We start from the raw sequence: 141979 nt of genomic DNA, 5'->3' as shown, positions 1-141979 counted from the left end.
GATTGCTCAACCTTGACCCACGTCTAGTTTGTTTGGATAAGCCCTGGAATTCCTTTACAGCTTGTACTGGTGGGAGATGATGTGAGTTTATCAACTGCAACGGGATATGAGGCTTGTGTGCCACAAAAAGCAGGTCTAGTATTTTTTATAAGAAAGCCACTTAAGAAGGGAACTTTGGACAACCCTACCGAGAGCAAAAGTATTACACAGGAGGTAAGGGGGTCAGTGGGTCAACTGATACAATAAACTGACTCACAGTCAAATGTGCTAAATCCAAACACTACCAGTTTCGACATGTTCCTGGCTTTCTGTTTCATTTTTTAACAGATCCATTCCTATGTACCTCTGTGCTTTCAACAGATTTTTCGTTGTAAGGGAGGGACATACAGTAGGCCGTAAAACATTCCTGGGCAGGAAAGACTATGTAAAAGCAAGAGTAGCAGACAGCTTAAAAGAATCATCAGCAGAACCCTCTACACCTTCCCCAAAAAATATAAAATTATTTCTCTGCATGTATGTGCGTTGAACAGCGCAAGTAATTTGGTTAATGTCAGTGGATAAATGTCACTTTCCCATAGCGCAGGACAACATCACTTGTACAGGCCCCTTCTGCAAAGGCATTACCGCTGTAGAAAGCAGTGAAAAAGTGAGGCAGTGTGCAGTCACCCCTGACCCTTCACTGCCCTGATCGGCCACGATCGGCCAAGGACCTCTCTATAAGAGCTGAGGGTGGAATTTTTCTGGACCTCGGTAACTTAGGGAGACATGGCTAAATGGATCCTCAATCAACGGCCCAGCCTTTGCTCTGTGGCCTGTCCGAATATGTCTGTTCTCCAAATTACCTGCCACTGCCCAGGTGTCAGCTTGTGAGATGGAATGACCTCCCAGGAAGCATACTGGCAGATGATTTGCATAGGCACACCCCCTCTCCCTCTCTCTTAGCCCTGCTTACTCCACAGTAGCAAGTATCTGGGGAAAATATAGTGGTCGAGGTGGGGTAGCAGTAACTAGCAACTATGAGAAAGTAAATCTGGGGCACTTGGCGACCTGTGGGAAACAACTGCAGAGCTCAGTGCCCAGAACTTTGTGGCACAGGGAGGAGGTCTGTGGGATTTCAGTAAATGGGAGACATGCAACCTGGTTGGGAGTGCTTCAGGTCTCCTTCCTTGCATGTTCCAAGCAACTCAACAAAGCATCAACAGGCTGAGATACCAGCCACAGAGCCCCTTTCCACTTGATTAAAAGCCTAAAATCTTTTCCATGCAAACACATAGCCCCCGAATACCATATTTTCTTTGTTTTCTCTCTCTCTGTCTCTCTCTCCTCCCTCCCTCCCTCCCTCCCTCCCTCCCTCTCTCCCTCCCTCCCTCCCTCCTTTCCACCACCCACAACCCCCCTCCCTCTCCCTCGTCCTCTCCCTACCATTACTTTTAAGTTTCCCTGCACTGCAGCACATTGCGACAATGGTAATTCACAATGGGACTGTTTGAAAGTTACAGAAATCAAAAAAGAATCAACCAACTAAAAGCAGCCAAATCCGGAGTACACTGCTCAGCCACAATTAAAGATTAAGGCCTAGAAGCAAGTAAAGCTGTAGTTCAGAGCGATGTTTGCAAATAGCACCTTAAAGCAGTTTACGCTGGAGTGCACAACAAGGGGGAAAAGTGATAATACCGAGTTTGGTAGAATGGGATAAAAAAACAAAAGCAGCGTGCCACTTCTAAAAGTACAAGTCAAGAAATTGAAGGTGGTGGGGCTGTTCATTCAGTCAATAGGACTCACAAGTAAACGGCTCCCGAGGCATTAGTGTTGAATTTGGCGCAAAATGTATTGTGTTGTCGTGTAATATGTATGAACATACAATTTCAATCTTCATTAAAAAAGATGTATTAAAAAATAAAGACTTGCAGATTAAGAAAGTTTCTGTCCTGTCGTGTGCCAAAAATAGTGAATGCTTTACGAATGTGCGTGTCATCCTTTGAAGCAGGGGCCAATTCAATTTTCCCATTTTCATTCCAATATTAGTACATGTTTTGCTGAGGTACATAGGAAGTTAAGTTCAGTTAAGAAATGAAACAAAAAGCCTGGAAACATGTTGAAACAGGTAGGATTTGGACTTACAATAAACTGATTCACAGTCAGATGTGCTATCCCTTGACCCACTGACACCCCTACCTTTTGTGTAATCCTTTCGCTCTCAGCAGGGTTGTCCAAAGTTCCCTACTTAAAGAGACTTTCTTATAAAAATGATCCTAGACCTGTTTTTTATGGCCCACATGCCTCATATCCCGTTGCTCTTGATAAACTCACATCATCTCCCACCAATACAAGCTGTAAAAGATGTCAAGGGCATAGCCAAGGAAACTAAACGTGGGCTGAAGGTTGAGCAATCCTTAAATCAGCAGCAAAAATAACATTGAAATCAGCCTCAGAATCTCTTAAAGGATGGGCCAACACTGGTTGCTTGCAGGGCGCAATCGGGCAGCCTCTGGTGCTGACGCCTTAAGGCAAGCGCAAAGGGAGAGCCAACCAAACCATTGATTAGGACCTCTGGACTTTCTGCTCTTTGACATAAGGACATTTGTTATGGCAAACATTTGACCAAACCCCATTTAGAAGTCGGATGTTATGGGATTAAGCGGCAAACAGCAATTCATCAGCATTCTTTGCTGCTGTATTGATCTGGTCCTAAAGGGTTTGGTTTAATGCCAATTATATTTAAAGATAAAAAGATTCATGCTCAAGGGTGCTTGCAAATCGACACCCCCTCCCCATCACGATGGCTGTGTGATGCAAGCGTAAGAGCATCACAGAAGACCCATAGACATGAGAAACACTCTGTACCTCTGAGTGTATGTGGGCCCATGGCTGGATCAAGGACAAGGCAAGAACAGGAGATGGCTTAAGGTGTCAGCACCCAGGCTGCCCCATTGCGCGCTGCCAGCAACAGATATTGGACCATCCTTTAAGAGATTCTGAGGCTGATTTCAATGTTAACTTTGCTGCTGATTAAAGGATTGCTCAACCTTCGACCCGCGTCTAGTTTGCTTGGCTAAGCCCTGAAAATCTTTTACAGCTTATATTGGTGAGAGATGAAGTGAGTTTATCAAGGGCAACGGGATATGAGGCATGTGTGCCACAGAATGCAGGTCTAGGATCTTTTATATGAAATCCACTTTGGAAAACCCTACTGAGAAAAAAAGGATTACACAAAAGGAAAGGGGGTCAGTGGGTCAAGGGATAGCACATCTAACTGTTAGTTAATTGTAAGTCCAAATCCTACCCGTTTCCACATTTTTCCAGGCTTTTTGTTTCATTTCTTAACAGATCCATTCCTATGTACCTCTGTGCTTTCAACAGATTTTTCGTTGTAAGGGAGGGACATACAGTAGGCCGTAAAACATTCCTGGGGAGGAAAGACTCTATGTAAAAACAAGAGTAGCAGACAGCTTAAAAGAATCATCAGCAGAACCCTCTACACCTTCCCCAAAAAATATAAAATTATTTCTCTGCATGTATGTGCGTTGAACAGCGCAAGTAATTTGGTTAATGTCAGTGGATAAATGTCACTTTCCCATAGCGCAGGACAACATCACTTGTACAGGCCCCTTCTGCAAAGGCATTACCGCTGTAGAAAGCAGTGAAAAAGTGAGGCAGTGTGCAGTCACCCCTGACCCTTCACTGCCCTGATCGGCCACGATCGGCCAAGGACCTCTCTATAAGAGCTGAGGGTGGAATTTTTCTGGACCTCGGTAACTTAGGGAGACATGGCTAAATGGATCCTCAATCAACGGCCCAGCCTTTGCTCTGTGGCCTGTCCGAATATGTCTGTTCTCCAAATTACCTGCCACTGCCCAGGTGTCAGCTTGTGAGATGGAATGACCTCCCAGGAAGCATACTGGCAGATGATTTGCATAGGCACGCCCCCTCTCCCTCTCTCTTAGCCCTGCTTACTCCACAGTAGCAAGTATCTGGGGAAAATATAGTGGTCGAGGTGGGGTAGCAGTAACTAGCAACTATGAGAAAGTAAATCTGGGGCACTTGGCGACCTGTGGGAAACAACTGCAGAGCTCAGTGCCCAGAACTTTGTGGCACAGGGAGGAGGTCTGTGGGATTTCAGTAACTTGGAGACATGCAACCTGGTCGGGAGTGCTTCAGGTCTCCTTCCTTGCATGTTCCAAGCAACTCAACAAAGCATCAACAGGCTGAGATACCAGCCACAGAGCCCCTTTCCACTTGATTAAAAGCCTAAAATCTTTTCCATGCAAACACATAGCCCCCGAATACCATATTTTCTTTGTTTTCTCTCTCTCTGTCTCTCTCTCCTCCCTCCCTCCCTCCCTCCCTCCCTCCCTCACTCCTTCCCACCCTCCCGCCCTCTCTCTTCCCCCCTCTCCCTCTCCCTCAATCCTCCCATTAATTTTAAGTTTTCATGCACTGCAGCACATTGTGACAATGGTATTTCACAATGGGACTGTTTGAAAGTTACAGAAATCAAAAAAGAAATCAACCAACTATAAGCAGCCACGTCCGGAGTACACTGCTCAGCTCCAATTAAAGATTAAGGCCCAGAAGCAAGTAAAGCTGTAGTTCAGAGCGATCTTTGCAAATATCACCTCAAAGCAGTTTACGCTGGAGTGCAGAACAAGGGGGAAAGTGATAATACTGAGTTTGGTAGAATGGAATAAAAAAAACAAAAGAAGCATGCCACTTCTAAAAGTACAAGTCAAGAAATTCAAGGGGACGTGGCTGTTCATTCAGTCAAGAGGATTCACAAGTAAAAGGCTCCTGAGGCATTAGTGTTGAATTTGGCGCAAAATGTATTGTGTTGTCGTGTAATATGAATGAACATACAATTTCAATCTTCATTAAAAAAGATCTATTAAAAAATAAAGACTTGCAAATTAAGAAAGTTTCTGTCCTGTCATGTGCCAAAAATAGTGAATGCTTTACGAATGTGCGTGTCATCCTTTAGAGCAGGGGCCAATTTAATTTTCCCATTATCATTCCAATATTAGTACATGTGTTGCAGAAGCAAGCGCAAAGGGAGAGTCAATCAAACCATTCATTAGGATCTCAGGTCAAAGGTTTGCCATTCCAAATGTCCTTATGTCAGAGGGCAGAAAGTCCAAACACCATTTAGATATCGGGTGGTATGAAATGAAGAGGCAAACAACAATGAATAAGCATTCGTTGCTGCTGTATTGATCTGGTCCTTAAGGGTTTTAGTTTAATGCCAATTATATTTAAAGATAGAAAGATTAATGCTCCAGGGTGCTTGCAAAATGACACCCCCTCCCCATCACAATGGCTGGGTGATGCAAGCCTGAGAGCATCACAATAGACCCATAGACATGAGAAAAACTCTGTACCTCTGAGTGTATGTGGGCCCATGGCTGTATCAAGGACAAGGCAAGAACAGGAGGTGGGTAAGGCGTCAGCACCAGAGGGTGTCCGATTGAGCCCTGTAAGCAACAGATGTTGGACCGTCCTTTAAAAGATTCTGAGGCTGATTTCAATTTTAACTTTGCTGCTGATTTAAGGATTGCTCAACCTTGACCCACGTCTAGTTTGTTTGGATAAGCCCTGGAATTCCTTTACAGCTTGTACTGGTGGGAGATGATGTGAGTTTATCAACTGCAACGGGATATGAGGCTTGTGTGCCACAAAAAGCAGGTCTAGTATTTTTTATAAGAAAGCCACTTAAGAAGGGAACTTTGGACAACCCTACCGAGAGCAAAAGTATTACACAGGAGGTAAGGGGGTCAGTGGGTCAACTGATACAATAAACTGACTCACAGTCAAATGTGCTAAATCCAAACACTACCAGTTTCGACATGTTCCTGGCTTTCTGTTTCATTTTTTAACAGATCCATTCCTATGTACCTCTGTGCTTTCAACAGATTTTTCGTTGTAAGGGAGGGACATACAGTAGGCCGTAAAACATTCCTGGGCAGGAAAGACTATGTAAAAGCAAGAGTAGCAGACAGCTTAAAAGAATCATCAGCAGAACCCTCTACACCTTCCCCAAAAAATATAAAATTATTTCTCTGCATGTATGTGCGTTGAACAGCGCAAGTAATTTGGTTAATGTCAGTGGATAAATGTCACTTTCCCATAGCGCAGGACAACATCACTTGTACAGGCCCCTTCTGCAAAGGCATTACCGCTGTAGAAAGCAGTGAAAAAGTGAGGCAGTGTGCAGTCACCCCTGACCCTTCACTGCCCTGATCGGCCACGATCGGCCAAGGACCTCTCTATAAGAGCTGAGGGTGGAATTTTTCTGGACCTCGGTAACTTAGGGAGACATGGCTAAATGGATCCTCAATCAACGGCCCAGCCTTTGCTCTGTGGCCTGTCCGAATATGTCTGTTCTCCAAATTACCTGCCACTGCCCAGGTGTCAGCTTGTGAGATGGAATGACCTCCCAGGAAGCATACTGGCAGATGATTTGCATAGGCACACCCCCTCTCCCTCTCTCTTAGCCCTGCTTACTCCACAGTAGCAAGTATCTGGGGAAAATATAGTGGTCGAGGTGGGGTAGCAGTAACTAGCAACTATGAGAAAGTAAATCTGGGGCACTTGGCGACCTGTGGGAAACAACTGCAGAGCTCAGTGCCCAGAACTTTGTGGCACAGGGAGGAGGTCTGTGGGATTTCAGTAACTTGGAGACATGCAACCTGGTCGGGAGTGCTTCAGGTCTCCTTCCTTGCATGTTCCAAGCAACTCAACAAAGCATCAACAGGCTGAGATACCAGCCACAGAGCCCCTTTCCACTTGATTAAAAGCCTAAAATCTTTTCCATGCAAACACATAGCCCCCGAATACCATATTTTCTTTGTTTTCTCTCTCTCTGTCTCTCTCTCCTCCCTCCCTCCCTCCCTCCCTCCCTCCCTCTCTCCCTCCCTCCCTCCCTCCTTTCCACCACCCACAACCCCCCTCCCTCTCCCTCGTCCTCTCCCTACCATTACTTTTAAGTTTCCCTGCACTGCAGCACATTGCGACAATGGTAATTCACAATGGGACTGTTTGAAAGTTACAGAAATCAAAAAAGAATCAACCAACTAAAAGCAGCCAAATCCGGAGTACACTGCTCAGCCACAATTAAAGATTAAGGCCTAGAAGCAAGTAAAGCTGTAGTTCAGAGCGATGTTTGCAAATAGCACCTTAAAGCAGTTTACGCTGGAGTGCACAACAAGGGGGAAAAGTGATAATACCGAGTTTGGTAGAATGGGATAAAAAAACAAAAGCAGCGTGCCACTTCTAAAAGTACAAGTCAAGAAATTGAAGGTGGTGGGGCTGTTCATTCAGTCAATAGGACTCACAAGTAAACGGCTCCCGAGGCATTAGTGTTGAATTTGGCGCAAAATGTATTGTGTTGTCGTGTAATATGTATGAACATACAATTTCAATCTTCATTAAAAAAGATGTATTAAAAAATAAAGACTTGCAGATTAAGAAAGTTTCTGTCCTGTCGTGTGCCAAAAATAGTGAATGCTTTACGAATGTGCGTGTCATCCTTTGAAGCAGGGGCCAATTCAATTTTGCCATTTTCATTCCAATATTAGTACATGTTTTGCTGAGGTACATAGGAAGTTAAGTTCAGTTAAGAAATGAAACAAAAAGCCTGGAAACATGTTGAAACAGGTAGGATTTGGACTTACAATAAACTGATTCACAGTCAGATGTGCTATCCCTTGACCCACTGACACCCCTACCTTTTGTGTAATCCTTTCGCTCTCAGCAGGGTTGTCCAAAGTTCCCTACTTAAAGAGACTTTCTTATAAAAATGATCCTAGACCTGTTTTTTATGGCCCACATGCCTCATATCCCGTTGCTCTTGATAAACTCACATCATCTCCCACCAATACAAGCTGTAAAAGATGTCAAGGGCATAGCCAAGGAAACTAAACGTGGGCTGAAGGTTGAGCAATCCTTAAATCAGCAGCAAAAATAACATTGAAATCAGCCTCAGAATCTCTTAAAGGATGGGCCAACACTGGTTGCTTGCAGGGCGCAATCGGGCAGCCTCTGGTGCTGACGCCTTAAGGCAAGCGCAAAGGGAGAGCCAACCAAACCATTGATTAGGACCTCTGGACTTTCTGCTCTTTGACATAAGGACATTTGTTATGGCAAACATTTGACCAAACCCCATTTAGAAGTCGGATGTTATGGGATTAAGCGGCAAACAGCAATTCATCAGCATTCTTTGCTGCTGTATTGATCTGGTCCTAAAGGGTTTGGTTTAATGCCAATTATATTTAAAGATAAAAAGATTCATGCTCAAGGGTGCTTGCAAATCGACACCCCCTCCCCATCACGATGGCTGTGTGATGCAAGCGTAAGAGCATCACAGAAGACCCATAGACATGAGAAACACTCTGTACCTCTGAGTGTATGTGGGCCCATGGCTGGATCAAGGACAAGGCAAGAACAGGAGATGGCTTAAGGTGTCAGCACCCAGGCTGCCCCATTGCGCGCTGCCAGCAACAGATATTGGACCATCCTTTAAGAGATTCTGAGGCTGATTTCAATGTTAACTTTGCTGCTGATTAAAGGATTGCTCAACCTTCGACCCGCGTCTAGTTTGCTTGGCTAAGCCCTGAAAATCTTTTACAGCTTATATTGGTGAGAGATGAAGTGAGTTTATCAAGGGCAACGGGATATGAGGCATGTGTGCCACAGAATGCAGGTCTAGGATCTTTTATATGAAATCCACTTTGGAAAACCCTACTGAGAAAAAAAGGATTACACAAAAGGAAAGGGGGTCAGTGGGTCAAGGGATAGCACATCTAACTGTTAGTTAATTGTAAGTCCAAATCCTACCCGTTTCCACATTTTTCCAGGCTTTTTGTTTCATTTCTTAACAGATCCATTCCTATGTACCTCTGTGCTTTCAACAGATTTTTCGTTGTAAGGGAGGGACATACAGTAGGCCGTAAAACATTCCTGGGGAGGAAAGACTCTATGTAAAAACAAGAGTAGCAGACAGCTTAAAAGAATCATCAGCAGAACCCTCTACACCTTCCCCAAAAAATATAAAATTATTTCTCTGCATGTATGTGCGTTGAACAGCGCAAGTAATTTGGTTAATGTCAGTGGATAAATGTCACTTTCCCATAGCGCAGGACAACATCACTTGTACAGGCCCCTTCTGCAAAGGCATTACCGCTGTAGAAAGCAGTGAAAAAGTGAGGCAGTGTGCAGTCACCCCTGACCCTTCACTGCCCTGATCGGCCACGATCGGCCAAGGACCTCTCTATAAGAGCTGAGGGTGGAATTTTTCTGGACCTCGGTAACTTAGGGAGACATGGCTAAATGGATCCTCAATCAACGGCCCAGCCTTTGCTCTGTGGCCTGTCCGAATATGTCTGTTCTCCAAATTACCTGCCACTGCCCAGGTGTCAGCTTGTGAGATGGAATGACCTCCCAGGAAGCATACTGGCAGATGATTTGCATAGGCACGCCCCCTCTCCCTCTCTCTTAGCCCTGCTTACTCCACAGTAGCAAGTATCTGGGGAAAATATAGTGGTCGAGGTGGGGTAGCAGTAACTAGCAACTATGAGAAAGTAAATCTGGGGCACTTGGCGACCTGTGGGAAACAACTGCAGAGCTCAGTGCCCAGAACTTTGTGGCACAGGGAGGAGGTCTGTGGGATTTCAGTAACTTGGAGACATGCAACCTGGTCGGGAGTGCTTCAGGTCTCCTTCCTTGCATGTTCCAAGCAACTCAACAAAGCATCAACAGGCTGAGATACCAGCCACAGAGCCCCTTTCCACTTGATTAAAAGCCTAAAATCTTTTCCATGCAAACACATAGCCCCCGAATACCATATTTTCTTTGTTTTCTCTCTCTCTGTCTCTCTCTCCTCCCTCCCTCCCTCCCTCCCTCCCTCCCTCACTCCTTCCCACCCTCCCGCCCTCTCTCTTCCCCCCTCTCCCTCTCCCTCAATCCTCCCATTAATTTTAAGTTTTCATGCACTGCAGCACATTGTGACAATGGTATTTCACAATGGGACTGTTTGAAAGTTACAGAAATCAAAAAAGAAATCAACCAACTATAAGCAGCCACGTCCGGAGTACACTGCTCAGCTCCAATTAAAGATTAAGGCCCAGAAGCAAGTAAAGCTGTAGTTCAGAGCGATCTTTGCAAATATCACCTCAAAGCAGTTTACGCTGGAGTGCAGAACAAGGGGGAAAGTGATAATACTGAGTTTGGTAGAATGGAATAAAAAAAACAAAAGAAGCATGCCACTTCTAAAAGTACAAGTCAAGAAATTCAAGGGGACGTGGCTGTTCATTCAGTCAAGAGGATTCACAAGTAAAAGGCTCCTGAGGCATTAGTGTTGAATTTGGCGCAAAATGTATTGTGTTGTCGTGTAATATGAATGAACATACAATTTCAATCTTCATTAAAAAAGATCTATTAAAAAATAAAGACTTGCAAATTAAGAAAGTTTCTGTCCTGTCATGTGCCAAAAATAGTGAATGCTTTACGAATGTGCGTGTCATCCTTTAGAGCAGGGGCCAATTTAATTTTCCCATTATCATTCCAATATTAGTACATGTGTTGCAGAAGCAAGCGCAAAGGGAGAGTCAATCAAACCATTCATTAGGATCTCAGGTCAAAGGTTTGCCATTCCAAATGTCCTTATGTCAGAGGGCAGAAAGTCCAAACACCATTTAGATATCGGGTGGTATGAAATGAAGAGGCAAACAACAATGAATAAGCATTCGTTGCTGCTGTATTGATCTGGTCCTTAAGGGTTTTAGTTTAATGCCAATTATATTTAAAGATAGAAAGATTAATGCTCCAGGGTGCTTGCAAAATGACACCCCCTCCCCATCACAATGGCTGGGTGATGCAAGCCTGAGAGCATCACAATAGACCCATAGACATGAGAAAAACTCTGTACCTCTGAGTGTATGTGGGCCCATGGCTGTATCAAGGACAAGGCAAGAACAGGAGGTGGGTAAGGCGTCAGCACCAGAGGGTGTCCGATTGAGCCCTGTAAGCAACAGATGTTGGACCGTCCTTTAAAAGATTCTGAGGCTGATTTCAATTTTAACTTTGCTGCTGATTTAAGGATTGCTCAACCTTGACCCACGTCTAGTTTGTTTGGATAAGCCCTGGAATTCCTTTACAGCTTGTACTGGTGGGAGATGATGTGAGTTTATCAACTGCAACGGGATATGAGGCTTGTGTGCCACAAAAAGCAGGTCTAGTATTTTTTATAAGAAAGCCACTTAAGAAGGGAACTTTGGACAACCCTACCGAGAGCAAAAGTATTACACAGGAGGTAAGGGGGTCAGTGGGTCAACTGATACAATAAACTGACTCACAGTCAAATGTGCTAAATCCAAACACTACCAGTTTCGACATGTTCCTGGCTTTCTGTTTCATTTTTTAACAGATCCATTCCTATGTACCTCTGTGCTTTCAACAGATTTTTCGTTGTAAGGGAGGGACATACAGTAGGCCGTAAAACATTCCTGGGCAGGAAAGACTATGTAAAAGCAAGAGTAGCAGACAGCTTAAAAGAATCATCAGCAGAACCCTCTACACCTTCCCCAAAAAATATAAAATTATTTCTCTGCATGTATGTGCGTTGAACAGCGCAAGTAATTTGGTTAATGTCAGTGGATAAATGTCACTTTCCCATAGCGCAGGACAACATCACTTGTACAGGCCCCTTCTGCAAAGGCATTACCGCTGTAGAAAGCAGTGAAAAAGTGAGGCAGTGTGCAGTCACCCCTGACCCTTCACTGCCCTGATCGGCCACGATCGGCCAAGGACCTCTCTATAAGAGCTGAGGGTGGAATTTTTCTGGACCTCGGTAACTTAGGGAGACATGGCTAAATGGATCCTCAATCAACGGCCCAGCCTTTGCTCTGTGGCCTGTCCGAATATGTCTGTTCTCCAAATTACCTGCCACTGCCCAGGTGTCAGCTTGTGAGATGGAATGACCTCCCAGGAAGCATACTGGCAGATGATTTGCATAGGCACACCCCCTCTCCCTCTCTCTTAGCCCTGCTTACTCCACAGTAGCAAGTATCTGGGGAAAATATAGTGGTCGAGGTGGGGTAGCAGTAACTAGCAACTATGAGAAAGTAAATCTGGGGCACTTGGCGACCTGTGGGAAACAACTGCAGAGCTCAGTGCCCAGAACTTTGTGGCACAGGGAGGAGGTCTGTGGGATTTCAGTAACTTGGAGACATGCAACCTGGTCGGGAGTGCTTCAGGTCTCCTTCCTTGCATGTTCCAAGCAACTCAACAAAGCATCAACAGGCTGAGATACCAGCCACAGAGCCCCTTTCCACTTGATTAAAAGCCTAAAATCTTTTCCATGCAAACACATAGCCCCCGAATACCATATTTTCTTTGTTTTCTCTCTCTCTGTCTCTCTCTCCTCCCTCCCTCCCTCCCTCCCTCCCTCTCTCCCTCCCTCCCTCCCTCCTTTCCACCACCCACAACCCCCCTCCCTCTCCCTCGTCCTCTCCCTACCATTACTTTTAAGTTTCCCTGCACTGCAGCACATTGCGACAATGGTAATTCACAATGGGACTGTTTGAAAGTTACAGAAATCAAAAAAGAATCAACCAACTAAAAGCAGCCAAATCCGGAGTACACTGCTCAGCCACAATTAAAGATTAAGGCCTAGAAGCAAGTAAAGCTGTAGTTCAGAGCGATGTTTGCAAATAGCACCTTAAAGCAGTTTACGCTGGAGTGCACAACAAGGGGGAAAAGTGATAATACCGAGTTTGGTAGAATGGGATAAAAAAACAAAAGCAGCGTGCCACTTCTAAAAGTACAAGTCAAGAAATTGAAGGTGGTGGGGCTGTTCATTCAGTCAATAGGACTCACAAGTAAACGGCTCCCGAGGCATTAGTGTTGAATTTGGCGCAAAATGTATTGTGTTGTCGTGTAATATGTATGAACATACAATTTCAATCTTCATTAAAAAAGATGTATTAAAAAATAAAGACTTGCAGATTAAGAAAGTTTCTGTCCTGTCGTGTGCCAAAAATAGTGAATGCTTTACGAATGTGCGTGTCATCCTTTGAAGCAGGGGCCAATTCAATTTTCCCATTTTCATTCCAATATTAGTACATGTTTTGCTGAGGTACATAGGAAGTTAAGTTCAGTTAAGAAATGAAACAAAAAGCCTGGAAACATGTTGAAACAGGTAGGATTTGGACTTACAATAAACTGATTCACAGTCAGATGTGCTATCCCTTGACCCACTGACACCCCTACCTTTTGTGTAATCCTTTCGCTCTCAGCAGGGTTGTCCAAAGTTCCCTACTTAAAGAGACTTTCTTATAAAAATGATCCTAGACCTGTTTTTTATGGCCCACATGCCTCATATCCCGTTGCTCTTGATAAACTCACATCATCTCCCACCAATACAAGCTGTAAAAGATGTCAAGGGCATAGCCAAGGAAACTAAACGTGGGCTGAAGGTTGAGCAATCCTTAAATCAGCAGCAAAAATAACATTGAAATCAGCCTCAGAATCTCTTAAAGGATGGGCCAACACTGGTTGCTTGCAGGGCGCAATCGGGCAGCCTCTGGTGCTGACGCCTTAAGGCAAGCGCAAAGGGAGAGCCAACCAAACCATTGATTAGGACCTCTGGACTTTCTGCTCTTTGACATAAGGACATTTGTTATGGCAAACATTTGACCAAACCCCATTTAGAAGTCGGATGTTATGGGATTAAGCGGCAAACAGCAATTCATCAGCATTCTTTGCTGCTGTATTGATCTGGTCCTAAAGGGTTTGGTTTAATGCCAATTATATTTAAAGATAAAAAGATTCATGCTCAAGGGTGCTTGCAAATCGACACCCCCTCCCCATCACGATGGCTGTGTGATGCAAGCGTAAGAGCATCACAGAAGACCCATAGACATGAGAAACACTCTGTACCTCTGAGTGTATGTGGGCCCATGGCTGGATCAAGGACAAGGCAAGAACAGGAGATGGCTTAAGGTGTCAGCACCCAGGCTGCCCCATTGCGCGCTGCCAGCAACAGATATTGGACCATCCTTTAAGAGATTCTGAGGCTGATTTCAATGTTAACTTTGCTGCTGATTAAAGGATTGCTCAACCTTCGACCCGCGTCTAGTTTGCTTGGCTAAGCCCTGAAAATCTTTTACAGCTTATATTGGTGAGAGATGAAGTGAGTTTATCAAGGGCAACGGGATATGAGGCATGTGTGCCACAGAATGCAGGTCTAGGATCTTTTATATGAAATCCACTTTGGAAAACCCTACTGAGAAAAAAAGGATTACACAAAAGGAAAGGGGGTCAGTGGGTCAAGGGATAGCACATCTAACTGTTAGTTAATTGTAAGTCCAAATCCTACCCGTTTCCACATTTTTCCAGGCTTTTTGTTTCATTTCTTAACAGATCCATTCCTATGTACCTCTGTGCTTTCAACAGATTTTTCGTTGTAAGGGAGGGACATACAGTAGGCCGTAAAACATTCCTGGGGAGGAAAGACTCTATGTAAAAACAAGAGTAGCAGACAGCTTAAAAGAATCATCAGCAGAACCCTCTACACCTTCCCCAAAAAATATAAAATTATTTCTCTGCATGTATGTGCGTTGAACAGCGCAAGTAATTTGGTTAATGTCAGTGGATAAATGTCACTTTCCCATAGCGCAGGACAACATCACTTGTACAGGCCCCTTCTGCAAAGGCATTACCGCTGTAGAAAGCAGTGAAAAAGTGAGGCAGTGTGCTGTCACCCCTGACCCTTCACTGCCCTGATCGGCCACGATCGGCCAAGGACCTCTCTATAAGAGCTGAGGGTGGAATTTTTCTGGACCTCGGTAACTTAGGGAGACATGGCTAAATGGATCCTCAATCAACGGCCCAGCCTTTGCTCTGTGGCCTGTCCGAATATGTCTGTTCTCCAAATTACCTGCCACTGCCCAGGTGTCAGCTTGTGAGATGGAATGACCTCCCAGGAAGCATACTGGCAGATGATTTGCATAGGCACACCCCCTCTCCCTCTCTCTTAGCCCTGCTTACTCCACAGTAGCAAGTATCTGGGGAAAATATAGTGGTCGAGGTGGGGTAGCAGTAACTAGCAACTATGAGAAAGTAAATCTGGGGCACTTGGCGACCTGTGGGAAACAACTGCAGAGCTCAGTGCCCAGAACTTTGTGGCACAGGGAGGAGGTCTGTGGGATTTCAGTAACTTGGAGACATGCAACCTGGTCGGGAGTGCTTCAGGTCTCCTTCCTTGCATGTTCCAAGCAACTCAACAAAGCATCAACAGGCTGAGATACCAGCCACAGAGCCCCTTTCCACTTGATTAAAAGCCTAAAATCTTTTCCATGCAAACACATAGCCCCCGAATACCATATTTTCTTTGTTTTCTCTCTCTCTGTCTCTCTCTCCTCCCTCCCTCCCTCCCTCCCTCCCTCTCTCCCTCCCTCCCTCCCTCCTTTCCACCACCCACAACCCCCCTCCCTCTCCCTCGTCCTCTCCCTACCATTACTTTTAAGTTTCCCTGCACTGCAGCACATTGCGACAATGGTAATTCACAATGGGACTGTTTGAAAGTTACAGAAATCAAAAAAGAATCAACCAACTAAAAGCAGCCAAATCCGGAGTACACTGCTCAGCCACAATTAAAGATTAAGGCCTAGAAGCAAGTAAAGCTGTAGTTCAGAGCGATGTTTGCAAATAGCACCTTAAAGCAGTTTACGCTGGAGTGCACAACAAGGGGGAAAAGTGATAATACCGAGTTTGGTAGAATGGGATAAAAAAACAAAAGCAGCGTGCCACTTCTAAAAGTACAAGTCAAGAAATTGAAGGTGGTGGGGCTGTTCATTCAGTCAATAGGACTCACAAGTAAACGGCTCCCGAGGCATTAGTGTTGAATTTGGCGCAAAATGTATTGTGTTGTCGTGTAATATGTATGAACATACAATTTCAATCTTCATTAAAAAAGATGTATTAAAAAATAAAGACTTGCAGATTAAGAAAGTTTCTGTCCTGTCGTGTGCCAAAAATAGTGAATGCTTTACGAATGTGCGTGTCATCCTTTGAAGCAGGGGCCAATTCAATTTTGCCATTTTCATTCCAATATTAGTACATGTTTTGCTGAGGTACATAGGAAGTTAAGTTCAGTTAAGAAATGAAACAAAAAGCCTGGAAACATGTTGAAACAGGTAGGATTTGGACTTACAATAAACTGATTCACAGTCAGATGTGCTATCCCTTGACCCACTGACACCCCTACCTTTTGTGTAATCCTTTCGCTCTCAGCAGGGTTGTCCAAAGTTCCCTACTTAAAGAGACTTTCTTATAAAAATGATCCTAGACCTGTTTTTTATGGCCCACATGCCTCATATCCCGTTGCTCTTGATAAACTCACATCATCTCCCACCAATACAAGCTGTAAAAGATGTCAAGGGCATAGCCAAGGAAACTAAACGTGGGCTGAAGGTTGAGCAATCCTTAAATCAGCAGCAAAAATAACATTGAAATCAGCCTCAGAATCTCTTAAAGGATGGGCCAACACTGGTTGCTTGCAGGGCGCAATCGGGCAGCCTCTGGTGCTGACGCCTTAAGGCAAGCGCAAAGGGAGAGCCAACCAAACCATTGATTAGGACCTCTGGACTTTCTGCTCTTTGACATAAGGACATTTGTTATGGCAAACATTTGACCAAACCCCATTTAGAAGTCGGATGTTATGGGATTAAGCGGCAAACAGCAATTCATCAGCATTCTTTGCTGCTGTATTGATCTGGTCCTAAAGGGTTTGGTTTAATGCCAATTATATTTAAAGATAAAAAGATTCATGCTCAAGGGTGCTTGCAAATCGACACCCCCTCCCCATCACGATGGCTGTGTGATGCAAGCGTAAGAGCATCACAGAAGACCCATAGACATGAGAAACACTCTGTACCTCTGAGTGTATGTGGGCCCATGGCTGGATCAAGGACAAGGCAAGAACAGGAGATGGCTTAAGGTGTCAGCACCCAGGCTGCCCCATTGCGCGCTGCCAGCAACAGATATTGGACCATCCTTTAAGAGATTCTGAGGCTGATTTCAATGTTAACTTTGCTGCTGATTAAAGGATTGCTCAACCTTCGACCCGCGTCTAGTTTGCTTGGCTAAGCCCTGAAAATCTTTTACAGCTTATATTGGTGAGAGATGAAGTGAGTTTATCAAGGGCAACGGGATATGAGGCATGTGTGCCACAGAATGCAGGTCTAGGATCTTTTATATGAAATCCACTTTGGAAAACCCTACTGAGAAAAAAAGGATTACACAAAAGGAAAGGGGGTCAGTGGGTCAAGGGATAGCACATCTAACTGTTAGTTAATTGTAAGTCCAAATCCTACCCGTTTCCACATTTTTCCAGGCTTTTTGTTTCATTTCTTAACAGATCCATTCCTATGTACCTCTGTGCTTTCAACAGATTTTTCGTTGTAAGGGAGGGACATACAGTAGGCCGTAAAACATTCCTGGGGAGGAAAGACTCTATGTAAAAACAAGAGTAGCAGACAGCTTAAAAGAATCATCAGCAGAACCCTCTACACCTTCCCCAAAAAATATAAAATTATTTCTCTGCATGTATGTGCGTTGAACAGCGCAAGTAATTTGGTTAATGTCAGTGGATAAATGTCACTTTCCCATAGCGCAGGACAACATCACTTGTACAGGCCCCTTCTGCAAAGGCATTACCGCTGTAGAAAGCAGTGAAAAAGTGAGGCAGTGTGCAGTCACCCCTGACCCTTCACTGCCCTGATCGGCCACGATCGGCCAAGGACCTCTCTATAAGAGCTGAGGGTGGAATTTTTCTGGACCTCGGTAACTTAGGGAGACATGGCTAAATGGATCCTCAATCAACGGCCCAGCCTTTGCTCTGTGGCCTGTCCGAATATGTCTGTTCTCCAAATTACCTGCCACTGCCCAGGTGTCAGCTTGTGAGATGGAATGACCTCCCAGGAAGCATACTGGCAGATGATTTGCATAGGCACGCCCCCTCTCCCTCTCTCTTAGCCCTGCTTACTCCACAGTAGCAAGTATCTGGGGAAAATATAGTGGTCGAGGTGGGGTAGCAGTAACTAGCAACTATGAGAAAGTAAATCTGGGGCACTTGGCGACCTGTGGGAAACAACTGCAGAGCTCAGTGCCCAGAACTTTGTGGCACAGGGAGGAGGTCTGTGGGATTTCAGTAACTTGGAGACATGCAACCTGGTCGGGAGTGCTTCAGGTCTCCTTCCTTGCATGTTCCAAGCAACTCAACAAAGCATCAACAGGCTGAGATACCAGCCACAGAGCCCCTTTCCACTTGATTAAAAGCCTAAAATCTTTTCCATGCAAACACATAGCCCCCGAATACCATATTTTCTTTGTTTTCTCTCTCTCTGTCTCTCTCTCCTCCCTCCCTCCCTCCCTCCCTCCCTCCCTCCCTCACTCCTTCCCACCCTCCCGCCCTCTCTCTTCCCCCCTCTCCCTCTCCCTCAATCCTCCCATTAATTTTAAGTTTTCATGCACTGCAGCACATTGTGACAATGGTATTTCACAATGGGACTGTTTGAAAGTTACAGAAATCAAAAAAGAAATCAACCAACTATAAGCAGCCACGTCCGGAGTACACTGCTCAGCTCCAATTAAAGATTAAGGCCCAGAAGCAAGTAAAGCTGTAGTTCAGAGCGATCTTTGCAAATATCACCTCAAAGCAGTTTACGCTGGAGTGCAGAACAAGGGGGAAAGTGATAATACTGAGTTTGGTAGAATGGAATAAAAAAAACAAAAGAAGCATGCCACTTCTAAAAGTACAAGTCAAGAAATTCAAGGGACGTGGCTGTTCATTCAGTCAAGAGGATTCACAATGTAAAAGGCTCCTGAGGCATTAGTGTTGAATTTGGCGCAAAATGTATTGTGTTGTCGTGTAATATGAATGAACATACAATTTCAATCTTCATTAAAAAAGATCTATTAAAAAATAAAGACTTGCAAATTAAGAAAGTTTCTGTCCTGTCATGTGCCAAAAATAGTGAATGCTTTACGAATGTGCGTGTCATCCTTTAGAGCAGGGGCCAATTTAATTTTCCCATTATCATTCCAATATTTAGTACATGTGTTGCAGAAGCAAGCGCAAAGGGAGAGTCAATCAAACCATTCATTAGGATCTCAGGTCAAAGGTTTGCCATTCCAAATGTCCTTATGTCAGAGGGCAGAAAGTCCAAACACCATTTAGATATCGGGTGGTATGAAATGAAGAGGCAAACAACAATGAATAAGCATTCGTTGCTGCTGTATTGATCTGGTCCTTAAGGGTTTTAGTTTAATGCCAATTATATTTAAAGATAGAAAGATTAATGCTCCAGGGTGCTTGCAAAATGACACCCCCTCCCCATCACAATGGCTGGGTGATGCAAGCCTGAGAGCATCACAATAGACCCATAGACATGAGAAAAACTCTGTACCTCTGAGTGTATGTGGGCCCATGGCTGTATCAAGGACAAGGCAAGAACAGGAGGTGGGTAAGGCGTCAGCACCAGAGGGTGTCCGATTGAGCCCTGTAAGCAAACAGATGTTGGACCGTCCTTTAAAAGATTCTGAGGCTGATTTCAATTTTAACTTTGCTGCTGATTTAAGGATTGCTCAACCTTGACCCACGTCTAGTTTGTTTGGATAAGCCCTGGAATTCCTTTACAGCTTGTACTGGTGGGAGATGATGTGAGTTTATCAACTGCAACGGGATATGAGGCTTGTGTGCCACAAAAAGCAGGTCTAGTATTTTTTATAAGAAAGCCACTTAAGAAGGGAACTTTGGACAACCCTACCGAGAGCAAAAGTATTACACAGGAGGTAAGGGGGTCAGTGGGTCAACTGATACAATAAACTGACTCACAGTCAAATGTGCTAAATCCAAACACTACCAGTTTCGACATGTTCCTGGCTTTCTGTTTCATTTTTTAACAGATCCATTCCTATGTACCTCTGTGCTTTCAACAGATTTTTCGTTGTAAGGGAGGGACATACAGTAGGCCGTAAAACATTCCTGGGCAGGAAAGACTATGTAAAAGCAAGAGTAGCAGACAGCTTAAAAGAATCATCAGCAGAACCCTCTACACCTTCCCCAAAAAATATAAAATTATTTCTCTGCATGTATGTGCGTTGAACAGCGCAAGTAATTTGGTTAATGTCAGTGGATAAATGTCACTTTCCCATAGCGCAGGACAACATCACTTGTACAGGCCCCTTCTGCAAAGGCATTACCGCTGTAGAAAGCAGTGAAAAAGTGAGGCAGTGTGCAGTCACCCCTGACCCTTCACTGCCCTGATCGGCCACGATCGGCCAAGGACCTCTCTATAAGAGCTGAGGGTGGAATTTTTCTGGACCTCGGTAACTTAGGGAGACATGGCTAAATGATCCTCAATCAACGGCCCAGCCTTTGCTCTGTGGCCTGTCCGAATATGTCTGTTCTCCAAATTACCTGCCACTGCCCAGGTGTCAGCTTGTGAGATGGAATGACCTCCCAGGAAGCATACTGGCAGATGATTTGCATAGGCACACCCCCTCTCCCTCTCTCTTAGCCCTGCTTACTCCACAGTAGCAAGTATCTGGGGGAAAATATAGTGGTCGAGGTGGGGTAGCAGTAACTAGCAACTATGAGAAAGTAAATCTGGGGCACTTGGCGACCTGTGGGGAAACAACTGCAGAGCTCGCCCAGAACTTTGTGGCACAGGGAGGAGGTCTGTGGGATTTCAGTAAATGGGAGACATGCAACCTGGTTGGGAGTGCTTCAGGTCTCCTTCCTTGCATGTTCCAAGCAACTCAACAAAGCATCAACAGGCTGAGATACCAGCCACAGAGCCCCTTTCCACTTGATTAAAAGCCTAAAATCTTTTCCATGCAAACACATAGCCCCCGAATACCATATTTTCTTTGTTTTCTCTCTCTCTGTCTCTCTCTCCTCCCTCCCTCCCTCCCTCCCTCCCTCCCTCTCTCCCTCCCTCCCTCCCTCCTTTCCACCACCCACAACCCCCCTCCCTCTCCCTCGTCCTCTCCCTACCATTACTTTTAAGTTTCCCTGCACTGCAGCACATTGCGACAATGGTAATTCACAATGGGACTGTTTGAAAGTTACAGAAATCAAAAAAGAATCAACCAACTAAAAGCAGCCAAATCCGGAGTACACTGCTCAGCCACAATTAAAGATTAAGGCCTAGAAGCAAGTAAAGCTGTAGTTCAGAGCGATGTTTGCAAATAGCACCTTAAAGCAGTTTACGCTGGAGTGCACAACAAGGGGGAAAAGTGATAATACCGAGTTTGGTAGAATGGGATAAAAAAACAAAAGCAGCGTGCCACTTCTAAAAGTACAAGTCAAGAAATTGAAGGTGGTGGGGCTGTTCATTCAGTCAATAGGACTCACAAGTAAACGGCTCCCGAGGCATTAGTGTTGAATTTGGCGCAAAATGTATTGTGTTGTCGTGTAATATGTATGAACATACAATTTCAATCTTCATTAAAAAAGATGTATTAAAAAATAAAGACTTGCAGATTAAGAAAGTTTCTGTCCTGTCGTGTGCCAAAAATAGTGAATGCTTTACGAATGTGCGTGTCATCCTTTGAAGCAGGGGCCAATTCAATTTTCCCATTTTCATTCCAATATTAGTACATGTTTTGCTGAGGTACATAGGAAGTTAAGTTCAGTTAAGAAATGAAACAAAAAGCCTGGAAACATGTTGAAACAGGTAGGATTTGGACTTACAATAAACTGATTCACAGTCAGATGTGCTATCCCTTGACCCACTGACACCCCTACCTTTTGTGTAATCCTTTCGCTCTCAGCAGGGTTGTCCAAAGTTCCCTACTTAAAGAGACTTTCTTATAAAAATGATCCTAGACCTGTTTTTTATGGCCCACATGCCTCATATCCCGTTGCTCTTGATAAACTCACATCATCTCCCACCAATACAAGCTGTAAAAGATGTCAAGGGCATAGCCAAGGAAACTAAACGTGGGCTGAAGGTTGAGCAATCCTTAAATCAGCAGCAAAAATAACATTGAAATCAGCCTCAGAATCTCTTAAAGGATGGGCCAACACTGGTTGCTTGCAGGGCGCAATCGGGCAGCCTCTGGTGCTGACGCCTTAAGGCAAGCGCAAAGGGAGAGCCAACCAAACCATTGATTAGGACCTCTGGACTTTCTGCTCTTTGACATAAGGACATTTGTTATGGCAAACATTTGACCAAACCCCATTTAGAAGTCGGATGTTATGGGATTAAGCGGCAAACAGCAATTCATCAGCATTCTTTGCTGCTGTATTGATCTGGTCCTAAAGGGTTTGGTTTAATGCCAATTATATTTAAAGATAAAAAGATTCATGCTCAAGGGTGCTTGCAAATCGACACCCCCTCCCCATCACGATGGCTGTGTGATGCAAGCGTAAGAGCATCACAGAAGACCCATAGACATGAGAAACACTCTGTACCTCTGAGTGTATGTGGGCCCATGGCTGGATCAAGGACAAGGCAAGAACAGGAGATGGCTTAAGGTGTCAGCACCCAGGCTGCCCCATTGCGCGCTGCCAGCAACAGATATTGGACCATCCTTTAAGAGATTCTGAGGCTGATTTCAATGTTAACTTTGCTGCTGATTAAAGGATTGCTCAACCTTCGACCCGCGTCTAGTTTGCTTGGCTAAGCCCTGAAAATCTTTTACAGCTTATATTGGTGAGAGATGAAGTGAGTTTATCAAGGGCAACGGGATATGAGGCATGTGTGCCACAGAATGCAGGTCTAGGATCTTTTATATGAAATCCACTTTGGAAAACCCTACTGAGAAAAAAAGGATTACACAAAAGGAAAGGGGGTCAGTGGGTCAAGGGATAGCACATCTAACTGTTAGTTAATTGTAAGTCCAAATCCTACCCGTTTCCACATTTTTCCAGGCTTTTTGTTTCATTTCTTAACAGATCCATTCCTATGTACCTCTGTGCTTTCAACAGATTTTTCGTTGTAAGGGAGGGACATACAGTAGGCCGTAAAACATTCCTGGGGAGGAAAGACTCTATGTAAAAACAAGAGTAGCAGACAGCTTAAAAGAATCATCAGCAGAACCCTCTACACCTTCCCCAAAAAATATAAAATTATTTCTCTGCATGTATGTGCGTTGAACAGCGCAAGTAATTTGGTTAATGTCAGTGGATAAATGTCACTTTCCCATAGCGCAGGACAACATCACTTGTACAGGCCCCTTCTGCAAAGGCATTACCGCTGTAGAAAGCAGTGAAAAAGTGAGGCAGTGTGCAGTCACCCCTGACCCTTCACTGCCCTGATCGGCCACGATCGGCCAAGGACCTCTCTATAAGAGCTGAGGGTGGAATTTTTCTGGACCTCGGTAACTTAGGGAGACATGGCTAAATGGATCCTCAATCAACGGCCCAGCCTTTGCTCTGTGGCCTGTCCGAATATGTCTGTTCTCCAAATTACCTGCCACTGCCCAGGTGTCAGCTTGTGAGATGGAATGACCTCCCAGGAAGCATACTGGCAGATGATTTGCATAGGCACGCCCCCTCTCCCTCTCTCTTAGCCCTGCTTACTCCACAGTAGCAAGTATCTGGGGAAAATATAGTGGTCGAGGTGGGGTAGCAGTAACTAGCAACTATGAGAAAGTAAATCTGGGGCACTTGGCGACCTGTGGGAAACAACTGCAGAGCTCAGTGCCCAGAACTTTGTGGCACAGGGAGGAGGTCTGTGGGATTTCAGTAACTTGGAGACATGCAACCTGGTCGGGAGTGCTTCAGGTCTCCTTCCTTGCATGTTCCAAGCAACTCAACAAAGCATCAACAGGCTGAGATACCAGCCACAGAGCCCCTTTCCACTTGATTAAAAGCCTAAAATCTTTTCCATGCAAACACATAGCCCCCGAATACCATATTTTCTTTGTTTTCTCTCTCTCTGTCTCTCTCTCCTCCCTCCCTCCCTCCCTCCCTCCCTCCCTCCCTCACTCCTTCCCACCCTCCCGCCCTCTCTCTTCCCCCCTCTCCCTCTCCCTCAATCCTCCCATTAATTTTAAGTTTTCATGCACTGCAGCACATTGTGACAATGGTATTTCACAATGGGACTGTTTGAAAGTTACAGAAATCAAAAAAGAAATCAACCAACTATAAGCAGCCACGTCCGGAGTACACTGCTCAGCTCCAATTAAAGATTAAGGCCCAGAAGCAAGTAAAGCTGTAGTTCAGAGCGATCTTTGCAAATATCACCTCAAAGCAGTTTACGCTGGAGTGCAGAACAAGGGGGAAAGTGATAATACTGAGTTTGGTAGAATGGAATAAAAAAAACAAAAGAAGCATGCCACTTCTAAAAGTACAAGTCAAGAAATTCAAGGGGACGTGGCTGTTCATTCAGTCAAGAGGATTCACAAGTAAAAGGCTCCTGAGGCATTAGTGTTGAATTTGGCGCAAAATGTATTGTGTTGTCGTGTAATATGAATGAACATACAATTTCAATCTTCATTAAAAAAGATCTATTAAAAAATAAAGACTTGCAAATTAAGAAAGTTTCTGTCCTGTCATGTGCCAAAAATAGTGAATGCTTTACGAATGTGCGTGTCATCCTTTAGAGCAGGGGCCAATTTAATTTTCCCATTATCATTCCAATATTAGTACATGTGTTGCAGAAGCAAGCGCAAAGGGAGAGTCAATCAAACCATTCATTAGGATCTCAGGTCAAAGGTTTGCCATTCCAAATGTCCTTATGTCAGAGGGCAGAAAGTCCAAACACCATTTAGATATCGGGTGGTATGAAATGAAGAGGCAAACAACAATGAATAAGCATTCGTTGCTGCTGTATTGATCTGGTCCTTAAGGGTTTTAGTTTAATGCCAATTATATTTAAAGATAGAAAGATTAATGCTCCAGGGTGCTTGCAAAATGACACCCCCTCCCCATCACAATGGCTGGGTGATGCAAGCCTGAGAGCATCACAATAGACCCATAGACATGAGAAAAACTCTGTACCTCTGAGTGTATGTGGGCCCATGGCTGTATCAAGGACAAGGCAAGAACAGGAGGTGGGTAAGGCGTCAGCACCAGAGGGTGTCCGATTGAGCCCTGTAAGCAACAGATGTTGGACCGTCCTTTAAAAGATTCTGAGGCTGATTTCAATTTTAACTTTGCTGCTGATTTAAGGATTGCTCAACCTTGACCCACGTCTAGTTTGTTTGGATAAGCCCTGGAATTCCTTTACAGCTTGTACTGGTGGGAGATGATGTGAGTTTATCAACTGCAACGGGATATGAGGCTTGTGTGCCACAAAAAGCAGGTCTAGTATTTTTTATAAGAAAGCCACTTAAGAAGGGAACTTTGGACAACCCTACCGAGAGCAAAAGTATTACACAGGAGGTAAGGGGGTCAGTGGGTCAACTGATACAATAAACTGACTCACAGTCAAATGTGCTAAATCCAAACACTACCAGTTTCGACATGTTCCTGGCTTTCTGTTTCATTTTTTAACAGATCCATTCCTATGTACCTCTGTGCTTTCAACAGATTTTTCGTTGTAAGGGAGGGACATACAGTAGGCCGTAAAACATTCCTGGGCAGGAAAGACTATGTAAAAGCAAGAGTAGCAGACAGCTTAAAAGAATCATCAGCAGAACCCTCTACACCTTCCCCAAAAAATATAAAATTATTTCTCTGCATGTATGTGCGTTGAACAGCGCAAGTAATTTGGTTAATGTCAGTGGATAAATGTCACTTTCCCATAGCGCAGGACAACATCACTTGTACAGGCCCCTTCTGCAAAGGCATTACCGCTGTAGAAAGCAGTGAAAAAGTGAGGCAGTGTGCAGTCACCCCTGACCCTTCACTGCCCTGATCGGCCACGATCGGCCAAGGACCTCTCTATAAGAGCTGAGGGTGGAATTTTTCTGGACCTCGGTAACTTAGGGAGACATGGCTAAATGGATCCTCAATCAACGGCCCAGCCTTTGCTCTGTGGCCTGTCCGAATATGTCTGTTCTCCAAATTACCTGCCACTGCCCAGGTGTCAGCTTGTGAGATGGAATGACCTCCCAGGAAGCATACTGGCAGATGATTTGCATAGGCACACCCCCTCTCCCTCTCTCTTAGCCCTGCTTACTCCACAGTAGCAAGTATCTGGGGAAAATATAGTGGTCGAGGTGGGGTAGCAGTAACTAGCAACTATGAGAAAGTAAATCTGGGGCACTTGGCGACCTGTGGGAAACAACTGCAGAGCTCAGTGCCCAGAACTTTGTGGCACAGGGAGGAGGTCTGTGGGATTTCAGTAACTTGGAGACATGCAACCTGGTCGGGAGTGCTTCAGGTCTCCTTCCTTGCATGTTCCAAGCAACTCAACAAAGCATCAACAGGCTGAGATACCAGCCACAGAGCCCCTTTCCACTTGATTAAAAGCCTAAAATCTTTTCCATGCAAACACATAGCCCCCGAATACCATATTTTCTTTGTTTTCTCTCTCTCTGTCTCTCTCTCCTCCCTCCCTCCCTCCCTCCCTCCCTCTCTCCCTCCCTCCCTCCCTCCTTTCCACCACCCACAACCCCCCTCCCTCTCCCTCGTCCTCTCCCTACCATTACTTTTAAGTTTCCCTGCACTGCAGCACATTGCGACAATGGTAATTCACAATGGGACTGTTTGAAAGTTACAGAAATCAAAAAAGAATCAACCAACTAAAAGCAGCCAAATCCGGAGTACACTGCTCAGCCACAATTAAAGATTAAGGCCTAGAAGCAAGTAAAGCTGTAGTTCAGAGCGATGTTTGCAAATAGCACCTTAAAGCAGTTTACGCTGGAGTGCACAACAAGGGGGAAAAGTGATAATACCGAGTTTGGTAGAATGGGATAAAAAAACAAAAGCAGCGTGCCACTTCTAAAAGTACAAGTCAAGAAATTGAAGGTGGTGGGGCTGTTCATTCAGTCAATAGGACTCACAAGTAAACGGCTCCCGAGGCATTAGTGTTGAATTTGGCGCAAAATGTATTGTGTTGTCGTGTAATATGTATGAACATACAATTTCAATCTTCATTAAAAAAGATGTATTAAAAAATAAAGACTTGCAGATTAAGAAAGTTTCTGTCCTGTCGTGTGCCAAAAATAGTGAATGCTTTACGAATGTGCGTGTCATCCTTTGAAGCAGGGGCCAATTCAATTTTCCCATTTTCATTCCAATATTAGTACATGTTTTGCTGAGGTACATAGGAAGTTAAGTTCAGTTAAGAAATGAAACAAAAAGCCTGGAAACATGTTGAAACAGGTAGGATTTGGACTTACAATAAACTGATTCACAGTCAGATGTGCTATCCCTTGACCCACTGACACCCCTACCTTTTGTGTAATCCTTTCGCTCTCAGCAGGGTTGTCCAAAGTTCCCTACTTAAAGAGACTTTCTTATAAAAATGATCCTAGACCTGTTTTTTATGGCCCACATGCCTCATATCCCGTTGCTCTTGATAAACTCACATCATCTCCCACCAATACAAGCTGTAAAAGATGTCAAGGGCATAGCCAAGGAAACTAAACGTGGGCTGAAGGTTGAGCAATCCTTAAATCAGCAGCAAAAATAACATTGAAATCAGCCTCAGAATCTCTTAAAGGATGGGCCAACACTGGTTGCTTGCAGGGCGCAATCGGGCAGCCTCTGGTGCTGACGCCTTAAGGCAAGCGCAAAGGGAGAGCCAACCAAACCATTGATTAGGACCTCTGGACTTTCTGCTCTTTGACATAAGGACATTTGTTATGGCAAACATTTGACCAAACCCCATTTAGAAGTCGGATGTTATGGGATTAAGCGGCAAACAGCAATTCATCAGCATTCTTTGCTGCTGTATTGATCTGGTCCTAAAGGGTTTGGTTTAATGCCAATTATATTTAAAGATAAAAAGATTCATGCTCAAGGGTGCTTGCAAATCGACACCCCCTCCCCATCACGATGGCTGTGTGATGCAAGCGTAAGAGCATCACAGAAGACCCATAGACATGAGAAACACTCTGTACCTCTGAGTGTATGTGGGCCCATGGCTGGATCAAGGACAAGGCAAGAACAGGAGATGGCTTAAGGTGTCAGCACCCAGGCTGCCCCATTGCGCGCTGCCAGCAACAGATATTGGACCATCCTTTAAGAGATTCTGAGGCTGATTTCAATGTTAACTTTGCTGCTGATTAAAGGATTGCTCAACCTTCGACCCGCGTCTAGTTTGCTTGGCTAAGCCCTGAAAATCTTTTACAGCTTATATTGGTGAGAGATGAAGTGAGTTTATCAAGGGCAACGGGATATGAGGCATGTGTGCCACAGAATGCAGGTCTAGGATCTTTTATATGAAATCCACTTTGGAAAACCCTACTGAGAAAAAAAGGATTACACAAAAGGAAAGGGGGTCAGTGGGTCAAGGGATAGCACATCTAACTGTTAGTTAATTGTAAGTCCAAATCCTACCCGTTTCCACATTTTTCCAGGCTTTTTGTTTCATTTCTTAACAGATCCATTCCTATGTACCTCTGTGCTTTCAACAGATTTTTCGTTGTAAGGGAGGGACATACAGTAGGCCGTAAAACATTCCTGGGGAGGAAAGACTCTATGTAAAAACAAGAGTAGCAGACAGCTTAAAAGAATCATCAGCAGAACCCTCTACACCTTCCCCAAAAAATATAAAATTATTTCTCTGCATGTATGTGCGTTGAACAGCGCAAGTAATTTGGTTAATGTCAGTGGATAAATGTCACTTTCCCATAGCGCAGGACAACATCACTTGTACAGGCCCCTTCTGCAAAGGCATTACCGCTGTAGAAAGCAGTGAAAAAGTGAGGCAGTGTGCTGTCACCCCTGACCCTTCACTGCCCTGATCGGCCACGATCGGCCAAGGACCTCTCTATAAGAGCTGAGGGTGGAATTTTTCTGGACCTCGGTAACTTAGGGAGACATGGCTAAATGGATCCTCAATCAACGGCCCAGCCTTTGCTCTGTGGCCTGTCCGAATATGTCTGTTCTCCAAATTACCTGCCACTGCCCAGGTGTCAGCTTGTGAGATGGAATGACCTCCCAGGAAGCATACTGGCAGATGATTTGCATAGGCACACCCCCTCTCCCTCTCTCTTAGCCCTGCTTACTCCACAGTAGCAAGTATCTGGGGAAAATATAGTGGTCGAGGTGGGGTAGCAGTAACTAGCAACTATGAGAAAGTAAATCTGGGGCACTTGGCGACCTGTGGGAAACAACTGCAGAGCTCAGTGCCCAGAACTTTGTGGCACAGGGAGGAGGTCTGTGGGATTTCAGTAACTTGGAGACATGCAACCTGGTCGGGAGTGCTTCAGGTCTCCTTCCTTGCATGTTCCAAGCAACTCAACAAAGCATCAACAGGCTGAGATACCAGCCACAGAGCCCCTTTCCACTTGATTAAAAGCCTAAAATCTTTTCCATGCAAACACATAGCCCCCGAATACCATATTTTCTTTGTTTTCTCTCTCTCTGTCTCTCTCTCCTCCCTCCCTCCCTCCCTCCCTCCCTCTCTCCCTCCCTCCCTCCCTCCTTTCCACCACCCACAACCCCCCTCCCTCTCCCTCGTCCTCTCCCTACCATTACTTTTAAGTTTCCCTGCACTGCAGCACATTGCGACAATGGTAATTCACAATGGGACTGTTTGAAAGTTACAGAAATCAAAAAAGAATCAACCAACTAAAAGCAGCCAAATCCGGAGTACACTGCTCAGCCACAATTAAAGATTAAGGCCTAGAAGCAAGTAAAGCTGTAGTTCAGAGCGATGTTTGCAAATAGCACCTTAAAGCAGTTTAAGCTGGAGTGCACAACAAGGGGGAAAAGTGATAATACCGAGTTTGGTAGAATGGGATAAAAAAACAAAAGCAGCGTGCCACTTCTAAAAGTACAAGTCAAGAAATTGAAGGTGGTGGGGCTGTTCATTCAGTCAATAGGACTCACAAGTAAACGGCTCCCGAGGCATTAGTGTTGAATTTGGCGCAAAATGTATTGTGTTGTCGTGTAATATGTATGAACATACAATTTCAATCTTCATTAAAAAAGATGTATTAAAAAATAAAGACTTGCAGATTAAGAAAGTTTCTGTCCTGTCGTGTGCCAAAAATAGTGAATGCTTTACGAATGTGCGTGTCATCCTTTGAAGCAGGGGCCAATTCAATTTTGCCATTTTCATTCCAATATTAGTACATGTTTTGCTGAGGTACATAGGAAGTTAAGTTCAGTTAAGAAATGAAACAAAAAGCCTGGAAACATGTTGAAACAGGTAGGATTTGGACTTACAATAAACTGATTCACAGTCAGATGTGCTATCCCTTGACCCACTGACACCCCTACCTTTTGTGTAATCCTTTCGCTCTCAGCAGGGTTGTCCAAAGTTCCCTACTTAAAGAGACTTTCTTATAAAAATGATCCTAGACCTGTTTTTTATGGCCCACATGCCTCATATCCCGTTGCTCTTGATAAACTCACATCATCTCCCACCAATACAAGCTGTAAAAGATGTCAAGGGCATAGCCAAGGAAACTAAACGTGGGCTGAAGGTTGAGCAATCCTTAAATCAGCAGCAAAAATAACATTGAAATCAGCCTCAGAATCTCTTAAAGGATGGGCCAACACTGGTTGCTTGCAGGGCGCAATCGGGCAGCCTCTGGTGCTGACGCCTTAAGGCAAGCGCAAAGGGAGAGCCAACCAAACCATTGATTAGGACCTCTGGACTTTCTGCTCTTTGACATAAGGACATTTGTTATGGCAAACATTTGACCAAACCCCATTTAGAAGTCGGATGTTATGGGATTAAGCGGCAAACAGCAATTCATCAGCATTCTTTGCTGCTGTATTGATCTGGTCCTAAAGGGTTTGGTTTAATGCCAATTATATTTAAAGATAAAAAGATTCATGCTCAAGGGTGCTTGCAAATCGACACCCCCTCCCCATCACGATGGCTGTGTGATGCAAGCGTAAGAGCATCACAGAAGACCCATAGACATGAGAAACACTCTGTACCTCTGAGTGTATGTGGGCCCATGGCTGGATCAAGGACAAGGCAAGAACAGGAGATGGCTTAAGGTGTCAGCACCCAGGCTGCCCCATTGCGCGCTGCCAGCAACAGATATTGGACCATCCTTTAAGAGATTCTGAGGCTGATTTCAATGTTAACTTTGCTGCTGATTAAAGGATTGCTCAACCTTCGACCCGCGTCTAGTTTGCTTGGCTAAGCCCTGAAAATCTTTTACAGCTTATATTGGTGAGAGATGAAGTGAGTTTATCAAGGGCAACGGGATATGAGGCATGTGTGCCACAGAATGCAGGTCTAGGATCTTTTATATGAAATCCACTTTGGAAAACCCTACTGAGAAAAAAAGGATTACACAAAAGGAAAGGGGGTCAGTGGGTCAAGGGATAGCACATCTAACTGTTAGTTAATTGTAAGTCCAAATCCTACCCGTTTCCACATTTTTCCAGGCTTTTTGTTTCATTTCTTAACAGATCCATTCCTATGTACCTCTGTGCTTTCAACAGATTTTTCGTTGTAAGGGAGGGACATACAGTAGGCCGTAAAACATTCCTGGGGAGGAAAGACTCTATGTAAAAACAAGAGTAGCAGACAGCTTAAAAGAATCATCAGCAGAACCCTCTACACCTTCCCCAAAAAATATAAAATTATTTCTCTGCATGTATGTGCGTTGAACAGCGCAAGTAATTTGGTTAATGTCAGTGGATAAATGTCACTTTCCCATAGCGCAGGACAACATCACTTGTACAGGCCCCTTCTGCAAAGGCATTACCGCTGTAGAAAGCAGTGAAAAAGTGAGGCAGTGTGCAGTCACCCCTGACCCTTCACTGCCCTGATCGGCCACGATCGGCCAAGGACCTCTCTATAAGAGCTGAGGGTGGAATTTTTCTGGACCTCGGTAACTTAGGGAGACATGGCTAAATGGATCCTCAATCAACGGCCCAGCCTTTGCTCTGTGGCCTGTCCGAATATGTCTGTTCTCCAAATTACCTGCCACTGCCCAGGTGTCAGCTTGTGAGATGGAATGACCTCCCAGGAAGCATACTGGCAGATGATTTGCATAGGCACGCCCCCTCTCCCTCTCTCTTAGCCCTGCTTACTCCACAGTAGCAAGTATCTGGGGAAAATATAGTGGTCGAGGTGGGGTAGCAGTAACTAGCAACTATGAGAAAGTAAATCTGGGGCACTTGGCGACCTGTGGGAAACAACTGCAGAGCTCAGTGCCCAGAACTTTGTGGCACAGGGAGGAGGTCTGTGGGATTTCAGTAACTTGGAGACATGCAACCTGGTCGGGAGTGCTTCAGGTCTCCTTCCTTGCATGTTCCAAGCAACTCAACAAAGCATCAACAGGCTGAGATACCAGCCACAGAGCCCCTTTCCACTTGATTAAAAGCCTAAAATCTTTTCCATGCAAACACATAGCCCCCGAATACCATATTTTCTTTGTTTTCTCTCTCTCTGTCTCTCTCTCCTCCCTCCCTCCCTCCCTCCCTCCCTCCCTCCCTCCCTCACTCCTTCCCACCCTCCCGCCCTCTCTCTTCCCCCCTCTCCCTCTCCCTCAATCCTCCCATTAATTTTAAGTTTTCATGCACTGCAGCACATTGTGACAATGGTATTTCACAATGGGACTGTTTGAAAGTTACAGAAATCAAAAAAGAAATCAACCAACTATAAGCAGCCACGTCCGGAGTACACTGCTCAGCTCCAATTAAAGATTAAGGCCCAGAAGCAAGTAAAGCTGTAGTTCAGAGCGATCTTTGCAAATATCACCTCAAAGCAGTTTACGCTGGAGTGCAGAACAAGGGGGAAAGTGATAATACTGAGTTTGGTAGAATGGAATAAAAAAAACAAAAGAAGCATGCCACTTCTAAAAGTACAAGTCAAGAAATTCAAGGGGACGTGGCTGTTCATTCAGTCAAGAGGATTCACAAGTAAAAGGCTCCTGAGGCATTAGTGTTGAATTTGGCGCAAAATGTATTGTGTTGTCGTGTAATATGAATGAACATACAATTTCAATCTTCATTAAAAAAGATCTATTAAAAAATAAAGACTTGCAAATTAAGAAAGTTTCTGTCCTGTCATGTGCCAAAAATAGTGAATGCTTTACGAATGTGCGTGTCATCCTTTAGAGCAGGGGCCAATTTAATTTTCCCATTATCATTCCAATATTAGTACATGTGTTGCAGAAGCAAGCGCAAAGGGAGAGTCAATCAAACCATTCATTAGGATCTCAGGTCAAAGGTTTGCCATTCCAAATGTCCTTATGTCAGAGGGCAGAAAGTCCAAACACCATTTAGATATCGGGTGGTATGAAATGAAGAGGCAAACAACAATGAATAAGCATTCGTTGCTGCTGTATTGATCTGGTCCTTAAGGGTTTTAGTTTAATGCCAATTATATTTAAAGATAGAAAGATTAATGCTCCAGGGTGCTTGCAAAATGACACCCCCTCCCCATCACAATGGCTGGGTGATGCAAGCCTGAGAGCATCACAATAGACCCATAGACATGAGAAAAACTCTGTACCTCTGAGTGTATGTGGGCCCATGGCTGTATCAAGGACAAGGCAAGAACAGGAGGTGGGTAAGGCGTCAGCACCAGAGGGTGTCCGATTGAGCCCTGTAAGCAACAGATGTTGGACCGTCCTTTAAAAGATTCTGAGGCTGATTTCAATTTTAACTTTGCTGCTGATTTAAGGATTGCTCAACCTTGACCCACGTCTAGTTTGTTTGGATAAGCCCTGGAATTCCTTTACAGCTTGTACTGGTGGGAGATGATGTGAGTTTATCAACTGCAACGGGATATGAGGCTTGTGTGCCACAAAAAGCAGGTCTAGTATTTTTTATAAGAAAGCCACTTAAGAAGGGAACTTTGGACAACCCTACCGAGAGCAAAAGTATTACACAGGAGGTAAGGGGGTCAGTGGGTCAACTGATACAATAAACTGACTCACAGTCAAATGTGCTAAATCCAAACACTACCAGTTTCGACATGTTCCTGGCTTTCTGTTTCATTTTTTAACAGATCCATTCCTATGTACCTCTGTGCTTTCAACAGATTTTTCGTTGTAAGGGAGGGACATACAGTAGGCCGTAAAACATTCCTGGGCAGGAAAGACTATGTAAAAGCAAGAGTAGCAGACAGCTTAAAAGAATCATCAGCAGAACCCTCTACACCTTCCCCAAAAAATATAAAATTATTTCTCTGCATGTATGTGCGTTGAACAGCGCAAGTAATTTGGTTAATGTCAGTGGATAAATGTCACTTTCCCATAGCGCAGGACAACATCACTTGTACAGGCCCCTTCTGCAAAGGCATTACCGCTGTAGAAAGCAGTGAAAAAGTGAGGCAGTGTGCAGTCACCCCTGACCCTTCACTGCCCTGATCGGCCACGATCGGCCAAGGACCTCTCTATAAGAGCTGAGGGTGGAATTTTTCTGGACCTCGGTAACTTAGGGAGACATGGCTAAATGGATCCTCAATCAACGGCCCAGCCTTTGCTCTGTGGCCTGTCCGAATATGTCTGTTCTCCAAATTACCTGCCACTGCCCAGGTGTCAGCTTGTGAGATGGAATGACCTCCCAGGAAGCATACTGGCAGATGATTTGCATAGGCACACCCCCTCTCCCTCTCTCTTAGCCCTGCTTACTCCACAGTAGCAAGTATCTGGGGAAAATATAGTGGTCGAGGTGGGGTAGCAGTAACTAGCAACTATGAGAAAGTAAATCTGGGGCACTTGGCGACCTGTGGGAAACAACTGCAGAGCTCAGTGCCCAGAACTTTGTGGCACAGGGAGGAGGTCTGTGGGATTTCAGTAAATGGGAGACATGCAACCTGGTTGGGAGTGCTTCAGGTCTCCTTCCTTGCATGTTCCAAGCAACTCAACAAAGCATCAACAGGCTGAGATACCAGCCACAGAGCCCCTTTCCACTTGATTAAAAGCCTAAAATCTTTTCCATGCAAACACATAGCCCCCGAATACCATATTTTCTTTGTTTTCTCTCTCTCTGTCTCTCTCTCCTCCCTCCCTCCCTCCCTCCCTCCCTCCCTCTCTCCCTCCCTCCCTCCCTCCTTTCCACCACCCACAACCCCCCTCCCTCTCCCTCGTCCTCTCCCTACCATTACTTTTAAGTTTCCCTGCACTGCAGCACATTGCGACAATGGTAATTCACAATGGGACTGTTTGAAAGTTACAGAAATCAAAAAAGAATCAACCAACTAAAAGCAGCCAAATCCGGAGTACACTGCTCAGCCACAATTAAAGATTAAGGCCTAGAAGCAAGTAAAGCTGTAGTTCAGAGCGATGTTTGCAAATAGCACCTTAAAGCAGTTTACGCTGGAGTGCACAACAAGGGGGAAAAGTGATAATACCGAGTTTGGTAGAATGGGATAAAAAAACAAAAGCAGCGTGCCACTTCTAAAAGTACAAGTCAAGAAATTGAAGGTGGTGGGGCTGTTCATTCAGTCAATAGGACTCACAAGTAAACGGCTCCCGAGGCATTAGTGTTGAATTTGGCGCAAAATGTATTGTGTTGTCGTGTAATATGTATGAACATACAATTTCAATCTTCATTAAAAAAGATGTATTAAAAAATAAAGACTTGCAGATTAAGAAAGTTTCTGTCCTGTCGTGTGCCAAAAATAGTGAATGCTTTACGAATGTGCGTGTCATCCTTTGAAGCAGGGGCCAATTCAATTTTCCCATTTTCATTCCAATATTAGTACATGTTTTGCTGAGGTACATAGGAAGTTAAGTTCAGTTAAGAAATGAAACAAAAAGCCTGGAAACATGTTGAAACAGGTAGGATTTGGACTTACAATAAACTGATTCACAGTCAGATGTGCTATCCCTTGACCCACTGACACCCCTACCTTTTGTGTAATCCTTTCGCTCTCAGCAGGGTTGTCCAAAGTTCCCTACTTAAAGAGACTTTCTTATAAAAATGATCCTAGACCTGTTTTTTATGGCCCACATGCCTCATATCCCGTTGCTCTTGATAAACTCACATCATCTCCCACCAATACAAGCTGTAAAAGATGTCAAGGGCATAGCCAAGGAAACTAAACGTGGGCTGAAGGTTGAGCAATCCTTAAATCAGCAGCAAAAATAACATTGAAATCAGCCTCAGAATCTCTTAAAGGATGGGCCAACACTGGTTGCTTGCAGGGCGCAATCGGGCAGCCTCTGGTGCTGACGCCTTAAGGCAAGCGCAAAGGGAGAGCCAACCAAACCATTGATTAGGACCTCTGGACTTTCTGCTCTTTGACATAAGGACATTTGTTATGGCAAACATTTGACCAAACCCCATTTAGAAGTCGGATGTTATGGGATTAAGCGGCAAACAGCAATTCATCAGCATTCTTTGCTGCTGTATTGATCTGGTCCTAAAGGGTTTGGTTTAATGCCAATTATATTTAAAGATAAAAAGATTCATGCTCAAGGGTGCTTGCAAATCGACACCCCCTCCCCATCACGATGGCTGTGTGATGCAAGCGTAAGAGCATCACAGAAGACCCATAGACATGAGAAACACTCTGTACCTCTGAGTGTATGTGGGCCCATGGCTGGATCAAGGACAAGGCAAGAACAGGAGATGGCTTAAGGTGTCAGCACCCAGGCTGCCCCATTGCGCGCTGCCAGCAACAGATATTGGACCATCCTTTAAGAGATTCTGAGGCTGATTTCAATGTTAACTTTGCTGCTGATTAAAGGATTGCTCAACCTTCGACCCGCGTCTAGTTTGCTTGGCTAAGCCCTGAAAATCTTTTACAGCTTATATTGGTGAGAGATGAAGTGAGTTTATCAAGGGCAACGGGATATGAGGCATGTGTGCCACAGAATGCAGGTCTAGGATCTTTTATATGAAATCCACTTTGGAAAACCCTACTGAGAAAAAAAGGATTACACAAAAGGAAAGGGGGTCAGTGGGTCAAGGGATAGCACATCTAACTGTTAGTTAATTGTAAGTCCAAATCCTACCCGTTTCCACATTTTTCCAGGCTTTTTGTTTCATTTCTTAACAGATCCATTCCTATGTACCTCTGTGCTTTCAACAGATTTTTCGTTGTAAGGGAGGGACATACAGTAGGCCGTAAAACATTCCTGGGGAGGAAAGACTCTATGTAAAAACAAGAGTAGCAGACAGCTTAAAAGAATCATCAGCAGAACCCTCTACACCTTCCCCAAAAAATATAAAATTATTTCTCTGCATGTATGTGCGTTGAACAGCGCAAGTAATTTGGTTAATGTCAGTGGATAAATGTCACTTTCCCATAGCGCAGGACAACATCACTTGTACAGGCCCCTTCTGCAAAGGCATTACCGCTGTAGAAAGCAGTGAAAAAGTGAGGCAGTGTGCAGTCACCCCTGACCCTTCACTGCCCTGATCGGCCACGATCGGCCAAGGACCTCTCTATAAGAGCTGAGGGTGGAATTTTTCTGGACCTCGGTAACTTAGGGAGACATGGCTAAATGGATCCTCAATCAACGGCCCAGCCTTTGCTCTGTGGCCTGTCCGAATATGTCTGTTCTCCAAATTACCTGCCACTGCCCAGGTGTCAGCTTGTGAGATGGAATGACCTCCCAGGAAGCATACTGGCAGATGATTTGCATAGGCACGCCCCCTCTCCCTCTCTCTTAGCCCTGCTTACTCCACAGTAGCAAGTATCTGGGGAAAATATAGTGGTCGAGGTGGGGTAGCAGTAACTAGCAACTATGAGAAAGTAAATCTGGGGCACTTGGCGACCTGTGGGAAACAACTGCAGAGCTCAGTGCCCAGAACTTTGTGGCACAGGGAGGAGGTCTGTGGGATTTCAGTAACTTGGAGACATGCAACCTGGTCGGGAGTGCTTCAGGTCTCCTTCCTTGCATGTTCCAAGCAACTCAACAAAGCATCAACAGGCTGAGATACCAGCCACAGAGCCCCTTTCCACTTGATTAAAAGCCTAAAATCTTTTCCATGCAAACACATAGCCCCCGAATACCATATTTTCTTTGTTTTCTCTCTCTCTGTCTCTCTCTCCTCCCTCCCTCCCTCCCTCCCTCCCTCCCTCACTCCTTCCCACCCTCCCGCCCTCTCTCTTCCCCCCTCTCCCTCTCCCTCAATCCTCCCATTAATTTTAAGTTTTCATGCACTGCAGCACATTGTGACAATGGTATTTCACAATGGGACTGTTTGAAAGTTACAGAAATCAAAAAAGAAATCAACCAACTATAAGCAGCCACGTCCGGAGTACACTGCTCAGCTCCAATTAAAGATTAAGGCCCAGAAGCAAGTAAAGCTGTAGTTCAGAGCGATCTTTGCAAATATCACCTCAAAGCAGTTTACGCTGGAGTGCAGAACAAGGGGGAAAGTGATAATACTGAGTTTGGTAGAATGGAATAAAAAAAACAAAAGAAGCATGCCACTTCTAAAAGTACAAGTCAAGAAATTCAAGGGGACGTGGCTGTTCATTCAGTCAAGAGGATTCACAAGTAAAAGGCTCCTGAGGCATTAGTGTTGAATTTGGCGCAAAATGTATTGTGTTGTCGTGTAATATGAATGAACATACAATTTCAATCTTCATTAAAAAAGATCTATTAAAAAATAAAGACTTGCAAATTAAGAAAGTTTCTGTCCTGTCATGTGCCAAAAATAGTGAATGCTTTACGAATGTGCGTGTCATCCTTTAGAGCAGGGGCCAATTTAATTTTCCCATTATCATTCCAATATTAGTACATGTGTTGCAGAAGCAAGCGCAAAGGGAGAGTCAATCAAACCATTCATTAGGATCTCAGGTCAAAGGTTTGCCATTCCAAATGTCCTTATGTCAGAGGGCAGAAAGTCCAAACACCATTTAGATATCGGGTGGTATGAAATGAAGAGGCAAACAACAATGAATAAGCATTCGTTGCTGCTGTATTGATCTGGTCCTTAAGGGTTTTAGTTTAATGCCAATTATATTTAAAGATAGAAAGATTAATGCTCCAGGGTGCTTGCAAAATGACACCCCCTCCCCATCACAATGGCTGGGTGATGCAAGCCTGAGAGCATCACAATAGACCCATAGACATGAGAAAAACTCTGTACCTCTGAGTGTATGTGGGCCCATGGCTGTATCAAGGACAAGGCAAGAACAGGAGGTGGGTAAGGCGTCAGCACCAGAGGGTGTCCGATTGAGCCCTGTAAGCAACAGATGTTGGACCGTCCTTTAAAAGATTCTGAGGCTGATTTCAATTTTAACTTTGCTGCTGATTTAAGGATTGCTCAACCTTGACCCACGTCTAGTTTGTTTGGATAAGCCCTGGAATTCCTTTACAGCTTGTACTGGTGGGAGATGATGTGAGTTTATCAACTGCAACGGGATATGAGGCTTGTGTGCCACAAAAAGCAGGTCTAGTATTTTTTATAAGAAAGCCACTTAAGAAGGGAACTTTGGACAACCCTACCGAGAGCAAAAGTATTACACAGGAGGTAAGGGGGTCAGTGGGTCAACTGATACAATAAACTGACTCACAGTCAAATGTGCTAAATCCAAACACTACCAGTTTCGACATGTTCCTGGCTTTCTGTTTCATTTTTTAACAGATCCATTCCTATGTACCTCTGTGCTTTCAACAGATTTTTCGTTGTAAGGGAGGGACATACAGTAGGCCGTAAAACATTCCTGGGCAGGAAAGACTATGTAAAAGCAAGAGTAGCAGACAGCTTAAAAGAATCATCAGCAGAACCCTCTACACCTTCCCCAAAAAATATAAAATTATTTCTCTGCATGTATGTGCGTTGAACAGCGCAAGTAATTTGGTTAATGTCAGTGGATAAATGTCACTTTCCCATAGCGCAGGACAACATCACTTGTACAGGCCCCTTCTGCAAAGGCATTACCGCTGTAGAAAGCAGTGAAAAAGTGAGGCAGTGTGCAGTCACCCCTGACCCTTCACTGCCCTGATCGGCCACGATCGGCCAAGGACCTCTCTATAAGAGCTGAGGGTGGAATTTTTCTGGACCTCGGTAACTTAGGGAGACATGGCTAAATGGATCCTCAATCAACGGCCCAGCCTTTGCTCTGTGGCCTGTCCGAATATGTCTGTTCTCCAAATTACCTGCCACTGCCCAGGTGTCAGCTTGTGAGATGGAATGACCTCCCAGGAAGCATACTGGCAGATGATTTGCATAGGCACACCCCCTCTCCCTCTCTCTTAGCCCTGCTTACTCCACAGTAGCAAGTATCTGGGGAAAATATAGTGGTCGAGGTGGGGTAGCAGTAACTAGCAACTATGAGAAAGTAAATCTGGGGCACTTGGCGACCTGTGGGAAACAACTGCAGAGCTCAGTGCCCAGAACTTTGTGGCACAGGGAGGAGGTCTGTGGGATTTCAGTAACTTGGAGACATGCAACCTGGTCGGGAGTGCTTCAGGTCTCCTTCCTTGCATGTTCCAAGCAACTCAACAAAGCATCAACAGGCTGAGATACCAGCCACAGAGCCCCTTTCCACTTGATTAAAAGCCTAAAATCTTTTCCATGCAAACACATAGCCCCCGAATACCATATTTTCTTTGTTTTCTCTCTCTCTGTCTCTCTCTCCTCCCTCCCTCCCTCCCTCCCTCCCTCACTCCTTCCCACCCTCCCGCCCTCTCTCTTCCCCCCTCTCCCTCTCCCTCAATCCTCCCATTAATTTTAAGTTTTCATGCACTGCAGCACATTGTGACAATGGTATTTCACAATGGGACTGTTTGAAAGTTACAGAAATCAAAAAAGAAATCAACCAACTATAAGCAGCCACGTCCGGAGTACACTGCTCAGCTCCAATTAAAGATTAAGGCCCAGAAGCAAGTAAAGCTGTAGTTCAGAGCGATCTTTGCAAATATCACCTCAAAGCAGTTTACGCTGGAGTGCAGAACAAGGGGGAAAGTGATAATACTGAGTTTGGTAGAATGGAATAAAAAAAACAAAAGAAGCATGCCACTTCTAAAAGTACAAGTCAAGAAATTCAAGGGGACGTGGCTGTTCATTCAGTCAAGAGGATTCACAAGTAAAAGGCTCCTGAGGCATTAGTGTTGAATTTGGCGCAAAATGTATTGTGTTGTCGTGTAATATGAATGAACATACAATTTCAATCTTCATTAAAAAAGATCTATTAAAAAATAAAGACTTGCAAATTAAGAAAGTTTCTGTCCTGTCATGTGCCAAAAATAGTGAATGCTTTACGAATGTGCGTGTCATCCTTTAGAGCAGGGGCCAATTTAATTTTCCCATTATCATTCCAATATTAGTACATGTGTTGCAGAAGCAAGCGCAAAGGGAGAGTCAATCAAACCATTCATTAGGATCTCAGGTCAAAGGTTTGCCATTCCAAATGTCCTTATGTCAGAGGGCAGAAAGTCCAAACACCATTTAGATATCGGGTGGTATGAAATGAAGAGGCAAACAACAATGAATAAGCATTCGTTGCTGCTGTATTGATCTGGTCCTTAAGGGTTTTAGTTTAATGCCAATTATATTTAAAGATAGAAAGATTAATGCTCCAGGGTGCTTGCAAAATGACACCCCCTCCCCATCACAATGGCTGGGTGATGCAAGCCTGAGAGCATCACAATAGACCCATAGACATGAGAAAAACTCTGTACCTCTGAGTGTATGTGGGCCCATGGCTGTATCAAGGACAAGGCAAGAACAGGAGGTGGGTAAGGCGTCAGCACCAGAGGGTGTCCGATTGAGCCCTGTAAGCAACAGATGTTGGACCGTCCTTTAAAAGATTCTGAGGCTGATTTCAATTTTAACTTTGCTGCTGATTTAAGGATTGCTCAACCTTGACCCACGTCTAGTTTGTTTGGATAAGCCCTGGAATTCCTTTACAGCTTGTACTGGTGGGAGATGATGTGAGTTTATCAACTGCAACGGGATATGAGGCTTGTGTGCCACAAAAAGCAGGTCTAGTATTTTTTATAAGAAAGCCACTTAAGAAGGGAACTTTGGACAACCCTACCGAGAGCAAAAGTATTACACAGGAGGTAAGGGGGTCAGTGGGTCAACTGATACAATAAACTGACTCACAGTCAAATGTGCTAAATCCAAACACTACCAGTTTCGACATGTTCCTGGCTTTCTGTTTCATTTTTTAACAGATCCATTCCTATGTACCTCTGTGCTTTCAACAGATTTTTCGTTGTAAGGGAGGGACATACAGTAGGCCGTAAAACATTCCTGGGCAGGAAAGACTATGTAAAAGCAAGAGTAGCAGACAGCTTAAAAGAATCATCAGCAGAACCCTCTACACCTTCCCCAAAAAATATAAAATTATTTCTCTGCATGTATGTGCGTTGAACAGCGCAAGTAATTTGGTTAATGTCAGTGGATAAATGTCACTTTCCCATAGCGCAGGACAACATCACTTGTACAGGCCCCTTCTGCAAAGGCATTACCGCTGTAGAAAGCAGTGAAAAAGTGAGGCAGTGTGCAGTCACCCCTGACCCTTCACTGCCCTGATCGGCCACGATCGGCCAAGGACCTCTCTATAAGAGCTGAGGGTGGAATTTTTCTGGACCTCGGTAACTTAGGGAGACATGGCTAAATGGATCCTCAATCAACGGCCCAGCCTTTGCTCTGTGGCCTGTCCGAATATGTCTGTTCTCCAAATTACCTGCCACTGCCCAGGTGTCAGCTTGTGAGATGGAATGACCTCCCAGGAAGCATACTGGCAGATGATTTGCATAGGCACACCCCCTCTCCCTCTCTCTTAGCCCTGCTTACTCCACAGTAGCAAGTATCTGGGGAAAATATAGTGGTCGAGGTGGGGTAGCAGTAACTAGCAACTATGAGAAAGTAAATCTGGGGCACTTGGCGACCTGTGGGAAACAACTGCAGAGCTCAGTGCCCAGAACTTTGTGGCACAGGGAGGAGGTCTGTGGGATTTCAGTAACTTGGAGACATGCAACCTGGTCGGGAGTGCTTCAGGTCTCCTTCCTTGCATGTTCCAAGCAACTCAACAAAGCATCAACAGGCTGAGATACCAGCCACAGAGCCCCTTTCCACTTGATTAAAAGCCTAAAATCTTTTCCATGCAAACACATAGCCCCCGAATACCATATTTTCTTTGTTTTCTCTCTCTCTGTCTCTCTCTCCTCCCTCCCTCCCTCCCTCCCTCCCTCTCTCCCTCCCTCCCTCCCTCCTTTCCACCACCCACAACCCCCCTCCCTCTCCCTCGTCCTCTCCCTACCATTACTTTTAAGTTTCCCTGCACTGCAGCACATTGCGACAATGGTAATTCACAATGGGACTGTTTGAAAGTTACAGAAATCAAAAAAGAATCAACCAACTAAAAGCAGCCAAATCCGGAGTACACTGCTCAGCCACAATTAAAGATTAAGGCCTAGAAGCAAGTAAAGCTGTAGTTCAGAGCGATGTTTGCAAATAGCACCTTAAAGCAGTTTACGCTGGAGTGCACAACAAGGGGGAAAAGTGATAATACCGAGTTTGGTAGAATGGGATAAAAAAACAAAAGCAGCGTGCCACTTCTAAAAGTACAAGTCAAGAAATTGAAGGTGGTGGGGCTGTTCATTCAGTCAATAGGACTCACAAGTAAACGGCTCCCGAGGCATTAGTGTTGAATTTGGCGCAAAATGTATTGTGTTGTCGTGTAATATGTATGAACATACAATTTCAATCTTCATTAAAAAAGATGTATTAAAAAATAAAGACTTGCAGATTAAGAAAGTTTCTGTCCTGTCGTGTGCCAAAAATAGTGAATGCTTTACGAATGTGCGTGTCATCCTTTGAAGCAGGGGCCAATTCAATTTTCCCATTTTCATTCCAATATTAGTACATGTTTTGCTGAGGTACATAGGAAGTTAAGTTCAGTTAAGAAATGAAACAAAAAGCCTGGAAACATGTTGAAACAGGTAGGATTTGGACTTACAATAAACTGATTCACAGTCAGATGTGCTATCCCTTGACCCACTGACACCCCTACCTTTTGTGTAATCCTTTCGCTCTCAGCAGGGTTGTCCAAAGTTCCCTACTTAAAGAGACTTTCTTATAAAAATGATCCTAGACCTGTTTTTTATGGCCCACATGCCTCATATCCCGTTGCTCTTGATAAACTCACATCATCTCCCACCAATACAAGCTGTAAAAGATGTCAAGGGCATAGCCAAGGAAACTAAACGTGGGCTGAAGGTTGAGCAATCCTTAAATCAGCAGCAAAAATAACATTGAAATCAGCCTCAGAATCTCTTAAAGGATGGGCCAACACTGGTTGCTTGCAGGGCGCAATCGGGCAGCCTCTGGTGCTGACGCCTTAAGGCAAGCGCAAAGGGAGAGCCAACCAAACCATTGATTAGGACCTCTGGACTTTCTGCTCTTTGACATAAGGACATTTGTTATGGCAAACATTTGACCAAACCCCATTTAGAAGTCGGATGTTATGGGATTAAGCGGCAAACAGCAATTCATCAGCATTCTTTGCTGCTGTATTGATCTGGTCCTAAAGGGTTTGGTTTAATGCCAATTATATTTAAAGATAAAAAGATTCATGCTCAAGGGTGCTTGCAAATCGACACCCCCTCCCCATCACGATGGCTGTGTGATGCAAGCGTAAGAGCATCACAGAAGACCCATAGACATGAGAAACACTCTGTACCTCTGAGTGTATGTGGGCCCATGGCTGGATCAAGGACAAGGCAAGAACAGGAGATGGCTTAAGGTGTCAGCACCCAGGCTGCCCCATTGCGCGCTGCCAGCAACAGATATTGGACCATCCTTTAAGAGATTCTGAGGCTGATTTCAATGTTAACTTTGCTGCTGATTAAAGGATTGCTCAACCTTCGACCCGCGTCTAGTTTGCTTGGCTAAGCCCTGAAAATCTTTTACAGCTTATATTGGTGAGAGATGAAGTGAGTTTATCAAGGGCAACGGGATATGAGGCATGTGTGCCACAGAATGCAGGTCTAGGATCTTTTATATGAAATCCACTTTGGAAAACCCTACTGAGAAAAAAAGGATTACACAAAAGGAAAGGGGGTCAGTGGGTCAAGGGATAGCACATCTAACTGTTAGTTAATTGTAAGTCCAAATCCTACCCGTTTCCACATTTTTCCAGGCTTTTTGTTTCATTTCTTAACAGATCCATTCCTATGTACCTCTGTGCTTTCAACAGATTTTTCGTTGTAAGGGAGGGACATACAGTAGGCCGTAAAACATTCCTGGGGAGGAAAGACTCTATGTAAAAACAAGAGTAGCAGACAGCTTAAAAGAATCATCAGCAGAACCCTCTACACCTTCCCCAAAAAATATAAAATTATTTCTCTGCATGTATGTGCGTTGAACAGCGCAAGTAATTTGGTTAATGTCAGTGGATAAATGTCACTTTCCCATAGCGCAGGACAACATCACTTGTACAGGCCCCTTCTGCAAAGGCATTACCGCTGTAGAAAGCAGTGAAAAAGTGAGGCAGTGTGCAGTCACCCCTGACCCTTCACTGCCCTGATCGGCCACGATCGGCCAAGGACCTCTCTATAAGAGCTGAGGGTGGAATTTTTCTGGACCTCGGTAACTTAGGGAGACATGGCTAAATGGATCCTCAATCAACGGCCCAGCCTTTGCTCTGTGGCCTGTCCGAATATGTCTGTTCTCCAAATTACCTGCCACTGCCCAGGTGTCAGCTTGTGAGATGGAATGACCTCCCAGGAAGCATACTGGCAGATGATTTGCATAGGCACGCCCCCTCTCCCTCTCTCTTAGCCCTGCTTACTCCACAGTAGCAAGTATCTGGGGAAAATATAGTGGTCGAGGTGGGGTAGCAGTAACTAGCAACTATGAGAAAGTAAATCTGGGGCACTTGGCGACCTGTGGGAAACAACTGCAGAGCTCAGTGCCCAGAACTTTGTGGCACAGGGAGGAGGTCTGTGGGATTTCAGTAACTTGGAGACATGCAACCTGGTCGGGAGTGCTTCAGGTCTCCTTCCTTGCATGTTCCAAGCAACTCAACAAAGCATCAACAGGCTGAGATACCAGCCACAGAGCCCCTTTCCACTTGATTAAAAGCCTAAAATCTTTTCCATGCAAACACATAGCCCCCGAATACCATATTTTCTTTGTTTTCTCTCTCTCTGTCTCTCTCTCCTCCCTCCCTCCCTCCCTCCCTCCCTCCCTCACTCCTTCCCACCCTCCCGCCCTCTCTCTTCCCCCCTCTCCCTCTCCCTCAATCCTCCCATTAATTTTAAGTTTTCATGCACTGCAGCACATTGTGACAATGGTATTTCACAATGGGACTGTTTGAAAGTTACAGAAATCAAAAAAGAAATCAACCAACTATAAGCAGCCACGTCCGGAGTACACTGCTCAGCTCCAATTAAAGATTAAGGCCCAGAAGCAAGTAAAGCTGTAGTTCAGAGCGATCTTTGCAAATATCACCTCAAAGCAGTTTACGCTGGAGTGCAGAACAAGGGGGAAAGTGATAATACTGAGTTTGGTAGAATGGAATAAAAAAAACAAAAGAAGCATGCCACTTCTAAAAGTACAAGTCAAGAAATTCAAGGGGACGTGGCTGTTCATTCAGTCAAGAGGATTCACAAGTAAAAGGCTCCTGAGGCATTAGTGTTGAATTTGGCGCAAAATGTATTGTGTTGTCGTGTAATATGAATGAACATACAATTTCAATCTTCATTAAAAAAGATCTATTAAAAAATAAAGACTTGCAAATTAAGAAAGTTTCTGTCCTGTCATGTGCCAAAAATAGTGAATGCTTTACGAATGTGCGTGTCATCCTTTAGAGCAGGGGCCAATTTAATTTTCCCATTATCATTCCAATATTAGTACATGTGTTGCAGAAGCAAGCGCAAAGGGAGAGTCAATCAAACCATTCATTAGGATCTCAGGTCAAAGGTTTGCCATTCCAAATGTCCTTATGTCAGAGGGCAGAAAGTCCAAACACCATTTAGATATCGGGTGGTATGAAATGAAGAGGCAAACAACAATGAATAAGCATTCGTTGCTGCTGTATTGATCTGGTCCTTAAGGGTTTTAGTTTAATGCCAATTATATTTAAAGATAGAAAGATTAATGCTCCAGGGTGCTTGCAAAATGACACCCCCTCCCCATCACAATGGCTGGGTGATGCAAGCCTGAGAGCATCACAATAGACCCATAGACATGAGAAAAACTCTGTACCTCTGAGTGTATGTGGGCCCATGGCTGTATCAAGGACAAGGCAAGAACAGGAGGTGGGTAAGGCGTCAGCACCAGAGGGTGTCCGATTGAGCCCTGTAAGCAACAGATGTTGGACCGTCCTTTAAAAGATTCTGAGGCTGATTTCAATTTTAACTTTGCTGCTGATTTAAGGATTGCTCAACCTTGACCCACGTCTAGTTTGTTTGGATAAGCCCTGGAATTCCTTTACAGCTTGTACTGGTGGGAGATGATGTGAGTTTATCAACTGCAACGGGATATGAGGCTTGTGTGCCACAAAAAGCAGGTCTAGTATTTTTTATAAGAAAGCCACTTAAGAAGGGAACTTTGGACAACCCTACCGAGAGCAAAAGTATTACACAGGAGGTAAGGGGGTCAGTGGGTCAACTGATACAATAAACTGACTCACAGTCAAATGTGCTAAATCCAAACACTACCAGTTTCGACATGTTCCTGGCTTTCTGTTTCATTTTTTAACAGATCCATTCCTATGTACCTCTGTGCTTTCAACAGATTTTTCGTTGTAAGGGAGGGACATACAGTAGGCCGTAAAACATTCCTGGGCAGGAAAGACTATGTAAAAGCAAGAGTAGCAGACAGCTTAAAAGAATCATCAGCAGAACCCTCTACACCTTCCCCAAAAAATATAAAATTATTTCTCTGCATGTATGTGCGTTGAACAGCGCAAGTAATTTGGTTAATGTCAGTGGATAAATGTCACTTTCCCATAGCGCAGGACAACATCACTTGTACAGGCCCCTTCTGCAAAGGCATTACCGCTGTAGAAAGCAGTGAAAAAGTGAGGCAGTGTGCAGTCACCCCTGACCCTTCACTGCCCTGATCGGCCACGATCGGCCAAGGACCTCTCTATAAGAGCTGAGGGTGGAATTTTTCTGGACCTCGGTAACTTAGGGAGACATGGCTAAATGGATCCTCAATCAACGGCCCAGCCTTTGCTCTGTGGCCTGTCCGAATATGTCTGTTCTCCAAATTACCTGCCACTGCCCAGGTGTCAGCTTGTGAGATGGAATGACCTCCCAGGAAGCATACTGGCAGATGATTTGCATAGGCACACCCCCTCTCCCTCTCTCTTAGCCCTGCTTACTCCACAGTAGCAAGTATCTGGGGAAAATATAGTGGTCGAGGTGGGGTAGCAGTAACTAGCAACTATGAGAAAGTAAATCTGGGGCACTTGGCGACCTGTGGGAAACAACTGCAGAGCTCAGTGCCCAGAACTTTGTGGCACAGGGAGGAGGTCTGTGGGATTTCAGTAACTTGGAGACATGCAACCTGGTCGGGAGTGCTTCAGGTCTCCTTCCTTGCATGTTCCAAGCAACTCAACAAAGCATCAACAGGCTGAGATACCAGCCACAGAGCCCCTTTCCACTTGATTAAAAGCCTAAAATCTTTTCCATGCAAACACATAGCCCCCGAATACCATATTTTCTTTGTTTTCTCTCTCTCTGTCTCTCTCTCCTCCCTCCCTCCCTCCCTCTCTCCCTCTCTCCCTCCCTCCCTCCCTCCTTTCCACCACCCACAACCCCCCTCCCTCTCCCTCGTCCTCTCCCTACCATTACTTTTAAGTTTCCCTGCACTGCAGCACATTGCGACAATGGTAATTCACAATGGGACTGTTTGAAAGTTACAGAAATCAAAAAAGAATCAACCAACTAAAAGCAGCCAAATCCGGAGTACACTGCTCAGCCACAATTAAAGATTAAGGCCTAGAAGCAAGTAAAGCTGTAGTTCAGAGCGATGTTTGCAAATAGCACCTTAAAGCAGTTTACGCTGGAGTGCACAACAAGGGGGAAAAGTGATAATACCGAGTTTGGTAGAATGGGATAAAAAAACAAAAGCAGCGTGCCACTTCTAAAAGTACAAGTCAAGAAATTGAAGGTGGTGGGGCTGTTCATTCAGTCAATAGGACTCACAAGTAAACGGCTCCCGAGGCATTAGTGTTGAATTTGGCGCAAAATGTATTGTGTTGTCGTGTAATATGTATGAACATACAATTTCAATCTTCATTAAAAAAGATGTATTAAAAAATAAAGACTTGCAGATTAAGAAAGTTTCTGTCCTGTCGTGTGCCAAAAATAGTGAATGCTTTACGAATGTGCATGTCATCCTTTGAAGCAGGGGCCAATTCAATTTTCCCATTTTCATTCCAATATTAGTACATGTTTTGCTGAGGTACATAGGAAGTTAAGTTCAGTTAAGAAATGAAACAAAAAGCCTGGAAACATGTTGAAACAGGTAGGATTTGGACTTACAATAAACTGATTCACAGTCAGATGTGCTATCCCTTGACCCACTGACACCCCTACCTTTTGTGTAATCCTTTCGCTCTCAGCAGGGTTGTCCAAAGTTCCCTACTTAAAGAGACTTTCTTATAAAAATGATCCTAGACCTGTTTTTTATGGCCCACATGCCTCATATCCCGTTGCTCTTGATAAACTCACATCATCTCCCACCAATACAAGCTGTAAAAGATGTCAAGGGCATAGCCAAGGAAACTAAACGTGGGCTGAAGGTTGAGCAATCCTTAAATCAGCAGCAAAAATAACATTGAAATCAGCCTCAGAATCTCTTAAAGGATGGGCCAACACTGGTTGCTTGCAGGGCGCAATCGGGCAGCCTCTGGTGCTGACGCCTTAAGGCAAGCGCAAAGGGAGAGCCAACCAAACCATTGATTAGGACCTCTGGACTTTCTGCTCTTTGACATAAGGACATTTGTTATGGCAAACATTTGACCAAACCCCATTTAGAAGTCGGATGTTATGGGATTAAGCGGCAAACAGCAATTCATCAGCATTCTTTGCTGCTGTATTGATCTGGTCCTAAAGGGTTTGGTTTAATGCCAATTATATTTAAAGATAAAAAGATTCATGCTCAAGGGTGCTTGCAAATCGACACCCCCTCCCCATCACGATGGCTGTGTGATGCAAGCGTAAGAGCATCACAGAAGACCCATAGACATGAGAAACACTCTGTACCTCTGAGTGTATGTGGGCCCATGGCTGGATCAAGGACAAGGCAAGAACAGGAGATGGCTTAAGGTGTCAGCACCCAGGCTGCCCCATTGCGCGCTGCCAGCAACAGATATTGGACCATCCTTTAAGAGATTCTGAGGCTGATTTCAATGTTAACTTTGCTGCTGATTAAAGGATTGCTCAACCTTCGACCCGCGTCTAGTTTGCTTGGCTAAGCCCTGAAAATCTTTTACAGTTTATATTGGTGAGAGATGAAGTGAGTTTATCAAGGGCAACGGGATATGAGGCATGTGTGCCACAGAATGCAGGTCTAGGATCTTTTATATGAAATCCACTTTGGAAAACCCTACTGAGAAAAAAAGGATTACACAAAAGGAAAGGGGGTCAGTGGGTCAAGGGATAGCACATCTAACTGTTAGTTAATTGTAAGTCCAAATCCTACCCGTTTCCACATTTTTCCAGGCTTTTTGTTTCATTTCTTAACAGATCCATTCCTATGTACCTCTGTGCTTTCAACAGATTTTTCGTTGTAAGGGAGGGACATACAGTAGGCCGTAAAACATTCCTGGGGAGGAAAGACTCTATGTAAAAACAAGAGTAGCAGACAGCTTAAAAGAATCATCAGCAGAACCCTCTACACCTTCCCCAAAAAATATAAAATTATTTCTCTGCATGTATGTGCGTTGAACAGCGCAAGTAATTTGGTTAATGTCAGTGGATAAATGTCACTTTCCCATAGCGCAGGACAACATCACTTGTACAGGCCCCTTCTGCAAAGGCATTACCGCTGTAGAAAGCAGTGAAAAAGTGAGGCAGTGTGCAGTCACCCCTGACCCTTCACTGCCCTGATCGGCCACGATCGGCCAAGGACCTCTCTATAAGAGCTGAGGGTGGAATTTTTCTGGACCTCGGTAACTTAGGGAGACATGGCTAAATGGATCCTCAATCAACGGCCCAGCCTTTGCTCTGTGGCCTGTCCGAATATGTCTGTTCTCCAAATTACCTGCCACTGCCCAGGTGTCAGCTTGTGAGATGGAATGACCTCCCAGGAAGCATACTGGCAGATGATTTGCATAGGCACACCCCCTCTCCCTCTCTCTTAGCCCTGCTTACTCCACAGTAGCAAGTATCTGGGGAAAATATAGTGGTCGAGGTGGGGTAGCAGTAACTAGCAACTATGAGAAAGTAAATCTGGGGCACTTGGCGACCTGTGGGAAACAACTGCAGAGCTCAGTGCCCAGAACTTTGTGGCACAGGGAGGAGGTCTGTGGGATTTCAGTAACTTGGAGACATGCAACCTGGTCGGGAGTGCTTCAGGTCTCCTTCCTTGCATGTTCCAAGCAACTCAACAAAGCATCAACAGGCTGAGATACCAGCCACAGAGCCCCTTTCCACTTGATTAAAAGCCTAAAATCTTTTCCATGCAAACACATAGCCCCCGAATACCATATTTTCTTTGTTTTCTCTCTCTCTGTCTCTCTCTCCTCCCTCCCTCCCTCCCTCCCTCCCTCACTCCTTCCCACCCTCCCGCCCTCTCTCTTCCCCCCTCTCCCTCTCCCTCAATCCTCCCATTAATTTTAAGTTTTCATGCACTGCAGCACATTGTGACAATGGTATTTCACAATGGGACTGTTTGAAAGTTACAGAAATCAAAAAAGAAATCAACCAACTATAAGCAGCCACGTCCGGAGTACACTGCTCAGCTCCAATTAAAGATTAAGGCCCAGAAGCAAGTAAAGCTGTAGTTCAGAGCGATCTTTGCAAATATCACCTCAAAGCAGTTTACGCTGGAGTGCAGAACAAGGGGGAAAGTGATAATACTGAGTTTGGTAGAATGGAATAAAAAAAACAAAAGAAGCATGCCACTTCTAAAAGTACAAGTCAAGAAATTCAAGGGGACGTGGCTGTTCATTCAGTCAAGAGGATTCACAAGTAAAAGGCTCCTGAGGCATTAGTGTTGAATTTGGCGCAAAATGTATTGTGTTGTCGTGTAATATGAATGAACATACAATTTCAATCTTCATTAAAAAAGATCTATTAAAAAATAAAGACTTGCAAATTAAGAAAGTTTCTGTCCTGTCATGTGCCAAAAATAGTGAATGCTTTACGAATGTGCGTGTCATCCTTTAGAGCAGGGGCCAATTTAATTTTCCCATTATCATTCCAATATTAGTACATGTGTTGCAGAAGCAAGCGCAAAGGGAGAGTCAATCAAACCATTCATTAGGATCTCAGGTCAAAGGTTTGCCATTCCAAATGTCCTTATGTCAGAGGGCAGAAAGTCCAAACACCATTTAGATATCGGGTGGTATGAAATGAAGAGGCAAACAACAATGAATAAGCATTCGTTGCTGCTGTATTGATCTGGTCCTTAAGGGTTTTAGTTTAATGCCAATTATATTTAAAGATAGAAAGATTAATGCTCCAGGGTGCTTGCAAAATGACACCCCCTCCCCATCACAATGGCTGGGTGATGCAAGCCTGAGAGCATCACAATAGACCCATAGACATGAGAAAAACTCTGTACCTCTGAGTGTATGTGGGCCCATGGCTGTATCAAGGACAAGGCAAGAACAGGAGGTGGGTAAGGCGTCAGCACCAGAGGGTGTCCGATTGAGCCCTGTAAGCAACAGATGTTGGACCGTCCTTTAAAAGATTCTGAGGCTGATTTCAATTTTAACTTTGCTGCTGATTTAAGGATTGCTCAACCTTGACCCACGTCTAGTTTGTTTGGATAAGCCCTGGAATTCCTTTACAGCTTGTACTGGTGGGAGATGATGTGAGTTTATCAACTGCAACGGGATATGAGGCTTGTGTGCCACAAAAAGCAGGTCTAGTATTTTTTATAAGAAAGCCACTTAAGAAGGGAACTTTGGACAACCCTACCGAGAGCAAAAGTATTACACAGGAGGTAAGGGGGTCAGTGGGTCAACTGATACAATAAACTGACTCACAGTCAAATGTGCTAAATCCAAACACTACCAGTTTCGACATGTTCCTGGCTTTCTGTTTCATTTTTTAACAGATCCATTCCTATGTACCTCTGTGCTTTCAACAGATTTTTCGTTGTAAGGGAGGGACATACAGTAGGCCGTAAAACATTCCTGGGCAGGAAAGACTATGTAAAAGCAAGAGTAGCAGACAGCTTAAAAGAATCATCAGCAGAACCCTCTACACCTTCCCCAAAAAATATAAAATTATTTCTCTGCATGTATGTGCGTTGAACAGCGCAAGTAATTTGGTTAATGTCAGTGGATAAATGTCACTTTCCCATAGCGCAGGACAACATCACTTGTACAGGCCCCTTCTGCAAAGGCATTACCGCTGTAGAAAGCAGTGAAAAAGTGAGGCAGTGTGCAGTCACCCCTGACCCTTCACTGCCCTGATCGGCCACGATCGGCCAAGGACCTCTCTATAAGAGCTGAGGGTGGAATTTTTCTGGACCTCGGTAACTTAGGGAGACATGGCTAAATGGATCCTCAATCAACGGCCCAGCCTTTGCTCTGTGGCCTGTCCGAATATGTCTGTTCTCCAAATTACCTGCCACTGCCCAGGTGTCAGCTTGTGAGATGGAATGACCTCCCAGGAAGCATACTGGCAGATGATTTGCATAGGCACACCCCCTCTCCCTCTCTCTTAGCCCTGCTTACTCCACAGTAGCAAGTATCTGGGGAAAATATAGTGGTCGAGGTGGGGTAGCAGTAACTAGCAACTATGAGAAAGTAAATCTGGGGCACTTGGCGACCTGTGGGAAACAACTGCAGAGCTCAGTGCCCAGAACTTTGTGGCACAGGGAGGAGGTCTGTGGGATTTCAGTAACTTGGAGACATGCAACCTGGTCGGGAGTGCTTCAGGTCTCCTTCCTTGCATGTTCCAAGCAACTCAACAAAGCATCAACAGGCTGAGATACCAGCCACAGAGCCCCTTTCCACTTGATTAAAAGCCTAAAATCTTTTCCATGCAAACACATAGCCCCCGAATACCATATTTTCTTTGTTTTCTCTCTCTCTGTCTCTCTCTCCTCCCTCCCTCCCTCCCTCCCTCACTCCTTCCCACCCTCCCGCCCTCTCTCTTCCCCCCTCTCCCTCTCCCTCAATCCTCCCATTAATTTTAAGTTTTCATGCACTGCAGCACATTGTGACAATGGTATTTCACAATGGGACTGTTTGAAAGTTACAGAAATCAAAAAAGAAATCAACCAACTATAAGCAGCCACGTCCGGAGTACACTGCTCAGCTCCAATTAAAGATTAAGGCCCAGAAGCAAGTAAAGCTGTAGTTCAGAGCGATCTTTGCAAATATCACCTCAAAGCAGTTTACGCTGGAGTGCAGAACAAGGGGGAAAGTGATAATACTGAGTTTGGTAGAATGGAATAAAAAAAACAAAAGAAGCATGCCACTTCTAAAAGTACAAGTCAAGAAATTCAAGGGGACGTGGCTGTTCATTCAGTCAAGAGGATTCACAAGTAAAAGGCTCCTGAGGCATTAGTGTTGAATTTGGCGCAAAATGTATTGTGTTGTCGTGTAATATGAATGAACATACAATTTCAATCTTCATTAAAAAAGATCTATTAAAAAATAAAGACTTGCAAATTAAGAAAGTTTCTGTCCTGTCATGTGCCAAAAATAGTGAATGCTTTACGAATGTGCGTGTCATCCTTTAGAGCAGGGGCCAATTTAATTTTCCCATTATCATTCCAATATTAGTACATGTGTTGCAGAAGCAAGCGCAAAGGGAGAGTCAATCAAACCATTCATTAGGATCTCAGGTCAAAGGTTTGCCATTCCAAATGTCCTTATGTCAGAGGGCAGAAAGTCCAAACACCATTTAGATATCGGGTGGTATGAAATGAAGAGGCAAACAACAATGAATAAGCATTCGTTGCTGCTGTATTGATCTGGTCCTTAAGGGTTTTAGTTTAATGCCAATTATATTTAAAGATAGAAAGATTAATGCTCCAGGGTGCTTGCAAAATGACACCCCCTCCCCATCACAATGGCTGGGTGATGCAAGCCTGAGAGCATCACAATAGACCCATAGACATGAGAAAAACTCTGTACCTCTGAGTGTATGTGGGCCCATGGCTGTATCAAGGACAAGGCAAGAACAGGAGGTGGGTAAGGCGTCAGCACCAGAGGGTGTCCGATTGAGCCCTGTAAGCAACAGATGTTGGACCGTCCTTTAAAAGATTCTGAGGCTGATTTCAATTTTAACTTTGCTGCTGATTTAAGGATTGCTCAACCTTGACCCACGTCTAGTTTGTTTGGATAAGCCCTGGAATTCCTTTACAGCTTGTACTGGTGGGAGATGATGTGAGTTTATCAACTGCAACGGGATATGAGGCTTGTGTGCCACAAAAAGCAGGTCTAGTATTTTTTATAAGAAAGCCACTTAAGAAGGGAACTTTGGACAACCCTACCGAGAGCAAAAGTATTACACAGGAGGTAAGGGGGTCAGTGGGTCAACTGATACAATAAACTGACTCACAGTCAAATGTGCTAAATCCAAACACTACCAGTTTCGACATGTTCCTGGCTTTCTGTTTCATTTTTTAACAGATCCATTCCTATGTACCTCTGTGCTTTCAACAGATTTTTCGTTGTAAGGGAGGGACATACAGTAGGCCGTAAAACATTCCTGGGCAGGAAAGACTATGTAAAAGCAAGAGTAGCAGACAGCTTAAAAGAATCATCAGCAGAACCCTCTACACCTTCCCCAAAAAATATAAAATTATTTCTCTGCATGTATGTGCGTTGAACAGCGCAAGTAATTTGGTTAATGTCAGTGGATAAATGTCACTTTCCCATAGCGCAGGACAACATCACTTGTACAGGCCCCTTCTGCAAAGGCATTACCGCTGTAGAAAGCAGTGAAAAAGTGAGGCAGTGTGCAGTCACCCCTGACCCTTCACTGCCCTGATCGGCCACGATCGGCCAAGGACCTCTCTATAAGAGCTGAGGGTGGAATTTTTCTGGACCTCGGTAACTTAGGGAGACATGGCTAAATGGATCCTCAATCAACGGCCCAGCCTTTGCTCTGTGGCCTGTCCGAATATGTCTGTTCTCCAAATTACCTGCCACTGCCCAGGTGTCAGCTTGTGAGATGGAATGACCTCCCAGGAAGCATACTGGCAGATGATTTGCATAGGCACACCCCCTCTCCCTCTCTCTTAGCCCTGCTTACTCCACAGTAGCAAGTATCTGGGGAAAATATAGTGGTCGAGGTGGGGTAGCAGTAACTAGCAACTATGAGAAAGTAAATCTGGGGCACTTGGCGACCTGTGGGAAACAACTGCAGAGCTCAGTGCCCAGAACTTTGTGGCACAGGGAGGAGGTCTGTGGGATTTCAGTAACTTGGAGACATGCAACCTGGTCGGGAGTGCTTCAGGTCTCCTTCCTTGCATGTTCCAAGCAACTCAACAAAGCATCAACAGGCTGAGATACCAGCCACAGAGCCCCTTTCCACTTGATTAAAAGCCTAAAATCTTTTCCATGCAAACACATAGCCCCCGAATACCATATTTTCTTTGTTTTCTCTCTCTCTGTCTCTCTCTCCTCCCTCCCTCCCTCCCTCTCTCCCTCTCTCCCTCCCTCCCTCCCTCCTTTCCACCACCCACAACCCCCCTCCCTCTCCCTCGTCCTCTCCCTACCATTACTTTTAAGTTTCCCTGCACTGCAGCACATTGCGACAATGGTAATTCACAATGGGACTGTTTGAAAGTTACAGAAATCAAAAAAGAATCAACCAACTAAAAGCAGCCAAATCCGGAGTACACTGCTCAGCCACAATTAAAGATTAAGGCCTAGAAGCAAGTAAAGCTGTAGTTCAGAGCGATGTTTGCAAATAGCACCTTAAAGCAGTTTACGCTGGAGTGCACAACAAGGGGGAAAAGTGATAATACCGAGTTTGGTAGAATGGGATAAAAAAACAAAAGCAGCGTGCCACTTCTAAAAGTACAAGTCAAGAAATTGAAGGTGGTGGGGCTGTTCATTCAGTCAATAGGACTCACAAGTAAACGGCTCCCGAGGCATTAGTGTTGAATTTGGCGCAAAATGTATTGTGTTGTCGTGTAATATGTATGAACATACAATTTCAATCTTCATTAAAAAAGATGTATTAAAAAATAAAGACTTGCAGATTAAGAAAGTTTCTGTCCTGTCGTGTGCCAAAAATAGTGAATGCTTTACGAATGTGCATGTCATCCTTTGAAGCAGGGGCCAATTCAATTTTCCCATTTTCATTCCAATATTAGTACATGTTTTGCTGAGGTACATAGGAAGTTAAGTTCAGTTAAGAAATGAAACAAAAAGCCTGGAAACATGTTGAAACAGGTAGGATTTGGACTTACAATAAACTGATTCACAGTCAGATGTGCTATCCCTTGACCCACTGACACCCCTACCTTTTGTGTAATCCTTTCGCTCTCAGCAGGGTTGTCCAAAGTTCCCTACTTAAAGAGACTTTCTTATAAAAATGATCCTAGACCTGTTTTTTATGGCCCACATGCCTCATATCCCGTTGCTCTTGATAAACTCACATCATCTCCCACCAATACAAGCTGTAAAAGATGTCAAGGGCATAGCCAAGGAAACTAAACGTGGGCTGAAGGTTGAGCAATCCTTAAATCAGCAGCAAAAATAACATTGAAATCAGCCTCAGAATCTCTTAAAGGATGGGCCAACACTGGTTGCTTGCAGGGCGCAATCGGGCAGCCTCTGGTGCTGACGCCTTAAGGCAAGCGCAAAGGGAGAGCCAACCAAACCATTGATTAGGACCTCTGGACTTTCTGCTCTTTGACATAAGGACATTTGTTATGGCAAACATTTGACCAAACCCCATTTAGAAGTCGGATGTTATGGGATTAAGCGGCAAACAGCAATTCATCAGCATTCTTTGCTGCTGTATTGATCTGGTCCTAAAGGGTTTGGTTTAATGCCAATTATATTTAAAGATAAAAAGATTCATGCTCAAGGGTGCTTGCAAATCGACACCCCCTCCCCATCACGATGGCTGTGTGATGCAAGCGTAAGAGCATCACAGAAGACCCATAGACATGAGAAACACTCTGTACCTCTGAGTGTATGTGGGCCCATGGCTGGATCAAGGACAAGGCAAGAACAGGAGATGGCTTAAGGTGTCAGCACCCAGGCTGCCCCATTGCGCGCTGCCAGCAACAGATATTGGACCATCCTTTAAGAGATTCTGAGGCTGATTTCAATGTTAACTTTGCTGCTGATTAAAGGATTGCTCAACCTTCGACCCGCGTCTAGTTTGCTTGGCTAAGCCCTGAAAATCTTTTACAGTTTATATTGGTGAGAGATGAAGTGAGTTTATCAAGGGCAACGGGATATGAGGCATGTGTGCCACAGAATGCAGGTCTAGGATCTTTTATATGAAATCCACTTTGGAAAACCCTACTGAGAAAAAAAGGATTACACAAAAGGAAAGGGGGTCAGTGGGTCAAGGGATAGCACATCTAACTGTTAGTTAATTGTAAGTCCAAATCCTACCCGTTTCCACATTTTTCCAGGCTTTTTGTTTCATTTCTTAACAGATCCATTCCTATGTACCTCTGTGCTTTCAACAGATTTTTCGTTGTAAGGGAGGGACATACAGTAGGCCGTAAAACATTCCTGGGGAGGAAAGACTCTATGTAAAAACAAGAGTAGCAGACAGCTTAAAAGAATCATCAGCAGAACCCTCTACACCTTCCCCAAAAAATATAAAATTATTTCTCTGCATGTATGTGCGTTGAACAGCGCAAGTAATTTGGTTAATGTCAGTGGATAAATGTCACTTTCCCATAGCGCAGGACAACATCACTTGTACAGGCCCCTTCTGCAAAGGCATTACCGCTGTAGAAAGCAGTGAAAAAGTGAGGCAGTGTGCAGTCACCCCTGACCCTTCACTGCCCTGATCGGCCACGATCGGCCAAGGACCTCTCTATAAGAGCTGAGGGTGGAATTTTTCTGGACCTCGGTAACTTAGGGAGACATGGCTAAATGGATCCTCAATCAACGGCCCAGCCTTTGCTCTGTGGCCTGTCCGAATATGTCTGTTCTCCAAATTACCTGCCACTGCCCAGGTGTCAGCTTGTGAGATGGAATGACCTCCCAGGAAGCATACTGGCAGATGATTTGCATAGGCACACCCCCTCTCCCTCTCTCTTAGCCCTGCTTACTCCACAGTAGCAAGTATCTGGGGAAAATATAGTGGTCGAGGTGGGGTAGCAGTAACTAGCAACTATGAGAAAGTAAATCTGGGGCACTTGGCGACCTGTGGGAAACAACTGCAGAGCTCAGTGCCCAGAACTTTGTGGCACAGGGAGGAGGTCTGTGGGATTTCAGTAACTTGGAGACATGCAACCTGGTCGGGAGTGCTTCAGGTCTCCTTCCTTGCATGTTCCAAGCAACTCAACAAAGCATCAACAGGCTGAGATACCAGCCACAGAGCCCCTTTCCACTTGATTAAAAGCCTAAAATCTTTTCCATGCAAACACATAGCCCCCGAATACCATATTTTCTTTGTTTTCTCTCTCTCTGTCTCTCTCTCCTCCCTCCCTCCCTCCCTCCCTCCCTCACTCCTTCCCACCCTCCCGCCCTCTCTCTTCCCCCCTCTCCCTCTCCCTCAATCCCCTCCCATTAATTTTAAGTTTTCATGCACTGCAGCACATTGTGACAATGGTATTTCACAATGGGACTGTTTGAAAGTTACAGAAATCAAAAAAGAAATCAACCAACTATAAGCAGCCACGTCCGGAGTACACTGCTCAGCTCCAATTAAAGATTAAGGCCCAGAAGCAAGTAAAGCTGTAGTTCAGAGCGATCTTTGCAAATATCACCTCAAAGCAGTTTACGCTGGAGTGCAGAACAAGGGGGAAAGTGATAATACTGAGTTTGGTAGAATGGAATAAAAAAAACAAAAGAAGCATGCCACTTCTAAAAGTACAAGTCAAGAAATTCAAGGGGACGTGGCTGTTCATTCAGTCAAGAGGATTCACAAGTAAAAGGCTCCTGAGGCATTAGTGTTGAATTTGGCGCAAAATGTATTGTGTTGTCGTGTAATATGAATGAACATACAATTTCAATCTTCATTAAAAAAGATCTATTAAAAAATAAAGACTTGCAAATTAAGAAAGTTTCTGTCCTGTCATGTGCCAAAAATAGTGAATGCTTTACGAATGTGCGTGTCATCCTTTAGAGCAGGGGCCAATTTAATTTTCCCATTATCATTCCAATATTAGTACATGTGTTGCAGAAGCAAGCGCAAAGGGAGAGTCAATCAAACCATTCATTAGGATCTCAGGTCAAAGGTTTGCCATTCCAAATGTCCTTATGTCAGAGGGCAGAAAGTCCAAACACCATTTAGATATCGGGTGGTATGAAATGAAGAGGCAAACAACAATGAATAAGCATTCGTTGCTGCTGTATTGATCTGGTCCTTAAGGGTTTTAGTTTAATGCCAATTATATTTAAAGATAGAAAGATTAATGCTCCAGGGTGCTTGCAAAATGACACCCCCTCCCCATCACAATGGCTGGGTGATGCAAGCCTGAGAGCATCACAATAGACCCATAGACATGAGAAAAACTCTGTACCTCTGAGTGTATGTGGGCCCATGGCTGTATCAAGGACAAGGCAAGAACAGGAGGTGGGTAAGGCGTCAGCACCAGAGGGTGTCCGATTGAGCCCTGTAAGCAACAGATGTTGGACCGTCCTTTAAAAGATTCTGAGGCTGATTTCAATTTTAACTTTGCTGCTGATTTAAGGATTGCTCAACCTTGACCCACGTCTAGTTTGTTTGGATAAGCCCTGGAATTCCTTTACAGCTTGTACTGGTGGGAGATGATGTGAGTTTATCAACTGCAACGGGATATGAGGCTTGTGTGCCACAAAAAGCAGGTCTAGTATTTTTTATAAGAAAGCCACTTAAGAAGGGAACTTTGGACAACCCTACCGAGAGCAAAAGTATTACACAGGAGGTAAGGGGGTCAGTGGGTCAACTGATACAATAAACTGACTCACAGTCAAATGTGCTAAATCCAAACACTACCAGTTTCGACATGTTCCTGGCTTTCTGTTTCATTTTTTAACAGATCCATTCCTATGTACCTCTGTGCTTTCAACAGATTTTTCGTTGTAAGGGAGGGACATACAGTAGGCCGTAAAACATTCCTGGGCAGGAAAGACTATGTAAAAGCAAGAGTAGCAGACAGCTTAAAAGAATCATCAGCAGAACCCTCTACACCTTCCCCAAAAAATATAAAATTATTTCTCTGCATGTATGTGCGTTGAACAGCGCAAGTAATTTGGTTAATGTCAGTGGATAAATGTCACTTTCCCATAGCGCAGGACAACATCACTTGTACAGGCCCCTTCTGCAAAGGCATTACCGCTGTAGAAAGCAGTGAAAAAGTGAGGCAGTGTGCAGTCACCCCTGACCCTTCACTGCCCTGATCGGCCACGATCGGCCAAGGACCTCTCTATAAGAGCTGAGGGTGGAATTTTTCTGGACCTCGGTAACTTAGGGAGACATGGCTAAATGGATCCTCAATCAACGGCCCAGCCTTTGCTCTGTGGCCTGTCCGAATATGTCTGTTCTCCAAATTACCTGCCACTGCCCAGGTGTCAGCTTGTGAGATGGAATGACCTCCCAGGAAGCATACTGGCAGATGATTTGCATAGGCACACCCCCTCTCCCTCTCTCTTAGCCCTGCTTACTCCACAGTAGCAAGTATCTGGGGAAAATATAGTGGTCGAGGTGGGGTAGCAGTAACTAGCAACTATGAGAAAGTAAATCTGGGGCACTTGGCGACCTGTGGGAAACAACTGCAGAGCTCAGTGCCCAGAACTTTGTGGCACAGGGAGGAGGTCTGTGGGATTTCAGTAACTTGGAGACATGCAACCTGGTCGGGAGTGCTTCAGGTCTCCTTCCTTGCATGTTCCAAGCAACTCAACAAAGCATCAACAGGCTGAGATACCAGCCACAGAGCCCCTTTCCACTTGATTAAAAGCCTAAAATCTTTTCCATGCAAACACATAGCCCCCGAATACCATATTTTCTTTGTTTTCTCTCTCTCTGTCTCTCTCTCCTCCCTCCCTCCCTCCCTCCCTCACTCCTTCCCACCCTCCCGCCCTCTCTCTTCCCCCCTCTCCCTCTCCCTCAATCCTCCCATTAATTTTAAGTTTTCATGCACTGCAGCACATTGTGACAATGGTATTTCACAATGGGACTGTTTGAAAGTTACAGAAATCAAAAAAGAAATCAACCAACTATAAGCAGCCACGTCCGGAGTACACTGCTCAGCTCCAATTAAAGATTAAGGCCCAGAAGCAAGTAAAGCTGTAGTTCAGAGCGATCTTTGCAAATATCACCTCAAAGCAGTTTACGCTGGAGTGCAGAACAAGGGGGAAAGTGATAATACTGAGTTTGGTAGAATGGAATAAAAAAAACAAAAGAAGCATGCCACTTCTAAAAGTACAAGTCAAGAAATTCAAGGGGACGTGGCTGTTCATTCAGTCAAGAGGATTCACAAGTAAAAGGCTCCTGAGGCATTAGTGTTGAATTTGGCGCAAAATGTATTGTGTTGTCGTGTAATATGAATGAACATACAATTTCAATCTTCATTAAAAAAGATCTATTAAAAAATAAAGACTTGCAAATTAAGAAAGTTTCTGTCCTGTCATGTGCCAAAAATAGTGAATGCTTTACGAATGTGCGTGTCATCCTTTAGAGCAGGGGCCAATTTAATTTTCCCATTATCATTCCAATATTAGTACATGTGTTGCAGAAGCAAGCGCAAAGGGAGAGTCAATCAAACCATTCATTAGGATCTCAGGTCAAAGGTTTGCCATTCCAAATGTCCTTATGTCAGAGGGCAGAAAGTCCAAACACCATTTAGATATCGGGTGGTATGAAATGAAGAGGCAAACAACAATGAATAAGCATTCGTTGCTGCTGTATTGATCTGGTCCTTAAGGGTTTTAGTTTAATGCCAATTATATTTAAAGATAGAAAGATTAATGCTCCAGGGTGCTTGCAAAATGACACCCCCTCCCCATCACAATGGCTGGGTGATGCAAGCCTGAGAGCATCACAATAGACCCATAGACATGAGAAAAACTCTGTACCTCTGAGTGTATGTGGGCCCATGGCTGTATCAAGGACAAGGCAAGAACAGGAGGTGGGTAAGGCGTCAGCACCAGAGGGTGTCCGATTGAGCCCTGTAAGCAACAGATGTTGGACCGTCCTTTAAAAGATTCTGAGGCTGATTTCAATTTTAACTTTGCTGCTGATTTAAGGATTGCTCAACCTTGACCCACGTCTAGTTTGTTTGGATAAGCCCTGGAATTCCTTTACAGCTTGTACTGGTGGGAGATGATGTGAGTTTATCAACTGCAACGGGATATGAGGCTTGTGTGCCACAAAAAGCAGGTCTAGTATTTTTTATAAGAAAGCCACTTAAGAAGGGAACTTTGGACAACCCTACCGAGAGCAAAAGTATTACACAGGAGGTAAGGGGGTCAGTGGGTCAACTGATACAATAAACTGACTCACAGTCAAATGTGCTAAATCCAAACACTACCAGTTTCGACATGTTCCTGGCTTTCTGTTTCATTTTTTAACAGATCCATTCCTATGTACCTCTGTGCTTTCAACAGATTTTTCGTTGTAAGGGAGGGACATACAGTAGGCCGTAAAACATTCCTGGGCAGGAAAGACTATGTAAAAGCAAGAGTAGCAGACAGCTTAAAAGAATCATCAGCAGAACCCTCTACACCTTCCCCAAAAAATATAAAATTATTTCTCTGCATGTATGTGCGTTGAACAGCGCAAGTAATTTGGTTAATGTCAGTGGATAAATGTCACTTTCCCATAGCGCAGGACAACATCACTTGTACAGGCCCCTTCTGCAAAGGCATTACCGCTGTAGAAAGCAGTGAAAAAGTGAGGCAGTGTGCAGTCACCCCTGACCCTTCACTGCCCTGATCGGCCACGATCGGCCAAGGACCTCTCTATAAGAGCTGAGGGTGGAATTTTTCTGGACCTCGGTAACTTAGGGAGACATGGCTAAATGGATCCTCAATCAACGGCCCAGCCTTTGCTCTGTGGCCTGTCCGAATATGTCTGTTCTCCAAATTACCTGCCACTGCCCAGGTGTCAGCTTGTGAGATGGAATGACCTCCCAGGAAGCATACTGGCAGATGATTTGCATAGGCACACCCCCTCTCCCTCTCTCTTAGCCCTGCTTACTCCACAGTAGCAAGTATCTGGGGAAAATATAGTGGTCGAGGTGGGGTAGCAGTAACTAGCAACTATGAGAAAGTAAATCTGGGGCACTTGGCGACCTGTGGGAAACAACTGCAGAGCTCAGTGCCCAGAACTTTGTGGCACAGGGAGGAGGTCTGTGGGATTTCAGTAACTTGGAGACATGCAACCTGGTCGGGAGTGCTTCAGGTCTCCTTCCTTGCATGTTCCAAGCAACTCAACAAAGCATCAACAGGCTGAGATACCAGCCACAGAGCCCCTTTCCACTTGATTAAAAGCCTAAAATCTTTTCCATGCAAACACATAGCCCCCGAATACCATATTTTCTTTGTTTTCTCTCTCTCTGTCTCTCTCTCCTCCCTCCCTCCCTCCCTCCCTCACTCCTTCCCACCCTCCCGCCCTCTCTCTTCCCCCCTCTCCCTCTCCCTCAATCCTCCCATTAATTTTAAGTTTTCATGCACTGCAGCACATTGTGACAATGGTATTTCACAATGGGACTGTTTGAAAGTTACAGAAATCAAAAAAGAAATCAACCAACTATAAGCAGCCACGTCCGGAGTACACTGCTCAGCTCCAATTAAAGATTAAGGCCCAGAAGCAAGTAAAGCTGTAGTTCAGAGCGATCTTTGCAAATATCACCTCAAAGCAGTTTACGCTGGAGTGCAGAACAAGGGGGAAAGTGATAATACTGAGTTTGGTAGAATGGAATAAAAAAAACAAAAGAAGCATGCCACTTCTAAAAGTACAAGTCAAGAAATTCAAGGGGACGTGGCTGTTCATTCAGTCAAGAGGATTCACAAGTAAAAGGCTCCTGAGGCATTAGTGTTGAATTTGGCGCAAAATGTATTGTGTTGTCGTGTAATATGAATGAACATACAATTTCAATCTTCATTAAAAAAGATCTATTAAAAAATAAAGACTTGCAAATTAAGAAAGTTTCTGTCCTGTCATGTGCCAAAAATAGTGAATGCTTTACGAATGTGCGTGTCATCCTTTAGAGCAGGGGCCAATTTAATTTTCCCATTATCATTCCAATATTAGTACATGTGTTGCAGAAGCAAGCGCAAAGGGAGAGTCAATCAAACCATTCATTAGGATCTCAGGTCAAAGGTTTGCCATTCCAAATGTCCTTATGTCAGAGGGCAGAAAGTCCAAACACCATTTAGATATCGGGTGGTATGAAATGAAGAGGCAAACAACAATGAATAAGCATTCGTTGCTGCTGTATTGATCTGGTCCTTAAGGGTTTTAGTTTAATGCCAATTATATTTAAAGATAGAAAGATTAATGCTCCAGGGTGCTTACAAAATGACACCCCCTCCCCATCACAATGGCTGGGTGATGCAAGCCTGAGAGCATCACAATAGACCCATAGACATGAGAAAAACTCTGTACCTCTGAGTGTATGTGGGCCCATGGCTGTATCAAGGACAAGGCAAGAACAGGAGGTGGGTAAGGCGTCAGCACCAGAGGGTGTCCGATTGAGCCCTGTAAGCAACAGATGTTGGACCGTCCTTTAAAAGATTCTGAGGCTGATTTCAATTTTAACTTTGCTGCTGATTTAAGGATTGCTCAACCTTGACCCACGTCTAGTTTGTTTGGATAAGCCCTGGAATTCCTTTACAGCTTGTACTGGTGGGAGATGATGTGAGTTTATCAACTGCAACGGGATATGAGGCTTGTGTGCCACAAAAAGCAGGTCTAGTATTTTTTATAAGAAAGCCACTTAAGAAGGGAACTTTGGACAACCCTACCGAGAGCAAAAGTATTACACAGGAGGTAAGGGGGTCAGTGGGTCAACTGATACAATAAACTGACTCACAGTCAAATGTGCTAAATCCAAACACTACCAGTTTCGACATGTTCCTGGCTTTCTGTTTCATTTTTTAACAGATCCATTCCTATGTACCTCTGTGCTTTCAACAGATTTTTCGTTGTAAGGGAGGGACATACAGTAGGCCGTAAAACATTCCTGGGCAGGAAAGACTATGTAAAAGCAAGAGTAGCAGACAGCTTAAAAGAATCATCAGCAGAACCCTCTACACCTTCCCCAAAAAATATAAAATTATTTCTCTGCATGTATGTGCGTTGAACAGCGCAAGTAATTTGGTTAATGTCAGTGGATAAATGTCACTTTCCCATAGCGCAGGACAACATCACTTGTACAGGCCCCTTCTGCAAAGGCATTACCGCTGTAGAAAGCAGTGAAAAAGTGAGGCAGTGTGCAGTCACCCCTGACCCTTCACTGCCCTGATCGGCCACGATCGGCCAAGGACCTCTCTATAAGAGCTGAGGGTGGAATTTTTCTGGACCTCGGTAACTTAGGGAGACATGGCTAAATGGATCCTCAATCAACGGCCCAGCCTTTGCTCTGTGGCCTGTCCGAATATGTCTGTTCTCCAAATTACCTGCCACTGCCCAGGTGTCAGCTTGTGAGATGGAATGACCTCCCAGGAAGCATACTGGCAGATGATTTGCATAGGCACACCCCCTCTCCCTCTCTCTTAGCCCTGCTTACGCCACAGTAGCAAGTATCTGGGGAAAATATAGTGGTCGAGGTGGGGTAGCAGTAACTAGCAACTATGAGAAAGTAAATCTGGGGCACTTGGCGACCTGTGGGAAACAACTGCAGAGCTCAGTGCCCAGAACTTTGTGGCACAGGGAGGAGGTCTGTGGGATTTCAGTAACTTGGAGACATGCAACCTGGTCGGGAGTGCTTCAGGTCTCCTTCCTTGCATGTTCCAAGCAACTCAACAAAGCATCAACAGGCTGAGATACCAGCCACAGAGCCCCTTTCCCCTTGATTAAAAGCCTAAAATCTTTTCCATGCAAATACATAGCCACCAAATACCATATTTTCTTTGTTTTCTCTCTCTCTGTCTCTCTCCTCCCTCCCTCCTTCCCTCCCTCCCTCCCTCCCTCCCTCACTCACTCACTCCTTCCCACCCTCCCGCCCTCTCTCTTCCCCCCTCTCCCTCTCCCTCAATCCTCCCATTAATTTTAAGTTTTCATGCACTGCAGCACATTGTGACAATGGTATTTCACAATGGGACTGTTTGAAAGTTACAGAAATCAAAAAAGAAATCAACCAACTATAAGCAGCCACGTCCGGAGTACACTGCTCAGCTCCAATTAAAGATTAAGGCCCAGAAGCAAGTAAAGCTGTAGTTCAGAGCGATCTTTGCAAATATCACCTCAAAGCAGTTTACGCTGGAGTGCAGAACAAGGGGGAAAGTGATAATACTGAGTTTGGTAGAATGGAATAAAAAAAACAAAAGAAGCATGCCACTTCTAAAAGTACAAGTCAAGAAATTCAAGGGGACGTGGCTGTTCATTCAGTCAAGAGGATTCACAAGTAAAAGGCTCCTGAGGCATTAGTGTTGAATTTGGCGCAAAATGTATTGTGTTGTCGTGTAATATGAATGAACATACAATTTCAATCTTCATTAAAAAAGATCTATTAAAAAATAAAGACTTGCAAATTAAGAAAGTTTCTGTCCTGTCATGTGCCAAAAATAGTGAATGCTTTACGAATGTGCGTGTCATCCTTTAGAGCAGGGGCCAATTTAATTTTCCCATTATCATTCCAATATTAGTACATGTGTTGCAGAAGCAAGCGCAAAGGGAGAGTCAATCAAACCATTCATTAGGATCTCAGGTCAAAGGTTTGCCATTCCAAATGTCCTTATGTCAGAGGGCAGAAAGTCCAAACACCATTTAGATATCGGGTGGTATGAAATGAAGAGGCAAACAACAATGAATAAGCATTCGTTGCTGCTGTATTGATCTGGTCCTTAAGGGTTTTAGTTTAATGCCAATTATATTTAAAGATAGAAAGATTAATGCTCCAGGGTGCTTGCAAAATGACACCCCCTCCCCATCACAATGGCTGGGTGATGCAAGCCTGAGAGCATCACAATAGACCCATAGACATGAGAAAAACTCTGTACCTCTGAGTGTATGTGGGCCCATGGCTGTATCAAGGACAAGGCAAGAACAGGAGGTGGGTAAGGCGTCAGCACCAGAGGGTGTCCGATTGAGCCCTGTAAGCAACAGATGTTGGACCGTCCTTTAAAAGATTCTGAGGCTGATTTCAATTTTAACTTTGCTGCTGATTTAAGGATTGCTCAACCTTGACCCACGTCTAGTTTGTTTGGATAAGCCCTGGAATTCCTTTACAGCTTGTACTGGTGGGAGATGATGTGAGTTTATCAACTGCAACGGGATATGAGGCTTGTGTGCCACAAAAAGCAGGTCTAGTATTTTTTATAAGAAAGCCACTTAAGAAGGGAACTTTGGACAACCCTACCGAGAGCAAAAGTATTACACAGGAGGTAAGGGGGTCAGTGGGTCAACTGATACAATAAACTGACTCACAGTCAAATGTGCTAAATCCAAACACTACCAGTTTCGACATGTTCCTGGCTTTCTGTTTCATTTTTTAACAGATCCATTCCTATGTACCTCTGTGCTTTCAACAGATTTTTCGTTGTAAGGGAGGGACATACAGTAGGCCGTAAAACATTCCTGGGCAGGAAAGACTATGTAAAAGCAAGAGTAGCAGACAGCTTAAAAGAATCATCAGCAGAACCCTCTACACCTTCCCCAAAAAATATAAAATTATTTCTCTGCATGTATGTGCGTTGAACAGCGCAAGTAATTTGGTTAATGTCAGTGGATAAATGTCACTTTCCCATAGCGCAGGACAACATCACTTGTACAGGCCCCTTCTGCAAAGGCATTACCGCTGTAGAAAGCAGTGAAAAAGTGAGGCAGTGTGCAGTCACCCCTGACCCTTCACTGCCCTGATCGGCCACGATCGGCCAAGGACCTCTCTATAAGAGCTGAGGGTGGAATTTTTCTGGACCTCGGTAACTTAGGGAGACATGGCTAAATGGATCCTCAATCAACGGCCCAGCCTTTGCTCTGTGGCCTGTCCGAATATGTCTGTTCTCCAAATTACCTGCCACTGCCCAGGTGTCAGCTTGTGAGATGGAATGACCTCCCAGGAAGCATACTGGCAGATGATTTGCATAGGCACACCCCCTCTCCCTCTCTCTTAGCCCTGCTTACTCCACAGTAGCAAGTATCTGGGGAAAATATAGTGGTCGAGGTGGGGTAGCAGTAACTAGCAACTATGAGAAAGTAAATCTGGGGCACTTGGCGACCTGTGGGAAACAACTGCAGAGCTCAGTGCCCAGAACTTTGTGGCACAGGGAGGAGGTCTGTGGGATTTCAGTAACTTGGAGACATGCAACCTGGTCGGGAGTGCTTCAGGTCTCCTTCCTTGCATGTTCCAAGCAACTCAACAAAGCATCAACAGGCTGAGATACCAGCCACAGAGCCCCTTTCCACTTGATTAAAAGCCTAAAATCTTTTCCATGCAAACACATAGCCCCCGAATACCATATTTTCTTTGTTTTCTCTCTCTCTGTCTCTCTCTCCTCCCTCCCTCCCTCCCTCCCTCCCTCACTCCTTCCCACCCTCCCGCCCTCTCTCTTCCCCCCTCTCCCTCTCCCTCAATCCTCCCATTAATTTTAAGTTTTCATGCACTGCAGCACATTGTGACAATGGTATTTCACAATGGGACTGTTTGAAAGTTACAGAAATCAAAAAAGAAATCAACCAACTATAAGCAGCCACGTCCGGAGTACACTGCTCAGCTCCAATTAAAGATTAAGGCCCAGAAGCAAGTAAAGCTGTAGTTCAGAGCGATCTTTGCAAATATCACCTCAAAGCAGTTTACGCTGGAGTGCAGAACAAGGGGGAAAGTGATAATACTGAGTTTGGTAGAATGGAATAAAAAAAACAAAAGAAGCATGCCACTTCTAAAAGTACAAGTCAAGAAATTCAAGGGGACGTGGCTGTTCATTCAGTCAAGAGGATTCACAAGTAAAAGGCTCCTGAGGCATTAGTGTTGAATTTGGCGCAAAATGTATTGTGTTGTCGTGTAATATGAATGAACATACAATTTCAATCTTCATTAAAAAAGATCTATTAAAAAATAAAGACTTGCAAATTAAGAAAGTTTCTGTCCTGTCATGTGCCAAAAATAGTGAATGCTTTACGAATGTGCGTGTCATCCTTTAGAGCAGGGGCCAATTTAATTTTCCCATTATCATTCCAATATTAGTACATGTGTTGCAGAAGCAAGCGCAAAGGGAGAGTCAATCAAACCATTCATTAGGATCTCAGGTCAAAGGTTTGCCATTCCAAATGTCCTTATGTCAGAGGGCAGAAAGTCCAAACACCATTTAGATATCGGGTGGTATGAAATGAAGAGGCAAACAACAATGAATAAGCATTCGTTGCTGCTGTATTGATCTGGTCCTTAAGGGTTTTAGTTTAATGCCAATTATATTTAAAGATAGAAAGATTAATGCTCCAGGGTGCTTGCAAAATGACACCCCCTCCCCATCACAATGGCTGGGTGATGCAAGCCTGAGAGCATCACAATAGACCCATAGACATGAGAAAAACTCTGTACCTCTGAGTGTATGTGGGCCCATGGCTGTATCAAGGACAAGGCAAGAACAGGAGGTGGGTAAGGCGTCAGCACCAGAGGGTGTCCGATTGAGCCCTGTAAGCAACAGATGTTGGACCGTCCTTTAAAAGATTCTGAGGCTGATTTCAATTTTAACTTTGCTGCTGATTTAAGGATTGCTCAACCTTGACCCACGTCTAGTTTGTTTGGATAAGCCCTGGAATTCCTTTACAGCTTGTACTGGTGGGAGATGATGTGAGTTTATCAACTGCAACGGGATATGAGGCTTGTGTGCCACAAAAAGCAGGTCTAGTATTTTTTATAAGAAAGCCACTTAAGAAGGGAACTTTGGACAACCCTACCGAGAGCAAAAGTATTACACAGGAGGTAAGGGGGTCAGTGGGTCAACTGATACAATAAACTGACTCACAGTCAAATGTGCTAAATCCAAACACTACCAGTTTCGACATGTTCCTGGCTTTCTGTTTCATTTTTTAACAGATCCATTCCTATGTACCTCTGTGCTTTCAACAGATTTTTCGTTGTAAGGGAGGGACATACAGTAGGCCGTAAAACATTCCTGGGCAGGAAAGACTATGTAAAAGCAAGAGTAGCAGACAGCTTAAAAGAATCATCAGCAGAACCCTCTACACCTTCCCCAAAAAATATAAAATTATTTCTCTGCATGTATGTGCGTTGAACAGCGCAAGTAATTTGGTTAATGTCAGTGGATAAATGTCACTTTCCCATAGCGCAGGACAACATCACTTGTACAGGCCCCTTCTGCAAAGGCATTACCGCTGTAGAAAGCAGTGAAAAAGTGAGGCAGTGTGCAGTCACCCCTGACCCTTCACTGCCCTGATCGGCCACGATCGGCCAAGGACCTCTCTATAAGAGCTGAGGGTGGAATTTTTCTGGACCTCGGTAACTTAGGGAGACATGGCTAAATGGATCCTCAATCAACGGCCCAGCCTTTGCTCTGTGGCCTGTCCGAATATGTCTGTTCTCCAAATTACCTGCCACTGCCCAGGTGTCAGCTTGTGAGATGGAATGACCTCCCAGGAAGCATACTGGCAGATGATTTGCATAGGCACACCCCCTCTCCCTCTCTCTTAGCCCTGCTTACTCCACAGTAGCAAGTATCTGGGGAAAATATAGTGGTCGAGGTGGGGTAGCAGTAACTAGCAACTATGAGAAAGTAAATCTGGGGCACTTGGCGACCTGTGGGAAACAACTGCAGAGCTCAGTGCCCAGAACTTTGTGGCACAGGGAGGAGGTCTGTGGGATTTCAGTAACTTGGAGACATGCAACCTGGTCGGGAGTGCTTCAGGTCTCCTTCCTTGCATGTTCCAAGCAACTCAACAAAGCATCAACAGGCTGAGATACCAGCCACAGAGCCCCTTTCCACTTGATTAAAAGCCTAAAATCTTTTCCATGCAAACACATAGCCCCCGAATACCATATTTTCTTTGTTTTCTCTCTCTCTGTCTCTCTCTCCTCCCTCCCTCCCTCCCTCCCTCCCTCTCTCCCTCCCTCCCTCCCTCCTTTCCACCACCCACAACCCCCCTCCCTCTCCCTCGTCCTCTCCCTACCATTACTTTTAAGTTTCCCTGCACTGCAGCACATTGCGACAATGGTAATTCACAATGGGACTGTTTGAAAGTTACAGAAATCAAAAAAGAATCAACCAACTAAAAGCAGCCAAATCCGGAGTACACTGCTCAGCCACAATTAAAGATTAAGGCCTAGAAGCAAGTAAAGCTGTAGTTCAGAGCGATGTTTGCAAATAGCACCTTAAAGCAGTTTACGCTGGAGTGCACAACAAGGGGGAAAAGTGATAATACCGAGTTTGGTAGAATGGGATAAAAAAACAAAAGCAGCGTGCCACTTCTAAAAGTACAAGTCAAGAAATTGAAGGTGGTGGGGCTGTTCATTCAGTCAATAGGACTCACAAGTAAACGGCTCCCGAGGCATTAGTGTTGAATTTGGCGCAAAATGTATTGTGTTGTCGTGTAATATGTATGAACATACAATTTCAATCTTCATTAAAAAAGATGTATTAAAAAATAAAGACTTGCAGATTAAGAAAGTTTCTGTCCTGTCGTGTGCCAAAAATAGTGAATGCTTTACGAATGTGCGTGTCATCCTTTGAAGCAGGGGCCAATTCAATTTTCCCATTTTCATTCCAATATTAGTACATGTTTTGCTGAGGTACATAGGAAGTTAAGTTCAGTTAAGAAATGAAACAAAAAGCCTGGAAACATGTTGAAACAGGTAGGATTTGGACTTACAATAAACTGATTCACAGTCAGATGTGCTATCCCTTGACCCACTGACACCCCTACCTTTTGTGTAATCCTTTCGCTCTCAGCAGGGTTGTCCAAAGTTCCCTACTTAAAGAGACTTTCTTATAAAAATGATCCTAGACCTGTTTTTTATGGCCCACATGCCTCATATCCCGTTGCTCTTGATAAACTCACATCATCTCCCACCAATACACGCTGTAAAAGATGTCAAGGGCATAGCCAAGGAAACTAAACGTGGGCTGAAGGTTGAGCAATCCTTAAATCAGCAGCAAAAATAACATTGAAATCAGCCTCAGAATCTCTTAAAGGATGGGCCAACACTGGTTGCTTGCAGGGCGCAATCGGGCAGCCTCTGGTGCTGACGCCTTAAGGCAAGCGCAAAGGGAGAGCCAACCAAACCATTGATTAGGACCTCTGGACTTTCTGCTCTTTGACATAAGGACATTTGTTATGGCAAACATTTGACCAAACCCCATTTAGAAGTCGGATGTTATGGGATTAAGCGGCAAACAGCAATTCATCAGCATTCTTTGCTGCTGTATTGATCTGGTCCTAAAGGGTTTGGTTTAATGCCAATTATATTTAAAGATAAAAAGATTCATGCTCAAGGGTGCTTGCAAATCGACACCCCCTCCCCATCACGATGGCTGTGTGATGCAAGCGTAAGAGCATCACAGAAGACCCATAGACATGAGAAACACTCTGTACCTCTGAGTGTATGTGGGCCCATGGCTGGATCAAGGACAAGGCAAGAACAGGAGATGGCTTAAGGTGTCAGCACCCAGGCTGCCCCATTGCGCGCTGCCAGCAACAGATATTGGACCATCCTTTAAGAGATTCTGAGGCTGATTTCAATGTTAACTTTGCTGCTGATTAAAGGATTGCTCAACCTTCGACCCGCGTCTAGTTTGCTTGGCTAAGCCCTGAAAATCTTTTACAGCTTATATTGGTGAGAGATGAAGTGAGTTTATCAAGGGCAACGGGATATGAGGCATGTGTGCCACAGAATGCAGGTCTAGGATCTTTTATATGAAATCCACTTTGGAAAACCCTACTGAGAAAAAAAGGATTACACAAAAGGAAAGGGGGTCAGTGGGTCAAGGGATAGCACATCTAACTGTTAGTTAATTGTAAGTCCAAATCCTACCCGTTTCCACATTTTTCCAGGCTTTTTGTTTCATTTCTTAACAGATCCATTCCTATGTACCTCTGTGCTTTCAACAGATTTTTCGTTGTAAGGGAGGGACATACAGTAGGCCGTAAAACATTCCTGGGGAGGAAAGACTCTATGTAAAAACAAGAGTAGCAGACAGCTTAAAAGAATCATCAGCAGAACCCTCTACACCTTCCCCAAAAAATATAAAATTATTTCTCTGCATGTATGTGCGTTGAACAGCGCAAGTAATTTGGTTAATGTCAGTGGATAAATGTCACTTTCCCATAGCGCAGGACAACATCACTTGTACAGGCCCCTTCTGCAAAGGCATTACCGCTGTAGAAAGCAGTGAAAAAGTGAGGCAGTGTGCAGTCACCCCTGACCCTTCACTGCCCTGATCGGCCACGATCGGCCAAGGACCTCTCTATAAGAGCTGAGGGTGGAATTTTTCTGGACCTCGGTAACTTAGGGAGACATGGCTAAATGGATCCTCAATCAACGGCCCAGCCTTTGCTCTGTGGCCTGTCCGAATATGTCTGTTCTCCAAATTACCTGCCACTGCCCAGGTGTCAGCTTGTGAGATGGAATGACCTCCCAGGAAGCATACTGGCAGATGATTTGCATAGGCACACCCCCTCTCCCTCTCTCTTAGCCCTGCTTACTCCACAGTAGCAAGTATCTGGGGAAAATATAGTGGTCGAGGTGGGGTAGCAGTAACTAGCAACTATGAGAAAGTAAATCTGGGGCACTTGGCGACCTGTGGGAAACAACTGCAGAGCTCAGTGCCCAGAACTTTGTGGCACAGGGAGGAGGTCTGTGGGATTTCAGTAACTTGGAGACATGCAACCTGGTCGGGAGTGCTTCAGGTCTCCTTCCTTGCATGTTCCAAGCAACTCAACAAAGCATCAACAGGCTGAGATACCAGCCACAGAGCCCCTTTCCACTTGATTAAAAGCCTAAAATCTTTTCCATGCAAACACATAGCCCCCGAATACCATATTTTCTTTGTTTTCTCTCTCTCTGTCTCTCTCTCCTCCCTCCCTCCCTCCCTCCCTCCCTCACTCCTTCCCACCCTCCCGCCCTCTCTCTTCCCCCCTCTCCCTCTCCCTCAATCCTCCCATTAATTTTAAGTTTTCATGCACTGCAGCACATTGTGACAATGGTATTTCACAATGGGACTGTTTGAAAGTTACAGAAATCAAAAAAGAAATCAACCAACTATAAGCAGCCACGTCCGGAGTACACTGCTCAGCTCCAATTAAAGATTAAGGCCCAGAAGCAAGTAAAGCTGTAGTTCAGAGCGATCTTTGCAAATATCACCTCAAAGCAGTTTACGCTGGAGTGCAGAACAAGGGGGAAAGTGATAATACTGAGTTTGGTAGAATGGAATAAAAAAAACAAAAGAAGCATGCCACTTCTAAAAGTACAAGTCAAGAAATTCAAGGGGACGTGGCTGTTCATTCAGTCAAGAGGATTCACAAGTAAAAGGCTCCTGAGGCATTAGTGTTGAATTTGGCGCAAAATGTATTGTGTTGTCGTGTAATATGAATGAACATACAATTTCAATCTTCATTAAAAAAGATCTATTAAAAAATAAAGACTTGCAAATTAAGAAAGTTTCTGTCCTGTCATGTGCCAAAAATAGTGAATGCTTTACGAATGTGCGTGTCATCCTTTAGAGCAGGGGCCAATTTAATTTTCCCATTATCATTCCAATATTAGTACATGTGTTGCAGAAGCAAGCGCAAAGGGAGAGTCAATCAAACCATTCATTAGGATCTCAGGTCAAAGGTTTGCCATTCCAAATGTCCTTATGTCAGAGGGCAGAAAGTCCAAACACCATTTAGATATCGGGTGGTATGAAATGAAGAGGCAAACAACAATGAATAAGCATTCGTTGCTGCTGTATTGATCTGGTCCTTAAGGGTTTTAGTTTAATGCCAATTATATTTAAAGATAGAAAGATTAATGCTCCAGGGTGCTTGCAAAATGACACCCCCTCCCCATCACAATGGCTGGGTGATGCAAGCCTGAGAGCATCACAATAGACCCATAGACATGAGAAAAACTCTGTACCTCTGAGTGTATGTGGGCCCATGGCTGTATCAAGGACAAGGCAAGAACAGGAGGTGGGTAAGGCGTCAGCACCAGAGGGTGTCCGATTGAGCCCTGTAAGCAACAGATGTTGGACCGTCCTTTAAAAGATTCTGAGGCTGATTTCAATTTTAACTTTGCTGCTGATTTAAGGATTGCTCAACCTTGACCCACGTCTAGTTTGTTTGGATAAGCCCTGGAATTCCTTTACAGCTTGTACTGGTGGGAGATGATGTGAGTTTATCAACTGCAACGGGATATGAGGCTTGTGTGCCACAAAAAGCAGGTCTAGTATTTTTTATAAGAAAGCCACTTAAGAAGGGAACTTTGGACAACCCTACCGAGAGCAAAAGTATTACACAGGAGGTAAGGGGGTCAGTGGGTCAACTGATACAATAAACTGACTCACAGTCAAATGTGCTAAATCCAAACACTACCAGTTTCGACATGTTCCTGGCTTTCTGTTTCATTTTTTAACAGATCCATTCCTATGTACCTCTGTGCTTTCAACAGATTTTTCGTTGTAAGGGAGGGACATACAGTAGGCCGTAAAACATTCCTGGGCAGGAAAGACTATGTAAAAGCAAGAGTAGCAGACAGCTTAAAAGAATCATCAGCAGAACCCTCTACACCTTCCCCAAAAAATATAAAATTATTTCTCTGCATGTATGTGCGTTGAACAGCGCAAGTAATTTGGTTAATGTCAGTGGATAAATGTCACTTTCCCATAGCGCAGGACAACATCACTTGTACAGGCCCCTTCTGCAAAGGCATTACCGCTGTAGAAAGCAGTGAAAAAGTGAGGCAGTGTGCAGTCACCCCTGACCCTTCACTGCCCTGATCGGCCACGATCGGCCAAGGACCTCTCTATAAGAGCTGAGGGTGGAATTTTTCTGGACCTCGGTAACTTAGGGAGACATGGCTAAATGGATCCTCAATCAACGGCCCAGCCTTTGCTCTGTGGCCTGTCCGAATATGTCTGTTCTCCAAATTACCTGCCACTGCCCAGGTGTCAGCTTGTGAGATGGAATGACCTCCCAGGAAGCATACTGGCAGATGATTTGCATAGGCACACCCCCTCTCCCTCTCTCTTAGCCCTGCTTACTCCACAGTAGCAAGTATCTGGGGAAAATATAGTGGTCGAGGTGGGGTAGCAGTAACTAGCAACTATGAGAAAGTAAATCTGGGGCACTTGGCGACCTGTGGGAAACAACTGCAGAGCTCAGTGCCCAGAACTTTGTGGCACAGGGAGGAGGTCTGTGGGATTTCAGTAACTTGGAGACATGCAACCTGGTCGGGAGTGCTTCAGGTCTCCTTCCTTGCATGTTCCAAGCAACTCAACAAAGCATCAACAGGCTGAGATACCAGCCACAGAGCCCCTTTCCACTTGATTAAAAGCCTAAAATCTTTTCCATGCAAACACATAGCCCCCGAATACCATATTTTCTTTGTTTTCTCTCTCTCTGTCTCTCTCTCCTCCCTCCCTCCCTCCCTCCCTCCCTCTCTCCCTCCCTCCCTCCCTCCTTTCCACCACCCACAACCCCCCTCCCTCTCCCTCGTCCTCTCCCTACCATTACTTTTAAGTTTCCCTGCACTGCAGCACATTGCGACAATGGTAATTCACAATGGGACTGTTTGAAAGTTACAGAAATCAAAAAAGAATCAACCAACTAAAAGCAGCCAAATCCGGAGTACACTGCTCAGCCACAATTAAAGATTAAGGCCTAGAAGCAAGTAAAGCTGTAGTTCAGAGCGATGTTTGCAAATAGCACCTTAAAGCAGTTTACGCTGGAGTGCACAACAAGGGGGAAAAGTGATAATACCGAGTTTGGTAGAATGGGATAAAAAAACAAAAGCAGCGTGCCACTTCTAAAAGTACAAGTCAAGAAATTGAAGGTGGTGGGGCTGTTCATTCAGTCAATAGGACTCACAAGTAAACGGCTCCCGAGGCATTAGTGTTGAATTTGGCGCAAAATGTATTGTGTTGTCGTGTAATATGTATGAACATACAATTTCAATCTTCATTAAAAAAGATGTATTAAAAAATAAAGACTTGCAGATTAAGAAAGTTTCTGTCCTGTCGTGTGCCAAAAATAGTGAATGCTTTACGAATGTGCGTGTCATCCTTTGAAGCAGGGGCCAATTCAATTTTCCCATTTTCATTCCAATATTAGTACATGTTTTGCTGAGGTACATAGGAAGTTAAGTTCAGTTAAGAAATGAAACAAAAAGCCTGGAAACATGTTGAAACAGGTAGGATTTGGACTTACAATAAACTGATTCACAGTCAGATGTGCTATCCCTTGACCCACTGACACCCCTACCTTTTGTGTAATCCTTTCGCTCTCAGCAGGGTTGTCCAAAGTTCCCTACTTAAAGAGACTTTCTTATAAAAATGATCCTAGACCTGTTTTTTATGGCCCACATGCCTCATATCCCGTTGCTCTTGATAAACTCACATCATCTCCCACCAATACAAGCTGTAAAAGATGTCAAGGGCATAGCCAAGGAAACTAAACGTGGGCTGAAGGTTGAGCAATCCTTAAATCAGCAGCAAAAATAACATTGAAATCAGCCTCAGAATCTCTTAAAGGATGGGCCAACACTGGTTGCTTGCAGGGCGCAATCGGGCAGCCTCTGGTGCTGACGCCTTAAGGCAAGCGCAAAGGGAGAGCCAACCAAACCATTGATTAGGACCTCTGGACTTTCTGCTCTTTGACATAAGGACATTTGTTATGGCAAACATTTGACCAAACCCCATTTAGAAGTCGGATGTTATGGGATTAAGCGGCAAACAGCAATTCATCAGCATTCTTTGCTGCTGTATTGATCTGGTCCTAAAGGGTTTGGTTTAATGCCAATTATATTTAAAGATAAAAAGATTCATGCTCAAGGGTGCTTGCAAATCGACACCCCCTCCCCATCACGATGGCTGTGTGATGCAAGCGTAAGAGCATCACAGAAGACCCATAGACATGAGAAACACTCTGTACCTCTGAGTGTATGTGGGCCCATGGCTGGATCAAGGACAAGGCAAGAACAGGAGATGGCTTAAGGTGTCAGCACCCAGGCTGCCCCATTGCGCGCTGCCAGCAACAGATATTGGACCATCCTTTAAGAGATTCTGAGGCTGATTTCAATGTTAACTTTGCTGCTGATTAAAGGATTGCTCAACCTTCGACCCGCGTCTAGTTTGCTTGGCTAAGCCCTGAAAATCTTTTACAGCTTATATTGGTGAGAGATGAAGTGAGTTTATCAAGGGCAACGGGATATGAGGCATGTGTGCCACAGAATGCAGGTCTAGGATCTTTTATATGAAATCCACTTTGGAAAACCCTACTGAGAAAAAAAGGATTACACAAAAGGAAAGGGGGTCAGTGGGTCAAGGGATAGCACATCTAACTGTTAGTTAATTGTAAGTCCAAATCCTACCCGTTTCCACATTTTTCCAGGCTTTTTGTTTCATTTCTTAACAGATCCATTCCTATGTACCTCTGTGCTTTCAACAGATTTTTCGTTGTAAGGGAGGGACATACAGTAGGCCGTAAAACATTCCTGGGGAGGAAAGACTCTATGTAAAAACAAGAGTAGCAGACAGCTTAAAAGAATCATCAGCAGAACCCTCTACACCTTCCCCAAAAAATATAAAATTATTTCTCTGCATGTATGTGCGTTGAACAGCGCAAGTAATTTGGTTAATGTCAGTGGATAAATGTCACTTTCCCATAGCGCAGGACAACATCACTTGTACAGGCCCCTTCTGCAAAGGCATTACCGCTGTAGAAAGCAGTGAAAAAGTGAGGCAGTGTGCAGTCACCCCTGACCCTTCACTGCCCTGATCGGCCACGATCGGCCAAGGACCTCTCTATAAGAGCTGAGGGTGGAATTTTTCTGGACCTCGGTAACTTAGGGAGACATGGCTAAATGGATCCTCAATCAACGGCCCAGCCTTTGCTCTGTGGCCTGTCCGAATATGTCTGTTCTCCAAATTACCTGCCACTGCCCAGGTGTCAGCTTGTGAGATGGAATGACCTCCCAGGAAGCATACTGGCAGATGATTTGCATAGGCACACCCCCTCTCCCTCTCTCTTAGCCCTGCTTACTCCACAGTAGCAAGTATCTGGGGAAAATATAGTGGTCGAGGTGGGGTAGCAGTAACTAGCAACTATGAGAAAGTAAATCTGGGGCACTTGGCGACCTGTGGGAAACAACTGCAGAGCTCAGTGCCCAGAACTTTGTGGCACAGGGAGGAGGTCTGTGGGATTTCAGTAACTTGGAGACATGCAACCTGGTCGGGAGTGCTTCAGGTCTCCTTCCTTGCATGTTCCAAGCAACTCAACAAAGCATCAACAGGCTGAGATACCAGCCACAGAGCCCCTTTCCACTTGATTAAAAGCCTAAAATCTTTTCCATGCAAACACATAGCCCCCGAATACCATATTTTCTTTGTTTTCTCTCTCTCTGTCTCTCTCTCCTCCCTCCCTCCCTCCCTCCCTCCCTCCCTCCCTCACTCCTTCCCACCCTCCCGCCCTCTCTCTTCCCCCCTCTCCCTCTCCCTCAATCCTCCCATTAATTTTAAGTTTTCATGCACTGCAGCACATTGTGACAATGGTATTTCACAATGGGACTGTTTGAAAGTTACAGAAATCAAAAAAGAAATCAACCAACTATAAGCAGCCACGTCCGGAGTACACTGCTCAGCTCCAATTAAAGATTAAGGCCCAGAAGCAAGTAAAGCTGTAGTTCAGAGCGATCTTTGCAAATATCACCTCAAAGCAGTTTACGCTGGAGTGCAGAACAAGGGGGAAAGTGATAATACTGAGTTTGGTAGAATGGAATAAAAAAAACAAAAGAAGCATGCCACTTCTAAAAGTACAAGTCAAGAAATTCAAGGGGACGTGGCTGTTCATTCAGTCAAGAGGATTCACAAGTAAAAGGCTCCTGAGGCATTAGTGTTGAATTTGGCGCAAAATGTATTGTGTTGTCGTGTAATATGAATGAACATACAATTTCAATCTTCATTAAAAAAGATCTATTAAAAAATAAAGACTTGCAAATTAAGAAAGTTTCTGTCCTGTCATGTGCCAAAAATAGTGAATGCTTTACGAATGTGCGTGTCATCCTTTAGAGCAGGGGCCAATTTAATTTTCCCATTATCATTCCAATATTAGTACATGTGTTGCAGAAGCAAGCGCAAAGGGAGAGTCAATCAAACCATTCATTAGGATCTCAGGTCAAAGGTTTGCCATTCCAAATGTCCTTATGTCAGAGGGCAGAAAGTCCAAACACCATTTAGATATCGGGTGGTATGAAATGAAGAGGCAAACAACAATGAATAAGCATTCGTTGCTGCTGTATTGATCTGGTCCTTAAGGGTTTTAGTTTAATGCCAATTATATTTAAAGATAGAAAGATTAATGCTCCAGGGTGCTTGCAAAATGACACCCCCTCCCCATCACAATGGCTGGGTGATGCAAGCCTGAGAGCATCACAATAGACCCATAGACATGAGAAAAACTCTGTACCTCTGAGTGTATGTGGGCCCATGGCTGTATCAAGGACAAGGCAAGAACAGGAGGTGGGTAAGGCGTCAGCACCAGAGGGTGTCCGATTGAGCCCTGTAAGCAACAGATGTTGGACCGTCCTTTAAAAGATTCTGAGGCTGATTTCAATTTTAACTTTGCTGCTGATTTAAGGATTGCTCAACCTTGACCCACGTCTAGTTTGTTTGGATAAGCCCTGGAATTCCTTTACAGCTTGTACTGGTGGGAGATGATGTGAGTTTATCAACTGCAACGGGATATGAGGCTTGTGTGCCACAAAAAGCAGGTCTAGTATTTTTTATAAGAAAGCCACTTAAGAAGGGAACTTTGGACAACCCTACCGAGAGCAAAAGTATTACACAGGAGGTAAGGGGGTCAGTGGGTCAACTGATACAATAAACTGACTCACAGTCAAATGTGCTAAATCCAAACACTACCAGTTTCGACATGTTCCTGGCTTTCTGTTTCATTTTTTAACAGATCCATTCCTATGTACCTCTGTGCTTTCAACAGATTTTTCGTTGTAAGGGAGGGACATACAGTAGGCCGTAAAACATTCCTGGGCAGGAAAGACTATGTAAAAGCAAGAGTAGCAGACAGCTTAAAAGAATCATCAGCAGAACCCTCTACACCTTCCCCAAAAAATATAAAATTATTTCTCTGCATGTATGTGCGTTGAACAGCGCAAGTAATTTGGTTAATGTCAGTGGATAAATGTCACTTTCCCATAGCGCAGGACAACATCACTTGTACAGGCCCCTTCTGCAAAGGCATTACCGCTGTAGAAAGCAGTGAAAAAGTGAGGCAGTGTGCAGTCACCCCTGACCCTTCACTGCCCTGATCGGCCACGATCGGCCAAGGACCTCTCTATAAGAGCTGAGGGTGGAATTTTTCTGGACCTCGGTAACTTAGGGAGACATGGCTAAATGGATCCTCAATCAACGGCCCAGCCTTTGCTCTGTGGCCTGTCCGAATATGTCTGTTCTCCAAATTACCTGCCACTGCCCAGGTGTCAGCTTGTGAGATGGAATGACCTCCCAGGAAGCATACTGGCAGATGATTTGCATAGGCACACCCCCTCTCCCTCTCTCTTAGCCCTGCTTACTCCACAGTAGCAAGTATCTGGGGAAAATATAGTGGTCGAGGTGGGGTAGCAGTAACTAGCAACTATGAGAAAGTAAATCTGGGGCACTTGGCGACCTGTGGGAAACAACTGCAGAGCTCAGTGCCCAGAACTTTGTGGCACAGGGAGGAGGTCTGTGGGATTTCAGTAACTTGGAGACATGCAACCTGGTCGGGAGTGCTTCAGGTCTCCTTCCTTGCATGTTCCAAGCAACTCAACAAAGCATCAACAGGCTGAGATACCAGCCACAGAGCCCCTTTCCACTTGATTAAAAGCCTAAAATCTTTTCCATGCAAACACATAGCCCCCGAATACCATATTTTCTTTGTTTTCTCTCTCTCTGTCTCTCTCTCCTCCCTCCCTCCCTCCCTCCCTCCCTCTCTCCCTCCCTCCCTCCCTCCTTTCCACCACCCACAACCCCCCTCCCTCTCCCTCGTCCTCTCCCTACCATTACTTTTAAGTTTCCCTGCACTGCAGCACATTGCGACAATGGTAATTCACAATGGGACTGTTTGAAAGTTACAGAAATCAAAAAAGAATCAACCAACTAAAAGCAGCCAAATCCGGAGTACACTGCTCAGCCACAATTAAAGATTAAGGCCTAGAAGCAAGTAAAGCTGTAGTTCAGAGCGATGTTTGCAAATAGCACCTTAAAGCAGTTTACGCTGGAGTGCACAACAAGGGGGAAAAGTGATAATACCGAGTTTGGTAGAATGGGATAAAAAAACAAAAGCAGCGTGCCACTTCTAAAAGTACAAGTCAAGAAATTGAAGGTGGTGGGGCTGTTCATTCAGTCAATAGGACTCACAAGTAAACGGCTCCCGAGGCATTAGTGTTGAATTTGGCGCAAAATGTATTGTGTTGTCGTGTAATATGTATGAACATACAATTTCAATCTTCATTAAAAAAGATGTATTAAAAAATAAAGACTTGCAGATTAAGAAAGTTTCTGTCCTGTCGTGTGCCAAAAATAGTGAATGCTTTACGAATGTGCGTGTCATCCTTTGAAGCAGGGGCCAATTCAATTTTCCCATTTTCATTCCAATATTAGTACATGTTTTGCTGAGGTACATAGGAAGTTAAGTTCAGTTAAGAAATGAAACAAAAAGCCTGGAAACATGTTGAAACAGGTAGGATTTGGACTTACAATAAACTGATTCACAGTCAGATGTGCTATCCCTTGACCCACTGACACCCCTACCTTTTGTGTAATCCTTTCGCTCTCAGCAGGGTTGTCCAAAGTTCCCTACTTAAAGAGACTTTCTTATAAAAATGATCCTAGACCTGTTTTTTATGGCCCACATGCCTCATATCCCGTTGCTCTTGATAAACTCACATCATCTCCCACCAATACAAGCTGTAAAAGATGTCAAGGGCATAGCCAAGGAAACTAAACGTGGGCTGAAGGTTGAGCAATCCTTAAATCAGCAGCAAAAATAACATTGAAATCAGCCTCAGAATCTCTTAAAGGATGGGCCAACACTGGTTGCTTGCAGGGCGCAATCGGGCAGCCTCTGGTGCTGACGCCTTAAGGCAAGCGCAAAGGGAGAGCCAACCAAACCATTGATTAGGACCTCTGGACTTTCTGCTCTTTGACATAAGGACATTTGTTATGGCAAACATTTGACCAAACCCCATTTAGAAGTCGGATGTTATGGGATTAAGCGGCAAACAGCAATTCATCAGCATTCTTTGCTGCTGTATTGATCTGGTCCTAAAGGGTTTGGTTTAATGCCAATTATATTTAAAGATAAAAAGATTCATGCTCAAGGGTGCTTGCAAATCGACACCCCCTCCCCATCACGATGGCTGTGTGATGCAAGCGTAAGAGCATCACAGAAGACCCATAGACATGAGAAACACTCTGTACCTCTGAGTGTATGTGGGCCCATGGCTGGATCAAGGACAAGGCAAGAACAGGAGATGGCTTAAGGTGTCAGCACCCAGGCTGCCCCATTGCGCGCTGCCAGCAACAGATATTGGACCATCCTTTAAGAGATTCTGAGGCTGATTTCAATGTTAACTTTGCTGCTGATTAAAGGATTGCTCAACCTTCGACCCGCGTCTAGTTTGCTTGGCTAAGCCCTGAAAATCTTTTACAGCTTATATTGGTGAGAGATGAAGTGAGTTTATCAAGGGCAACGGGATATGAGGCATGTGTGCCACAGAATGCAGGTCTAGGATCTTTTATATGAAATCCACTTTGGAAAACCCTACTGAGAAAAAAAGGATTACACAAAAGGAAAGGGGGTCAGTGGGTCAAGGGATAGCACATCTAACTGTTAGTTAATTGTAAGTCCAAATCCTACCCGTTTCCACATTTTTCCAGGCTTTTTGTTTCATTTCTTAACAGATCCATTCCTATGTACCTCTGTGCTTTCAACAGATTTTTCGTTGTAAGGGAGGGACATACAGTAGGCCGTAAAACATTCCTGGGGAGGAAAGACTCTATGTAAAAACAAGAGTAGCAGACAGCTTAAAAGAATCATCAGCAGAACCCTCTACACCTTCCCCAAAAAATATAAAATTATTTCTCTGCATGTATGTGCGTTGAACAGCGCAAGTAATTTGGTTAATGTCAGTGGATAAATGTCACTTTCCCATAGCGCAGGACAACATCACTTGTACAGGCCCCTTCTGCAAAGGCATTACCGCTGTAGAAAGCAGTGAAAAAGTGAGGCAGTGTGCTGTCACCCCTGACCCTTCACTGCCCTGATCGGCCACGATCGGCCAAGGACCTCTCTATAAGAGCTGAGGGTGGAATTTTTCTGGACCTCGGTAACTTAGGGAGACATGGCTAAATGGATCCTCAATCAACGGCCCAGCCTTTGCTCTGTGGCCTGTCCGAATATGTCTGTTCTCCAAATTACCTGCCACTGCCCAGGTGTCAGCTTGTGAGATGGAATGACCTCCCAGGAAGCATACTGGCAGATGATTTGCATAGGCACACCCCCTCTCCCTCTCTCTTAGCCCTGCTTACTCCACAGTAGCAAGTATCTGGGGAAAATATAGTGGTCGAGGTGGGGTAGCAGTAACTAGCAACTATGAGAAAGTAAATCTGGGGCACTTGGCGACCTGTGGGAAACAACTGCAGAGCTCAGTGCCCAGAACTTTGTGGCACAGGGAGGAGGTCTGTGGGATTTCAGTAACTTGGAGACATGCAACCTGGTCGGGAGTGCTTCAGGTCTCCTTCCTTGCATGTTCCAAGCAACTCAACAAAGCATCAACAGGCTGAGATACCAGCCACAGAGCCCCTTTCCACTTGATTAAAAGCCTAAAATCTTTTCCATGCAAACACATAGCCCCCGAATACCATATTTTCTTTGTTTTCTCTCTCTCTGTCTCTCTCTCCTCCCTCCCTCCCTCCCTCCCTCCCTCTCTCCCTCCCTCCCTCCCTCCTTTCCACCACCCACAACCCCCCTCCCTCTCCCTCGTCCTCTCCCTACCATTACTTTTAAGTTTCCCTGCACTGCAGCACATTGCGACAATGGTAATTCACAATGGGACTGTTTGAAAGTTACAGAAATCAAAAAAGAATCAACCAACTAAAAGCAGCCAAATCCGGAGTACACTGCTCAGCCACAATTAAAGATTAAGGCCTAGAAGCAAGTAAAGCTGTAGTTCAGAGCGATGTTTGCAAATAGCACCTTAAAGCAGTTTACGCTGGAGTGCACAACAAGGGGGAAAAGTGATAATACCGAGTTTGGTAGAATGGGATAAAAAAACAAAAGCAGCGTGCCACTTCTAAAAGTACAAGTCAAGAAATTGAAGGTGGTGGGGCTGTTCATTCAGTCAATAGGACTCACAAGTAAACGGCTCCCGAGGCATTAGTGTTGAATTTGGCGCAAAATGTATTGTGTTGTCGTGTAATATGTATGAACATACAATTTCAATCTTCATTAAAAAAGATGTATTAAAAAATAAAGACTTGCAGATTAAGAAAGTTTCTGTCCTGTCGTGTGCCAAAAATAGTGAATGCTTTACGAATGTGCGTGTCATCCTTTGAAGCAGGGGCCAATTCAATTTTGCCATTTTCATTCCAATATTAGTACATGTTTTGCTGAGGTACATAGGAAGTTAAGTTCAGTTAAGAAATGAAACAAAAAGCCTGGAAACATGTTGAAACAGGTAGGATTTGGACTTACAATAAACTGATTCACAGTCAGATGTGCTATCCCTTGACCCACTGACACCCCTACCTTTTGTGTAATCCTTTCGCTCTCAGCAGGGTTGTCCAAAGTTCCCTACTTAAAGAGACTTTCTTATAAAAATGATCCTAGACCTGTTTTTTATGGCCCACATGCCTCATATCCCGTTGCTCTTGATAAACTCACATCATCTCCCACCAATACAAGCTGTAAAAGATGTCAAGGGCATAGCCAAGGAAACTAAACGTGGGCTGAAGGTTGAGCAATCCTTAAATCAGCAGCAAAAATAACATTGAAATCAGCCTCAGAATCTCTTAAAGGATGGGCCAACACTGGTTGCTTGCAGGGCGCAATCGGGCAGCCTCTGGTGCTGACGCCTTAAGGCAAGCGCAAAGGGAGAGCCAACCAAACCATTGATTAGGACCTCTGGACTTTCTGCTCTTTGACATAAGGACATTTGTTATGGCAAACATTTGACCAAACCCCATTTAGAAGTCGGATGTTATGGGATTAAGCGGCAAACAGCAATTCATCAGCATTCTTTGCTGCTGTATTGATCTGGTCCTAAAGGGTTTGGTTTAATGCCAATTATATTTAAAGATAAAAAGATTCATGCTCAAGGGTGCTTGCAAATCGACACCCCCTCCCCATCACGATGGCTGTGTGATGCAAGCGTAAGAGCATCACAGAAGACCCATAGACATGAGAAACACTCTGTACCTCTGAGTGTATGTGGGCCCATGGCTGGATCAAGGACAAGGCAAGAACAGGAGATGGCTTAAGGTGTCAGCACCCAGGCTGCCCCATTGCGCGCTGCCAGCAACAGATATTGGACCATCCTTTAAGAGATTCTGAGGCTGATTTCAATGTTAACTTTGCTGCTGATTAAAGGATTGCTCAACCTTCGACCCGCGTCTAGTTTGCTTGGCTAAGCCCTGAAAATCTTTTACAGCTTATATTGGTGAGAGATGAAGTGAGTTTATCAAGGGCAACGGGATATGAGGCATGTGTGCCACAGAATGCAGGTCTAGGATCTTTTATATGAAATCCACTTTGGAAAACCCTACTGAGAAAAAAAGGATTACACAAAAGGAAAGGGGGTCAGTGGGTCAAGGGATAGCACATCTAACTGTTAGTTAATTGTAAGTCCAAATCCTACCCGTTTCCACATTTTTCCAGGCTTTTTGTTTCATTTCTTAACAGATCCATTCCTATGTACCTCTGTGCTTTCAACAGATTTTTCGTTGTAAGGGAGGGACATACAGTAGGCCGTAAAACATTCCTGGGGAGGAAAGACTCTATGTAAAAACAAGAGTAGCAGACAGCTTAAAAGAATCATCAGCAGAACCCTCTACACCTTCCCCAAAAAATATAAAATTATTTCTCTGCATGTATGTGCGTTGAACAGCGCAAGTAATTTGGTTAATGTCAGTGGATAAATGTCACTTTCCCATAGCGCAGGACAACATCACTTGTACAGGCCCCTTCTGCAAAGGCATTACCGCTGTAGAAAGCAGTGAAAAAGTGAGGCAGTGTGCAGTCACCCCTGACCCTTCACTGCCCTGATCGGCCACGATCGGCCAAGGACCTCTCTATAAGAGCTGAGGGTGGAATTTTTCTGGACCTCGGTAACTTAGGGAGACATGGCTAAATGGATCCTCAATCAACGGCCCAGCCTTTGCTCTGTGGCCTGTCCGAATATGTCTGTTCTCCAAATTACCTGCCACTGCCCAGGTGTCAGCTTGTGAGATGGAATGACCTCCCAGGAAGCATACTGGCAGATGATTTGCATAGGCACGCCCCCTCTCCCTCTCTCTTAGCCCTGCTTACTCCACAGTAGCAAGTATCTGGGGAAAATATAGTGGTCGAGGTGGGGTAGCAGTAACTAGCAACTATGAGAAAGTAAATCTGGGGCACTTGGCGACCTGTGGGAAACAACTGCAGAGCTCAGTGCCCAGAACTTTGTGGCACAGGGAGGAGGTCTGTGGGATTTCAGTGACTTGGAGACATGCAACCTGGTCGGGAGTGCTTCAGGTCTCCTTCCTTGCATGTTCCAAGCAACTCAACAAAGCATCAACAGGCTGAGATACCAGCCACAGAGCCCCTTTCCACTTGATTAAAAGCCTAAAATCTTTTCCATGCAAACACATAGCCCCCGAATACCATATTTTCTTTGTTTTCTCTCTCTCTGTCTCTCTCTCCTCCCTCCCTCCCTCCCTCCCTCCCTCACTCCTTCCCACCCTCCCGCCCTCTCTCTTCCCCCCTCTCCCTCTCCCTCAATCCTCCCATTAATTTTAAGTTTTCATGCACTGCAGCACATTGTGACAATGGTATTTCACAATGGGACTGTTTGAAAGTTACAGAAATCAAAAAAGAAATCAACCAACTATAAGCAGCCACGTCCGGAGTACACTGCTCAGCTCCAATTAAAGATTAAGGCCCAGAAGCAAGTAAAGCTGTAGTTCAGAGCGATCTTTGCAAATATCACCTCAAAGCAGTTTACGCTGGAGTGCAGAACAAGGGGGAAAGTGATAATACTGAGTTTGGTAGAATGGAATAAAAAAAACAAAAGAAGCATGCCACTTCTAAAAGTACAAGTCAAGAAATTCAAGGGGACGTGGCTGTTCATTCAGTCAAGAGGATTCACAAGTAAAAGGCTCCTGAGGCATTAGTGTTGAATTTGGCGCAAAATGTATTGTGTTGTCGTGTAATATGAATGAACATACAATTTCAATCTTCATTAAAAAAGATCTATTAAAAAATAAAGACTTGCAAATTAAGAAAGTTTCTGTCCTGTCATGTGCCAAAAATAGTGAATGCTTTACGAATGTGCGTGTCATCCTTTAGAGCAGGGGCCAATTTAATTTTCCCATTATCATTCCAATATTAGTACATGTGTTGCAGAAGCAAGCGCAAAGGGAGAGTCAATCAAACCATTCATTAGGATCTCAGGTCAAAGGTTTGCCATTCCAAATGTCCTTATGTCAGAGGGCAGAAAGTCCAAACACCATTTAGATATCGGGTGGTATGAAATGAAGAGGCAAACAACAATGAATAAGCATTCGTTGCTGCTGTATTGATCTGGTCCTTAAGGGTTTTAGTTTAATGCCAATTATATTTAAAGATAGAAAGATTAATGCTCCAGGGTGCTTGCAAAATGACACCCCCTCCCCATCACAATGGCTGGGTGATGCAAGCCTGAGAGCATCACAATAGACCCATAGACATGAGAAAAACTCTGTACCTCTGAGTGTATGTGGGCCCATGGCTGTATCAAGGACAAGGCAAGAACAGGAGGTGGGTAAGGCGTCAGCACCAGAGGGTGTCCGATTGAGCCCTGTAAGCAACAGATGTTGGACCGTCCTTTAAAAGATTCTGAGGCTGATTTCAATTTTAACTTTGCTGCTGATTTAAGGATTGCTCAACCTTGACCCACGTCTAGTTTGTTTGGATAAGCCCTGGAATTCCTTTACAGCTTGTACTGGTGGGAGATGATGTGAGTTTATCAACTGCAACGGGATATGAGGCTTGTGTGCCACAAAAAGCAGGTCTAGTATTTTTTATAAGAAAGCCACTTAAGAAGGGAACTTTGGACAACCCTACCGAGAGCAAAAGTATTACACAGGAGGTAAGGGGGTCAGTGGGTCAACTGATACAATAAACTGACTCACAGTCAAATGTGCTAAATCCAAACACTACCAGTTTCGACATGTTCCTGGCTTTCTGTTTCATTTTTTAACAGATCCATTCCTATGTACCTCTGTGCTTTCAACAGATTTTTCGTTGTAAGGGAGGGACATACAGTAGGCCGTAAAACATTCCTGGGCAGGAAAGACTATGTAAAAGCAAGAGTAGCAGACAGCTTAAAAGAATCATCAGCAGAACCCTCTACACCTTCCCCAAAAAATATAAAATTATTTCTCTGCATGTATGTGCGTTGAACAGCGCAAGTAATTTGGTTAATGTCAGTGGATAAATGTCACTTTCCCATAGCGCAGGACAACATCACTTGTACAGGCCCCTTCTGCAAAGGCATTACCGCTGTAGAAAGCAGTGAAAAAGTGAGGCAGTGTGCAGTCACCCCTGACCCTTCACTGCCCTGATCGGCCACGATCGGCCAAGGACCTCTCTATAAGAGCTGAGGGTGGAATTTTTCTGGACCTCGGTAACTTAGGGAGACATGGCTAAATGGATCCTCAATCAACGGCCCAGCCTTTGCTCTGTGGCCTGTCCGAATATGTCTGTTCTCCAAATTACCTGCCACTGCCCAGGTGTCAGCTTGTGAGATGGAATGACCTCCCAGGAAGCATACTGGCAGATGATTTGCATAGGCACACCCCCTCTCCCTCTCTCTTAGCCCTGCTTACTCCACAGTAGCAAGTATCTGGGGAAAATATAGTGGTCGAGGTGGGGTAGCAGTAACTAGCAACTATGAGAAAGTAAATCTGGGGCACTTGGCGACCTGTGGGAAACAACTGCAGAGCTCAGTGCCCAGAACTTTGTGGCACAGGGAGGAGGTCTGTGGGATTTCAGTAAATGGGAGACATGCAACCTGGTTGGGAGTGCTTCAGGTCTCCTTCCTTGCATGTTCCAAGCAACTCAACAAAGCATCAACAGGCTGAGATACCAGCCACAGAGCCCCTTTCCACTTGATTAAAAGCCTAAAATCTTTTCCATGCAAACACATAGCCCCCGAATACCATATTTTCTTTGTTTTCTCTCTCTCTGTCTCTCTCTCCTCCCTCCCTCCCTCCCTCCCTCCCTCCCTCTCTCCCTCCCTCCCTCCCTCCTTTCCACCACCCACAACCCCCCTCCCTCTCCCTCGTCCTCTCCCTACCATTACTTTTAAGTTTCCCTGCACTGCAGCACATTGCGACAATGGTAATTCACAATGGGACTGTTTGAAAGTTACAGAAATCAAAAAAGAATCAACCAACTAAAAGCAGCCAAATCCGGAGTACACTGCTCAGCCACAATTAAAGATTAAGGCCTAGAAGCAAGTAAAGCTGTAGTTCAGAGCGATGTTTGCAAATAGCACCTTAAAGCAGTTTACGCTGGAGTGCACAACAAGGGGGAAAAGTGATAATACCGAGTTTGGTAGAATGGGATAAAAAAACAAAAGCAGCGTGCCACTTCTAAAAGTACAAGTCAAGAAATTGAAGGTGGTGGGGCTGTTCATTCAGTCAATAGGACTCACAAGTAAACGGCTCCCGAGGCATTAGTGTTGAATTTGGCGCAAAATGTATTGTGTTGTCGTGTAATATGTATGAACATACAATTTCAATCTTCATTAAAAAAGATGTATTAAAAAATAAAGACTTGCAGATTAAGAAAGTTTCTGTCCTGTCGTGTGCCAAAAATAGTGAATGCTTTACGAATGTGCGTGTCATCCTTTGAAGCAGGGGCCAATTCAATTTTCCCATTTTCATTCCAATATTAGTACATGTTTTGCTGAGGTACATAGGAAGTTAAGTTCAGTTAAGAAATGAAACAAAAAGCCTGGAAACATGTTGAAACAGGTAGGATTTGGACTTACAATAAACTGATTCACAGTCAGATGTGCTATCCCTTGACCCACTGACACCCCTACCTTTTGTGTAATCCTTTCGCTCTCAGCAGGGTTGTCCAAAGTTCCCTACTTAAAGAGACTTTCTTATAAAAATGATCCTAGACCTGTTTTTTATGGCCCACATGCCTCATATCCCGTTGCTCTTGATAAACTCACATCATCTCCCACCAATACAAGCTGTAAAAGATGTCAAGGGCATAGCCAAGGAAACTAAACGTGGGCTGAAGGTTGAGCAATCCTTAAATCAGCAGCAAAAATAACATTGAAATCAGCCTCAGAATCTCTTAAAGGATGGGCCAACACTGGTTGCTTGCAGGGCGCAATCGGGCAGCCTCTGGTGCTGACGCCTTAAGGCAAGCGCAAAGGGAGAGCCAACCAAACCATTGATTAGGACCTCTGGACTTTCTGCTCTTTGACATAAGGACATTTGTTATGGCAAACATTTGACCAAACCCCATTTAGAAGTCGGATGTTATGGGATTAAGCGGCAAACAGCAATTCATCAGCATTCTTTGCTGCTGTATTGATCTGGTCCTAAAGGGTTTGGTTTAATGCCAATTATATTTAAAGATAAAAAGATTCATGCTCAAGGGTGCTTGCAAATCGACACCCCCTCCCCATCACGATGGCTGTGTGATGCAAGCGTAAGAGCATCACAGAAGACCCATAGACATGAGAAACACTCTGTACCTCTGAGTGTATGTGGGCCCATGGCTGGATCAAGGACAAGGCAAGAACAGGAGATGGCTTAAGGTGTCAGCACCCAGGCTGCCCCATTGCGCGCTGCCAGCAACAGATATTGGACCATCCTTTAAGAGATTCTGAGGCTGATTTCAATGTTAACTTTGCTGCTGATTAAAGGATTGCTCAACCTTCGACCCGCGTCTAGTTTGCTTGGCTAAGCCCTGAAAATCTTTTACAGCTTATATTGGTGAGAGATGAAGTGAGTTTATCAAGGGCAACGGGATATGAGGCATGTGTGCCACAGAATGCAGGTCTAGGATCTTTTATATGAAATCCACTTTGGAAAACCCTACTGAGAAAAAAAGGATTACACAAAAGGAAAGGGGGTCAGTGGGTCAAGGGATAGCACATCTAACTGTTAGTTAATTGTAAGTCCAAATCCTACCCGTTTCCACATTTTTCCAGGCTTTTTGTTTCATTTCTTAACAGATCCATTCCTATGTACCTCTGTGCTTTCAACAGATTTTTCGTTGTAAGGGAGGGACATACAGTAGGCCGTAAAACATTCCTGGGGAGGAAAGACTCTATGTAAAAACAAGAGTAGCAGACAGCTTAAAAGAATCATCAGCAGAACCCTCTACACCTTCCCCAAAAAATATAAAATTATTTCTCTGCATGTATGTGCGTTGAACAGCGCAAGTAATTTGGTTAATGTCAGTGGATAAATGTCACTTTCCCATAGCGCAGGACAACATCACTTGTACAGGCCCCTTCTGCAAAGGCATTACCGCTGTAGAAAGCAGTGAAAAAGTGAGGCAGTGTGCAGTCACCCCTGACCCTTCACTGCCCTGATCGGCCACGATCGGCCAAGGACCTCTCTATAAGAGCTGAGGGTGGAATTTTTCTGGACCTCGGTAACTTAGGGAGACATGGCTAAATGGATCCTCAATCAACGGCCCAGCCTTTGCTCTGTGGCCTGTCCGAATATGTCTGTTCTCCAAATTACCTGCCACTGCCCAGGTGTCAGCTTGTGAGATGGAATGACCTCCCAGGAAGCATACTGGCAGATGATTTGCATAGGCACGCCCCCTCTCCCTCTCTCTTAGCCCTGCTTACTCCACAGTAGCAAGTATCTGGGGAAAATATAGTGGTCGAGGTGGGGTAGCAGTAACTAGCAACTATGAGAAAGTAAATCTGGGGCACTTGGCGACCTGTGGGAAACAACTGCAGAGCTCAGTGCCCAGAACTTTGTGGCACAGGGAGGAGGTCTGTGGGATTTCAGTAACTTGGAGACATGCAACCTGGTCGGGAGTGCTTCAGGTCTCCTTCCTTGCATGTTCCAAGCAACTCAACAAAGCATCAACAGGCTGAGATACCAGCCACAGAGCCCCTTTCCACTTGATTAAAAGCCTAAAATCTTTTCCATGCAAACACATAGCCCCCGAATACCATATTTTCTTTGTTTTCTCTCTCTCTGTCTCTCTCTCCTCCCTCCCTCCCTCCCTCCCTCCCTCCCTCACTCCTTCCCACCCTCCCGCCCTCTCTCTTCCCCCCTCTCCCTCTCCCTCAATCCTCCCATTAATTTTAAGTTTTCATGCACTGCAGCACATTGTGACAATGGTATTTCACAATGGGACTGTTTGAAAGTTACAGAAATCAAAAAAGAAATCAACCAACTATAAGCAGCCACGTCCGGAGTACACTGCTCAGCTCCAATTAAAGATTAAGGCCCAGAAGCAAGTAAAGCTGTAGTTCAGAGCGATCTTTGCAAATATCACCTCAAAGCAGTTTACGCTGGAGTGCAGAACAAGGGGGAAAGTGATAATACTGAGTTTGGTAGAATGGAATAAAAAAAACAAAAGAAGCATGCCACTTCTAAAAGTACAAGTCAAGAAATTCAAGGGGACGTGGCTGTTCATTCAGTCAAGAGGATTCACAAGTAAAAGGCTCCTGAGGCATTAGTGTTGAATTTGGCGCAAAATGTATTGTGTTGTCGTGTAATATGAATGAACATACAATATCAATCTTCATTAAAAAAGATCTATTAAAAAATAAAGACTTGCAAATTAAGAAAGTTTCTGTCCTGTCATGTGCCAAAAATAGTGAATGCTTTACGAATGTGCGTGTCATCCTTTAGAGCAGGGGCCAATTTAATTTTCCCATTATCATTCCAATATTAGTACATGTGTTGCAGAAGCAAGCGCAAAGGGAGAGTCAATCAAACCATTCATTAGGATCTCAGGTCAAAGGTTTGCCATTCCAAATGTCCTTATGTCAGAGGGCAGAAAGTCCAAACACCATTTAGATATCGGGTGGTATGAAATGAAGAGGCAAACAACAATGAATAAGCATTCGTTGCTGCTGTATTGATCTGGTCCTTAAGGGTTTTAGTTTAATGCCAATTATATTTAAAGATAGAAAGATTAATGCTCCAGGGTGCTTGCAAAATGACACCCCCTCCCCATCACAATGGCTGGGTGATGCAAGCCTGAGAGCATCACAATAGACCCATAGACATGAGAAAAACTCTGTACCTCTGAGTGTATGTGGGCCCATGGCTGTATCAAGGACAAGGCAAGAACAGGAGGTGGGTAAGGCGTCAGCACCAGAGGGTGTCCGATTGAGCCCTGTAAGCAACAGATGTTGGACCGTCCTTTAAAAGATTCTGAGGCTGATTTCAATTTTAACTTTGCTGCTGATTTAAGGATTGCTCAACCTTGACCCACGTCTAGTTTGTTTGGATAAGCCCTGGAATTCCTTTACAGCTTGTACTGGTGGGAGATGATGTGAGTTTATCAACTGCAACGGGATATGAGGCTTGTGTGCCACAAAAAGCAGGTCTAGTATTTTTTATAAGAAAGCCACTTAAGAAGGGAACTTTGGACAACCCTACCGAGAGCAAAAGTATTACACAGGAGGTAAGGGGGTCAGTGGGTCAACTGATACAATAAACTGACTCACAGTCAAATGTGCTAAATCCAAACACTACCAGTTTCGACATGTTCCTGGCTTTCTGTTTCATTTTTTAACAGATCCATTCCTATGTACCTCTGTGCTTTCAACAGATTTTTCGTTGTAAGGGAGGGACATACAGTAGGCCGTAAAACATTCCTGGGCAGGAAAGACTATGTAAAAGCAAGAGTAGCAGACAGCTTAAAAGAATCATCAGCAGAACCCTCTACACCTTCCCCAAAAAATATAAAATTATTTCTCTGCATGTATGTGCGTTGAACAGCGCAAGTAATTTGGTTAATGTCAGTGGATAAATGTCACTTTCCCATAGCGCAGGACAACATCACTTGTACAGGCCCCTTCTGCAAAGGCATTACCGCTGTAGAAAGCAGTGAAAAAGTGAGGCAGTGTGCAGTCACCCCTGACCCTTCACTGCCCTGATCGGCCACGATCGGCCAAGGACCTCTCTATAAGAGCTGAGGGTGGAATTTTTCTGGACCTCGGTAACTTAGGGAGACATGGCTAAATGGATCCTCAATCAACGGCCCAGCCTTTGCTCTGTGGCCTGTCCGAATATGTCTGTTCTCCAAATTACCTGCCACTGCCCAGGTGTCAGCTTGTGAGATGGAATGACCTCCCAGGAAGCATACTGGCAGATGATTTGCATAGGCACACCCCCTCTCCCTCTCTCTTAGCCCTGCTTACTCCACAGTAGCAAGTATCTGGGGAAAATATAGTGGTCGAGGTGGGGTAGCAGTAACTAGCAACTATGAGAAAGTAAATCTGGGGCACTTGGCGACCTGTGGGAAACAACTGCAGAGCTCAGTGCCCAGAACTTTGTGGCACAGGGAGGAGGTCTGTGGGATTTCAGTAAATGGGAGACATGCAACCTGGTTGGGAGTGCTTCAGGTCTCCTTCCTTGCATGTTCCAAGCAACTCAACAAAGCATCAACAGGCTGAGATACCAGCCACAGAGCCCCTTTCCACTTGATTAAAAGCCTAAAATCTTTTCCATGCAAACACATAGCCCCCGAATACCATATTTTCTTTGTTTTCTCTCTCTCTGTCTCTCTCTCCTCCCTCCCTCCCTCCCTCCCTCCCTCTCTCCCTCCCTCCCTCCCTCCTTTCCACCACCCACAACCCCCCTCCCTCTCCCTCGTCCTCTCCCTACCATTACTTTTAAGTTTCCCTGCACTGCAGCACATTGCGACAATGGTAATTCACAATGGGACTGTTTGAAAGTTACAGAAATCAAAAAAGAATCAACCAACTAAAAGCAGCCAAATCCGGAGTACACTGCTCAGCCACAATTAAAGATTAAGGCCTAGAAGCAAGTAAAGCTGTAGTTCAGAGCGATGTTTGCAAATAGCACCTTAAAGCAGTTTACGCTGGAGTGCACAACAAGGGGGAAAAGTGATAATACCGAGTTTGGTAGAATGGGATAAAAAAACAAAAGCAGCGTGCCACTTCTAAAAGTACAAGTCAAGAAATTGAAGGTGGTGGGGCTGTTCATTCAGTCAATAGGACTCACAAGTAAACGGCTCCCGAGGCATTAGTGTTGAATTTGGCGCAAAATGTATTGTGTTGTCGTGTAATATGTATGAACATACAATTTCAATCTTCATTAAAAAAGATGTATTAAAAAATAAAGACTTGCAGATTAAGAAAGTTTCTGTCCTGTCGTGTGCCAAAAATAGTGAATGCTTTACGAATGTGCGTGTCATCCTTTGAAGCAGGGGCCAATTCAATTTTCCCATTTTCATTCCAATATTAGTACATGTTTTGCTGAGGTACATAGGAAGTTAAGTTCAGTTAAGAAATGAAACAAAAAGCCTGGAAACATGTTGAAACAGGTAGGATTTGGACTTACAATAAACTGATTCACAGTCAGATGTGCTATCCCTTGACCCACTGACACCCCTACCTTTTGTGTAATCCTTTCGCTCTCAGCAGGGTTGTCCAAAGTTCCCTACTTAAAGAGACTTTCTTATGAAAATGATCCTAGACCTGTTTTTTATGGCCCACATGCCTCATATCCCGTTGCTCTTGATAAACTCACATCATCTCCCACCAATACAAGCTGTAAAAGATGTCAAGGGCATAGCCAAGGAAACTAAACGTGGGCTGAAGGTTGAGCAATCCTTAAATCAGCAGCAAAAATAACATTGAAATCAGCCTCAGAATCTCTTAAAGGATGGGCCAACACTGGTTGCTTGCAGGGCGCAATCGGGCAGCCTCTGGTGCTGACGCCTTAAGGCAAGCGCAAAGGGAGAGCCAACCAAACCATTGATTAGGACCTCTGGACTTTCTGCTCTTTGACATAAGGACATTTGTTATGGCAAACATTTGACCAAACCCCATTTAGAAGTCGGATGTTATGGGATTAAGCGGCAAACAGCAATTCATCAGCATTCTTTGCTGCTGTATTGATCTGGTCCTAAAGGGTTTGGTTTAATGCCAATTATATTTAAAGATAAAAAGATTCATGCTCAAGGGTGCTTGCAAATCGACACCCCCTCCCCATCACGATGGCTGTGTGATGCAAGCGTAAGAGCATCACAGAAGACCCATAGACATGAGAAACACTCTGTACCTCTGAGTGTATGTGGGCCCATGGCTGGATCAAGGACAAGGCAAGAACAGGAGATGGCTTAAGGTGTCAGCACCCAGGCTGCCCCATTGCGCGCTGCCAGCAACAGATATTGGACCATCCTTTAAGAGATTCTGAGGCTGATTTCAATGTTAACTTTGCTGCTGATTAAAGGATTGCTCAACCTTCGACCCGCGTCTAGTTTGCTTGGCTAAGCCCTGAAAATCTTTTACAGCTTATATTGGTGAGAGATGAAGTGAGTTTATCAAGGGCAACGGGATATGAGGCATGTGTGCCACAGAATGCAGGTCTAGGATCTTTTATATGAAATCCACTTTGGAAAACCCTACTGAGAAAAAAAGGATTACACAAAAGGAAAGGGGGTCAGTGGGTCAAGGGATAGCACATCTAACTGTTAGTTAATTGTAAGTCCAAATCCTACCCGTTTCCACATTTTTCCAGGCTTTTTGTTTCATTTCTTAACAGATCCATTCCTATGTACCTCTGTGCTTTCAACAGATTTTTCGTTGTAAGGGAGGGACATACAGTAGGCCGTAAAACATTCCTGGGGAGGAAAGACTCTATGTAAAAACAAGAGTAGCAGACAGCTTAAAAGAATCATCAGCAGAACCCTCTACACCTTCCCCAAAAAATATAAAATTATTTCTCTGCATGTATGTGCGTTGAACAGCGCAAGTAATTTGGTTAATGTCAGTGGATAAATGTCACTTTCCCATAGCGCAGGACAACATCACTTGTACAGGCCCCTTCTGCAAAGGCATTACCGCTGTAGAAAGCAGTGAAAAAGTGAGGCAGTGTGCAGTCACCCCTGACCCTTCACTGCCCTGATCGGCCACGATCGGCCAAGGACCTCTCTATAAGAGCTGAGGGTGGAATTTTTCTGGACCTCGGTAACTTAGGGAGACATGGCTAAATGGATCCTCAATCAACGGCCCAGCCTTTGCTCTGTGGCCTGTCCGAATATGTCTGTTCTCCAAATTACCTGCCACTGCCCAGGTGTCAGCTTGTGAGATGGAATGACCTCCCAGGAAGCATACTGGCAGATGATTTGCATAGGCACACCCCCTCTCCCTCTCTCTTAGCCCTGCTTACTCCACAGTAGCAAGTATCTGGGGAAAATATAGTGGTCGAGGTGGGGTAGCAGTAACTAGCAACTATGAGAAAGTAAATCTGGGGCACTTGGCGACCTGTGGGAAACAACTGCAGAGCTCAGTGCCCAGAACTTTGTGGCACAGGGAGGAGGTCTGTGGGATTTCAGTAACTTGGAGACATGCAACCTGGTCGGGAGTGCTTCAGGTCTCCTTCCTTGCATGTTCCAAGCAACTCAACAAAGCATCAACAGGCTGAGATACCAGCCACAGAGCCCCTTTCCACTTGATTAAAAGCCTAAAATCTTTTCCATGCAAACACATAGCCCCCGAATACCATATTTTCTTTGTTTTCTCTCTCTCTGTCTCTCTCTCCTCCCTCCCTCCCTCCCTCCCTCCCTCACTCCTTCCCACCCTCCCGCCCTCTCTCTTCCCCCCTCTCCCTCTCCCTCAATCCTCCCATTAATTTTAAGTTTTCATGCACTGCAGCACATTGTGACAATGGTATTTCACAATGGGACTGTTTGAAAGTTACAGAAATCAAAAAAGAAATCAACCAACTATAAGCAGCCACGTCCGGAGTACACTGCTCAGCTCCAATTAAAGATTAAGGCCCAGAAGCAAGTAAAGCTGTAGTTCAGAGCGATCTTTGCAAATATCACCTCAAAGCAGTTTACGCTGGAGTGCAGAACAAGGGGGAAAGTGATAATACTGAGTTTGGTAGAATGGAATAAAAAAAACAAAAGAAGCATGCCACTTCTAAAAGTACAAGTCAAGAAATTCAAGGGGACGTGGCTGTTCATTCAGTCAAGAGGATTCACAAGTAAAAGGCTCCTGAGGCATTAGTGTTGAATTTGGCGCAAAATGTATTGTGTTGTCGTGTAATATGAATGAACATACAATTTCAATCTTCATTAAAAAAGATCTATTAAAAAATAAAGACTTGCAAATTAAGAAAGTTTCTGTCCTGTCATGTGCCAAAAATAGTGAATGCTTTACGAATGTGCGTGTCATCCTTTAGAGCAGGGGCCAATTTAATTTTCCCATTATCATTCCAATATTAGTACATGTGTTGCAGAAGCAAGCGCAAAGGGAGAGTCAATCAAACCATTCATTAGGATCTCAGGTCAAAGGTTTGCCATTCCAAATGTCCTTATGTCAGAGGGCAGAAAGTCCAAACACCATTTAGATATCGGGTGGTATGAAATGAAGAGGCAAACAACAATGAATAAGCATTCGTTGCTGCTGTATTGATCTGGTCCTTAAGGGTTTTAGTTTAATGCCAATTATATTTAAAGATAGAAAGATTAATGCTCCAGGGTGCTTGCAAAATGACACCCCCTCCCCATCACAATGGCTGGGTGATGCAAGCCTGAGAGCATCACAATAGACCCATAGACATGAGAAAAACTCTGTACCTCTGAGTGTATGTGGGCCCATGGCTGTATCAAGGACAAGGCAAGAACAGGAGGTGGGTAAGGCGTCAGCACCAGAGGGTGTCCGATTGAGCCCTGTAAGCAACAGATGTTGGACCGTCCTTTAAAAGATTCTGAGGCTGATTTCAATTTTAACTTTGCTGCTGATTTAAGGATTGCTCAACCTTGACCCACGTCTAGTTTGTTTGGATAAGCCCTGGAATTCCTTTACAGCTTGTACTGGTGGGAGATGATGTGAGTTTATCAACTGCAACGGGATATGAGGCTTGTGTGCCACAAAAAGCAGGTCTAGTATTTTTTATAAGAAAGCCACTTAAGAAGGGAACTTTGGACAACCCTACCGAGAGCAAAAGTATTACACAGGAGGTAAGGGGGTCAGTGGGTCAACTGATACAATAAACTGACTCACAGTCAAATGTGCTAAATCCAAACACTACCAGTTTCGACATGTTCCTGGCTTTCTGTTTCATTTTTTAACAGATCCATTCCTATGTACCTCTGTGCTTTCAACAGATTTTTCGTTGTAAGGGAGGGACATACAGTAGGCCGTAAAACATTCCTGGGCAGGAAAGACTATGTAAAAGCAAGAGTAGCAGACAGCTTAAAAGAATCATCAGCAGAACCCTCTACACCTTCCCCAAAAAATATAAAATTATTTCTCTGCATGTATGTGCGTTGAACAGCGCAAGTAATTTGGTTAATGTCAGTGGATAAATGTCACTTTCCCATAGCGCAGGACAACATCACTTGTACAGGCCCCTTCTGCAAAGGCATTACCGCTGTAGAAAGCAGTGAAAAAGTGAGGCAGTGTGCAGTCACCCCTGACCCTTCACGGCCCTGATCGGCCACGATCGGCCAAGGACCTCTCTATGAGAGCTGAGGGTGGAATTTTCTGGACCTCGGTAACTTACGGAGACATGGCTAGAGGGATCCTCAATCAACGGCTCAGCCTTTGCTCTGTGGCCTGTCCGTATATGTCTGTTCTCCAAATTACCTGCCACTGCCCAGGTGTCAGCTGGTGAGATGGAATGACCTCCCAGGAAGCATACTGGCAGATGATTTGCATAGGCACACCCCCTCTCCCTCTCTCTTAGCCCTGCTTACTCCACAGTAGCAAGTATCTGGGGAAAATATAGTGGTCGAGGTGGGGTAGCAGTAACTAGCAACTATGAGAAAGTAAATCTGGGGCACTTGGCGACCTGTGGGAAACAACTGCAGAGCTCAGTGCCCAGAACTTTGTGGCACAGGGAGGAGGTCTGTGGGATTTCAGTAACTTGGAGACATGCAACCTGGTCGGGAGTGCTTCAGGTCTCCTTCCTTGCATGTTCCAAGCAACTCAACAAAGCATCAACAGGCTGAGATACCAGCCACAGAGCCCCTTTCCCCTTGATTAAAAGCCTAAAATCTTTTCCATGCAAATACATAGCCACCAAATACCATATTTTCTTTGTTTTCTCTCTCTCTGTCTCTCTCCTCCCTCCCTCCTTCCCTCCCTCCCTCCCTCACTCACTCACTCCTTCCCACCCTCCCGCCCTCTCTCTTCCCCCTCTCCCTCTCCCTCAATCCTCCCATTAATTTTAAGTTTTCATGCACTGCAGCACATTGTGACAATGGTATTTCACAATGGGACTGTTTGAAAGTTACAGAAATCAAAAAAGAAATCAACCAACTATAAGCAGCCACGTCCGGAGTACACTGCTCAGCTCCAATTAAAGATTAAGGCCCAGAAGCAAGTAAAGCTGTAGTTCAGAGCGATCTTTGCAAATATCACCTCAAAGCAGTTTACGCTGGAGTGCAGAACAAGGGGGAAAGTGATAATACTGAGTTTGGTAGAATGGGATAAAAAAAACAAAAGAAGCATGCCACTTCTAAAAGTACAAGTCAAGAAATTCAAGGGGACGTGGCTGTTCATTCAGTCAAGAGGATTCACAAGTAAAAGGCTCCTGAGGCATTAGTGTTGAATTTGGCGCAAAATGTATTGTGTTGTCGTGTAATATGAATGAACATACAATTTCAATCTTCATTAAAAAAGATCTATTAAAAAATAAAGACTTGCAAATTAAGAAAGTTTCTGTCCTGTCATGTGCCAAAAATAGTGAATGCTTTACGAATGTGCGTGTCATCCTTTAGAGCAGGGGCCAATTTAATTTTCCCATTATCATTCCAATATTAGTACATGTGTTGCAGAAGCAAGCGCAAAGGGAGAGTCAATCAAACCATTCATTAGGATCTCAGGTCAAAGGTTTGCCATTCCAAATGTCCTTATGTCAGAGGGCAGAAAGTCCAAACACCATTTAGATATCGGGTGGTATGAAATGAAGAGGCAAACAACAATGAATAAGCATTCTTTGCTGCTGTATTGATCTGGTCCTTAAGGGTTTTAGTTTAATGCCAATTATATTTAAAGATAGAAAGATTAATGCTCCCGGGTGCTTGTAAAAATTTCACCCCCTCCCCATCACAATGGCTGGGTGATGCAAGCCTGAGAGCATCACAATAGACCCATAGACATGAGAAAAACTCTGTACCTCTGAGTGTATGTGGGCCCATGGCTGTATCAAGGACAAGGCAAGAACAGGAGGTGGGTAAGGCGTCAGCACCAGAGGGTGTCCGATTGAGCCCTGTAAGCAACAGATGTTGGACCGTCCTTTAAAAGATTCTGAGGCTGATTTCAATTTTAACTTTGCTGCTGATTTAAGGATTGCTCAACCTTGACCCACGTCTAGTTTGTTTGGATAAGCCCTGGAATTCCTTTACAGCTTGTACTGGTGGGAGATGATGTGAGTTTATCAACTGCAACGGGATATGAGGCTTGTGTGCCACAAAAAGCAGGTCTAGTATTTTTTATAAGAAAGCCACTTTAAGAAGGGAACTTTGGACAACCCTACCGAGAGCAAAAGTATTACACAGGAGGTAAGGGGGTCAGTGGGTCAACTGATACAATAAACTGACTCACAGTCAAATGTGCTAAATCCAAACACTACCAGTTCCGACATGTTCCAGGCTTTCTGTTTCATTTTTTAACAGATCCATTCCTATGTACCCCTGTGCTTTCAACAGATTTTTCGTTGTAAGGGAGGGACATACAGTAGGCCGTAAAACATTCCTGGGCAGGAAAGACTCTATGTAAAAGCAAGAGTAGCAGACAGCTTAAAAGAATCATCAGCAGAACCCTCTACACCTTCCCCAAAAAATATAAAATTATTTCTCTGCATGTATGTGCGTTGAACAGCGCAAGTAATTTGGTTAATGTCAGTGGATAAATGTCACTTTCCCATAGCGCAGGACAACATCACTTGTACAGGCCCCTTCTGCAAAGGCATTACCGCTGTAGAAAGCAGTGAAAAAGTGAGGCAGTGTGCAGTCACCCCTGACCCTTCACTGCCCTGATCAGCCACGATCGGCCAAGGACCTCTCTATAAGAGCTGAGGGTGGAATTTTTCTGGACCTCGGTAACTTAGGGAGACATGGCTAAATGGATCCTCAATCAACGGCCCAGCCTTTGCTCTGTGGCCTGTCCGAATATGTCTGTTCTCCAAATTACCTGCCACTGCCCAGGTGTCAGCTTGTGAGATGGAATGACCTCCCAGGAAGCATACTGGCAGATGATTTGCATAGGCACACCCCCTCTCCCTCTCTCTTAGCCCTGCTTACTCCACAGTAGCAAGTATCTGGGGAAAATATAGTGGTCGAGGTGGGGTAGCAGTAACTAGCAACTATGAGAAAGTAAATCTGGGGAACTTGGCAACCTGTGGGAAACAACTGCAGAGCTCAGTGCCCAGAACTTTGTGGCACAGGGAGGAGGTCTGTGGTATTTCAGTAACTTGGAGACATGCAACCTGGTCGGGAGTGCTTCAGGGCTCCTTCCTTGCATGTTCCAAGCAACTCAACAAAGCATCAACAGGCTGAGATACCAGCCACAGACCCCCTTTCCACTTGATTAAAAGCCTAAAATCTTTTCCATGCAAACACATAGCCCCCGAATACCATATTTTCTTTGTTTTCTCTCTCTCTGTCTCTCTCTCCTCCCTCCCTCCCTCCCTTCCACCACCCACAACCCCCCTCCCTCTCCCTCGTCCTCTCCCTACCATTACTTTTAAATTTCCCTGCACTGCAGCACATTGCGACAATGGTAATTCACAATGGGACTGTTTGAAAGTTACAGAAATCAAAAAAGAATCAACCAACTAAAAGCAGCCAAATCCGGAGTACACTGCTCAGCCACAATTAAAGATTAAGGCCTAGAAGCAAGTAAAGCGGTAGTTCAGAGCGATGTTTGCAAATAGCACCTTAAAGCAGTTTACGCTGGAGTGCACAACAAGGGGGAAAAGTGATAATACCGAGTTTGGTAGAATGGGATAAAAAAACAAAAGCAGCGTGCCACTTCTAAAAGTACAAGTCAAGAAATTGAAGGTGGTGGGGCTGTTCATTCAGTCAATAGGACTCACAAGTAAACGGCTCCCGAGGCATTAGTGTTGAATTTGGCGCAAAATGTATTGTGTTGTCGTGTAATATGTATGAACATACAATTTCAATCTTCATTAAAAAAGATGTATTAAAAAATAAAGACTTGCAGATTAAGAAAGTTTCTGTCCTGTCGTGTGCCAAAAATAGTGAATGCTTTACGAATGTGCGTGTCATCCTTTGAAGCAGGGGCCAATTCAATTTTCCCATTTTCATTCCAATATTAGTACATGTTTTGCTGAGGTACATAGGAAGTTAAGTTCAGTTAAGAAATGAAACAAAAAGCCTGGAAACATGTTGAAACAGGTAGGATTTGGACTTACAATAAACTGATTCACAGTCAGATGTGCTATCCCTTGACCCACTGACCCCCCTACCTTTTGTGTAATCCTTTCGCTCTCAGCAGGGTTGTCCAAAGTTCCCTACTTAAAGAGACTTTCTTATAAAAATGATCCTAGACCTGTTTTTTATGGCCCACATGCCTCATATCCCGTTGCTCTTGATAAACTCACATCATCTCCCACCAATACAAGCTGTAAAAGATGTCAAGGGCATAGCCAAGGAAACTAGACGTGGGCTGAAGGTTGAGCAATCCTTAAATCAGCAGCAAAAATAACATTGAAATCAGCCTCAGAATCTCTTAAAGGATGGGCCAACACTGGTTGCTTGCAGGGCGCAATCGGGCAGCCTCTGGTGCTGACGCCTTAAGGCAAGCGCAAAGGGAGAGCCAACCAAACCATTGATTAGGACCTCTGGACTTTCTGCTCTTTGACATAAGGACATTTGTTATGGCAAACATTTGACCAAACCCCATTTAGATGTCGGATGTTATGGGATTAAGCGGCAAACAGCAATTCATCAGCATTCTTTGCTGCTGTATTGATCTGGTCCTAAAGGGTTTGGTTTAATGCCAATTATATTTAAAGATAAAAAGATTCATGCTCAAGGGTGCTTGCAAATCGACACCCCCTCCCCATCACGATGGCTGTGTGATGCAAGCGTAAGAGCATCACAGAAGACCCATAGACATGAGAAACACTCTGTACCTCTGAGTGTATGTGGGCCCATGGCTGGATCAAGGACAAGGCAAGAACAGGAGATGGCTTAAGGTGTCAGCACCCAGGCTGCCCCATTGCGCGCTGCCAGCAACAGATATTGGACCATCCTTTAAGAGATTCTGAGGCTGATTTCAATGTTAACTTTGCTGCTGATTAAAGGATTGCTCAACCTTCGACCCGCGTCTAGTTTGCTTGGCTAAGCCCTGAAAATCTTTTACAGCTTATATTGGTGAGAGATGATGTGAGTTTATCAAGAGCAACGAGATATGAGGCATGTGTGCCACAGAATGCAGGTCTAGGATCTTTTATATGAAATCCACTTTGGAAAACCCTACTGAGAAAAAAAGGATTACACAAAAGGAAAGGGGGTCAGTGGGTCAAGGGATAGCACATCTAACTGTTAGTTAATTGTAAGTCCAAATCCTACCCGTTTCCACATTTTTCCAGGCTTTTTGTTTCATTTCTTAACAGATCCATTCCTATGTACCTCTGTGCTTTCAACAGAGTTTTCATTGTAATGGAGGGACATACAGTATGACTTAAACATGCCTGGGCAGGGAAGACTCTGTAAAAGCAAGAGTAGCAGACAGCTTAATAAATCATCAGCAGGACCCTCTAGACCTTCCCCAAAAAAACATAACATGATTTCTATGCATGTATGTGCATTGAACAGCGCAAGTAATTTGGTTAATGTCAGTGGATAAATGTCACTTTCCCATAGCGCAGGACAACATCACTTGTACAGGCCCCTTCTGCAAAGGCATTACCGCTGTAGAAAGCAGTGAAAAAGTGAGGCAGTGTGCAGTCACCCCTGACCCTTCACTGCCCTGATCGGCCACGATCGGCCAAGGACCTCTCTATAAGAGCTGAGGGTGGAATTTTTCTGGACCACGGTAACTTAGGGAGACATGGCTAAATGGATCCTCAATCAACGGCCCAGCCTTTGCTCTGTGGCCTGTCCGAATATGTCTGTTCTCCAAATTACCTGCCACTGCCCAGGTGTCAGCTGGTGAGATGGAATGACCTCCCAGGAAGCTTACTGGCAGATGTTTTGCATAGGCACACCCCCTCTCCCTCTCTCTTAGCCCTGCTTACTCCACAGTAGCAAGTATCTGGGGGAAATATAGTGGTTGAGGTGGGGTAGCAGTAACTAGCAACTATGAGAAAGTAAATCTGGGGCACTTGGCGACCTGTGGGAAACAACTGCAGAGCTCAGTGCCCAGAACTTTGTGGCACAGGGAGGAGGTCTGTGGGATTTCAGTAACTTGGAGACATGCAACCTGGTCGGGAGTGCTTCAGGTCTCCTTACTTGCATGTTCCAAGCAACTCAACAAAGCATCAACAGGCTGAGATACCAGCCACAGAGCCCCTTTCCCCTTGATTAAAAGCCTAAAATCTTTTCCATGCAAATACATAGCCACCAAATACCATATTTTCTTTGTTGTCTCTCTCCTCCTTCCCTCCTTCCCTCCCTCCCTCCCTCCCTCACTCACTCACTCCTTAACACCCTCCCGCCCTCTCTCTTCCCCCCTCTCCCTCTCCCTCAATCCTCCCATTAATTTTAAGTTTTCATGCACTGCAGCACATTGTGACAATGGTATTTCACAATGGGACTGTTTGAAAGTTACAGAAATCAAAAAAGAAATCAACCAACTATAAGCAGCCACGTCCGGAGTACACTGCTCAGCTCCAATTAAAGATTAAGGCCCAGAAGCAAGTAAAGCTGTAGTTCAGAGCGATCTTTGCAAATATCACCTCAAAGCAGTTTACGCTGGAGTGCAGAACAAGGGGGAAAGTGATAATACTGAGTTTGGTAGAATGGGATAAAAAAAACAAAAGAAGCATGCCACTTCTAAAAGTACAAGTCAAGAAATTCAAGGGGACGTGGCTGTTCATTCAGTCAAGAGGATTCACAAGTAAAAGGCTCCTGAGGCATTAGTGTTGAATTTGGCGCAAAATGTATTGTGTTGTCGTGTAATATGAATGAACATACAATTTCAATCTTCATTAAAAAAGATCTATTAAAAAATAAAGACTTGCAAATTAAGAAAGTTTCTGTCCTGTCATGTGCCAAAAATAGTGAATGCTTTACGAATGTGCGTGTCATCCTTTAGAGCAGGGGCCAATTTAATTTTCCCATTATCATTCCAATATTAGTACATGTGTTGCAGAAGCAAGCGCAAAGGGAGAGTCAATCAAACCATTCATTAGGATCTCAGGTCAAAGGTTTGCCATTCCAAATGTCCTTATGTCAGAGGGCAGAAAGTCCAAACACCATTTAGATATCGGGTGGTATGAAATGAAGAGGCAAACAACAATGAATAAGCATTCGTTGCTGCTGTATTGATCTGGTCCTTAAGGGTTTTAGTTTAATGCCAATTATATTTAAAGATAGAAAGATTAATGCTCCCGGGTGCTTGTAAAAATTTCACCCCCTCCCCATCACAATGGCTGGGTGATGCAAGCCTGAGAGCATCACAATAGACCCATAGACATGAGAAAAACTCTGTACCTCTGAGTGTATGTGGGCCCATGGCTGTATCAAGGACAAGGCAAGAACAGGAGGTGGGTAAGGCGTCAGCACCAGAGGGTGTCCGATTGAGCCCTGTAAGCAACAGATGTTGGACCGTCCTTTAAAAGATTCTGAGGCTGATTTCAATTTTAACTTTGCTGCTGATTTAAGGATTGCTCAACCTTGACCCACGTCTAGTTTGTTTGGATAAGCCCTGGAATTCCTTTACAGCTTGTACTGGTGGGAGATGATGTGAGTTTATCAACTGCAACGGGATATGAGGCTTGTGTGCCACAAAAAGCAGGTCTAGTATTTTTTATAAGAAAGCCACTTTAAGAAGGGAACTTTGGACAACCCTACCGAGAGCAAAAGTATTACACAGGAGGTAAGGGGGTCAGTGGGTCAACTGATACAATAAACTGACTCACAGTCAAATGTGCTAAATCCAAACACTACCAGTTCCGACATGTTCCAGGCTTTCTGTTTCATTTTTTAACAGATCCATTCCTATGTACCCCTGTGCTTTCAACAGATTTTTCGTTGTAAGGGAGGGACATACAGTAGGCCGTAAAACATTCCTGGGCAGGAAAGACTCTATGTAAAAGCAAGAGTAGCAGACAGCTTAAAAGAATCATCAGCAGAACCCTCTACACCTTCCCCAAAAAATATAAAATTATTTCTCTGCATGTATGTGCGTTGAACAGCGCAAGTAATTTGGTTAATGTCAGTGGATAAATGTCACTTTCCCATAGCGCAGGACAACATCACTTGTACAGGCCCCTTCTGCAAAGGCATTACCGCTGTAGAAAGCAGTGAAAAAGTGAGGCAGTGTGCAGTCACCCCTGACCCTTCACTGCCCTGATCAGCCACGATCGGCCAAGGACCTCTCTATAAGAGCTGAGGGTGGAATTTTTCTGGACCTCGGTAACTTAGGGAGACATGGCTAAATGGATCCTCAATCAACGGCCCAGCCTTTGCTCTGTGGCCTGTCCGAATATGTCTGTTCTCCAAATTACCTGCCACTGCCCAGGTGTCAGCTTGTGAGATGGAATGACCTCCCAGGAAGCATACTGGCAGATGATTTGCATAGGCACACCCCCTCTCCCTCTCTCTTAGCCCTGCTTACTCCACAGTAGCAAGTATCTGGGGAAAATATAGTGGTCGAGGTGGGGTAGCAGTAACTAGCAACTATGAGAAAGTAAATCTGGGGCACTTGGCGACCTGTGGGAAACAACTGCAGAGCTCAGTGCCCAGAACTTTGTGGCACAGGGAGGAGGTCTGTGGTATTTCAGTAACTTGGAGACATGCAACCTGGTCGGGAGTGCTTCAGGGCTCCTTCCTTGCATGTTCCAAGCAACTCAACAAAGCATCAACAGGCTGAGATACCAGCCTCAGACCCCCTTTCCACTTGATTAAAAGCCTAAAATCTTTTCCATGCAAACACATAGCCCCCGAATACCATATTTTCTTTGTTTTCTCTCTCTCTGTCTCTCTCTCCTCCCTCCCTCCCTCCCTCCTTTCCACCACCCACAACCCCCCTCCCTCTCCCTCGTCCTCTCCCTACCATTACTTTTAAGTTTCCCTGCACTGCAGCACATTGCGACAATGGTAATTCACAATGGGACTGTTTGAAAGTTACAGAAATCAAAAAAGAATCAACCAACTAAAAGCAGCCAAATCCGGAGTACACTGCTCAGCCACAATTAAAGATTAAGGCCTAGAAGCAAGTAAAGCGGTAGTTCAGAGCGATGTTTGCAAATAGCACCTTAAAGCAGTTTACGCTGGAGTGCACAACAAGGGGGAAAAGTGATAATACCGAGTTTGGTAGAATGGGATAAAAAAACAAAAGCAGCGTGCCACTTCTAAAAGTACAAGTCAAGAAATTGAAGGTGGTGGGGCTGTTCATTCAGTCAATAGGACTCACAAGTAAACGGCTCCCGAGGCATTAGTGTTGAATTTGGCACAAAATGTATTGTGTTGTCGTGTAATATGTATGAACATACAATTTCAATCTTCATTAAAAAAGATGTATTAAAAAATAAAGACTTATCGGCCGCCAGGGGGCGCACGGATGCAGAACTCCTCCGTGTGAGCTCCGCTCCCCTAACCCCCAAAAGTGCCTTGAGCCCCCACTTTTGGCCCCCCCACCCGAGCAACAACGACGGACGGAGCCCCCTGGACCTGGCCCCCGACTTCTGGGCGAAACTCCGACGAAAATCGGAGCGATTTCTCCTGCGAAATCGCCCCGACAAGAGCCGCCCCCTTCGGGCCTCCTACGCAGCACTTCCTCGGGCGCCGAAGTTGCGCGAACTCGCGTACGGCCTACTCGGCCTCCCGCACTCCGAAGCATCACCTCAGTCGACCGCTGCCCCCCCTCCAGATCGCAGGAGAGCTTTCGGGAACCTCGCGGACCGGCTATCGCCAGGTCGGGTGAGTGTCTCCCGCCCGCACTACACGCGCGCTTTCCAGGGCCCCCCGGAGGGCTCCCCCTTTTCTGAGTACAGAGACTGCCGGCAACGCCACCCCACCCCGTCAACGGAGGGGCATCCCGGACCTGCAGGACGCGAAATCTCTTACCACCCCCCATCCAGCAGAGAATCGTCCCCCCCGCGCTGCAGAGCTTGGCGCGGAACTCCCTCACCAGCCAGGCAACACTTCGGACGGGGCCCCCGCACCTACAAGCCTGACCCGGGCCTCTCCTAGCCCCTGAAAGTTCACAGGCACAATCCAGACAGACTCCAAAGGCCACACCGGCGCAGGACAGTGGAACCCGAGTGGCTGAGGATATTGAACCAGAGGCCACCACCGGAGACGAACAGTACGAACAGAGGGTAGAGCCCCTGATCCCAGGGCGTGTGCCTCCTCCCGTCTCCCACCCCCGCTCCCTGGGACACCCGAGTCACGCTCCCGTCCCTCACGCCGACAAGCAATCGGGCCCTGGTGCTGAGGGAAAGGCCCCCATCATAGGGGCGTGTGCCTCCTCGCACCCACACACCGTATGAGCACCCGCAGCAAACTCGCCAGGTTTGCATACATCTCCCCAGATCTGGACCCCGATAACGATGGAACAATGGCGACTGAGCACCCCGAGGCGGGTACGGCGGCCACCAAAGGGGACATAGCCGCCCTCCTAAATGAGATCAGAAACATGGGCGCAAACTTAGGAGACAAGCTCGATAGAATGACCCAGCGGGTCGATAACATAGAACAGAGGCTTGAGGGGGTCGAAAACAACCAGGCCTCGACTGATGTAATGGAAACCCAACTGAACCTCAGAATGAGCAACATAGAGAGAAGAGAAGAAGACATCCGACTGAAAATTGACGATTTAGAGAACAGGGAGCGCCGTAATAACCTCCGCTTTTGTGGGATCCCGGAGCGCGAGGGTGAGACGGAATCAGATCTTAGACACACCATAAATGATATCATTAGGATACTAGTTGCCGATGAGAATGTGGACGAGCCCGCAATTGAGCGGGTACACAGAGCCGGTGGCCCAACAGGGGGCCCGAGATCCGTCCTTGCCAAGTTCCATAGATACCAAGACAGAACAAAGATTCTCACGAAGGCTCGATCCGCGGACTCCCTCACCCTCAGCGGGGCCAAGATAACTATCTTTCAAGATCTTTCCTCGCTCACGCTGGCTCTACGACGTCTCTGTAGCCCCCTCACGAAGTGGCTCACGGACCGAGGCACGAGGTACAGGTGGGGATACCCCTTCTCCCTCAACTTTGAGCACGAGGGCAGACGAATAGCGCTCCGATCCGAAGACGACATTCGGAACTGCATTGCGGAGCTCCTGGACCCGGACCCGCGGGAGGAAACACAGAACGACTCGGCACGGGATGGAGAGAGAAGGAGACCCCAGGGCCCGAAGCGGAATAAAGTCAGGGGAGCAAGAAAATATAGACGTCCCAATGACTCCCCGGACGTAAATGGATGAGACGGCACCCACCCGTCACTTGCCCTGAAGAATCTTACTCGGAACCCATGGGCCAGGGAGTTGGTACTCAGTGGTGGGTCGACGTCATGGGCCCGCTGGACACCCTATATTGTGCACTTTCTACTGTCATTTCTGAAGATCGACCAGCGAATGACGTCCATTGTACCCACACGTATCGTTGAATTTTCTTTTCTTTCTCTATTGTATACTTAAGATAACTGTTCTTGTTGCTTGTTATCCTGTGATTGATGTTCAGCAATCAAATGGGGGGGGAGGGGGGCTCAGAACTATGATACACTACCATGGGGGGAGGGGGTTGCGAGGCTATAACCCTCACAGGCGGTCCGCCGAAAGACCGGCTGAGTGCGTCTGGTCCAACGCGGACGCCATCCACTTCGAGACTCAGTTTCACATGGGGTTGAAAGATGTAGTACTTAGATTGGAACCGAGAACACTGGGTATGATGAACAATACCCGAAAGGAGGGGGAGGGGGGTGGGTTGATCGCAAATTCGATGCCTCGTGAGGCACGAACCATTTATCGATGTACTTCCACTGTGGCAACTAACTTCCGAAGACGACGCGACACACACGATGAACACGCTACTTGCAACAATGACCACAAAAAGTAACGTAGCAGGTGACAGGTACGGCACCCTTAAAATCGGCACTCTCAACGTCAAGGGCCTCAACTCCCCCACCAAGAGGTCTCTTGTATCGCGGGAATTCAAGAGGGCAGGCTTGGACGTCCTCTTTCTACAAGAGACTCGATACTCCAGAGGAGAAGAACGGAGAGTGTTACATCCCAAACTAGGCTCCGAACACTGGGGTTCTGGCCCCCTAAAAAAGGCAGGGGTGGGCATCCTGATCAACAAGGCCTTACAATTCGAGCTCATGAGATCCTGGTCTGACGTGAGCGGAAGATCTATGGTCCTGGTGGGCAATATACAAGGCACCGCTGTCACGCTCGCATCCATCTACGCACCAAACACCGGCCAATCCCGGTTTCTTCATCAAACGATCCCTAAGGTTATGACTGAGGCACAAGGCGAAGTAATCCTGGGTGGGGATCTCAATACGTGGATGGATCCGGAACTCGACAGACAAGCTGGCGACCCCCTTGCAAACACTCCAGTCATCGGCGCACACTCGAGGGCGGCAGATTTGATGGAGGTATACAACTTAACAGATGCCTGGAGACACCGGAACCCGTCACGCGCAGGCTACACCTTCTATTCGACCCCACACGCCACGTACTCCAGGATTGACTATATATATCTAACGCCTGCGCTCACAACGGCAATGACAGACACCGATATATCTCCGGTCACCTGGTCGGATCACGATATGGTGACGGTCACACTGGATCAGATGGCCCTCCCCCGGAGGTCGGTCAAATGGCGCTGCAATGAATCGCTTTTCAGAGACTTGGCTTTTCGAGAACAACTCGAACAGGACATCACCCACTATTTTGAGGAAAATAACACAGGTGACATCTCCACGAACACAGTCTGGGAGGCGGGCAAAGCCACCTGGAGAGGGGTGCTCATCAGAGAAGGTGCGGCCAAAAAAAGGGAACGACAACTGATAGAGAATAGGTTACGGACTGAAATCACCCAACTGGATCAACTGGCACAAACCGCGACTACGGAGAGGCTACACAAGATAGAACAAGCCAATGCCAAAAGGGAGGAACTGCGCCAACTCGAAACTGGAGCCATTGAGCATCGACTCCGATGTCTAAAGCAGAGGCACTATGAACACGGTAATAAGGCGGGGGCACTACTCGCTACCAGACTCCGAGGCCAGCGTCGCGAGAGGTGGGTGCCCGCTATACAAGAAGAAGAACCACCCAGAGTCCGCTGCCCCCCCAATATCCCCGAAGCCTTTGCCACGTTCTATGAGAAGCTCTACACCTCACAAGATGCCCCCGGCCTGGAGGCAATTACGGAATACCTATCGGCGGTTAACATGCCTTCTCTCCCAGCCGATATTGCACAGGCATTGGACTCCCCCATTACAGCAGAGGAAGTTGAAGACGCTATTAAAAGACTCCCGACAGGAAAAGCCCCTGGGAATGACGGTTACACGGCAGGATTTTATAAGACCTTTCAAAGTACCCTCCTCCCCTTCATGGTTGAACTCTTTAATAACATCCTTCATTCTGGAGTAGCCCCCGCGTCCTTCTCAGAGGCCCTGATAGCAGTAATCCCCAAAGAAGGAAAGGACCCGAGGCATTGTGCCTCATATCGTCCGATATCACTGCTAAACATCGACGCCAAAATATACACAAGAATCCTCACAGCCCGTCTAGAGACGCATATGCCCTCGATGATCCACAACGACCAAGTCGGCTTTATCCAGGGTCGACAAGGCGCTGACTCCACTCGTAAGACCCTCCATCTAATACATGAATCAAGAACATCTCCGGACATGCCAACATTGCTCTCAATCGACGCGGAAAAAGCATTTGACAGGGTCGAGTGGCACTTCTTGGAAGCCACGCTGAAGCATATAGGCCTCGGACCAGTCCTCCGTCGAGCGATCAAAGCGGTCTACTCGACCCCGAAAGCCTCAGTGATGGTGAACTCCCAATTTTCGCGCTGGTTCCCACTAACCAGAGGAACGAGACAAGGATGCCCCCTCTCGGCGATACTCTTTGCGCTGTCCCTAGAACCACTAGCCAGAGCTCTCCGGGCGGACTCTGCTGTGGAAGGTATCCGAGTGAACGGAAGGGAATACAAGTTGGCCCTGTATGCGGATGACATCCTGCTGCATGTACTCAACCCCCTGTCGTCAGTCCCGAGGGCGATCCAGCTCATCGAAGAATACGGAACACTATCTGGTTTCAAAATCAATAGGTCTAAGTCCATCCTCTTCCCGCTTAACGTACCCTCCCCTGAACAACAAAGGGAGTTGGCACACCTCGGCCTGACCATACAGGAATCAACGCTGCGCTATCTGGGGATCAATATAACAAGAGATCTTACGCAGCTCTACGAGGCGAACTTCCCCCAGCTCCTAGCTGCCCTAAAGACTGACCTACTGAAATGGAAGCCGCTCACAATCTCCTGGATGGGACGCTTGAACGCTATCAAGATGGTAAGCCTCCCACGCTTTCTGTATCCGTTTCAGGCCCTTCCAGTCACGATCCCAGAACACTTCTTCAGACAGGTTAAGAAAACCATACTCGACTTCCTCTGGGATGGCAGAAAACCACGAATAGCGTACGATGTCCTGATACTACCGAAGGAGCTCGGAGGCGTAGGTCTTCCAGATATAGAAATATATTATCAGGCAACACAATTGAGGATCCTGGTCCCACACCTAAGAGACAGGAAGGACCTCCAGTGGGTCCAGCTGGACAATGACTTTCTCCGCAATGTCACCCTCGCAGAATGGCTATGGGTCCCCAGGAACAAGCTCGTAAAACCATTACGTGAACACCCGATACTGGGCGCCATGTGGAACATCTGGAAGAAGGGTAAGGCTATGACAGGAGTTACAACATGGCCCTCACCCCTGAGCCACCTCTGGTCACCTGGCATCCGTGAGAAGATCCCTGAACACGCCAGGTATCAAGCCTGGTTTGACGCAGGCCTAGAAAGAGTCGGTCAGCTGTGGAGGAAAGAGAAATTCATACCAATTTCGGATCTGGAAGACGCCCTCCAAATTCACCCGATCCCGATCTTCCTGTACCTACGGCTGAAAGGGGTGCTGTCAAGGGAGGAATGGAAAGCCACCACGCGCAGAGACCTAACGCCCTTCGAAATAATCTTAGACACGACCACTGCGACCAAAGGGTTGATATCCAGGATGTATCGAGCTCTGATCACCAAAGACCATTCCCCGATCCTCCGCCTCAAAGGAAGGTGGGAAAAAGATTTCGGCAGAGAGTTCGACCAACAGGCCTGGGACAGGATATGCCACACGCCCGCCAGAGTGTCTATTGCTACTCAATACAAACTGCACGCTGTAAAGCTACTCCACCGTTGGCAGTATGATCCGCTTCGGCTTTCAAAGATGTTCCAAACCTCCGATCCCAGATGCTGGCGCCATTGCGGAGCGAAAGCAGACTATTGGCACATGTGGTGGGGGTGCCCTAAAGTGCGCATTTACTGGCAGGAGGTTCTAGGGTGGATCAAGCGACTAGATGGCATAGACAGAGAACCCTCCCCCCTACTCACGTTGTTCGGTCTTGAGGAGGACGATGACGAATTGATCCATGTGAAAGGTCTGGTATCCCCCCTCCTTCTAGCGGCTAGGGCGGCCCTAGTTATAAAATGGAAATCCCCACGGCTGCCAAACGAGACAGATTGGCTGAAAGTTGCCACCAATATCTACACAATGGAGAAGATAACGGCGGCCCTGCACGACAAGGCCGCGAAACACGAAGAAGCGTGGGGTGACTTCGCAAGCCATTACATGTCAAGACCGAACGCCCACCCAACACCTAGCCAATAAATGCATTCACCAACTGCCTTCCACGATGTATGAAAAATGAGATCCTTATCGTCCAGAGGTCCGTGCCTGTCACACATCCGATCATGCTACCAACGATTCATGATTCACAAAGACAACGACTATCAGATGTTGCCGCGTCGCAAGTTTCTTCAGACTATAGCAGCCATCACGCCACGGAAGTGTTATGAGCAACAAAAGGGGAGGGAGGGAGGGAGGGAAGGGGAGTTACATAGTTCACTCGTCCGGAGTGGACACACGCTTGACTGTATTGTCTTTGTAGTTACGCTATTTGAATCTGAGCTGGGAGAAGATGCAGTAGCGATATATGGTTCCTATGTATGTTTGAATTTGCTTCTTGCTCATGATTCACCTTTGCTGTTTAAAACCAATAAAGTTAAATTTAAAAAAAAAAAAAATAAAGACTTGCAGATTAAGAAAGTTTCTGTCCTGTCGTGTGCCAAAAATAGTGAATGCTTTACGAATGTGCGTGTCATCCTTTGAAGCAGGGGCCAATTCAATTTTCCCATTTTCATTCCAATATTAGTACATGTTTTGCTGAGGTACATAGGAAGTTAAGTTCAGTTAAGAAATGAAACAAAAAGCCTGGAAACATGTTGAAACAGGTAGGATTTGGACTTACAATAAACTGATTCACAGTCAGATGTGCTATCCCTTGACCCACTGACCCCCCTACCTTTTGTGTAATCCTTTCGCTCTCAGCAGGGTTGTCCAAAGTTCCCTACTTAAAGAGACTTTCTTATAAAAATGATCCTAGACCTGTTTTTTATGGCCCACATGCCTCATATCCCGTTGCTCTTGATAAACTCACATCATCTCCCACCAATACAAGCTGTAAAAGATGTCAAGGGCATAGCCAAGGAAACTAGACGTGGGCTGAAGGTTGAGCAATCCTTAAATCAGCAGCAAAAATAACATTGAAATCAGCCTCAGAATCTCTTAAAGGATGGGCCAACACTGGTTGCTTGCAGGGCGCAATCGGGCAGCCTCTGGTGCTGACGCCTTAAGGCAAGCGCAAAGGGAGAGCCAACCAAACCATTGATTAGGACCTCTGGACTTTCTGCTCTTTGACATAAGGACATTTGTTATGGCAAACATTTGACCAAACCCCATTTAGATGTCGGATGTTATGGGATTAAGCGGCAAACAGCAATTCATCAGCATTCTTTGCTGCTGTATTGATCTGGTCCTAAAGGGTTTGGTTTAATGCCAATTATATTTAAAGATAAAAAGATTCATGCTCAAGGGTGCTTGCAAATCGACACCCCCTCCCCATCACGATGGCTGTGTGATGCAAGCGTAAGAGCATCACAGAAGACCCATAGACATGAGAAACACTCTGTACCTCTGAGTGTATGTGGGCCCATGGCTGGATCAAGGACAAGGCAAGAACAGGAGATGGATTAAGGTGTCAGCACCCAGGCTGCCCCATTGCGCGCTGCCAGCAACAGATATTGGACCATCCTTTAAGAGATTCTGAGGCTGATTTCAATGTTAACTTTGCTGCTGATTAAAGGATTGCTCAACCTTCGAACCGCGTCTAGTTTGCTTGGCTTAGCCCTGAAAATCTTTTACAGCTTATATTGGTGAGAGATGATGTGAGTTTATCGAGAGCAACGGGATATGAGGCATGTGTGCCACAGAATGCAGGTCTAGGATCTTTTATATGAAATCCACTTTGGAAAACCCTACTGAGAAAAAAAGGATTACACAAAAGGAAAGGGGGTCAGTGGGTCAAGGGATAGCACATCTAACTGTTAGTTAATTGTAAGTCCAAATCCTACCCGTTTCCACATTTTTCCAGGCTTTTTGTTTCATTTCTTAACAGATCCATTCCTATGTACCTCTGTGCTTTCAACAGAGTTTTCATTGTAATGGAGGGACATACAGTATGACTTAAACATGCCTGGGCAGGGAAGACTATGTAAAAGCAAGAGTAGCAGACAGCTTAATAAATCATCAGCAGGACCCTCTAGACCTTCCCCAAAAAAACATAACATGATTTCTATGCATGTATGTGCATTGAATAGCGCAAGTAATTTGGTTAATGTCAGTGGATAAATGTCACTTTCCCATAGCGCAGGACAACATCACTTGTACAGGCCCCTTCTACAAAGGCATTACCGCTGTAGAAAGCAGTGAAAAAGTGAGGCAGTGTGCAATCACCCCTGACCCTTCACTGCCCTGATCGGCCACGATCGGCCAAGGACCTCTCTATGAGAGCTGAGGGTGGAATTTTCTGGACCTCGGTAACTTACGGAGACATGGCTAGAGGGATCCTCAATCAATGGCTCAGCCTTTGCTTTGTGGCCTGTCCGTATATGTCTGTTCTCCAAATTACCTGCCACTGCCCAGGTGTCAGCTGGTGAGATGGAATGACCTCCCAGGAAGCATACTGGCAGATGATTTGCATAGGCACACCGCCTCTCCCTCTCTCTTAGCCCTGCTTACTCCACAGTAGCAAGTATCTGGGGAAAATATAGTGGTCGAGGTGGGGTAGCAGTAACTAGCAACTATGAGAAAGTAAATCTGGGGCACTTGGCGACCTGTGGGAAACAACTGCAGAGCTCAGTGCCCAGAACTTTGTGGCACAGGGAGGAGGTCTGTGGGATTTCAGTAACTTGGAGACATGCAACCTGGTCGGGAGTGCTTCAGGTCTCCTTCCTTGCATGTTCCAAGCAACTCAACAAAGATCCAACAGGCTGAGATACCAGCCACAGAGCCCCTTTCCCCTTGATTAAAAGCCTAAAATCTTTTCCATGCAAATACATAGCCACCAAATACCATATTTTCTTTGTTTTCTCTCTCTCTGTCTCTCTCCTCCCTCCCTCCTTCCCTACCTCCCTCCCTCCCTCACTCACTCACTCACTCCTTCCCACCCTCCCGCCCTCTCTCTTCCCCCCTCTCCCTCTCCCTCAATCCTCCCATTAATTTTAAGTTTTCATGCACTGCAGCACATTGTGACAATGGTATTTCACAATGGGACTGTTTGAAAGTTACAGAAATCAAAAAAGAAATCAACCAACTATAAGCAGCCACGTCCGGAGTACACTGCTCAGCTCCAATTAAAGATTAAGGCCCAGAAGCAAGTAAAGCTGTAGTTCAGAGCGATCTTTGCAAATATCACCTCAAAGCAGTTTACGCTGGAGTGCAGAACAAGGGGGAAAGTGATAATACTGAGTTTGGTAGAATGGGATAAAAAAAACAAAAGAAGCATGCCACTTCTAAAAGTACAAGTCAAGAAATTCAAGGGGACGTGGCTGTTCATTCAGTCAAGAGGATTCACAAGTAAAAGGCTCCTGAGGCATTAGTGTTGAATTTGGCGCAAAATGTATTGTGTTGTCGTGTAATATGAATGAACATACAATTTCAATCTTCATTAAAAAAGATCTATTAAAAAATAAAGACTTGCAAATTAAGAAAGTTTCTGTCCTGTCATGTGCCAAAAATAGTGAATGCTTTACGAATGTGCGTGTCATCCTTTAGAGCAGGGGCCAATTTAATTTTCCCATTATCATTCCAATATTAGTACATGTGTTGCAGAAGCAAGCGCAAAGGGAGAGTCAATCAAACCATTCATTAGGATCTCAGGTCAAAGGTTTGCCATTCCAAATGTCCTTATGTCAGAGGGCAGAAAGTCCAAACACCATTTAGATATCGGGTGGTATGAAATGAAGAGGCAAACAACAATGAATAAGCATTCTTTGCTGCTGTATTGATCTGGTCCTTAAGGGTTTTAGTTTAATGCCAATTATATTTAAAGATAGAAAGATTAATGCTCCCGGGTGCTTGTAAAAATTTCACCCCCTCCCCATCACAATGGCTGGGTGATGCAAGCCTGAGAGCATCACAATAGACCCATAGACATGAGAAAAACTCTGTACCTCTGAGTGTATGTGGGCCCATGGCTGTATCAAGGACAAGGCAAGAACAGGAGGTGGGTAAGGCGTCACCACCAGAGGGTGTCCGATTGAGCCCTGTAAGCAACAGATGTTGGACCGTCCTTTAAAAGATTCTGAGGCTGATTTCAATTTTAACTTTGCTGCTGATTTAAGGATTGCTCAACCTTGACCCACGTCTAGTTTGTTTGGATAAGCCCTGGAATTCCTTTACAGCTTGTACTGGTGGGAGATGATGTGAGTTTATCAACTGCAACGGGATATGAGGCTTGTGTGCCACAAAAAGCAGGTCTAGTATTTTTTATAAGAAAGCCACTTTAAGAAGGGAACTTTGGACAACCCTACCGAGAGCAAAAGTATTACACAGGAGGTAAGGGGGTCAGTGGGTCAACTGATACAATAAACTGACTCACAGTCAAATGTGCTAAATCCAAACACTACCAGTTCCGACATGTTCCAGGCTTTCTGTTTCATTTTTTAACAGATCCATTCCTATGTACCTCTGTGCTTTCAACAGATTTTTCGTTGTAAGGGAGGGACATACAGTAGGCCGTAAAACATTCCTGGGCAGGAAAGACTCTATGTAAAAGCAAGAGTAGCAGACAGCTTAAAAGAATCCTCAGCAGAACCCTCTACACCTTCCCCAAAAAATATAAAATTATTTCTCTGCATGTATGTGCGTTGAACAGCGCAAGTAATTTGGTTAATGTCAGTGGATAAATGTCACTTTCCCATAGCGCAGGACAACATCACTTGTACAGGCCCCTTCTGCAAAGGCATTACCGCTGTAGAAAGCAGTGAAAAAGTGAGGCAGTGTGCAGTCACCCCTGACCCTTCACTGCCCTGATCGGCCACGATCGGCCAAGGACCTCTCTATAAGAGCTGAGGGTGGAATTTTTCTGGACCTCGGTAACTTAGGGAGACATGGCTAAATGGATCCTCAATCAACGGCCCAGCCTTTGCTCTGTGGCCTGTCCGAATATGTCTGTTCTCCAAATTACCTGCCACTGCCCAGGTGTCAGCTTGTGAGATGGAATGACCTCCCAGGAAGCATACTGGCAGATGATTTGCATAGGCACACACCCTCTCACTCTCTCTTAGCCCTGCTTACTCCACAGTAGCAAGTATCTGGGGAAAATATAGTGGTCGAGGTGGGGTAGCAGTAACTAGCAACTATGAGAAAGTAAATCTGGGGCACTTGGCGACCTGTCGGAAACAACTGCAGAGCTCAGTGCCCAGAACTTTGTGGCACAGGGAGGAGGTCTGTGGGATTTCAGTAACTTGGAGACATGCAACCTGGTCGGGAGTGCTTCAGGTCTCCTTCCTTGCATGTTCCAAGAAACTCAACAAAGCATCAACAGGCTGAGATACCAGCCACAGAGCCCCTTTCCACTTGATTAAAAGCCTAAAATCTTTTCCATGCAAACACATAGCCCCCGAATACCATATTTTCTTTGTTTTCTCTCTCTCTGTCTCTCTCTCCTCCCTCCCTCTCTCCCTCCCTCCTTTCCACCACCCACAACCCCCCTCCCTCTCCCTCGTCCTCTCCCTACCATTACTTTTAAGTTTCCCTGCACTGCAGCACATTGCGACAATGGTAATTCACAATGGGACTGTTTGAAAGTTACAGAAATCAAAAAAGAATCAACCAACTAAAAGCAGCCAAATCCGGAGTACACTGCTCAGCCACAATTAAAGATTAAGGCCTAGAAGCAAGTAAAGCTGTAGTTCAGAGCGATGTTTGCAAATAGCACCTTAAAGCAGTTTACGCTGGAGTGCACAACAAGGGGGAAAAGTGATAATACCGAGTTTGGTAGAATGGGATAAAAAAACAAAAGCAGCGTGCCACTTCTAAAAGTACAAGTCAAGAAATTGAAGGTGGTGGGGCTGTTCATTCAGTCAATAGGACTCACAAGTAAACGGCTCCCGAGGCATTAGTGTTGAATTTGGCGCAAAATGTATTGTGTTGTCGTGTAATATGTACGAACATACAATTTCAATCTTCATTAAAAAAGATGTATTAAAAAATAAAGACTTGCAGATTAAGAAAGTTTCTGTCCTGTCGTGTGCCAAAAATAGTGAATGCTTTACGAATGTGCATGTCATCCTTTGAAGCAGGGGCCAATTCAATTTTCCCATTTTCATTCCAATATTAGTACATGTTTTGCTGAGGTACATAGGAAGTTAAGTTCAGTTAAGAAATGAAACAAAAAGCCTGGAAACATGTTGAAACAGGTAGGATTTGGACTTACAATAAACTGATTCACAGTCAGATGTGCTATCCCTTGACCCACTGACCCCCCTACCTTTTGTGTAATCCTTTCGCTCTCAGCAGGGTTGTCCAAAGTTCCCTACTTAAAGAGACTTTCTTATAAAAATGATCCTAGACCTGTTTTTTATGGCCCACATGCCTCATATCCCGTTGCTCTTGATAAACTCACATCATCTCCCACCAATACAAGCTGTAAAAGATGTCAAGGGCATAGCCAAGGAAACTAGACGTGGGCTGAAGGTTGAGCAATCCTTAAATCAGCAGCAAAAATAACATTGAAATCAGCCTCAGAATCTCTTAAAGGATGGGCCAACACTGGTTGCTTGCAGGGCGCAATCGGGCAGCCTCTGGTGCTGACGCCTTAAGGCAAGCACAAAGGGAGAGCCAACCAAACCATTGATTAGGACCTCTGGACTTTCTGCTCTTTGACATAAGGACATTTGTTATGACAAACATTTGACCAAACCCCATTTAGATGTCGGATGTTATGGGATTAAGCGGCAAACAGCAATTCATCAGCATTCTTTGCTGCTGTATTGATCTGGTCCTAAAGGGTTTGGTTTAATGCCAATTATATTTAAAGATAAAAAGATTCATGCTCAAGGGTGCTTGCAAATCGACACCCCCTCCCCATCACGATGTCTGTGTGATGCAAGCGTAAGAGCATCACAGAATACCCATAGACATGAGAAACACTCTGTACCTCTGAGTGTATGTGGGCCCATGGCTGGATCAAGGACAAGGCAAGAACAGGAGATGGCTTAAGGTGTCAGCACCCAGTCTGCCCCATTGCGCGCTGCCAGCAACAGATATTGGACCATCCTTTAAGAGATTCCGAGGCTGATTTCAATGTTAACTTTGCTGCTGATTAAAGGATTGCTCAACCTTCGACTCGCGTCTAGTTTGCTTGGCTAAGCCCTCAAAATCTTTTACAGCTTATATTGGTGAGAGATGCTGTGAGTTTATCAAGAGCAACGGGATATGAGGCATGTGTGCCACAGAATGCAGGTCTAGGATCTTTTATATGAAATCCACTTTGGAAAACCCTACTGAGAAAAAAAGGATTACACAAAAGGAAAGGGGGTCAGTGGGTCAAGGGATAGCACATCTAACTGTTAGTTAATTGTAAGTCCAAATCCTACCCGTTTCCACTTTTTTCCAGGCTTTTTGTTTCATTTCTTAACAGATCCATTCCTATGTACCTCTGTGCTTTCAACAGAGTTTTCATTGTAATGGAGGGACATACAGTATGACTTAAACATGCCTGGGCAGGGAAGACTAAGTAAAAGCAAGAGTAGCAGACAGCTTAATAAATCATCAGCAGGACCCTCTAGACCTTCCCCAAAAAAACATAACATGATTTCTATGCATGTATGTGCATTGAACAGCGCAAGTAATTTGGTTAATGTCAGTGGATAAATGTCACTTTCCCATAGCGCAGGACAACATCACTTGTACAGGCCCCTTCTGCAAAGGCATTACCGCTGTAGAAAGCAGTGAAAAAGTGAGGCAGTGTGCAGTCACCCCTGACCCTTCACTGCCCTGATCGGCCACGATCGGCCAAGGACCTCTCTATGAGAGCTGAGGGTGGAATTTTCTGGACCTCGGTAACTTACGGAGACATGGCTAGAGGGATCCTCGATCAGCGGCTCAGCCTTTGCTCTGTGGCCTGTCCGTATATGTCTGTTCTCCAAATTACCTGCCACTGCCCAGGTGTCAGCTGGTGAGATGGAATGACCTCCCAGGAAGCATACTGGCAGATGATTTGCATAGGCACACCCCCTCTCCCTCTCTCTTAGCCCTGCTTACTCCACAGTAGCAAGTATCTGGGGAAAATATAGTGGTCGAGGTGGGGTAGCAGTAACTAGCAACTATGAGAAAGTAAATCTGGGGCACTTGGCGACCTGTGGGAAACAACTGCAGAGCTCAGTGCCCAGAACTTTGTGGCACAGGGAGGAGGTCTGTGGGATTTCAGTAACTTGGAGACATGCAACCTGGTCGGGAGTGCTTCAGGTCTCCTTCCTTGCATGTTCCAAGCAACTCAACAAAGCATCAACAGGCTGAGATACCAGCCACAGAGCCCCTTTCCCCTTGATTAAAAGCCTAAAATCTTTTCCATGCAAATACATAGCCACCAAATACCATATTTTCTTTGTTTTCTCTCTCTCTGTCTCTCTCCTCCCTCCCTCCTTCCCTCCCTCCCTCCCTCCCTCCCTCACTCACTCACTCCTTCCCACCCTCCCGCCCTCTCTCTTCCCCCTCTCCCTCTCCCTCAATCCTCCCATTAATTTTAAGTTTTCATGCACTGCAGCACATTGTGACAATGGTATTTCACAATGGGACTGTTTGAAAGTTACAGAAATCAAAAAAGAAATCAACCAACTATAAGCAGCCACGTCCGGAGTACACTGCTCAGCTCCAATTAAAGATTAAGGCCCAGAAGCAAGTAAAGCTGTAGTTCAGAGCGATCTTTGCAAATATCACCTCAAAGCAGTTTACGCTGGAGTGCAGAACAAGGGGGAAAGTGATAATACTGAGTTTGGTAGAATGGGATAAAAAAAACAAAAGAAGCATGCCACTTCTAAAAGTACAAGTCAAGAAATTCAAGGGGACGTGGCTGTTCATTCAGTCAAGAGGATTCACAAGTAAAAGGCTCCTGAGGCATTAGTGTTGAATTTGGCGCAAAATGTATTGTGTTGTCGTGTAATATGAATGAACATACAATTTCAATCTTCATTAAAAAAGATCTATTAAAAAATAAAGACTTGCAAATTAAGAAAGTTTCTGTCCTGTCATGTGCCAAAAATAGTGAATGCTTTACGAATGTGCGTGTCATCCTTTAGAGCAGGGGCCAATTTAATTTTCCCATTATCATTCCAATATTAGTACATGTGTTGCAGAAGCAAGCGCAAAGGGAGAGTCAATCAAACCATTCATTAGGATCTCAGGTCAAAGGTTTGCCATTCCAAATGTCCTTATGTCAGAGGGCAGAAAGTCCAAACACCATTTAGATATCGGGTGGTATGAAATGAAGAGGCAAACAACAATGAATAAGCATTCTTTGCTGCTGTATTGATCTGGTCCTTAAGGGTTTTAGTTTAATGCCAATTATATTTAAAGATAGAAAGATTAATGCTCCCGGGTGCTTGTAAAAATTTCACCCCCTCCCCATCACAATGGCTGGGTGATGCAAGCCTGAGAGCATCACAATAGACCCATAGACATGAGAAAAACTCTGTACCTCTGAGTGTATGTGGGCCCATGGCTGTATCAAGGACAAGGCAAGAACAGGAGGTGGGTAAGGCGTCAGCACCAGAGGGTGTCCGATTGAGCCCTGTAAGCAACAGATGTTGGACCGTCCTTTAAAAGATTCTGAGGCTGATTTCAATTTTAACTTTGCTGCTGATTTAAGGATTGCTCAACCTTGACCCACGTCTAGTTTGTTTGGATAAGCCCTGGAATTCCTTTACAGCTTGTACTGGTGGGAGATGATGTGAGTTTATCAACTGCAACGGGATATGAGGCTTGTGTGCCACAAAAAGCAGGTCTAGTATTTTTTATAAGAAAGCCACTTTAAGAAGGGAACTTTGGACAACCCTACCGAGAGCAAAAGTATTACACAGGAGGTAAGGGGGTCAGTGGGTCAACTGATACAATAAACTGACTCACAGTCAAATGTGCTAAATCCAAACACTACCAGTTCCGACATGTTCCAGGCTTTCTGTTTCATTTTTTAACAGATCCATTCCTATGTACCCCTGTGCTTTCAACAGATTTTTCGTTGTAAGGGAGGGACATACAGTAGGCCGTAAAACATTCCTGGGCAGGAAAGACTCTATGTAAAAGCAAGAGTAGCAGACAGCTTAAAAGAATCATCAGCAGAACCCTCTACACCTTCCCCAAAAAATATAAAATTATTTCTCTGCATGTATGTGCGTTGAACAGCGCAAGTAATTTGGTTAATGTCAGTGGATAAATGTCACTTTCCCATAGCGCAGGACAACATCACTTGTACAGGCCCCTTCTGCAAAGGCATTACCGCTGTAGAAAGCAGTGAAAAAGTGAGGCAGTGTGCAGTCACCCCTGACCCTTCACTGCCCTGATCAGCCACGATCGGCCAAGGACCTCTCTATAAGAGCTGAGGGTGGAATTTTTCTGGACCTCGGTAACTTAGGGAGACATGGCTAAATGGATCCTCAATCAACGGCCCAGCCTTTGCTCTGTGGCCTGTCCGAATATGTCTGTTCTCCAAATTACCTGCCACTGCCCAGGTGTCAGCTTGTGAGATGGAATGACCTCCCAGGAAGCATACTGGCAGATGATTTGCATAGGCACACCCCCTCTCCCTCTCTCTTAGCCCTGCTTACTCCACAGTAGCAAGTATCTGGGGAAAATATAGTGGTCGAGGTGGGGTAGCAGTAACTAGCAACTATGAGAAAGTAAATCTGGGGCACTTGGCGACCTGTGGGAAACAACTGCAGAGCTCAGTGCCCAGAACTTTGTGGCACAGGGAGGAGGTCTGTGGTATTTCAGTAACTTGGAGACATGCAACCTGGTCGGGAGTGCTTCAGGGCTCCTTCCTTGCATGTTCCAAGCAACTCAACAAAGCATCAACAGGCTGAGATACCAGCCACAGACCCCCTTTCCACTTGATTAAAAGCCTAAAATCTTTTCCATGCAAACACATAGCCCCCGAATACCATATTTTCTTTGTTTTCTCTCTCTCTGTCTCTCTCTCCTCCCTCCCTCCCTCCCTTCCACCACCCACAACCCCCCTCCCTCTCCCTCGTCCTCTCCCTACCATTACTTTTAAATTTCCCTGCACTGCAGCACATTGCGACAATGGTAATTCACAATGGGACTGTTTGAAAGTTACAGAAATCAAAAAAGAATCAACCAACTAAAAGCAGCCAAATCCGGAGTACACTGCTCAGCCACAATTAAAGATTAAGGCCTAGAAGCAAGTAAAGCGGTAGTTCAGAGCGATGTTTGCAAATAGCACCTTAAAGCAGTTTACGCTGGAGTGCACAACAAGGGGGAAAAGTGATAATACCGAGTTTGGTAGAATGGGATAAAAAAACAAAAGCAGCGTGCCACTTCTAAAAGTACAAGTCAAGAAATTGAAGGTGGTGGGGCTGTTCATTCAGTCAATAGGACTCACAAGTAAACGGCTCCCGAGGCATTAGTGTTGAATTTGGCGCAAAATGTATTGTGTTGTCGTGTAATATGTATGAACATACAATTTCAATCTTCATTAAAAAAGATGTATTAAAAAATAAAGACTTGCAGATTAAGAAAGTTTCTGTCCTGTCGTGTGCCAAAAATAGTGAATGCTTTACGAATGTGCGTGTCATCCTTTGAAGCAGGGGCCAATTCAATTTTCCCATTTTCATTCCAATATTAGTACATGTTTTGCTGAGGTACATAGGAAGTTAAGTTCAGTTAAGAAATGAAACAAAAAGCCTGGAAACATGTTGAAACAGGTAGGATTTGGACTTACAATAAACTGATTCACAGTCAGATGTGCTATCCCTTGACCCACTGACCCCCCTACCTTTTGTGTAATCCTTTCGCTCTCAGCAGGGTTGTCCAAAGTTCCCTACTTAAAGAGACTTTCTTATAAAAATGATCCTAGACCTGTTTTTTATGGCCCACATGCCTCATATCCCGTTGCTCTTGATAAACTCACATCATCTCCCACCAATACAAGCTGTAAAAGATGTCAAGGGCATAGCCAAGGAAACTAGACGTGGGCTGAAGGTTGAGCAATCCTTAAATCAGCAGCAAAAATAACATTGAAATCAGCCTCAGAATCTCTTAAAGGATGGGCCAACACTGGTTGCTTGCAGGGCGCAATCGGGCAGCCTCTGGTGCTGACGCCTTAAGGCAAGCGCAAAGGGAGAGCCAACCAAACCATTGATTAGGACCTCTGGACTTTCTGCTCTTTGACATAAGGACATTTGTTATGGCAAACATTTGACCAAACCCCATTTAGATGTCGGATGTTATGGGATTAAGCGGCAAGCAGCAATTCATCAGCATTCTTTGCTGCTGTATTGATCTGGTCCTAAAGGGTTTGGTTTAATGCCAATTATATTTAAAGATAAAAAGATTCATGCTCAAGGGTGCTTGCAAATCGACACCCCCTCCCCATCACGATGGCTGTGTGATGCAAGCGTAAGAGCATCACAGAAGACCCATAGACATGAGAAACACTCTGTACCTCTGAGTGTATGTGGGCCCATGGCTGGATCAAGGACAAGGCAAGAACAGGAGATGGCTTAAGGTGTCAGCACCCAGGCTGCCCCATTGCGCGCTGCCAGCAACAGATATTGGACCATCCTTTAAGAGATTCTGAGGCTGATTTCAATGTTAACTTTGCTGCTGATTAAAGGATTGCTCAACCTTCGACCCGCGTCTAGTTTGCTTGGCTAAGCCCTGAAAATCTTTTACAGCTTATATTGGTGAGAGATGATGTGAGTTTATCAAGAGCAACGAGATATGAGGCATGTGTGCCACAGAATGCAGGTCTAGGATCTTTTATATGAAATCCACTTTGGAAAACCCTACTGAGAAAAAAAGGATTACACAAAAGGAAAGGGGGTCAGTGGGTCAAGGGATAGCACATCTAACTGTTAGTTAATTGTAAGTCCAAATCCTACCCGTTTCCACATTTTTCCAGGCTTTTTGTTTCATTTCTTAACAGATCCATTCCTATGTACCTCTGTGCTTTCAACAGAGTTTTCATTGTAATGGAGGGACATACAGTATGACTTAAACATGCCTGGGCAGGGAAGACTCTGTAAAAGCAAGAGTAGCAGATAGCTTAATAAATCATCAGCAGGACCCTCTAGACCTTCCCCAAAAAAACATAACATGATTTCTATGCATGTATGTGCATTGAACAGCGCAAGTAATTTGGTTAATGTCAGTGGATAAATGTCACTTTCCCATAGCGCAGGACAACATCACTTGTACAGGCCCCTTCTGCAAAGGCATTACCGCTGTAGAAAGCAGTGAAAAAGTGAGGCAGTGTGCAGTCACCCCTGACCCTTCACTGCCCTGATCGGCCACGATCGGCCAAGGACCTCTCTATAAGAGCTGAGGGTGGAATTTTTCTGGACCACGGTAACTTAGGGAGACATGGCTAAATGGATCCTCAATCAACGGCCCAGCCTTTGCTCTGTGGCCTGTCCGAATATGTCTGTTCTCCAAATTACCTGCCACTGCCCAGGTGTCAGCTGGTGAGATGGAATGACCTCCCAGGAAGCTTACTGGCAGATGTTTTGCATAGGCACACCCCCTCTCCCTCTCTCTTAGCCCTGCTTACTCCACAGTAGCAAGTATCTGGGGGAAATATAGTGGTTGAGGTGGGGTAGCAGTAACTAGCAACTATGAGAAAGTAAATCTGGGGCACTTGGCGACCTGTGGGAAACAACTGCAGAGCTCAGTGCCCAGAACTTTGTGGCACAGGGAGGAGGTCTGTGGGATTTCAGTAACTTGGAGACATGCAACCTGGTCGGGAGTGCTTCAGGTCTCCTTACTTGCATGTTCCAAGCAACTCAACAAAGCATCAACAGGCTGAGATACCAGCCACAGAGCCCCTTTCCCCTTGATTAAAAGCCTAAAATCTTTTCCATGCAAATACATAGCCACCAAATACCATATTTTCTTTGTTGTCTCTCTCCTCCTTCCCTCCTTCCCTCCCTCCCTCCCTCCCTCACTCACTCACTCCTTAACACCCTCCCGCCCTCTCTCTTCCCCCCTCTCCCTCTCCCTCAATCCTCCCATTAATTTTAAGTTTTCATGCACTGCAGCACATTGTGACAATGGTATTTCACAATGGGACTGTTTGAAAGTTACAGAAATCAAAAAAGAAATCAACCAACTATAAGCAGCCACGTCCGGAGTACACTGCTCAGCTCCAATTAAAGATTAAGGCCCAGAAGCAAGTAAAGCTGTAGTTCAGAGCGATCTTTGCAAATATCACCTCAAAGCAGTTTACGCTGGAGTGCAGAACAAGGGGGAAAGTGATAATACTGAGTTTGGTAGAATGGGATAAAAAAAACAAAAGAAGCATGCCACTTCTAAAAGTACAAGTCAAGAAATTCAAGGGGACGTGGCTGTTCATTCAGTCAAGAGGATTCACAAGTAAAAGGCTCCTGAGGCATTAGTGTTGAATTTGGCGCAAAATGTATTGTGTTGTCGTGTAATATGAATGAACATACAATTTCAATCTTCATTAAAAAAGATCTATTAAAAAATAAAGACTTGCAAATTAAGAAAGTTTCTGTCCTGTCATGTGCCAAAAATAGTGAATGCTTTACGAATGTGCGTGTCATCCTTTAGAGCAGGGGCCAATTTAATTTTCCCATTATCATTCCAATATTAGTACATGTGTTGCAGAAGCAAGCGCAAAGGGAGAGTCAATCAAACCATTCATTAGGATCTCAGGTCAAAGGTTTGCCATTCCAAATGTCCTTATGTCAGAGGGCAGAAAGTCCAAACACCATTTAGATATCGGGTGGTATGAAATGAAGAGGCAAACAACAATGAATAAGCATTCGTTGCTGCTGTATTGATCTGGTCCTTAAGGGTTTTAGTTTAATGCCAATTATATTTAAAGATAGAAAGATTAATGCTCCCGGGTGCTTGTAAAAATTTCACCCCCTCCCCATCACAATGGCTGGGTGATGCAAGCCTGAGAGCATCACAATAGACCCATAGACATGAGAAAAACTCTGTACCTCTGAGTGTATGTGGGCCCATGGCTGTATCAAGGACAAGGCAAGAACAGGAGGTGGGTAAGGCGTCAGCACCAGAGGGTGTCCGATTGAGCCCTGTAAGCAACAGATGTTGGACCGTCCTTTAAAAGATTCTGAGGCTGATTTCAATTTTAACTTTGCTGCTGATTTAAGGATTGCTCAACCTTGACCCACGTCTAGTTTGTTTGGATAAGCCCTGGAATTCCTTTACAGCTTGTACTGGTGGGAGATGATGTGAGTTTATCAACTGCAACGGGATATGAGGCTTGTGTGCCACAAAAAGCAGGTCTAGTATTTTTTATAAGAAAGCCACTTTAAGAAGGGAACTTTGGACAACCCTACCGAGAGCAAAAGTATTACACAGGAGGTAAGGGGGTCAGTGGGTCAACTGATACAATAAACTGACTCACAGTCAAATGTGCTAAATCCAAACACTACCAGTTCCGACATGTTCCAGGCTTTCTGTTTCATTTTTTAACAGATCCATTCCTATGTACCCCTGTGCTTTCAACAGATTTTTCGTTGTAAGGGAGGGACATACAGTAGGCCGTAAAACATTCCTGGGCAGGAAAGACTCTATGTAAAAGCAAGAGTAGCAGACAGCTTAAAAGAATCATCAGCAGAACCCTCTACACCTTCCCCAAAAAATATAAAATTATTTCTCTGCATGTATGTGCGTTGAACAGCGCAAGTAATTTGGTTAATGTCAGTGGATAAATGTCACTTTCCCATAGCGCAGGACAACATCACTTGTACAGGCCCCTTCTGCAAAGGCATTACCGCTGTAGAAAGCAGTGAAAAAGTGAGGCAGTGTGCAGTCACCCCTGACCCTTCACTGCCCTGATCAGCCACGATCGGCCAAGGACCTCTCTATAAGAGCTGAGGGTGGAATTTTTCTGGACCTCGGTAACTTAGGGAGACATGGCTAAATGGATCCTCAATCAACGGCCCAGCCTTTGCTCTGTGGCCTGTCCGAATATGTCTGTTCTCCAAATTACCTGCCACTGCCCAGGTGTCAGCTTGTGAGATGGAATGACCTCCCAGGAAGCATACTGGCAGATGATTTGCATAGGCACACCCCCTCTCCCTCTCTCTTAGCCCTGCTTACTCCACAGTAGCAAGTATCTGGGGAAAATATAGTGGTCGAGGTGGGGTAGCAGTAACTAGCAACTATGAGAAAGTAAATCTGGGGCACTTGGCGACCTGTGGGAAACAACTGCAGAGCTCAGTGCCCAGAACTTTGTGGCACAGGGAGGAGGTCTGTGGTATTTCAGTAACTTGGAGACATGCAACCTGGTCGGGAGTGCTTCAGGGCTCCTTCCTTGCATGTTCCAAGCAACTCAACAAAGCATCAACAGGCTGAGATACCAGCCTCAGACCCCCTTTCCACTTGATTAAAAGCCTAAAATCTTTTCCATGCAAACACATAGCCCCCGAATACCATATTTTCTTTGTTTTCTCTCTCTCTGTCTCTCTCTCCTCCCTCCCTCCCTCCCTCCTTTCCACCACCCACAACCCCCCTCCCTCTCCCTCGTCCTCTCCCTACCATTACTTTTAAGTTTCCCTGCACTGCAGCACATTGCGACAATGGTAATTCACAATGGGACTGTTTGAAAGTTACAGAAATCAAAAAAGAATCAACCAACTAAAAGCAGCCAAATCCGGAGTACACTGCTCAGCCACAATTAAAGATTAAGGCCTAGAAGCAAGTAAAGCGGTAGTTCAGAGTGATGTTTGCAAATAGCACCTTAAAGCAGTTTACGCTGGAGTGCACAACAAGGGGGAAAAGTGATAATACCGAGTTTGGTAGAATGGGATAAAAAAACAAAAGCAGCGTGCCACTTCTAAAAGTACAAGTCAAGAAATTGAAGGTGGTGGGGCTGTTCATTCAGTCAATAGGACTCACAAGTAAACGGCTCCCGAGGCATTAGTGTTGAATTTGGCACAAAATGTATTGTGTTGTCGTGTAATATGTATGAACATACAATTTCAATCTTCATTAAAAAAGATGTATTAAAAAATAAAGACTTATCGGCCGCCAGGGGGCGCACGGATGCAGAACTCCTCCGTGTGAGCTCCGCTCCCCTAACCCCCAAAAGTGCCTTGAGCCCCCACTTTTGGCCCCCCCACCCGAGCAACAACGACGGACGGAGCCCCCTGGACCTGGCCCCCGACTTCTGGGCGAAACTCCGACGAAAATCGGAGCGATTTCTCCTGCGAAATCGCCCCGACAAGAGCCGCCCCCTTCGGGCCTCCTACGCAGCACTTCCTCGGGCGCCGAAGTTGCGCGAACTCGCGTACGGCCTACTCGGCCTCCCGCACTCCGAAGCATCACCTCAGTCGACCGCTGCCCCCCCTCCAGATCGCAGGAGAGCTTTCGGGAACCTCGCGGACCGGCTATCGCCAGGTCGGGTGAGTGTCTCCCGCCCGCACTACACGCGCGCTTTCCAGGGCCCCCCGGAGGGCTCCCCCTTTTCTGAGTACAGAGACTGCCGGCAACGCCACCCCACCCCGTCAACGGAGGGGCATCCCGGACCTGCAGGACGCGAAATCTCTTACCACCCCCCATCCAGCAGAGAATCGTCCCCCCCGCGCTGCAGAGCTTGGCGCGGAACTCCCTCACCAGCCAGGCAACACTTCGGACGGGGCCCCGCACCTACAAGCCTGACCCGGGCCTCTCCTAGCCCCTGAAAGTTCACAGGCACAATCCAGACAGACTCCAAAGGCCACACCGGCGCAGGACAGTGGAACCCGAGTGGCTGAGGATATTGAACCAGAGGCCACCACCGGAGACGAACAGTACGAACAGAGGGTAGAGCCCCTGATCCCAGGGCGTGTGCCTCCTCCCGTCTCCCACCCCCGCTCCCTGGGACACCCGAGTCACGCTCCCGTCCCTCACGCCGACAAGCAATCGGGCCCTGGTGCTGAGGGAAAGGCCCCCATCATAGGGGCGTGTGCCTCCTCGCACCCACACACCGTATGAGCACCCGCAGCAAACTCGCCAGGTTTGCATACATCTCCCCAGATCTGGACCCCGATAACGATGGAACAATGGCGACTGAGCACCCCGAGGCGGGTACGGCGGCCACCAAAGGGGACATAGCCGCCCTCCTAAATGAGATCAGAAACATGGGCGCAAACTTAGGAGACAAGCTCGATAGAATGACCCAGCGGGTCGATAACATAGAACAGAGGCTTGAGGGGGTCGAAAACAACCAGGCCTCGACTGATGTAATGGAAACCCAACTGAACCTCAGAATGAGCAACATAGAGAGAAGAGAAGAAGACATCCGACTGAAAATTGACGATTTAGAGAACAGGGAGCGCCGTAATAACCTCCGCTTTTGTGGGATCCCGGAGCGCGAGGGTGAGACGGAATCAGATCTTAGACACACCATAAATGATATCATTAGGATACTAGTTGCCGATGAGAATGTGGACGAGCCCGCAATTGAGCGGGTACACAGAGCCGGTGGCCCAACAGGGGGCCCGAGATCCGTCCTTGCCAAGTTCCATAGATACCAAGACAGAACAAAGATTCTCACGAAGGCTCGATCCGCGGACTCCCTCACCCTCAGCGGGGCCAAGATAACTATCTTTCAAGATCTTTCCTCGCTCACGCTGGCTCTACGACGTCTCTGTAGCCCCCTCACGAAGTGGCTCACGGACCGAGGCACGAGGTACAGGTGGGGATACCCCTTCTCCCTCAACTTTGAGCACGAGGGCAGACGAATAGCGCTCCGATCCGAAGACGACATTCGGAACTGCATTGCGGAGCTCCTGGACCCGGACCCGCGGGAGGAAACACAGAACGACTCGGCACGGGATGGAGAGAGAAGGAGACCCCAGGGCCCGAAGCGGAATAAAGTCAGGGGAGCAAGAAAATATAGACGTCCCAATGACTCCCCGGACGTAAATGGATGAGACGGCACCCACCCGTCACTTGCCCTGAAGAATCTTACTCGGAACCCATGGGCCAGGGAGTTGGTACTCAGTGGTGGGTCGACGTCATGGGCCCGCTGGACACCCTATATTGTGCACTTTCTACTGTCATTTCTGAAGATCGACCAGCGAATGACGTCCATTGTACCCACACGTATCGTTGAATTTTCTTTTCTTTCTCTATTGTATACTTAAGATAACTGTTCTTGTTGCTTGTTATCCTGTGATTGATGTTCAGCAATCAAATGGGGGGGGAGGGGGGCTCAGAACTATGATACACTACCATGGGGGGAGGGGGTTGCGAGGCTATAACCCTCACAGGCGGTCCGCCGAAAGACCGGCTGAGTGCGTCTGGTCCAACGCGGACGCCATCCACTTCGAGACTCAGTTTCACATGGGGTTGAAAGATGTAGTACTTAGATTGGAACCGAGAACACTGGGTATGATGAACAATACCCGAAAGGAGGGGGAGGGGGGTGGGTTGATCGCAAATTCGATGCCTCGTGAGGCACGAACCATTTATCGATGTACTTCCACTGTGGCAACTAACTTCCGAAGACGACGCGACACACACGATGAACACGCTACTTGCAACAATGACCACAAAAAGTAACGTAGCAGGTGACAGGTACGGCACCCTTAAAATCGGCACTCTCAACGTCAAGGGCCTCAACTCCCCCACCAAGAGGTCTCTTGTATCGCGGGAATTCAAGAGGGCAGGCTTGGACGTCCTCTTTCTACAAGAGACTCGATACTCCAGAGGAGAAGAACGGAGAGTGTTACATCCCAAACTAGGCTCCGAACACTGGGGTTCTGGCCCCCTAAAAAAGGCAGGGGTGGGCATCCTGATCAACAAGGCCTTACAATTCGAGCTCATGAGATCCTGGTCTGACGTGAGCGGAAGATCTATGGTCCTGGTGGGCAATATACAAGGCACCGCTGTCACGCTCGCATCCATCTACGCACCAAACACCGGCCAATCCCGGTTTCTTCATCAAACGATCCCTAAGGTTATGACTGAGGCACAAGGCGAAGTAATCCTGGGTGGGGATCTCAATACGTGGATGGATCCGGAACTCGACAGACAAGCTGGCGACCCCCTTGCAAACACTCCAGTCATCGGCGCACACTCGAGGGCGGCAGATTTGATGGAGGTATACAACTTAACAGATGCCTGGAGACACCGGAACCCGTCACGCGCAGGCTACACCTTCTATTCGACCCCACACGCCACGTACTCCAGGATTGACTATATATATCTAACGCCTGCGCTCACAACGGCAATGACAGACACCGATATATCTCCGGTCACCTGGTCGGATCACGATATGGTGACGGTCACACTGGATCAGATGGCCCTCCCCCGGAGGTCGGTCAAATGGCGCTGCAATGAATCGCTTTTCAGAGACTTGGCTTTTCGAGAACAACTCGAACAGGACATCACCCACTATTTTGAGGAAAATAACACAGGTGACATCTCCACGAACACAGTCTGGGAGGCGGGCAAAGCCACCTGGAGAGGGGTGCTCATCAGAGAAGGTGCGGCCAAAAAAAGGGAACGACAACTGATAGAGAATAGGTTACGGACTGAAATCACCCAACTGGATCAACTGGCACAAACCGCGACTACGGAGAGGCTACACAAGATAGAACAAGCCAATGCCAAAAGGGAGGAACTGCGCCAACTCGAAACTGGAGCCATTGAGCATCGACTCCGATGTCTAAAGCAGAGGCACTATGAACACGGTAATAAGGCGGGGGCACTACTCGCTACCAGACTCCGAGGCCAGCGTCGCGAGAGGTGGGTGCCCGCTATACAAGAAGAAGAACCACCCAGAGTCCGCTGCCCCCCCAATATCCCCGAAGCCTTTGCCACGTTCTATGAGAAGCTCTACACCTCACAAGATGCCCCCGGCCTGGAGGCAATTACGGAATACCTATCGGCGGTTAACATGCCTTCTCTCCCAGCCGATATTGCACAGGCATTGGACTCCCCCATTACAGCAGAGGAAGTTGAAGACGCTATTAAAAGACTCCCGACAGGAAAAGCCCCTGGGAATGACGGTTACACGGCAGGATTTTATAAGACCTTTCAAAGTACCCTCCTCCCCTTCATGGTTGAACTCTTTAATAACATCCTTCATTCTGGAGTAGCCCCCGCGTCCTTCTCAGAGGCCCTGATAGCAGTAATCCCCAAAGAAGGAAAGGACCCGAGGCATTGTGCCTCATATCGTCCGATATCACTGCTAAACATCGACGCCAAAATATACACAAGAATCCTCACAGCCCGTCTAGAGACGCATATGCCCTCGATGATCCACAACGACCAAGTCGGCTTTATCCAGGGTCGACAAGGCGCTGACTCCACTCGTAAGACCCTCCATCTAATACATGAATCAAGAACATCTCCGGACATGCCAACATTGCTCTCAATCGACGCGGAAAAAGCATTTGACAGGGTCGAGTGGCACTTCTTGGAAGCCACGCTGAAGCATATAGGCCTCGGACCAGTCCTCCGTCGAGCGATCAAAGCGGTCTACTCGACCCCGAAAGCCTCAGTGATGGTGAACTCCCAATTTTCGCGCTGGTTCCCACTAACCAGAGGAACGAGACAAGGATGCCCCCTCTCGGCGATACTCTTTGCGCTGTCCCTAGAACCACTAGCCAGAGCTCTCCGGGCGGACTCTGCTGTGGAAGGTATCCGAGTGAACGGAAGGGAATACAAGTTGGCCCTGTATGCGGATGACATCCTGCTGCATGTACTCAACCCCCTGTCGTCAGTCCCGAGGGCGATCCAGCTCATCGAAGAATACGGAACACTATCTGGTTTCAAAATCAATAGGTCTAAGTCCATCCTCTTCCCGCTTAACGTACCCTCCCCTGAACAACAAAGGGAGTTGGCACACCTCGGCCTGACCATACAGGAATCAACGCTGCGCTATCTGGGGATCAATATAACAAGAGATCTTACGCAGCTCTACGAGGCGAACTTCCCCCAGCTCCTAGCTGCCCTAAAGACTGACCTACTGAAATGGAAGCCGCTCACAATCTCCTGGATGGGACGCTTGAACGCTATCAAGATGGTAAGCCTCCCACGCTTTCTGTATCCGTTTCAGGCCCTTCCAGTCACGATCCCAGAACACTTCTTCAGACAGGTTAAGAAAACCATACTCGACTTCCTCTGGGATGGCAGAAAACCACGAATAGCGTACGATGTCCTGATACTACCGAAGGAGCTCGGAGGCGTAGGTCTTCCAGATATAGAAATATATTATCAGGCAACACAATTGAGGATCCTGGTCCCACACCTAAGAGACAGGAAGGACCTCCAGTGGGTCCAGCTGGACAATGACTTTCTCCGCAATGTCACCCTCGCAGAATGGCTATGGGTCCCCAGGAACAAGCTCGTAAAACCATTACGTGAACACCCGATACTGGGCGCCATGTGGAACATCTGGAAGAAGGGTAAGGCTATGACAGGAGTTACAACATGGCCCTCACCCCTGAGCCACCTCTGGTCACCTGGCATCCGTGAGAAGATCCCTGAACACGCCAGGTATCAAGCCTGGTTTGACGCAGGCCTAGAAAGAGTCGGTCAGCTGTGGAGGAAAGAGAAATTCATACCAATTTCGGATCTGGAAGACGCCCTCCAAATTCACCCGATCCCGATCTTCCTGTACCTACGGCTGAAAGGGGTGCTGTCAAGGGAGGAATGGAAAGCCACCACGCGCAGAGACCTAACGCCCTTCGAAATAATCTTAGACACGACCACTGCGACCAAAGGGTTGATATCCAGGATGTATCGAGCTCTGATCACCAAAGACCATTCCCCGATCCTCCGCCTCAAAGGAAGGTGGGAAAAAGATTTCGGCAGAGAGTTCGACCAACAGGCCTGGGACAGGATATGCCACACGCCCGCCAGAGTGTCTATTGCTACTCAATACAAACTGCACGCTGTAAAGCTACTCCACCGTTGGCAGTATGATCCGCTTCGGCTTTCAAAGATGTTCCAAACCTCCGATCCCAGATGCTGGCGCCATTGCGGAGCGAAAGCAGACTATTGGCACATGTGGTGGGGGTGCCCTAAAGTGCGCATTTACTGGCAGGAGGTTCTAGGGTGGATCAAGCGACTAGATGGCATAGACAGAGAACCCTCCCCCCTACTCACGTTGTTCGGTCTTGAGGAGGACGATGACGAATTGATCCATGTGAAAGGTCTGGTATCCCCCCTCCTTCTAGCGGCTAGGGCGGCCCTAGTTATAAAATGGAAATCCCCACGGCTGCCAAACGAGACAGATTGGCTGAAAGTTGCCACCAATATCTACACAATGGAGAAGATAACGGCGGCCCTGCACGACAAGGCCGCGAAACACGAAGAAGCGTGGGGTGACTTCGCAAGCCATTACATGTCAAGACCGAACGCCCACCCAACACCTAGCCAATAAATGCATTCACCAACTGCCTTCCACGATGTATGAAAAATGAGATCCTTATCGTCCAGAGGTCCGTGCCTGTCACACATCCGATCATGCTACCAACGATTCATGATTCACAAAGACAACGACTATCAGATGTTGCCGCGTCGCAAGTTTCTTCAGACTATAGCAGCCATCACGCCACGGAAGTGTTATGAGCAACAAAAGGGGAGGGAGGGAGGGAGGGAAGGGGAGTTACATAGTTCACTCGTCCGGAGTGGACACACGCTTGACTGTATTGTCTTTGTAGTTACGCTATTTGAATCTGAGCTGGGAGAAGATGCAGTAGCGATATATGGTTCCTATGTATGTTTGAATTTGCTTCTTGCTCATGATTCACCTTTGCTGTTTAAAACCAATAAAGTTAAATTTTAAAAAAAAAAAAATAAAGACTTGCAGATTAAGAAAGTTTCTGTCCTGTCGTGTGCCAAAAATAGTGAATGCTTTACGAATGTGCGTGTCATCCTTTGAAGCAGGGGCCAATTCAATTTTCCCATTTTCATTCCAATATTAGTACATGTTTTGCTGAGG

The 141979-nt window shown here is 45.4% G+C and overlaps 25 non-coding genes across 25 annotated transcripts; all 25 read right to left on the bottom strand.

Moving 5' to 3' along the window:
- Positions 1 to 4933: 4933 nt before the first annotated feature.
- LOC138568628 (U6 spliceosomal RNA) lies at positions 4934 to 5040 on the bottom strand. Its single transcript, XR_011302946.1, has one exon. It is a non-coding gene; the product is annotated as a U6 spliceosomal RNA (small nuclear RNA).
- Positions 5041 to 10476: 5436 nt separating this feature from the next.
- LOC138568626 (U6 spliceosomal RNA) lies at positions 10477 to 10583 on the bottom strand. The gene has a single exon (XR_011302945.1). It is a non-coding gene; the product is annotated as a U6 spliceosomal RNA (small nuclear RNA).
- An 8434-nt stretch (positions 10584 to 19017) lies between these two features.
- On the bottom strand, positions 19018 to 19125 carry LOC138568091 (U6 spliceosomal RNA). The gene has a single exon (XR_011302464.1). It is a non-coding gene; the product is annotated as a U6 spliceosomal RNA (small nuclear RNA).
- Positions 19126 to 24564: 5439 nt separating this feature from the next.
- On the bottom strand, positions 24565 to 24671 carry LOC138568625 (U6 spliceosomal RNA). The gene has a single exon (XR_011302944.1). It is a non-coding gene; the product is annotated as a U6 spliceosomal RNA (small nuclear RNA).
- An 8438-nt stretch (positions 24672 to 33109) lies between these two features.
- On the bottom strand, positions 33110 to 33216 carry LOC138568624 (U6 spliceosomal RNA). Its single transcript, XR_011302943.1, has one exon. It is a non-coding gene; the product is annotated as a U6 spliceosomal RNA (small nuclear RNA).
- A 5436-nt stretch (positions 33217 to 38652) lies between these two features.
- On the bottom strand, positions 38653 to 38759 carry LOC138568623 (U6 spliceosomal RNA). The gene has a single exon (XR_011302942.1). It is a non-coding gene; the product is annotated as a U6 spliceosomal RNA (small nuclear RNA).
- A 2430-nt stretch (positions 38760 to 41189) lies between these two features.
- Positions 41190 to 41296, bottom strand: LOC138568622 (U6 spliceosomal RNA). Its single transcript, XR_011302941.1, has one exon. It is a non-coding gene; the product is annotated as a U6 spliceosomal RNA (small nuclear RNA).
- A 5432-nt stretch (positions 41297 to 46728) lies between these two features.
- Positions 46729 to 46835, bottom strand: LOC138568621 (U6 spliceosomal RNA). The gene has a single exon (XR_011302940.1). It is a non-coding gene; the product is annotated as a U6 spliceosomal RNA (small nuclear RNA).
- Positions 46836 to 52263: 5428 nt separating this feature from the next.
- LOC138568620 (U6 spliceosomal RNA) lies at positions 52264 to 52370 on the bottom strand. The gene has a single exon (XR_011302939.1). It is a non-coding gene; the product is annotated as a U6 spliceosomal RNA (small nuclear RNA).
- A 2426-nt stretch (positions 52371 to 54796) lies between these two features.
- LOC138568619 (U6 spliceosomal RNA) lies at positions 54797 to 54903 on the bottom strand. Its single transcript, XR_011302938.1, has one exon. It is a non-coding gene; the product is annotated as a U6 spliceosomal RNA (small nuclear RNA).
- Positions 54904 to 60333: 5430 nt separating this feature from the next.
- Positions 60334 to 60440, bottom strand: LOC138568618 (U6 spliceosomal RNA). Its single transcript, XR_011302937.1, has one exon. It is a non-coding gene; the product is annotated as a U6 spliceosomal RNA (small nuclear RNA).
- Positions 60441 to 62866: 2426 nt separating this feature from the next.
- LOC138568617 (U6 spliceosomal RNA) lies at positions 62867 to 62973 on the bottom strand. Its single transcript, XR_011302936.1, has one exon. It is a non-coding gene; the product is annotated as a U6 spliceosomal RNA (small nuclear RNA).
- Positions 62974 to 65399: 2426 nt separating this feature from the next.
- On the bottom strand, positions 65400 to 65506 carry LOC138568616 (U6 spliceosomal RNA). The gene has a single exon (XR_011302935.1). It is a non-coding gene; the product is annotated as a U6 spliceosomal RNA (small nuclear RNA).
- A 2448-nt stretch (positions 65507 to 67954) lies between these two features.
- Positions 67955 to 68061, bottom strand: LOC138568615 (U6 spliceosomal RNA). Its single transcript, XR_011302934.1, has one exon. It is a non-coding gene; the product is annotated as a U6 spliceosomal RNA (small nuclear RNA).
- Positions 68062 to 70491: 2430 nt separating this feature from the next.
- Positions 70492 to 70598, bottom strand: LOC138568614 (U6 spliceosomal RNA). The gene has a single exon (XR_011302933.1). It is a non-coding gene; the product is annotated as a U6 spliceosomal RNA (small nuclear RNA).
- Positions 70599 to 76026: 5428 nt separating this feature from the next.
- Positions 76027 to 76133, bottom strand: LOC138568613 (U6 spliceosomal RNA). Its single transcript, XR_011302932.1, has one exon. It is a non-coding gene; the product is annotated as a U6 spliceosomal RNA (small nuclear RNA).
- Positions 76134 to 81569: 5436 nt separating this feature from the next.
- LOC138568612 (U6 spliceosomal RNA) lies at positions 81570 to 81676 on the bottom strand. Its single transcript, XR_011302931.1, has one exon. It is a non-coding gene; the product is annotated as a U6 spliceosomal RNA (small nuclear RNA).
- An 8426-nt stretch (positions 81677 to 90102) lies between these two features.
- Positions 90103 to 90209, bottom strand: LOC138568610 (U6 spliceosomal RNA). The gene has a single exon (XR_011302930.1). It is a non-coding gene; the product is annotated as a U6 spliceosomal RNA (small nuclear RNA).
- Positions 90210 to 95645: 5436 nt separating this feature from the next.
- On the bottom strand, positions 95646 to 95752 carry LOC138568609 (U6 spliceosomal RNA). Its single transcript, XR_011302929.1, has one exon. It is a non-coding gene; the product is annotated as a U6 spliceosomal RNA (small nuclear RNA).
- A 5428-nt stretch (positions 95753 to 101180) lies between these two features.
- Positions 101181 to 101287, bottom strand: LOC138568608 (U6 spliceosomal RNA). Its single transcript, XR_011302928.1, has one exon. It is a non-coding gene; the product is annotated as a U6 spliceosomal RNA (small nuclear RNA).
- A 2438-nt stretch (positions 101288 to 103725) lies between these two features.
- On the bottom strand, positions 103726 to 103832 carry LOC138568607 (U6 spliceosomal RNA). Its single transcript, XR_011302927.1, has one exon. It is a non-coding gene; the product is annotated as a U6 spliceosomal RNA (small nuclear RNA).
- Positions 103833 to 109231: 5399 nt separating this feature from the next.
- On the bottom strand, positions 109232 to 109338 carry LOC138568606 (U6 spliceosomal RNA). Its single transcript, XR_011302926.1, has one exon. It is a non-coding gene; the product is annotated as a U6 spliceosomal RNA (small nuclear RNA).
- A 12201-nt stretch (positions 109339 to 121539) lies between these two features.
- Positions 121540 to 121646, bottom strand: LOC138568605 (U6 spliceosomal RNA). The gene has a single exon (XR_011302925.1). It is a non-coding gene; the product is annotated as a U6 spliceosomal RNA (small nuclear RNA).
- A 5421-nt stretch (positions 121647 to 127067) lies between these two features.
- On the bottom strand, positions 127068 to 127174 carry LOC138568604 (U6 spliceosomal RNA). The gene has a single exon (XR_011302924.1). It is a non-coding gene; the product is annotated as a U6 spliceosomal RNA (small nuclear RNA).
- A 5399-nt stretch (positions 127175 to 132573) lies between these two features.
- LOC138568603 (U6 spliceosomal RNA) lies at positions 132574 to 132680 on the bottom strand. Its single transcript, XR_011302923.1, has one exon. It is a non-coding gene; the product is annotated as a U6 spliceosomal RNA (small nuclear RNA).
- Positions 132681 to 141979: the final 9299 nt, after the last annotated feature.

The sequence above is a fragment of the Ambystoma mexicanum genome, chromosome 2p (assembly GCF_040938575.1).
Source record: "Ambystoma mexicanum isolate Mex_15411 chromosome 2p, UKY_AmexF1_1, whole genome shotgun sequence".
Classification (NCBI taxonomy): domain Eukaryota; kingdom Metazoa; phylum Chordata; class Amphibia; order Caudata; family Ambystomatidae; genus Ambystoma; species Ambystoma mexicanum.
This window is presented reverse-complemented; position numbering and strand designations above follow the sequence as displayed.